Below are 144,179 nucleotides of genomic sequence, written 5' to 3' on the forward strand. Positions count from 1 at the left end.
CCCACGTACTCCCCACATAGGAGATCTCTACTGCCTCCCGAAGATACACAAGGCAAACGGCCGTCCCATCGTATCGGGCAATGGGACCCTGTGTGAGAATCTCTCCGGTTATGTCGAGGGCATCCTGAAACCCATTGTACAAAGAACCCCCAGCTTTTGTTGCGACACTACGGACTTCCTACAGAAACTCAACACACACGGAGCAGTTGAACCAGGAGCACTCCTCGTCACAATGGATGTCTCGGCACACTACACCAGCATCCCCCACGATGATGGCATTGCTGCAACGGCCTCAGTACTCAACGCCGACAACTGCCAGTTTCCAGATGCAATTTTACAACTCATCCGCTTCATCCTGGACCACAATGTCTTCACCTTCAACAACCAGTTCTTCATCCAGACACACGGAACAGCCATGGGGACCAAATTCACACCTCAATATGCCAACATCTTCATGCACAGGTTCGAACAAGACTTCTTCACCGCACAGGACCTTCAACCGATGCTATACACTAGATACATTGATGACATTTTCTTCCTTTGGACTCATGGTGAACAATCACTGAAACAACTATGTGATGACATCAACAAGTTCCATCCCGCCATCAGACTCACCATGGACTACTCTCCAGAATCGGTTGCATTCTTGGACACACGCATCTCCGTTAAGGATGGTCACCTCAGCACCTCACTGTAACGCAAGCCCACGGATAACCTCACGATGCTCCACTTCTCCAGCTTCCACCTGAAACACATTAAAGAAGCCATCCCCTATGGACAAACCCTCCGTATACACAGGATCTGCTCAGATGAGGAGGATCGCAACGGACACCTCCAGACGCTGAAAGATGCCCTCATAAGAACAGGATATAGCGCTCGACTCATCGATCGACAGTTCCGACGCGCCACAGCGAAAAACCACACTGACCTCCTCAGAAGACAAACACGGGACACGGTGGACAGAGTACCCTTCGTCGTCCAGTACTTCCCCGGAGCGGAGAAGCTACGGCATCTCCTCCGGAGCCTTCAACATGTCATTGATGAAGACGAACATCTCGCCAAAGCCATCGCCACACCCCCACTTCTTGCCTTCAAACAACCGCACAACCTCAAACAGACCATTGTCCGCAGCAAACTACCCAGCCTTCAGGAGAACAGTGACCACGACACCACACAACCCTGCCACAGCAACCTCTGCAAGACGTGCCCGATTATCGACACGGCTGCCATCATCTCACGTGAGAACACCATCTACCAGGTACACGGTACCTACTCTTGCAACTTGGCCAACGTTGTCTACCTGATACGCTGCAGGAAAGGATGTCCCGAGGCATGGTACATTGGGGAAACCATGCAGACGCTATGACAATGGATGAATGAACACTGCTCGACAATCACCAGGCAAGACTGTCCTCTTTCTGTGGAGGAGCACTTCAGCGGTCATGGGCATTCAGCCTCTGATCTTCGGGTAAGCGTTCTCCAATGCGGCCTTCACGACACACTACAGTGCAGAGTCGCTGAGCAGAAACTGATAGCCAAGTTCCGCACACATGAGGATGGCCTAAACCGGGATCTTGGGTTTATGTCACACTATCAGTAACCCCCACAGCTTGCCTTCTGGACTTGCAGAATCTCACTGGCTGTCCTGTCTGGAGACAATACACAACTCTTTAACCTGTGCTTAATGCTCCGTCCACTCACATTGTCTGTATCTTTAAGACCTGGTTGGCTGTAGAGATTCGCATTCTAATCAGTATTCTGTAACTTGATTTTGTGTCTCTGTTTGCCCTGTTTGAGAGCAGATATCCACTCCATCTGACGAAGGAGCAGCGCTCCGAAAGCTAATGGCATTTGCTACCAAATAAACCTGTTGGACTTTAACCTGGTGTTGTTAAAACTCTTACTGTGTTTACCCCAGTCCAACGCCGGCATCTCCACATCAAGAATATTTTGGGACAGGCAGGCTGTAGCTGCACTGTGCACTATTAAGGGGTGTCAAACCTGAAAGGAAGTGGGCTTCAAGGGTACACAGGCCCACCATGATCCCTTTCCTGGGGGATACCGTGACCTGGACCCCTCCAGCCCCATTTAAGCCTCCCTTGAAGGACTGATTTTTCCCCCTCCCGCCCCAGCATATGGTTTGTTTTGCCCTTGTGTACCCTGGCACAAATTGGAGTGTAATACTCGTCTACTTCCCTCCCTCTCTCCATCCCTTCTTTTTTTCCCCTCCCTCCCTCTGCCATTCCCTTCCCTCCCCCCTCCATTTACAATAATAAGGCAACAGAACCATTGTGGTAAAGTGAAAAAATATTGCCAAAAATTTGAAAAAGTAGAGGTCGCTCTTATCCCAAATGTCTTACTGCCGCTTCTTAAGTTAAATGTTAATATTGCAGTAAAATGTTGTATTTATAACATTATTTTTACTAATAAATGCTTTGCATTAAACTTTACACAGACTGCTACAACTGTCTTATTGCAACATTAAAATACAACATTTACATACAAGATTATTATAACTGAACAACATAATTGAAGTAAGCAACATATTTGAACAGGAAAATGTTCAACTGAATGCTTAAGTACAATGATAAACAACATAAAGGAAAATAAAACGCAAGTGCCTTTTTAACATCTTGCTGTCATGTCCTGAAACGCAAAGACAGTTGGAGGTTTGTGCCTGTGAGAACGTCCCGATAGCTGCTTCCAAGCCATTGATTGAACTTTCCTGGGAGCTTTAGATTTTCCACGACCCAGAATATGAACTCTCCTCTATTCAAATCATGCAACGAGGTATCCAACTTACTGTCCGTGAAATTCTGACTTCTCCTCTTCACCACTAAATTTTCAGTTGCCATATTCTAAATTAAAACATAAACACTTTTAAACATGCCACACGTAAAGTTATATGATAAAATTTAGTGCAAGTTTATCTTGTAGTTTCACAGATTTAAAACAAAACCTATGATCACTTATCAATATTGAATAGTATTCATCTTCAATCATAAAAATAAAATTAAAAATTACAGTTTAAATGAGCCAATTATAATACCATAAAAAAACAAAAATTTTTTAAAAAATGCTTCAACATATCTTAACAGCAGGGAATCCTTTTGCTCCCTCTCTCTTCAATACAAAATTGATGTTTAAAGCACTGACCTTAAATGGCATTCCCTCACTGGTCCCATCATAAGAGGGCAGGGCTAGACTAATCCTACGCCTGTACAGACTGTCCCAATGTAGGCCGAAGGCTGTTGTTCCCATTAGAAATTACCTCATATATTTTCAATGGAGGTAAGCGAGTGAGCTTTTCTCCTAATTTTGGCGGCCACGGTTTTCCGCCGATACACAGAAGTTATGGCCTACCATCTTTGGAGCCTGTTATAGATTCTGTTCCCTTCATAAACAACTGTATCCAATGAGCATCAGAGTTCTTCAGTGAGATCTAGCTATTAATGGGAGGCAAGGGTCACTAAGTGCTGGCAAAAGTCCCTTTTCTGTATTTTCTGGATTTTTCTATGTGAAATATTTTGTAATGCTGATTCCAGTGGTTTTGATTTTGTACATTTCACATGGTAGGGAGTTTTCTAACTAGTTCTTGGAAAATGGCTTTCATGCAGAGCTGAAGATTTGACTATAATAATTCAATGCCATTTTCAGTTGAAGCAATGCCAAGAATAAGCTGTGAGTGATGGACTGATACGGAGGAAGCTGAAGCCTCACGAGAAAAAAGGTGTTGACCTGGTCTCTGGGAAGGAGCTACTAGTAACAAATAACAATTTAACAGCCCACGCAATCCATTTGGGCAAAAAAACATTGGGTAGATTATAAAAATCACTCTTTCTTTCGTAGTGAATCAGGAGGTAATGCAGGATTTCTGTTTCTGTGACTTTCTATAGTTTCTTCCTCTCTATCCCTTTCTGCTGGAGGTATTGACACCTTTCTGGATATGGAGTTTCGAGCCCAAGTTACCCACCTATCCATTTTACGTGGTACATTCTTACAGACAGCAAGAGTTGGGCATTTTTTTTGTGCAAGGACACCATAACCCAAGATGACCCTTAAATGATTCCCCTTCATGCATGTTCACTTTCAATATCAGTTGCTGGTAGCAACCAAGAGCAGGAATTCTGCTCAGAAAAGTAACTGGAATCAGCAGTGCAAATGCCAGGAAACTGGCTCATGACATGATGCTCAGAATCCAAACTAATACAAAGGCAGCTTGTACCTGTGTGGAGGTTTGCGATGTTAATTTTTAATCTGTATTGATTTGAAGCATTACCCTCTCCCGCACTTCAACGATGTCTTATGTCAGGTGCTGAGTTTTTATAATAGGCATCACATTCTAATTGTAATGGGGTTATTGTTAATAGATCAGGAAAGAATCTTCTTCCAAATGAAGAACAGACCTCTGCTGTGCACAGAAATTAGGATGCGGTAAGGTCATCTTTCTGATTTGAAGTTAATGAGTTTTTAAAAATTCATTCTTGGATTTTGAGTATGACCATAGCAAACCCAGCATTTATTGTCCATCCCATAATGCCTTGAGAAGATAGTGGGTGGCGATTTTCTTCTTGAATTGCTGAATGTATTGAAGATACACCTACAGTGCTTCTAAGTAGCTAGTTCCAGGTTATCGGCCTAGCAACAATGAAGGAACAGGAATATGTTTTGAAGTCAGGATAGTGCTTGACTTGGAGATGCTTTCTAAGTGGCGGTGTTCCCATGCATCCATTGCCCTTGGTCCTCTAGGTGGTGGAAGATGGAGAGAGAAGAAAGAACAAGAACAGAACATGGTTCTGTTGCTTGGCATTACATTGGTTAAGATTTAGAGAATTCTAACTCATTCTGAGAATTACATTTCACTGTTTTGAAGTCTGGTGGGAATTGTAGGCTCTTTATCCTCTCTTAAGTGAATGTTGAGTTTCTTTCTCTCGCCATGTTCTGTTCTTGTTCTTTGGTTTCATGGAATGTCAGATCACATTGAAATCTGAACAGACTTGGTGGGAGATGTAATATAATGGAGTATTGTAAACTAAGGTCCATTAGGGTTAACTATAATAGTCTGATATCATATAAGAAGTTTCACAACACCAGGTTAAAGTCCAACAGGTTTATTTGGAATCACGAGCTTTTGGAGTGCTGCTCCTTCAGCTGACTCACCTGATGATAAAGCGGTTGGACTTTAACCTGGTGTTGAGAGACTTCTTACTGTGCCCACCCTAGTCCAACGCTGGCATCTCCACATCATGTGACATTAAAGAAAGAAGCGACATATACTCGTGATCTGGCAATCTAGCAGAAACATCATGGAACAAAACTAACTGTGGGTGGGCTTTTCCAGCCATTCCTGCTGGCTGGATGTTCCAGCCCTACCGACCCCATCCCCCGCGCCCCCCAAACACGGTCCTGCTGCAGTAAAGTCGGGAATTTGGTGGCAAGCTAAATCTCTGTTCATTGTGGCAGGATGGTAAAATCCTGTTGGCGTGAAAGGTGGTAAGGTTCCAATCCACCTCATTTATATATAGGTCACAACTAAACTGACAAGGAATTGGCTCTGGATGAAGCATCAGACAATTTTTAAAATTCATTCGTGGGACATTGGCATCGCTGGCCAGCATTTATTGCCCATCCCTAGTTGCCCTTGCAAAGGTGGTGGTGAGCTGTCTTCTTGAATCGCTGCAGTCCATGTGCCGTGGGTTGAACCACAATGCTGTTAGGGAGGGAATTCCAAGATTCCTGCAAAGGAACAACAAAATATTTCCAAGTCAGGATGGTAAGTGGCTTGGAGGGGTGCTTGCAGGTGGTGGTATTCCCATGCATCTGCTGCCCTTGTCCTTCTAGATGGAAGTGGTCGTGGGTTTGGAAGGTGCTGTCTAAGGATCTTTGGTGAATTGCTGCAGTGCATCTTGTAGATAGTACACACGGCTGCTACTGAGCGTCGGTGGTGGAGGGAGTAGGTGTGGTGACCAATCAAGCGGGCTGCTTTGCCCTGGATGGTGTCAAGCTTCTTGAGTGTTGTTGGAGCTGCACCCATCCAGGCAAGTGGAGAGTATTCCGTCACACTCCTGACTAGTACCTTGTAGATGGTGGATAGGCTTTGGGAGTCAGGGTGTGAGTTACTTGCTACAGTATTCCTAGCCTCTGACCTGCTCTTGTAGCCACTGTGTTCATGTGGTGAGTCCAGCTGAGTTTCTGACAGTGAGCCAAAGGATCTGCTTTCCGGCAGAACACACAAGAATGAATGAATGAGGCCACAAGTAGAATATTGTCTCCAGATCATATTTTAGGAAGAATGTGTGGGTCTGTGAGAAGGCAGAATGGAGATTTATTAGAATAGTTCCAAGGATGGAGGATTTTAGCTGCAAGAGTGCGTCGGGGAAGCTGGAGTTGCTCACCTTGGAACAAAAGAGGCTAAGCGGAGATTTGATAGAGGTGAACAAATTATTTAGCTAAGGTGGACAAAAATATGCTGTTCCCAATAGCTGATTTTACAAGCACTAGGGGACAGGTTTTGGGCAAGTGGTGCATGGAGGATGTGATGAAGAACATTTGTACACATCAACTGCAACAAGCTGACGGCGATTGGGTGGAAGCAGATATGACTGATCTCAAAAAGAAATTGGGTGCATAATTGAGGAGACTAAACATGCAGGATTACGGGGAAAATGGGACTGACTAGATCACAGTACAAAGAGCAGGTGTGGAATTGATGGGTCAAAATGACCTTCAAAATGACTCAATAATTTTATAACTTGTATTATTATGGTGGAGATATAATCATTCAGTTTACTTGTTCATTAGATATAATGCTGATGTGGACTCTTAGAAAAACAGTGCAAGTTTGACCTTTACAGCAAAAATGTAATTTTTTTAGTTCATGTCAACCTTTTATAAATAGAACCTTGTACACATATTGACATTTATGAAGGTTAACAGATTGGCATTGTGTGAAACTTAGATCTATAATTAACGATCTGGAACACAATCCCACATCAGTGGGACAAAGGTTGTTGGTGGTGAAGAATGCTGAGGAGCTTACACTGTTCAAAACTGCTCCAGTACCTGAGGAAGGAGTTCTATATTCCTAAACTGCTTGATTTTCAGTGATCCCTCACAGACTGAAACCTTTTTAATGCCACAAAAGTCAATTCCCACTTCCCTCGGCATTCACCTACAATTGCTATATCAACGATGTTCAGCGATGAACTTAGTTACAAAATTCTCAGTTTTCAGCAATGACACTTTCATTCTGATTTTAACTTACCCAGTCCAATGTAAATATGATAGCTTCAACTTGGCTGCTTGTTTTACAGCCGGCCAACCTTGGGTTTCATTAAAGTCAATGATGTTTTTAATTACAAATCCAATAAAAGCGAACTTTCATTTCTAATTCAATCATTACTGTATACTTTCAAATTGTAAAGTAATTTTGCAGCATACCCCAAGCTTTGTTTATGGTTTCTGCACATTATCTGATTTCTGTTTTGGGGGTTGCGTATTTTTTTGTTTGTAGCCCAGATGTTAGGTGGTTTAATTATGTTTTTAAGGCAAATGGCATCTGTGCAATGTGCACAGTTTGGGTGTGGGTCATACTGGCTGCCATTTTGGTAAAGGTGAAACAAAACCCTCACCCACAACAGAGCCAGGCTCACTCCATTAACATCAGCCCTTTTGTCTGTTTCTTTGCCCTCTTGAAACTTTGACTTCTGGTTTGGACAGATATCACCTGTGATGACTGTTTCCAGGAAAACTAACTCTTAGCAGCACAGTATGGAAAAGAGGTTGGTCCTCAGCTTCATCAACACCCTTCTCAGTTCCAAGATGTCTGACTTCATCCCCAATTCTAACCTCCAGATCTCTTTGGACCTCTTTCATTTCCCTTCCCCCATTACTCCACATCCCTGACCTCTACCTCCTAGCGCCCTCCAACAGCACTCCTAACCCCAATCAAAATGTTTTTTACCGTCCCCTGACAGCCCATTTCCTCCCAGTTTGAACCCCCAAAACTGGTGCATACCCCTGTGATGACCTCCAATAGCCACGCCATGATCACATTCAGTTGTGGGCTACGGACTGTGAAATGCTGCAAATGTTATCCCTGGATGGAGTCAGACATGAAGATGTTGAGGGCTGTGATGACCTTGGCAGCTCTGGGCATTTTGTGACCACCTGTTCCTCACGGGCAGAGTTTGCTCCCAGAAGAAGGCAGATGTCTGTGACCATCTGCTGTAAGAGTCTGAGCCTTTGGAGGCACTGTTGAGGTGGAGGAAGCTGACTCTTGGGCTGTTAGATCCTGTGTTGAGGAGTATTGCCTCCTTTGGGGTGCAGTCCTGTTTCTATCCCCTCTTTCCCATGGAATTGCTTGTGGCTGTGGGGAAGGCTGGTACTGCTGCTAGAGTTCATTGTTCCTGTTGCTATGGCTGCTGGGCTGCATCAGGTTCCTGCTCCTCCTCAGATACTGCAGCATAGTGAACTCCATGTGACGCAATCTCACGCGCAAAAAGTTGAGATTGAGTTCAATGGGCTCCAAGACATTTGCAAATTCATGGACACAGATAAAATTCCCAAAGAAATCAATGAATTTAGCTGAAAGAACTGATCTGACACCATTTTTAGGGAATTTAACTCCAAAATCCATTTGTCATTGCCTGGATTAATGACCCCCTTACTGTCTATCTGAAAAAGGCTTTGTTTTAATGTCTCAACCAAAATATGATTAATGCGCTCTTTATCAAATATATACTATTATCTGTGTGGCTCACACGCTGACTATCCAATGATCCTCTATTTTCCCCATGGTCACCTGTTACAAATTCATCAATGTCAATAAAATTCTACTCGAACAAAAACACTTGTAGAATTTCCAAATCAGTACAGGAGTAATTTCTACATGTTTTTTTCTTCCATGAATGGTGAACAGCAAACAAGCTGGATGATTCACTTATGTAAAAGCAATTAATTGCGACAACTTGCCTTAAACCTTAAGCAAACTTTTTTTTAATCTTACTCAACAGATTTCAAGGACACATTTATCACTTAAGGCATTCTCCTAAATGCATTTTTCTGCTAGTATTTGATTATCCAACATGCTACATTTCTTCAAAATGAACAGTGACATCTTTTGAGATGGGAAATTATTTGATTTTATTAAAAGTCTGCAACATGATGGATGAGAAAATGAGAATTTTGATATTGTATTGCCACTTTAATTTCACACGTTTATACCTGATTCAAAAAGGTTTAGGAGATAAGGTAAGAAATTGTGCTCGTTAGCACCTTTTCTTTGGACATTATGGGTAGGGTTTTACAGCCTCGCTCGTCCCGAAGCTGTAAAATCCCGCCCAAGGTCAACGGACCTTTCTATTGTCCTCCCCTTGCCCACTCCGATTCCCATGGCGGGTAGGGCAGTAAAATTCCAGATCTTGTATCTGCAAAAGAGCATCCACAGTGAACCAGATTCTATGTGGAGCATTATGTAACTGTTGTTCTTCTACACTCCTGTGAAGCATCTTGGGCTGAGGCTTAACACTCACAGACCAAAGTTAACACATTTCTGGAACAAGTGCAAAAAGAATTTCTTATATAAAAAAGCAGTGAAATGCTAACACAAAAACAGGAAATGCTGGAAAACCTCAGCAGGTCTGACAGCATCTGTGTAGTTAGAATAGAGCCAACATTTTGAGTCTGGATGACCCTTCCTCAGAACTGTTTCAGATTCCAGTATCAGCAGTATTTTGCCTTTATATGCCGCCTTTGGGTGGCACGGTGGCACAGTGGTTAGCACTGCTGCCTCACATTTCCAGGGACCCGGGTTCGATTCCTGGCTTGGATCACTGTCTGTGTGGAGTTTGCACATTCTTTCCGTATCTGCGTGGGTTTCCTCCGGGTGCTCCAGTTTCCTCCCATACTCCAAAGATGTGTGGGTTAGGTTGATTGGCCATGGTAAATTGCCCCTTAGTGTCCTGGGATGCGTAGGTTAGGCGGATTAGACGGGTAAATACTTCGGGTGATGGGGATAGGGCCTGGGTGGGATTGTTATCGGTGCAGACTCAATAGGCTGAATGGCCTCCTTCGGCACTGTAGGGTTTCTATGATTCTATCAGTGAAAGGCCACAAACTTTTCCGGCTTTCCCCACCTATTTCACCAAAATAGCCTGTTGGAGAACCATCAGGGGTAATTCGCAGGCTGGCTATGAGTATAAAGTGGTATAATTGCAGGAAAAAAAAGTACCAGTGATATTCACTATTGACAGGAGCATTTGTACCCCACCAAATAGTTGGATTTTTACTTGATAAAACATTGTTTAATGTGAGCAATATTGGAATGCTGTAGGAATTTGAAACTGCATAGTCAAATTGAAAACTGATCATTATATTTCAGTGCAGAACAAGGCTTTGGAATGGTGAGATGTGGGGTGGGGAGAGGAAGTGGATGTGGTGGTAAGTGGAGGACATGATTGGAGAAGGGGGAAGAATTTCTGCCGCTCTTCTCTCAATTAATCCAGGCAAATATTTGACGGCAATTCCAGAGAACAGACATGATTCACGCCATTTCTTCTGTGTTTCTACCGGTCTTCTACTGAAGGTTTTTTAATTGCAGGTTTTCATATCTGTGTTTACATTTTACAGTAATAGCCATGAATTATTTTTATGCACTTTTAGTCAGTCAAGTCTGCCAATTCTTTGAGAGGGAGCTCACTCCGCCATGTTGCCACGCTTACCACCATTTTTACGAATCTTTGAAAAGAAAACTCGCCGTTTTCAGGTGAATTGTACAGAAATTATCAGCTCTCGCAGGGTGCTGTCTTTAACTGACACCATTTTCCCTCACCAATCAGGAAATTTAAACAGCAACTGCGCACTCCACAGCAGACTCTTTAAACACATTTAAATTTTGTTAACTTTTGGGGAAACATTCAGGGTTTTCCTGTAAAAAGACACGATTGGTTGCAAATTCTTTATGCTGCTCTGAAACATTGAATCCCTACAGTGCAGAAGGAGGCCATCGGCCCATCGAGACTGCACCTACAACAATTCCACGAGGTTTTACCCCCATAACCCACGTATTTAACCTGCCTAATCCCCCCTGTCACTAATTTAGCATGGCCAGTCGACCTGACCTGCATATCTTTGGAATATGGGAAGAAACTGGAGCACCCAGAGGAAACTCATCCAGACACATTGAGAATGTGCAAACTCCACAGTCACCCAAGGCCGGAATTGAACTCAGGTCCCTGGCAGCAGTGCTAACCAGCATGCCGCCCTGCTCTATTCTCTCTCCACAGATGCTGTCAGACCTGCTGAGTGTTTTTTTTCAGCATTTTCTGGGGTTTTTTTGCAGATTTCAGCATCCGCATAGCACGGTGGAGTCTGAAGTGTTGAATGGTTTCAAGAAGGAGATAGATATATTTATAATAAAAAGGGGGATAAAGTGACATGGGGAACAGGTGGATTTGAGACAGGGAGAGATCAGCCATGATCTGACTGAATAGCGGAGCAGGCTCGAAGGACTGAATTTGCCTACCTCTGCTCCTAATTCCCATGTTCCTATTTTGCCTTTACCTTAGGGTGCCTTATCAAAATGACATTCTTACAAATCTCATCCAACAGATTCAAATTTCATGCATTCCCCCAATTTTGTCCGCAGTTTGTTAGTTTCACTGGAAAACTGGCTGGCTCTCCCTATTGTTTCTTCATGAAATGAGGAACGTTGGCTCTGATATCACAGGCCAATGCTAACATACTTCTGGAGTAAATCCAAAAAGGATTTCTTATATAAAACATCAGTGAAATACAACTGAATGCTAATTAAGTCATTCTGGTGTAAAGAATATTTGATATTTACATATAGAGTGGGTGTATTTTTTATCAGGCTGTTTACTTGGTATTATTTTTTAAATGACATGTATAATGATAACAAATGGCAGCTTTATTGTGCACATAATTTTCCCACTAATATGTTTACTCTTTGTAAAAACTTGTTCGTTAAAACTTGCAAAGAAAATATTTCCCTTTTGTATAATTTAATTAAACAGGAGATTCTGGGCAGGAGTTTCTGGCCTTGCTCACCCTGAAACCGGAAAATCCTGCCCGAGGTCAACAGACCTGTCCATGGTCCACCCCCTCGCCCGCTCCCATTTCCGTGGCAGGCGGGTCGGCAAATTTCCGGCCTCGAATTGAGTTATATTTTTGGATATTGTGGAAGTTTTTTTTTAACCAATAGAAAATACCTGCTTCCCTGATTGTAGAGGTTGGATATTCATCTTGTAGGCAGTAAGGAATTTCCCAACATTGCAAATCCCACCTCCCAACCGGCAGTGCCCACAGGAGCTACTTTCATTTCAGGGAAACCCTGCCTGCCCATTTCATCTCCTTAAAAGCCATTTATTTTCTAACATTTCCCCCAGTGAAAAGTTGTTTCCCTCTCCACTGATGGTGTCAGACTTCCTGAGTGTTACCAGCGGTTTCTGTTTCTACCCCTATCATCAATCACTGTGTTAAAAACATATATAACCTGTGAATACAGCATTTCTTAAATGACATGTGAAGTTGCTAATACCTTTTGAACTCACCTTTCATCCAGTTCCTGATGCCAAATCATGGTTTATGTCACCACTGTGTTGCTTTCTAAAACCAGCCTGACTCCATGCAAATTGCAGAAGGTCTGAAAGGTCCACTTCCTGACTGGTACTGGCAATATTAGAACATTAGCATTCAGGCCCCCGACTTGCCCCCTCATCCTGCACTGTTGAAAATTGATGTTGCTGGGAATGGGGCAGGAACCTGGGATATGTGTCCCGCTTGCCTTTTTTAAAGTCTGCAAGTCTCGGCGGGGCGGGCACATTAGCAAACCTGGACGATACCGTCCTGGGCTTGCTAATAATATGGAAATCGCCATTGACACATCAATCAGCCTCGCGCTGATTTCCGGCGCAAGGCTGATTGTGCCATAGAAAAGGGCCTGGAAAAGTCATGATTGGCTGCACACCGTTTGCGAATCCCGGTACTAACTCCCCGCTGACATATCCTGGCCCGCACCGCTACTCGAGCAGCCCAGGGGGCCGGGAAAATCGTGCCCAACTACTGGGTCTGCAAAAGGTATCCAAGGGAAAGGGAATCTTGTTAAATTAAACCTTTGTTGCTACCAACAGAGGATGAATTGAATAAAAACACAGAGGCAGTCATCCCTCCTCACCCAAGTTTGAGACACTTAGTGGGTATCCTTTCCGGACATTGACAAATCAAGGGGTCCGGCCCGGATCAATAACTTTTGGGGGACCCCACCTGGGGCTGGTTGTAAGAACCTATATCAATTTGCTCTGAGAATCCTTAGTCATGTTGTGAAATCACCACACCAAGAACTTTCTGTTTCACCTTTCAAAGACACCTTTAAGAGTATCAGAGAAAGAAGTTGCAAACTGAATAAATGAAGCACTTCATATAGTCAATGAGCTGGCAATCTTAGTGGGTTTAGTCACCTTGTTTGCATCTAGAACTGAGGTAATGTAAGTCCTTTCTCATTTTCAGGCAGATATCAGTCTAGCTATCTGTACCCATCAAAAGTTTAAAGCTTATTTATTAGTGTCACAAGTAGGCTTACATTAACACTGCAATGAAGTTACTGTGAAAATCCCCTAGTCACCACACTCCGGCGCCTGTTCGGGTACACTGAGGGAGAATTTAGCACGACCTATTCACCTAATTAGCACGTCTTTCGGACTGTGGGAGGAAACCGGAGAACCCGGAGGAAACCCATGCAGACAACGTGCAACTTCACACAGACAATGACCCAAGCCGGGAATCGAACCCAGGTTCCTGGCGCTGTGAGGCAGCAGTGCTAATGTGTTTTGGAATAAATGTCCTTCAGGAGCAGTTAATGTCATCATGAATTTCAACATTTTTGTCTGTGCTGGTGAGATGGCTGCTGCCAGTTCCTGTCCTTGCCTGCCAAATATGGGTTTATAAATTTTGAAGATGGCCATTTTGAATGCAGGTTAGAATCTTCAGCTGCCGCCAAGAATGTGAGGCGCATGTCTGGCACATCTTTATATGGCAATCTTTGTAGATTTTGAGATACAAAAATCCAACAATTAATGTCCCATCTGCTTTCCATGCCCCAATTTTTAAAAACATTCTTAAAAATCGGATTCTTCTCATTCCTGATGCTTTGTCTCCTCACTTTAATGTGCTGCAGAAGGCCCTTCACACTTGGCTATTCCATTAGATTCCCTGCCCTCAAATTGCAAGCTGTCTATAGGGAGTGTATTTAAGAAAGCCAGCTGCCTAATGAATGCAAGTAAAGCATGAGTAAATGAATGCACAAGCTGCCATTGGGGTGGACAAATCTCCATGACGAGTTGCTGGCATGTTAAATATATTAAATACTACATAATTGTTCTGAATATTGGACAATTGATTTTTGTCTCTACATTTCACTCGCGCAACAATTTTTTGCCATGACAATAGTTTCCTTTGTTCATGATTTATTATTTACATTCATGACAATTGAGTTTTATTTATGTTGCTCAATGTCTGACCCTCTGAATCTCCGAAAAGTGCAAACCTACTCTGTATGAATAATAGCCATCAAAACATAGTGAGAAATTATAGATCTAAAGTCAATTTTGTAAAAAAACTACCGCAATCAAGCAAGAACTAAACTTGTGCTTCATAAAGCACGACAATAATACATAGCAGGATGACATGAGCCCATGGCAGGGAGACAAACCGATCAAATTAAATAGCTTCATTTCATTTGAAAAGAATTGAACAATCATTTGGCTGTTTCGCTTGTATGTGTATGAACGCTTCCCTCTGGCTCCCAACAGCCATGATTACTCGTACACTAAGCTATTGTATCTGCTTTTTTTTGGCTTCGCAATTATTTTCTACCCCTTTTGTACAACAAAATGGGGGTTCCTTTAAGCTATTTTAAAAAGAAAATAAATTGCTAGGTATGTTTTTCCAAAAATCGCCAGCTGCTGTATTGAAATTGCATAAGTACCAAGACCACTGTTGCTTTTTAAATGACAGGTTCTGACTCGATTTTCCTCATCTGGAATGAGCAATGTATTCTGGAGTTACGAGATAAAGAAGACTGCCTACAGCTACGCATTATGTGACCAGGTTCAATCTTGCTGGGCTGATAGCACTTATTTCAAACTGGAGTGAGAAACAATTGAGTACAATATTAATGGCCTCACGCCCAATAACAGGGGTGCTGGTTGTTGCAAAATTTTGGTGAACTCATCTGAAAGTAGGGAAATATTACACGGAGAGTTAGAGGGGACATTGTTTTCTTGGGAAAGCTTTTGCCAAGCTGTTTTTCATTTCCTTGCAAATGTGAAAATGTATCTTGTCTCTTTTGTAAATGGTATCGTGAAAAAAGTAATCTTTTATATTGCAAGATGGCATGAGTGTGATTAAACAGTACTCGCCTTCCCACAGATAACAAATAAGCATTTTCCACACACTTTCTCATGAAAATAGTATCAATTGAATTAATTTGCAAAATCATAATTGCTTATTACATCTTAAGATCATATTGATATCAATGACACTGAATTTGGAACTAATTTTCTCCTAAATTACCTTTTCCCACAAATCATGAATAGTTCCTTTTTTTTCAATTGTCTGCTCTTCTATCTAAAGACACTGACATATTAGTAGAGGGATTGAGTTTCAGAGCCATGATGTCATGATGCAGCTGTACAAAACTCTGGTGCGGCCGCACTTGGAGTATTGCGTACCGTTCTGGTCGCCGCATTATAGGAAGAATGTGGAAGCATTGGAAAGGGTGCAGAGGAGATTTACCAGGATGTTGCCTGGTATGGTGGGAAGGTCTCATGAGGAAAGGCTGAGTGATTTGAGGCTGTATTCGTTAGAGAGAAGAAGGTTAAGAGGTGACTTAATAGAGGCATACAAGATGATCAGAGGATTAGATAGGGTGGACAGTGTGAGCCTTTTTCCTCGGATGGTGATGGCTAGCACGAGGGGACATAGCTTTAAATTGAGGGGTGATAGATATAGGACAGATGTCAGAGGTAGGTTCTTTACTCAGAGAGTAGTAAGGGCGTGGAAAGCCCTGCCTGCAACAGTAGTGGACTCGTCAACATTAAGGGCATTTAAAGGGTCATTGGATAAGCATATGGATGATATTGGAATAGTGTAGGTTAGATGGGCTTTAGATTCGTTTCACAGGTCGGCGCAACATCGAGGGCCAAAGGGCCTGTACTGCGCTGTAATGTTCTATGTTCTATATGCTGGAACATAATCGCACAGTTGCCAGTCATCCTCCGATAGCTCATATTTCTGACAGGTTCAAACGAGAACTAAATGTTGTGTCTTAATAACTATCCAGTCAACCGGGTTGGAGAGTATCACCCTCCAAACCAAATTCCACCATCCCCAAATGTTCATATGTATAGCTTCCATCAGTAGTCTACTATTGGAAAGCAAGCAGGATCAGGAAAGAGCACAGGCTGTGCTTTGCCCTATTAAACTCAGGAATTCTGTCATCAGTTGTACTACCCTTGTCGCTACCTTGGTCAAAAGGTCAGTTCAGGCTCAATGGGCCAAATGGCCTCTTCTGGACTGTAGGGATTCCATGAACTTTGTTGCCTATGGTTGTCCAAAGATTCAAGATGCAGTGCCTGCTGCTTGATCTTTACTTTGCTCATATTATTGAAAGAGGGCTTCAGAGTTCCAACAGGGAATGTACTGTGTTCGGAAACATGGAGAGAAGTTCTCTTTTTATTCATTTGTGGGACATGGGCATCGTTGGCTGGCCAGCATTTGTTGCCCATCCCTAGTTGCCCTTGAACTAAGTGGTTCCCTAGGCCATTTCAGAGGGTAGTTGAGAGTCAATCACATTGGCTCTGGAGTCACATTTAGGCCAGACCAGTGTAAGGACAGCAGATTTCCTTCCCTAAAGGACATTAGTGAACCAGATGGGTTTTCATGGTCATCAGTAGATTCTTAATCCCAGATTTTTTTTTATTGAATTCAAATTCCACCATCTGCCGTGGTGGGATTCGAACCTGGGTCTCCAGAACATTATCTGAATTTCTGGATTAATAGTGTAGCGATAATACCACTAGGCCACCACCTCCCCAGCATTAAGCAAGGCCACAAATCGAATATCCTGTCTTGATATTGAAGGCATGTGGTGGATGGTTTTCTCCATCTCGGTCGTAAATCCAGGACAGTTTACTTTATGGAAGCTCGGCACTTGTTTTGATATCATGAAAGAGATTTCAATGCCCACATGGCTGATAATTGATCTAAAGCCATATGAAAGAAGAAGAAGATAGGACACCCAGTTACTGATCTCTTTACAGTTAGCAAGGAATGAGCTGAAAAAGGGGCTGAGGAGAGCTAGGAGGGGGCATGAGAAGTCCTTGGCGGGTCGGATCAAGGAAAACCCCAAGGGCTTTTACTCTCATGTGAGGAATAAAAGAATGACCAGGGTGAGGTTAGGGTCGGTCAAGGACAGTAGTGGGAACTTGTGTATGGAGTCAGTAGAGATAGGCGAGGTGATGAATGAATACTTTTCTTCAGCGTTCACCAAGGAGAGGAGCCATGTTTTTGAGGAAGAGAAGGTGTTACAGGCTAATAGGCTGGAGGAAATAGATGTTCAGAGGGAGGATGTACTAGCAGTTTTGAATAAACTGAGTCGATAAGTCCCCTGGGCCTGATGAAATATATCCTAGGATTCTTTGGGAGGCAAGGGATGAGATTGCAGAGCCTTTGGCTTTGATCTTTGGGTCCTCACTGTCCACGGGGGTGGTGCCAGAGGACTGGAGAGTGGCGAATGTTGTTCCTCTGTTTAAGAAAAGGAATAGAAATGATCCTGGTAATTATAGGCCGGTTAGTCTTACTTCGGTGGTTGGTAAGTTGATGGAAAAGGTCCTTAGGGATGGGATTTATGACCATTTAGAAAGATGCGGATTAATCTGGGATAGTCAGCACGGATTCGTGAAGGGCAAGTCGTGCCTCACAAATTTGATAGAATTTTTTGAGGAGGTAACTAAGTGTGTTGATGAAGGTGGGGCAGTTGATGTCATATACATGGATTTTAGTAAGGCGTTTGATAAGGTCCCCCATGGTCGGCTTATGATGAAAGTAAGGAGGCGTGGGATAGAGGGAAAGTTGGCCGATTGGATAGGTAACTGGCTATCTGATCGAAGACAGAGGGTGGTGGTGGATGGAAAATTTTCGGACTGGAGGCAGGTTGCTAGCAGAGTGCCACAGGGATCAGTGCTTGGTCCTCTGCTCTTTGTGATTTTTATTAATGACTTAGTGGAGGGGGCTGAAGGGTGGATCGGTAAATTTGCTGATGACACCAAGGTTGGTGGAGTAGTGGATGAGGTGGAGGGCTGTTGTAGACTGCAAGGAGACATAGATAGGATGCAAAGCTGGGCTGAAAAATGGCAGATGGAGTTTAACCCTGATGAATGTGAGGTGTTTCATTTTGGTAGGACAAATTTAAATGTGGATTACAGGGTCAAAGGTAGGGTTCTGAAGACTGTGGAGGAACAGAGAGATCGTGGGGTCCATATCCACAGATCTCTGAAGGTTGCCACTCAAGTGGATAGAGCTGTGAAGAAGGCCTATAGTGTGTTAGCTTTTATTAACAGGGGGTTGGAGTTTAAGAGCCTTGGAGTTATGCTGCAACTGTACAGGACCTTGGTGAGACCACATTTGGAATATTGTGTGCAGTTCTGGTCACCTCACTATAAGAAGGATGTGGAAGCGCTGGAAAGAGTGCAAAGGAGATTTACCAGGATGCTGCCTGGTTTGGAGGATAGGTCTTATGAGGAAAGGTTGAGGGAACTAGGGCTGTTCTCTCTGGAGCAGAGGAGATTGAGGGGAGACTTAATAGAGGTTTATAAAATGATGAAGGGGATAGATAGAGTGAGCGTTCAAAGACTATTTCCTCGGGTGGATGGAGCTATTACAAGGGGGCATAACTATAGTGTTCATGGCGGGAGATATAGGAAGGATGTCCGAGGTAGGTTCTTTACTCAGAGAGTGGTTAGGGTGTGGAATGGACTGCCTGCAGTGATAGTGGAGTCAGACACTTTAAGAACATTTAAGCGGTTATTGGATAGGCACATGGAGCACACCAGGATGATAGGGAGTGGGATAGCTTGATCTTGGTTTCAGATAAAGCTCAGCACAACATCGTGGGCCGAAGGGCCTGTTCTGTGCTGTACTGTTCTATGTTCTTTACAGCCTTGCTCCAAACATGGATAAATGAGCTGAATTCAGAAGGTGAGGTGAGAGTGATTGCCCTTGACGTCAAAGCATCATTTGACTGAGCGTGGCATCAGGGAAACCCTGGCAAAGTTGAAGTCTATGGATATCAGGGAGAAAGCTCTCCGTCATACCTAATACATAGGAAAATTGCTGTGGTGATTGGAGGTCAATCATCTCAGTCCAAGGACATTGCTGAAGGAGTTCCTCAGGGTAATGTCTGAAACCCAACCATCTTCAGCTTCTTCATCAGTGAACTTCCCTTCATCACAAGATCACTGAATATTCAGTGTCGTTTGTGATTCCTGAGATACCGAAGCAGTCCAAATGCAGTAACATTCAGGCCTGTGCTGATAAATGGCAAGTAGCATTCACACGACACAGGTAATGCTCGATAATGACCATCACCAACAAGAGAGAATCTAACCATCTCCCCATGACATTCAAAGGCATTACTATCAATATCAGCATCCTAGGGGTTACCACTGATCAGAGATAGAACTGGACTAGCCACATAAATACTGTGGCTGCAAGAATCGGTCAGAAGCTGGGAATTCTGAGGTGAGTAACTCACTTCCTGACTCCCCAGAGACACAGTTCAGGAGTGTGTTGGAATATTCTCCATTTGCCTGTGTGGGTTCAGCTCCAACAACAATCAAGAAGCTGTTGTCATGGTTTTAATTTCAATGTTATGAGCCAGTCCAATGCCCTGCTAGACAGTAAGTGTAACTCTAGGATGTCACCTTCAAACATGTGCCGGGGACAAGATATTATTGTGTGCTCCATGGTTTGGTCAGGATTTCCGTAGTGGCAACCAGGCAAGGTTTCGAGATGCCATTTGTACGCCAGATGGCCACATTGACAGGGTCCAGCCTATATTCTGTTGATGCTTGTCCACATTCTTCGAGGGAGATTGAAGACTGGATGTTGAGATGTAGGGTCAGAGACAAAGGCCAGAACTTTCCTAGTACTTATTGAATAAACAATTTGCATTAAATAATGCCTTCTCACCACTATTAAAACAATTGACATGCAAAGCATTACTTTGAAGTGCAATGTGGTAAAATTTGACTTTGCCTGATCATGTAAAATGGGTGCTAGCGAATTGGCAGCCCATTTTTCAGTTCTCCACTTTTTGAATTTCCACTAATTTCCATTTGTGCTCCACAGCAGAAATAAAGGCCATTGTTATCTCAGCTCCCTACAAATGTCTTCATGCAATTGTCCTTCCCAACAGCCTCCTCACTTCTGATCATCTTCCTTCAGAGTATCCCTGAGGACTGCTGGGGGGTTGGCAGTCAGGCCAACTGCATCCTAGTGAAAAAAGTAAGCTATCTCTGGATGTACAATTAATGCCCTTGGCTCACTGATAAGACCAGAGGCCTAATTTGGGGTTACAGTCAAGAGCTTTGGCTCCAACCATATACTCCCAATGCACCACCTATGTCAGACCCAAATATGCACCAAAACAACTTTCCAACACTTTTGATTTGACATCATTATTGCACATGTACATATTGCATTATTGTAATGAAAATTATTGTTTCTTGAGCACTATACAGACAAAGCATACCGCACATAGGGAAGGAAAGGAAAGAGTGCAGAATGTCGTATTACAGTCATAGTTAGAGTGTAGAGAACATGATATTGTTGACATAAACTTAACTGAAACTCATTGCTTCAGAATTGTATGAAGCCAATCTGATGGTTATGATTGAATATTCTTTTCTTTCATGAAAACTGTATCCGTCAAAACTTTAAACATTCAGATATCTTTGCTTCTGCCTCTATTTTGATTTGATTTATTATTGTTACATTTATTAGTATACAGTGAAAAGTATTGTTTCTTGCATGCTATACATGCAAAACATACCGTTCATAGAGAAGGAAAGAGAGAGTGCAGAATGTAGTGTTACAGTCATAGCTAGGGTGTAGAGAAAGATCAACTTAATGTGAGGTAGGTACATTCAAAAGTCTGATGGCAGCAGGGAAGAAGCTGTTTTTGAGTCGGTTGGTACATGACCTCAGACTTTTGTATCTTTTTCCCACGGAAGAAGGTGGAAGAGAGTATGTCCAGGGTGCGTGGGGTCCTTAATTATGCTGGCTGCTTTTCCGAGGCAGTGCGAAGTGTAGACAGTGTCAATGGATGGGAGGCTGGTTTGCGTGATGGATTGGGCTACATTCATGACCTTTTGTAGTTTCTTGCGGTCTTGGACAGAGCAGGAGCCATACCAAGCTGTGATACAACTGAAAAAATGCTTTCTATGGTGCATCTGTAAAAGTTGGTGAGAGTTGTAGCTGACATGCCAATTTTCCTTCGTCTTCTGAGAAAGTAGAAGCGTTGGTGGGCTATCAAAGCAAAACTTCACTCAATCTATGTGTAGCATGTTACAATATTTCAAAACAATGTTTTATGAATACAAACAGTAATCCTTTGAGTTTCTTTTCTATTGCTCCTTCTGAAGTCAAATACACTGAATTACAATAACAATTCCCTTGCCTTCATCTTCATTGGACTGTAAGTAAGCTTACTGCATTTTTCTGCATCCATTCTGATATCGCTAAGTCACTTCAGAACTATGAATTCCTTATCATACCAAGTTTTCCTTTCTTCCTCCTCATTTCTTTGGGCTTTTAAAATCTAAGATTGTCAGCATCGACATGACAATTTACCTTGCAGTATTTTACTATCAATTGAGTAGTACATATACTGTTATTCTCACCTTTGATGGTGTCCTACACCAAGTGCCTTATCTTCAATTAAAAGTGAATTCTAAGGCCTGTATAACTGTATGGCTTGCAGTGGGGTCAGCTGTAGCTGTAATACTGCTGCAGTGATTGGCGAAATGCTAATTAACTTTTTTTGGAACTGACTGCAGGATAAAATATAACAATGTAACTTGGATTATGTTAATAGTGTTTATAATTAAATTGCAGTCTAATTAGAATGTGAATTGACATAAATTAATTATGTTAATGAAATCCTTATTTACATATCACATTTGTTAGAAATTAGGATCTTTTCCAACAAATAATGCTAAAGCAAATGTTTGAGAAATTAATGCTCATGTTGGGCATCTCTAAGCAGCTTCTCAGTGAATTGGATTTGACCACAGACAGGACCACAGAAGGTGGTCAGGATGGGGCCAAATGGGGCCCTGCAAAGATCTTAGTAACTGCTGTGGAGCAGAAGGGCTCAGTCCAGCTCCTCCTGGCTCCATATTCAGGTTGGAAAATCTCAAGAGGTCTGACAGCATCTGTGGAGAGAGAGTGGAGCCAACGTTTCGAGTCTAGATGACCCTTCGTCAGAGCTGAGAGGAAAGAGAGTCAGCAGAGATTTATACTATGAGGGTAGGGAGGGGCGGTGGAATAGGACAAAGGGAATGTAAATGAGCATACATTCTCTCAGCTCTGGCGAAGGTTCTTCTCGACTCAATTTTGGCTTTACTCTCTCTCCATAGATGCTGTCAGACCTGCTGAGATTTTCCAGCATTTTTCTGTTTTTGTTTCAGATTCCAGCATCCAGTATTTTGCGTTTATGCATATTCAGGTTATTTTCCTTATCTTTTTGTTGTGGTATCTAGTGGTCCCCTTATGAAACAATGGTCAGGCTCCATGTAGACCATGATTTTCCAAATGCAGCCAACCCAATGCCAACATTATAAGACCAATTTTGGGAAGAAGACCAGACACAGGCATTGAACCCCTTATCTGTGCGTGCAAAAGGCCTGAATATCACTTTCTGCCTTCACCAATATGATGGGTGGTGTTCTTCCAACATGATGTGTGTGTCACACACCACGCTTCATATTGGAGGCTTGGGTGTTTGTTTTACACCTGTAACATAGACACAACATCATCCAAATTCCAGCCATTTCTCTGCTACCTGGCTTCACCCAAGATCTTATGAAATATAGCACAGAATGAAACTAAACAGAATTACATAGAAACATGAAATTGGGCCACTGTTTGTGTTGATGTTTACACATGTTGGTGAAAATAACATGAGTACAAAGATGAAAGAAATTGAAGATGAGAGAATGGATCGGACCAAGTTAAGCAAACGGGTAGTTAGGGATGGACAACAGTGCTGGCCCTGATGCACCCCACGAAAGAATAAAGGAACTTGGTTGAGGTCTTTAAAATTATGAAAAGATTTGATTGGCTTAACATTGAAAAGATATTTCCACTTGCAGGCAAGCCGGAACTAAGTGTCATTTAAAAAAATATAGTCACTAATAATTCTAAAAGGGAATTGAGGAGGAACATGTTTGCAAAAAGACTGGTTAGAATGTGGAAGTTGCAACCACAAGGAGCAGTTTGAGGATTAAGGACAATGAGCATAGATGAGTTCAAGGCTAGATATGCTTTTATTGATGATGATCTCAAATTTATAGCTCCTAGTTTTGGAATGTCCCACAAGTAGAAATATTTTTTCTCTATATCTACATTATCAAACCATACCATAATCTTAAAGACCTCCATCAGGTCAACCTCAGTTTTCTCTTTTCTAGAGAAACAAACAACAACACGTTCAGTCTTTCCTAATAGACAAATTGGATAATACAGGAACTGAGAATTGTAATGATGTCCCTTTTATAGTATTGTGATAACCCCCACGAGGTCCATGGGGAATCACTGATTGATCTCCGTTTGGGACTTGTTGAGTATGAGTTCCCCTGGTAACATGCAGTGGCCTGCCGAGCTGGTTCTCATTACCTGAGCCTTTTATAAGACATGCCCAGGACTGGGGCTGCTGTACTGCAGTCCCAGGCAGGGACCAGTGTGTGTATACACCACGGCAGTGGTTTTACTTTGTATTCTGTAATAAACTATGCTCTTTTCAATCTGGTTTCCTGAGTCATTTTTTGGCAATGAGGAACAAGAAAAGATTCAGATAGCCTTGCCTTTGAACAAACCCCCGGTAAGACAGTGACAGGGCAATATTGAAAATGCCGCTGTTTGGGAAATTGGAAACTTATGATGCAGGTGTGAAGGATTGGCCCCAGTACGCTGAACAAATAAGATATTTCTTCCGGGCAAACGGAATAGTAGAGGCCAACGAGCAAAAAGTCATCCCCCTGACCATAAAATGTTTAACCTACCAAGGAGTTGTGTATGAGTTCCCCTGGTAACAGGCAGTGGTCTACCCAGCTTTAACTCATTACCTGAGTCTTTTATCAGGCAGGCCAGGATTGGACTTGCTAAACTGTAGTCCCAGGCAGGGGCTGGTGTGTGTACACCATGGTGGTCATTTTACATTGCATTCTGTAATAAACTATGTTCCTTTCCAATCGGGCTTTCTGAGTGAAGTATGAAGACCAGAACTATGCAGAGTAGACATTTTCTTAACCACATGGATGTTTGTTGTAATGGAATGAAAATCAGGGAGGTCTATAAAATGTGGGCTCTCGCTCCACTAAATCACCATGCTACAGTGATGGTAAAAGTCTACTGATGCGCGACAATCAAGCACGAGGTACAAGGCTTCAGTAATTGAAGGCTTTTATTGACAAACAATGGAACTATTTAAAAACGAGTACACCATTCCAGACTGGAGGGGTCCCGCCTGAGCAGAGGGTCTTATACCTCTCCCAGGAGGCGGGGCCCGACTGGGATGTGCCATAACAGCATCCATCACAGGTACATTAATCCCACAGTGTAAACACCCTAGCCCAACAACAACATTATAACAACCCCACAGTGTCAACACCCTAACCCAACAGCAACATTAGAATAACCCCACAGTGGTAACCAACGATGGTTCACCACATTCACCCCTCCTTTGAAAACAAAGGCCGGCGGGGTGCGAAAACAAACTACATATATACAAAACAATCTACAAGTCCAGACGCTCTGGAGGACCGCACCGTCGCTGTGACCTCCTCAACACCGGTTGTGACACCGGAGCAGGTGCTTGCGGTGGCGTTCTCTCCAAAACAACGTCCGGCTGTCCCCTCGAGGACTCACGGGCCGGTTGACCCTGGTGAAGCGGTGGTGCAGGGGATCCCGGTACCTTCTGTGGTGGCACCGATCTCCGAGTCTCAGGCAAGCTGTACATGGGAGTATAACTGTTATGCACTGGTCCCGGTGCTGACCGCGCCACGTCCGGGGAAGAAATAAGCGATAGGGGATTCGTGACAGGGGGTATGGGAGCGACGGGAGTTGCTACGTCCCCTGCGGGCGCCACGTCTCGGATCGAGACTGTGTCCTCTCGCCCGTCAGGATATGCCACATAGGCATACTGAGGGTTGGCGTGGAGGAGGTGGACCGGTTCGACCAAGGGGTCGGACTTGCGGGCCCTTACATGTCGCCGCAGAAGGACGGGTCCTGGGTACGTCAACCAGGCTGGTAAAGATATCCCCGAGGACGACTTCCGAGGGAATGAGAACATCCTCTCGTGGGGAGTAGCATTGGTTGCCGTACACAGGAGGGAGCGAATGGAGTGAAGCGCATTTGGAAGGACCTCCTGCCAATGGGAGACTGGAAGGCCTTTGGACTTCAGCGCCAGTAGGACAGCCTTCCAGACTGTAGCATTCTCTCTCTCCACCTGTCCGTTGCCCCTAGGGTTGTAACTCGTGGTTCTACTAGAGGCAATCCCGTATGAATCGCGAGGTAGACAGTGTCGCTTACCCTCGCATGGAGGACCTGGAGTCTGTCGTTATCCGTAGTAACTGCTGCAGAGGCTGCCAGGTAGTCCTCGAAACACTTCAGCCAGTGGTCGAAGGTGTTAGAGGCGCCGACCGCACGTGGATCCAGCGTCAGACGCTCTGGTTTTAGCATTTGCTCCATACTCTCTTTACTGTCGAGAGTTTCGTGTTTGTCAATAAAATTGATGCGCGACAATCAAGCACGAGGTACAAGGCTTCAGTAATTGAAGGCTTTTATTGACAAACAATGGAACTATTTAAACACGAGTACACCATTCCAGACTGGAGGGGTCCCGCCTGAGCAGAGGGTCTTATACCTCTCCCAGGAGGCGGGGCCCGACTGGGATGTGCCATAACAGCATCCACCACAGGTATATTAATCCCACAGTGTAAACACCCTAGCCCAACAACAACATTATAACAACCCCACAGTGTCAACACCCTAACCCAACAGCAACATTAGAATAACCCCACAGTGGTAACCAACGATGGTTCACCACATCTACCCCAGCAATTTTCATCCCTTATCTATCCAGTATAATATTCTGCATTAAAGCACTTGCTCTGTTTCAAGATGGTTGGACCTGAACTCTAACTTTTTCATCTGATATTACACACTATGTTGCACAACATTCATTATAGATACTACTAATTACAACATGCAGACTGCAGCACCACTGAGGGGTGTATTCTAATGATGGTGGAGTGTATATAATTGCATATTATGCAGAACAATAGTGAGCATTTCAGCTACATCTATCTAAGGTTATAATTTAACAGCAAAGTAAATGTGATCTAAGAGCAAAATGTTATTCATCCTTCAGTAAATTACAGCACGGAAGGAATGAAACAGAAAAGAAAACATCTAATCTCCACCAGACTACTTAGGTAGAAATGTGATCTTGAATTACAGATTATGGTGTTCTGTGCTTATATCAATGCTATCCTTATCAATGCACTGACACCTACATAGTAAATCAGTTGGACAAAGACACTGTAATGAATTAGTGGAGAAGAGGTAAAATTAAGTTGAGGTTTACCATGATTACTGGAGGGTGTTCTGCTTGAAAGCGAAATAATGAAGTAGAACCGATTTATGAATATAAAACGCTGTGAGCGGATTATTAAAATTTGTTTTCTAGGTTCAGTCAAAAAAAACTCAATCCAGATACACTGAAGCTAGTGGTCTGAGACTAAACATTGTCGTATCGTTACAGCAGTTATATTGTCTGGCAGTAATTGAAAGGAGGTTTTCTCATCAGTCTATGTACAGCTCCCCTCCTGGCTGATGGGAGTGTCACTGCTTCTATATATTTGAATCAACTCTAGATAGGTTTATATTATGTTCAGAAGATGCATTTGACCTTTGCATACTTTTTAAACCAGGCTTGATCCTATACTGGATTAAGGCTCCTTGCAGTATCAAGCCAGATGCTCTAATTTTGTTTTTGCCTCAGCCAGGAGTTACTAGCTGCGGCAGTGGGAGAATGATGGTGAGGAGTGTTTAGCTATGCTGGTCCATCCACCCGCCTGTCAATTTTGTACGTTCATATGAGACTTACCTCCTCTAAATGTTTGAATGCTTCTCTGTGATATAACTGATGTGTCAAAACTAATGGAAACCATTTCATGGGAAAGTTTATATTGCAGAATCATTCTCAGAATCCATGTTCCAATTTTAAATTTTATATCCAAAAGCTTGAAAACTCAAAATAATGCCAAAACCACTCAGAATATGAAGAAGGGAACACAACAGTATTTAATAAGAAGAGTTAAGAAATCCTGAGTGACAGGCAATGGTTTGTTTAAATTATAACTGTTTTTAAACAAAGCTACCATGTAAATCAACATTTTATCTTTAATTGGAGACACAGAGTGGAATTTCCCCAATCTGGGGACAAAGTCCTGTGGCAGGAGTGGGAACAGGGAACAGGCTTTAATCTTATTAATTATGCACCTCGGGATTTAGCGCCATATTTCATGGCAGGATGGGCATGATGGCATGAATCGCACCATCATATCTGTAGCTATTTTGAGAAGGGACCCAACATCACTGACTGCTGTTGAAGAAACAAAATGGATCTCCAGAAACACTCTGAGGCTGGAAGATGGACCTCCTCAATGACACTGGTTCTGGAAGATCGACCTGTAGATGCTCCTCCAACCCACTGCTGTGGTGTTCCGGGATCCAGGGTTGCTGGTGTCCTTCACCCTGAACTTCAGAGGCAGCCCTAGCCATTGTTCAAGTAAGTTCTGACTTCTGCATGCCACCTTGTTCCAGATGTGTTCTGGATTGACGTGTTTTTCCATTGGTGTCACAGAGAATTGGAGGTGGGTGGGAGATTCTGGTTGGGCCTTTATCTGTATCTCAATTAGTAGGATGCAAGTCAATTAATACTAGCCTCCAATGGGTTTCCCAATCTGCTGAGGCGGGCGCCATTGGAAGATCCTGTAGGAAATTCACGCTGGTGTAAAACTGATTTTTGGGCTCCCAATGACTTTCTCACCCCGCCCTTTCCCACCACCACCATTGAACATTGAACCCGATGGCAGGGCCATGGGAGAATTCTGCCCACAGGGCCGAATAATACACTCCAAAACCGGGAGCATTCCCTGGCTGCACTGACATTTCCTTGTTTTAGAACAGCAGTTGTCTGTGATTGGTCAGCTTTTGTCACAGGGTGTGGGTGGGGCTCTAGGATAGTATCAGCGCCAATGTGTTCATGAAGGTTTCCTATGGCCAATATTTCTAACCAAACTATAAACATGTTCAAAACCCGCATGTCCATGTTTCACTGGAAATAATGACCAGAGAAAATCCTCATTAATGTGTTTGCAATGTCATTCATTATACATGGATTCCAGAGCATCCTTCTTTCCCATCAAGCTCCCCCCCACCCACCACTCCCCACTCTGTTTCCACCCCTTAATCCTCCAGTCTGATATTTTGGGGAAGATGCACATTAAGAATCTTCATTCTTAATGGAATGCACGCAATGCATTTAATTTTTCTGAAGGACAATGTGAACTTTCTGAAATGATAATCCAGTTAAACTAAAGCAAAACTGGCTTATTTAAAGAAATTGAGAATGAACCATGTAGCAGTTGAAAAGCTTCACACCAATACCTCCCAAATGGATGGCAATGCTGAACTATCTGACTTTGGAAACAAATCCATTTTGACATCTATCAGATATATTTCAATCTGAGTGATTATGGTCATGACCTTCTGCCATTCACTGTAGGATTTATAAAGTTCCTATTTAAAAAAGCTTCATAGTTTCTTTTAAGTCATAAACCAGAAGCATCAATGCAATTTGAATTTTATCTTCAAATGCTTCCATAGTTTAACTTTTCCTCACGGAATTTTTTTTTCCCTTGGCAGCTCCCCATTGCCGATGCTTTTGGTGAATTTCTGCACTTTATTTTTAAATGTCAATTGGTGAAAAATGTCTGCATGCATGTCAAGTGGCTGGAACTTGACATATTAACCTAGGACCCTTAAGTAAGAAATGAGCAAGAAGACATTTTTATGCTATTCACTTGAATGCTTTTAAGAACAGAGGTTACTTAGATTATAAGACCATAAGACGTAAGAACAGAAGTAGGCCATTCGGTCCATCAAGTCTAATCACCATTTGATGAGATCATGATTGATCTGATATAATCCTCAACTTCACTTTCAGACTTATCCCCATAACCCTGACTCTCACTGATAAAAAAATCTGTTTATCTCAGTCTTGAACATACTTAACAACCCAACCTCTACAGCTCTCTGGGGTAAAGAATTCCACAGATTCATTGCCCTCTGTGAGAAAAAATTCCTCCTGATCTCTTGTCTTAAATGAGTGATCCCTTACTCTGAGATTATGTCCTCTGGTCCTAGACTCTCAGAAGAGGAAACAACCTCTCAGCATCAACCCTGTCAAGTCCCCTGAGAATTCTATATATCTCAATAAGGTCAACTTTCATTCTTCTAAACTCCAGTGAGTACAGGCCAGATCCATTCAACTTCTCCTCATAAGAAAACCCTCCAGAGAGAATGTCCGGGCTGCGTGGGGTCTTTAATTATGCTGGCTGCTTTGCCGAGGCAGCGGGAAGTGTAGACAGTGTCAATGGATGGGAGGCTGGTTTGCGTGATCGATTGGGCTACATTCACAACATTTTGTAGTTCCTTGCGGTCTTGGGCAGAGCAGGAGCCACACCAAGCTGTGGTACAACCAGAAAGAATGCTTTCTATGGTCATCTGTAAAAGTTGGTGAGAGTCGTAGCCGACATGCCAAATTTCCTTCGTCTTCTGAGAAAGTAGAGGCATTGGTGGGCTTTCTTAACTATAGTGTCAGCATGGGGGGAACAGGACAGGTTGTTGGTGATCTGGACACCTAAAAATGTGAAGCTCTCGACCCTTTCTACTTCGTCCCCATTGATGTAGACAGGGGCATGTTCTCCTTTACGCTTCCTGAAGTCGATGACAATCTCCTTCGTTTTGTTGACATTGAGGGAGAGATTATTGTTGCCGCACCAGTTCACCAGATTCTCTATCTCATTCCTGTACTCTGTCTCGTCATTGTTTGAGATTCGACCCACTATGGTGGTGTCGTCAGCAAACTTGAAAATTGAATTGGAGGGGAATTTGGCCGCACAGTCACAGGTGTATAAGTATAGTAGGAGGCTGAGAACACAGCCTTATGAGGCACCGGTGTTGAGGATGATCATGGAGGAGGTGTTGTTGCCTATCCTTACTGATTGTGGTTTGTGAGTTAGGAAGTTCAGGATCCAGTCGCAGAGGGAGGTGCCAGGGCCCAGGTCATGGAGTTTGGAGATGAGTTTCGTGGGAATAATAGTGTTGAAGGCTGAGCTGTAGTCAATAAATAGGAGTCTGACATAGGTGTCCTTATTATCTAGATGTTCCAGGGTTGAGTGCAGGGCCAGGGAAATGGCGTCTGCTGTGGACCTGTTGCGGCGGTAGGCAAACTGTAGTGGATCCAGGTAGTCCGGGAAGCTGGAATTGATTCGTGCCATGACTAACCTTTCGAAGTACTTCATAATGATGGATGTCAGAGCCACCGGCCGACAATCATTAAGGCACACTGCTTGGTTTTGCTTAGGTACCAGGATGATGGTCATCTTCTTGAAGCAGATAGGGACCTCAGATTGTTGTAAAGAGAAGTTGAAGATGTCTGTGAATACCCCCGCTAGCTGATCCGCGCAGGATCTGAGTGCACGCCCGGGTACCCCATCCTGGCCAGTTGCTTTCCGTGGGTTGACCTTCAAGAAAGCTGCCCTGACATCTGCAAATGGTGACCCCAGATACAGGTTCATCCAGGGCTTCCAGGGCGGAGGGCATGCTCTCGCTGACCTCTTGCTCAAAACGAGCATAGAATGCATTGAGCTCATCAGGGAGGGGTGCATTGGAGCCAGCGATTTTATATGCCTTCATCTTGTAAGCAACTGCTGCCACTCCTTCTCCACCTGCCACCTGGAACCGTGGAGCTGCTGCCATCCTACACAAAGGCGGCTAATGTCTAAGCATAACAAAGAGCAGCTCCAAGGTTCAGTGGCGCCTTTCTGTAAATTCGCCTCCAGGCTGGACAGGAACAACGGAAGCTCCTGTTTTTCCCAGTGGTGGTAACAGGAGGCCCTTCTCCTGTCCTGAGCACCTTTGACCAACATGTCGCCCTGCCATTTATCACCCTTGACGTTCTCTCTGTTAATCCTTAACTCCTTTGACCAATAGGGAACTATACTTAGGACGAACCACACCCAGATCTCCACCCACCCCACCGTGGTCAATGTTACCTTGGGTTTTACTGCAGAGAACGTTTGTTGACACAACCATGTCCATGGACACTCCGACAGTGATCCAGGAACTGGAAGTCATCACCCTCTAACATCACTCCCTCACCCCTGCTCTGCCTTGGGTGACTTTTGATTCACCATCACCTTCTCAAGGTCAATTAGTCATGAGCAATAAAAATACTGGCCCAGCCAGCAATGCCCACATCCCATGAAAGAATAAAAAAAGGTTGTCTTGAAGATAGCTGGTTTTATTGCCTTAATTCACCTTGGTTATGGATGTTTATGCATGTTCCCAACCTGATGTTCCTAAAATACAGGGGTACACTTTTCATCCAACCTACATGAAAAGCTTCCCGAGGCATTAATGATTGAGAATGGATCTTGGTATTAAAGGAGAATGGAACATGACTGAGCAAGGGAGAGAGGCAACAGTCCAACAAGTCACATGGGGGACAGAGGAAGGAAGCTGGACCACACAGGGAAGTTCAATGTCAAAAGACAATAGGTAGATCCAGCATGATTGGGATGAGGGTTATACAGGGTGGTCAATGTTGAAGTCTGAGAGTTAATATTAACAGAGGGATTGTCAAGGGTGATAAATGGCAGGGCGGCATCGTGGCACAGTGGTTAGCACTGCTTCCTCACAATGTCAGGGAACTTGGTTCAATTCCAGCCTTGGGTGGCTGTCTTTGTGGAGTTCGTATGGTCTCCTTGTGTCTGCATGGGTTTCCTCCGGGTGCTCCAGTTTCCTCCCACAATCCAAAGATTGGGTGATTGGCCATGCTAAATTCCCGCTTAGTGTCCAAAGATGTGTAGATTAGAGGATAACCATGAAACATCCTCCTTCTGCAATGTAGGGATTCTATGCTTCCATGGAATCTATGGTCAAGGATAATGATGGTGTGGGGATTGGGCAGTTACAGTGTGTTGAAGGGAAACTTGAGGGTCATTGATGGCAGGTCAAGGGTGATCTTTAAAAAAAATATTTCAAGGGATGTTGGTTTCACTGGCTAGGCAGGCATTTATTGCCAATCCCTAATTGCCCTTAAGAAGGTGGTGGTGAGCTGCCTCCTTGAGCTGCTGCAGTCCATGTTATGTAGGTACACCAGCAGTGCTGTTAGGGAGGGTTTCCAGGATTTTGACCCAGTGACAGTGAATGATCAGCAATATATTTCCAAGTCAGGATGATGAGTGCACTGGAGAGGAACTTCCAGGTGGTGGTGTTCCCATGTATCTGTTGCCCTTGTCCTTCTAGATGGTGGTGGGATGAGTTTGGAAAATGCTGTCTAAGGGGCCTTGTTGAGTTCGTGCAGTGCATCCTATAGATGGAGCACACTGCGGCCGCTGAGCATTGGTGGTGGAGGGAGTGGATGTTTGTGGATGGGGTGCTCATCAAGTGGGCTGTTTTGTCCTTTATGGTGCCAATCTTTTTGAGTGTTGCTGGAGTTGCTCTCACCCAGGCAAGTGGAGAGTATTCGATCATGCTCCTGACTTGTGCCTTGTAGATGGTGGACAAGCTTTGGGGAGTCAAGGGGTGAGTTAATCACAGCAGATTAACTATCATCTGACTTACTCTTGTAGCATCAGTCTTTCTATGGCTAGCCCAGTTAAGTTTTGGTCAATGGTAACCCCCTGGATGTTGATAGTGGGTGATTCAGTGATGGTAATGTTGTTAAATGTCAATGGGAGATGGATTCTCCGTTGTTGGAGATAGTAATTGCCTGGCACTTGTGTGGTGTAAATGTTTCTTCCTACTTATCAATCCAAGGCTGAATGTTGTCCAGGTCTTTTTGCATATGGACACAGACTGCTTTAGTATCTGAGGAGACATGAGTGGTGCTGAACATTGTGCAACCATCAGCAAACATCCCACTTCTGACCTTGTGGAGGGAAGGTCATTGATGAAGCAGCTGAGATGATTGGGTCTAGGACTTACCCTGAGGAACTCTTGCAGAGATGCCCTGGAGCTGAGATGATAGACTTCCTTTGGCCAAGGAGCAAATGCTGTTTTTAGTTTTATCACATGGAACAAAAATGATCAATGGATTGAAAAATGAAATAGATAGTTTCTAGTAAGCGAATCAGAAAAGAAAACAAGGGAAATACTGTGATCATAATAATATTGTGTTTCAGCTTCCTGGCCTGCCCCAACATAGCCCCTCCCCCAGTTGGCCACCTGTCCCTTGCTGTCCAGTTACTCCTATTAACACATTCTGCTATCTTGCTTTTTGCCACTATTAGCACTCTTCATCCTTCAATGGCACCATTAACATGCACCTTTGTCTAATGTCCAGGACAAATTTGTCAATATCTCCTTTGCCCTGACCTATCCCAGTTCTTCTATTCTGCCCCACCTCCTCCGCCTCCTTTCCACCTATATCATTCTTCACATTTCTACCTTTCTTCAATTCTGTAGAAGAGTCATTTAGACCCAAACATTAACTCTTGTTTCTCCATCCGTAGATGCTGCCAGACCTGCTGAGTGTATCCAGCCTTTTCTGTTTTTATTTCAGATTTCCAGCATCCGCAGTATTTTGCTTTTATTTAAGGGAATGCTGTGGATTGGCTGGCTAAGTGCACAGAAGATCTTTCCCTGTTACTACTATAAACAATATGTTTATTTTTCGATGTGCTTCTATTCCACTTGTTAAAGATCAGGATCTGACATCTCCACTCCATTATTACACCATTCCAATTATCTGGAACACATTTCCATTAAATATAAAACAAATGAAATCAATAAACACATCTGAACAAAATGCCACACAGTAATTAAAGGAGCAGCTCTCCTCTAATGACAGTTTCACTTATTGCTTCACAGGTAACTAATATGTGTATCAATCAATAAATAGGCTGGTTCTCATTACTGTAAGACCTTGAAATTTCACAAAGTAAGTGATTGATTACAATATAGTGTATACAATTTCTGTACTATATCCATCTCAAATGATTAAAAACATGAAAGGTTATAGAAGTGCTTTTGGTTTCTAAATGTGCTTTGTAGAATTTGTTATTTTGAACACTCAGAATTGCTCATCCGAAGCGACACCTTTTACAGTCCACAATTCTGTTTGGTACAAACAAAATGCAGCCAGCACCTATATTCCACCACTTGTTTTATTCTTGTATCGGATGTCAGCACCACTGGCAAGGCCAGCATTTGTTGACTATCCATAATTGCCCTTGAACTGAGTGGTTTTCTGAGGGCAGTTAAGCGTGAACCATATTACTGCAGATCTGGACTCACATGTTGACCAGACCAGATAAGAACCGACAGATTTCCTTCTCTACAGGACATATGTGAACCAAATGGATTTTTCTAACAATCAATGATAGATTTATAGTCACCGTTACTGATACCCTGGTGGGATTTGAACCTGTGTCCTTAGAGCATAACACTAAACATCTAAATTACTAGTCCAGTGACGTTACTAATACACCACTGTCTACATCCCAACCTGCCCCACTTATGAAAGAGTGTCACACCTCATTCTTAACTTCTACTCAAGCAGTGTTTTCAGGATCAAGACATTTATATTATACAGACAGAAGCCTCCATTAATATCTGGGTGCCATCTACAATAGGTAGCAAGATGTGATCCTTCTTATTTCCTTGAAATGCAGTAACTAGAATCATCATCAAAATCTTATCACCAGACCAATGAGCTGAATGGGACTTCACTATATAAAAAACACTTTCATTTATGAAAGCCTGTTCATTAGATTTAAAACCTTTCAAGTGCTTAGTCCCTTATAAAAACAAACATTTATTTTCATAACACCACATCAAAGACAGTTTATCATTCAATAACTTCTTAGAGCTATCAATCAAACTGAACTTAACCCTGACTTTGATAATGACATTGTGGAAACAGTCAAGCAGTAATAATGCAATAATGGTAGCCCTTACAGTTATGTTAACAAAAATCAATTTAAACTGCTAGAATAGATATTTTTTTCAGTCTCACAGACATGGCAGGCAGGCAGTTGTTTCTCAAAATTATAAGGGCAAAGGTTTTAAATAATTTCACAGCTTCAGAGTTCTACATACCTCATCTCCCCTTTTGTGAGCATTTGCATCTCCACTTTAAAATCATGGAACACTTATTGTGAGTTGAGGCCATTGTTGGAGTGAAAGTGGGGTCTGCTTGTCCTGTGCATGGAGTTTTAATGCCCAGCCAATTTGTAATTTGTGTCTGTGTGCTTCAAGCACTACCCACTTTACACTGCTAGCAAAAATGGGATCTGACAGAAATACGAGCGGAGCTTCCAGATCCTGGTCCCGTCCATCACTTTTAAAGTTCCCCAGAGTCTCCCTGACTCTGCAAAAATCCAGCCTTATATTCTTCAACTGACCTCGTTTAACACCTCAGGAGATCAGTTTATAGAGAAATGGATGTGCATCTAAAGCAAATCGTTACACAGAACAGCTTACAATATAGCTGTCAGCAGATATAACACTCTGCTTGTTAATAGTTTCAAGAAAGGAAGAAGATTTTAGTGCCATAAAACAGTTTTACCTTCCTGAAAATCAAATTCTGAATACTTTCAGCCTTAAAACATAAATGGTTACCCACAGTCATTTGCTTCAGAGAATTCAGCATTTATCTATCCTATATTTACATTCCTTTCAGTGTTATGTAGCACCACAACACTCAAAGGCAATTCAAAACAATACTGATGGGTGGCTTCCAGGATGTCACATTGTACCAGTGTAAAGTTTTTAAAGTTTATTTATTAGTGTCACAAGTAAACTTACATTAACACTGCAATGAAGTTATTGTGAAAATCCCTTTGTTGCCATACTCTGGCACCTGTTCAGGTACATTGAGGGAGAATTTAACATGGTTAATCCACCTAGTCTGCACACCTTTCAGGCTGTGGGAGGAAATCAGAGCAAGCTGATGTGAACTATCTTCCTGATAGGTATCGGTGAATCCAGTGCAGATTGAAAATCTGGAGTCATGTTCCACCACCTCTGGTATATTGTGCTTTTAGCTTGGCTTCTTATCTGAAGTTCCTGAGGCTTCGATGTAGGCGTGGAAGAGTCAGGCTACATGTAAAATCCAAACCCTTCTCTTCGCCCTCCCTTTCCCCCCTGCCTCTTCCCCTCTCTCCTCCCCCTTTCCCCCTCCCCTCCTTTCCTCCTCTTTACCCTTTCCCCCTTTCCTCCTCTCCACCCCCTTCCCTCACACCCTCCCTCCCTTTCCCCTCTTTGCCCCTCCTTATATCCCTCCCTCATCTCCTTGTTTAGAGACAACAGAACTGTTGTGTTAATGGATTAAAATATTTTATTGATCATTGTGTTAGAGAAAAAGTATATTTTGTAAGAAATTCGAAAAAGGTGAAGCAATTAAATGTCATAATGTAGCTGCTAAAGTAAAATGTTTAATTAAATGTTAACATTTTATCAATGATTTGTACGTATAACATTATTTTGTTAATAGATTTTAATATTTAATTTTCCATTAAACTACAAAATTCTACTAATGCTGCATTGAAACAAAACATTCAAATATGAAATTATATAAATGTTTTATTGAAACATACACAACAGTTAAATGAGATAATTATAAATGAAGTAAGCAAGGCAGAAGAATATTAATGAAAAATACATTTAGATTTTCCATGGTCAAAATGTGAACTCTCCTTTGCTCAACCTCATGCAGGTATCCAATTCATGATCTGAGAAGTTCTGACCTCTTATCTTCCCAATTAAATTTTTAGTTTGCATTTTCTAAATTAAATCATATGAACAGTTATAAGCATGATGCATGTAAAGTTATGTAATAATATAATGCAGATTTAAATAGTAATTTCGCAAATAGTAGATGAACAAATAAAGCCAATTAAATAATACTCATTTTCAATCATAGAAAAAGGATACATTTTAAATAAGCCAATAGCAATAGGATTAACTACTTAAATAGCAAAAAAGTTTTTAAAAAGCTTCAGCATACCTTTTATAATAGCAGGGAAATTCTCCTCTGTTTTCAATGCCAAACTGTTATTTCCAGGCTGGAATGGGGAAAGGCATATGTCATCATAAGGAATACTTTCCTAAAACATTTAAACTAGTCAAGTTGCATGAGGATCAACGTCACATCAGGGAGACTCTTAAAATTGGGATAAACACTGTTTAAAATATACAGCAAAATCTAAATGGACTTCAGCTGAAATGTATTCCAGACACTAACAGCCACCTTGTTATATATGAACACGTTTTTACTGGAATTAGTTGGCATGACAAAATTGTAAAAAAAATTTTTAAGTCTTTCTTTCACTTTCTGTGCATGACATGTGTGTGGCCAAATTCCCCTCCAACTTGATTTTCAAATTTGCTATGATGGGTCGGATCTCAGGAAGTACAGGAAAGAGATAGAGCATCTGGTGAACTGGTACAACAACAATAATCTCTCGCTCAATGTCAGTAAAATGAAGGAGATCAGAGAATCCCGCCAGCGAGAACTGGCCATAGTGTTACAATCAAAGCTAGGGTATAGAGAAAGATCAACTTAATACAAGTTAAGTCAATTCACAAGTTGATGGCAGCAGGAGGACCTCCTGGAGGACCTTCTGGCTGCTGGGAGGAGAAGGTCTCTCCCCTCCTGTTCACATTCTGCAATAAAAACTGTCAGTGCTGATTCAGCAAAACTTAGATCTGGCAGGTTTACTCTATTTGTACATAAATTCCTCAACAATGATTTCCTCCACCTGTTATACAAGATTGCATTTGCCTTTACATTGCGCTTTTAACTTGACTTCTGAACTGAAGTTCCTGAGGCTTCAATGTAGGTGTGGAAGAGTTAGACGCATGCGTGCACCGATTTGCGGGATTCGCGCGTGCCTTCCCAACGCATATGTGTCCCCCACTGCCAAAAATCCGGTGAGGTCGAGACCACGCAAGAAACGAGCGGGAAGGCCAGGTAAGTCGTTTTAATCTATCTTTAATGTTATTGGAATGTCATTATCGGGCCCGGGACTGAATTCGCCGGGCCTGATAGCATCACTCACCCCGCCAGTACAAATTCACTCCGGTGGGCTTCAGAGTAGCTCCCCACTTTCGGGGAACTAGCGGGAGACCCTGCAGGAATGAAGGGGGGGCAATCAGAGCTCCCCAGAGGGGACTGGTGCCCCCTGGGCATGAGCACCCTGGCAGTGCCACCCTGTGCCCCTTTGCAGTGCCCAAAGGGCAAAGTGCCCATGCCCAGGGGGCACCTTGGCACTGCCCACCAGGCATCGGGCAGTTCCTAGGAGGCAGGACCTGTGGGTGATCGGTGGGGGTGGGAGGTCCCACTGCCACTCTGCATACATGATCGTTCGGGGATGGAGGCAGGCCAGTGATTGGGGCAGGCTGGGGGGGGAGATCTGCCTCTCGTGGGGGGATCTGCCTTTTGTGGTGTGGGGTCTGCTTCGCATGGGGGGGGGGTCTGCCTCCCATGGGGGGATCTGCCTCCCATGGGGGGATGGGGTGGGGGCAATCGTCACTGCTGTGGGGAGGGCCTGAAGGTCAGGCACTCCAGGGCGGGGGAGGGGGGTCGATGCTGGCCTGGGAATGCTGGTGGAGGCCGCGATCGGGCCATGGTAGGAGCTGGGTGGCAGCAGTGCGAGGGTCCTGTGCTGGCCAGCAAATGGAAGGCTGACACAGGCGTATGCACAGAGTTCTGGAACTGTCAGACTCCAGTGTGAATAGGCCCTGCCCCTGAGCTTTTAATGAGATTCATGATTGTGACCTCTGCATTGCACAGAGTGCGGTGATTCGAGTCTGAAGTTGCACTTAACAAACAATCGTGATTTATACAATTTGTCCCGCCAATTCAACACTTAGAATATTTTTGGGAGAATCGCCCCAACATGTTTAGCACTGGGCTGCGTACCTCTTATCATTTAAATTAGCAGGTAATATAACATTTGTGTTCTGCCTGCATCACTTTGAATGGGAGTGGATTAATAATGTATTGCAGCTGTTTTCAGAAGCAATCAAATGTTAGACCTTTATGTTTTAACACTTTTAACACCACTGCAATTTGATAGGAAGGCTTACATATTCCTTGACCTTTACTCAAGCAATTTAGGATGCCCTATGAATTTATCATGCTACTCCCACCTTTTAACACGCTCGTATGTCTCAAATAATCGAGACACATTCAGTCCTTGACCATTTATTATGTTGCACTGATTGTCTTTCAGTATAAGTGAAAACAATAGCAATGAAAGGGAAATTATTAAATAACCAAATACTGCTAAATGTGTGCAGTCACCAATTAACTTCAGTGTTACAAACTATCTTTGTCTGTGGTAGTGTTATGAGCACTGGCCACCAGTGATTAATCAAAACTAGTACAATTGTTGCAATATCAATAATATCGCGAATTCATGGAGTTTACTAATGAATCAATGAATTTTGCTCACTTTATACTTGTTTCAAGCAAGTTAATAATGCTCATTGTCAGCTTAGTGTTCAAAGCACAAGAAAAGATAAAAGCAAGAATCCAAACAGCACAGTAATTTGCAATGAATACTTGAAGGGGTTAATAAATATGAAAGGAAGCATCTCAAATCAGAAAACAAGTTTGACCATTGCAACAAGTGATGAAATTATATCTTGAGATCTGTATCCGCAAAGTGAAAAGCTCCAATTATAGGCCTTTGATATTCAGCGCTATTTCCCGGGATTTGGGATAAATGGACTAGTAACTGGCAGTGGCTATCTAAAATTTTTGTCAAACTAATGTTACCCATTCTTCCCCTTGCAAACGTCTCTGTGATGCTCTATGAAGTGATTGTTTACAACTGCAAGGTATTGGTGTTTCTTTTGTAGTAGCTAATACAGCACAATACAGAATGCAGCATGTTACAGAGAGGCATTTCTACCAGTGGCCAGTAATAATGCCTGCAGCAGAGCCTGGTGTTGCCTATCACAGTTAGAAATGAATGTCATCACAGTAATGGGCACTAGGTCTTTCACAATAACTACCAAAGTCCTCAAGAAAAAACCATTATGTTCTCCTGCAACCTACTTATGATGACTGTAATAAACTCCTTAACCATCATATTGTAAAATACTTCATATTTTATCTAAAATTTAACATTAAACATGCAAGCTGCAAAGCCACAGGTTGCAATACTATTTTACAAATGTTTATCACCTTCCATAACATTTCAAAAGAGATGTTAACTGAAATAAATTATTGCCTCCATCAAAAGGCAGGAGATTGCAGAGCCTCTGGCGATGATCTTTGCGTCGTCGATGGAGACGGGAGAGGTGCCGGAGGATTGGAGGATTGCGGATGTGGATCCTATTTTCAAGAAGGGGAATAGGGATAGCCCAGGAAATTACCGACCGGTGAGTCTAACCTCAGTGGTTGGTAAGCTGATGGAGAAGATCCTGAGGGACAGGATTTATGAGCATTTAGAGAGGTTTAGTATGCTCAAGAATACTCAGCATGGCTTTGTCAAGGGCAGATCGTGCCTTACAAGCCTGGTGGAGTTCTTCGAAAATGTGACTAAACACATTGACGAAGGGAAGGCGGTAGATGTGGTTTATATGGATTTTAGCAAGGCGTTCGATAAGGTCCCCCATGCAAGGCTTCTAGAAAAAGTGAGAGGGCATGGGATCCAAGGGGCTGCTGCCCGGTGGATCCAGAACTGGCTTGACCAAAGGAGGCAGAGGGTGGGTATAGATGGGTCTTTTTCTAAATGGAGGTCAGTCACCAGTGGTGTGCCCCAGGGATCTGTTCTGGGACCCTTGCTGTTTGTCATTTTCATAAATGACCTGGATGAGAAAGCGGAGGGATGGGTTGGTAAGTTTGCCGACGACACGAAGGTTGGAGGGGTTGTGGATAGTCTGGAGGGATGTCAGAAGTTACAGAGGGACATAGATAGGATGCAAGACTGGGCGGAGAAGTGGCAGATGGACTTCAACCCAGATAAATGCGTTGTGGTCCATTTTGGTAGGACAAATGGGATGAAGGAGTACAACATAAAGGGAAAGATTCTTAGTACGGTAGAGGATCAGAAGGACCTTGGGGTCCGGGTCCATAGGACTCTAAAATCGGCCCCGCAGGTGGAGGAGGTGGTTAAGAAGGCATATGGTGTGCTGGCCTTTATCAATCGAGGGATTGAGTTTAGGAGTCTGGGGATAATGATGCAGCTATACGAGACCCTCGTCAGACCCCACTTGGAGTACTGTGCTCAGTTCTGGTCGCCTCACTATAGGAAGGATGTGGAAAAGATTGAAAGGGTGCAGAGGAGATTTACAAGGATGTTGCCTGGATTGAGTAGCATGCCTTATGAGGATAGGCTGAGGGAGCTCGGTCTTTTCTCCTTGGAGAGACGAAGGATGAGAGGAGACCTAATAGAGGTGTATAAGATGTTGAGAGGCATAGATCGGGTGGACTCTCAGAGGCTTTTTTCCAGGGTGGAAATGTCTGCTACGAGAGGACACAGGTTTAAGGTGCTGGGGGGTAGGTACACGGGAGATGTTAGGGGTAAGTTTTTCACACAGAGGGTGGTGGGCGAGTGGAATCGACTGCCATCAGTGGTGGTGGAGGCGAACTCAATAGAGTCTTTTAAGAGACTCCTGGATGAGTACATGGAGCTTAATAGGATGGAGGGTTATAGGTAGGTCTAGAAGGTAGGGATGTGTTCGGCACAACTTGTGGGCCGAAGGGCCTGTTTGTGCTGTAGTTTTTCAATGTTTCTATGTATCTAAAATGGCAGGGAGAAGAATTTAACGTGAATTCTTTATGCGCCTGTATGCTAATATCGCCAGCAATAATTCCTGAACTGTTCTGTTTCCACAAATGAATCCACCATTCACCACCACTGAATCACTGCAAAATGTTGTCAGCATTTCCAAGAAGTGGTCCGTCTAATGGCTCTACCAAAGGCAAGAGCATTGGTAATCCCACAAAACACAAAATCCAGCACTGATAGGATCTGTTGCAGTGACTGTTTTGAGAGTTAAATAGCCCAAACTTCAATTATTCCCACATGCTGTTCCAATACAACCTCACTCACTGTAAATTAATCCATTTCCTACTTCACGGATAACTGGATCCATATTTGTGCCTAATAAACAAAATAAACTGGTGGGAAAAAATCTGTTCACTTGCATAATTTGCTGCAAACTGCACTGCTGGCACTCCACGGTCGTTTTCTCACATTTATAAGGTACTGAATCCAAGTAACAAAATAGAGATAAAACACGCTATTTTAATAATGGTAACGGCTTGTTAATGCTGGTAAATATATATTTGATGAACAACTGCTTTTCTCAACTCACAAGGGACAGTGGGAGATAGAAATTGCATTTCTATAGCACATTTCAAAGTTCCGGGGATGCCTAAAGGAGCACTTTTGGTTGTAATGTAGAAAATGTGGCAGCCAATCTGAGCACAGCAGGATGCCACAAGCAACAATGTGATAATGACTAAATCATCTGCTTCTTTATGTCCTGGTTGAGGGATAAATATTGGACAGGGCAACAGGGAGAAGTCCTCTGTTCTTCTTAAAAATAGCCCATGAAATCTTAGAAAGCCACCTGAGAGGGCAGATGGGCCTCAGTTTAACGTCTTGTTGAAAAGACACCAGGTGGAATTATACCAGATTTTTTCTAAGGGTCCAGCTAGTGTGAAAACAGGAGAGTTCCCGATCCATTTTTTGGGCGAGTTTTCACTCCCAATCTTATGGACAGAAAAATTGAAAATATGCACTAGACAGTTTCTAGCCACTAGAGGCAGTGGGCTGGGCTTACCTCGCCAGACAGCCTGCAGCTCAGATCGGAGCCACAAACTGCACATGCGCAGAAGAAGCTAAAGAACTGAAGCTCTCCTGACAGCTAATCCTCAGGGCAAATACAGCCTGCCCCTCCCCTCCATGGACATCAGGACCTCCCCTCCAACATTAATGACCACCTTACCACACCCTGCCCACAGGACCCCCTTGCACATGGCCCCCTCATCAACCCCCCTGCCCCCCGATCATCACAGAGGAACATTTTCCCCACCCCACCCCACACCCCCATCAGCACACTTGCAAGAACCCATGCAACTGTGGCCCCAGACAGTGCTGTTTGACAACTTCTGAGGCTGCAACACTGTCACTTCAGAGTTTCCAGCCCATCTCCCATCACTACCCTTTCTTGCTGCTGCTAGCATTAGGACCCAGAGTCAGTGCTCAGACCCGGTTCCATGCTGAGAGGCTGAAGTCAGACCCCGACGGAGCAACAACAGCCCCCCCACACCCCCACACACCTGCAGGCCCCCCCCCCCGACCCGAAACGCAACATGGCCGCCACGAAACAACCCTCCCTCTGCAGCACGGAGCCGTTTGAAACCAGATACCTACCTCCTCGCTCACCCTCATTGCTCCAGTGTCTGAAACCAACTTTTATACATGAGGTGTTTTACCCGCCAGTTGCAGCTGCAGTGAAAGAGGTGGTTAAGGCAGGTGAGCTGGGACAACTGTGAGTGAAGCCAGCTAATTACATTGTGATGAATGGGAAAAAAATGCAAATTGACGTTTCACCCGTTTTGGGCGGGGTCCCGATCGCGCCGACCTTTTTTCTGGTAAGATGGGAATGGGTGCAAAAAAAGGCGCCATTCCCGCTAGTCGCATCACACCGATTTTATGACATTTTCCCACTGAAAAACGGGCACAATGTTGTCGTAAAATTCTGTCCGCCATCTCGAGCAGTTTGTAAAGGATCATTTGTGAGAGATCATTTGTAAAGAATAATGCTGTTGTTTAGTCAAACCTAATGCAAATTTATAAGCTGAGACAAATCTGTCCAGACAATATATTGTGCTAAATGAAAGAAATATTGACTGGATTTTGTGGTAGTAATAATGTCAAAGCCATTCACCCTCAATACCCCTCTGAAGATGACAGCACTGTCTGGAGTCCATATATGTGCAGCTAAACGCAGAAATCCAGAAGTCACTGTGACTGATTCTATGCTTCCCCATTGTGTGTGCTGTCAAAATCCTCCCAGATAACAATCAAGGAGAAATGACTGAACAGATGAAAAGTTGCTCTTTAATGCTATTTACCTCACTGTGTTTGATAAAGTTACACCTGTTGAATGCTAACTGATCAGTCTTTCAAAAGCCGGCTGCTGCTGTTAATAATCATCTTGCTTTATGCCTGTGTTCCAATCTAAGCCAGCCAGGGGCACCACCCATCCTGATCAGTCTGAAAATCCTCAAAAAGTGGAGATACTAAGCACTCACCACAGGTACTGTGAACAAACCCTTTTTGAATAGAGAAGCAAGAAAGCAGCTGTGAAATTTGAGTATATATTTGCCTGAGTTTTAATGATCCCCATGAATCCCCATTTTATTCCCAGTTTGGTTTCAATGGCAAGTTTCAGAGTTTCAGAAGTTTATGGATGCACTGTCAAATTTGTCAAAATGTTGATAGAATTACTGCTATAGAGGAGTTATTACCATTTAAATTAGTAGGTGGCCTCTCAGACGAGATTAAACGTAATTCAGTTATACTCAGAAGTCAAACAATTAGGGCCCGATTTTACCAACATTTCGCGCCCGTTTTCGGGCGCCGATCCGGCACACGCCCGGATCTGCCGGCAGGCCGATTTAAGAACATAAGAACATAAGAAATAGGAGCAGGAGTAGGCCATCTAGCCCCTCGAGCCTGCCCCGCCATTCAATAAGATCATGGCTGATCTGACGTGGATCAGTACCACTTACCCGCCTGATCCCCATAACCCTTAATTCCCTTACCGATCAGGAATCCATCCATCCGCGCTTTAAACATATTCAGCGAGGTAGCCTCCAACACCTCAGTGGGCAGAGAATTCCAGAGATTCACCACCCTCTGGGAGAAGAAGCTCCTCCTCAACTCTGTCTTAAACCGACCCCCCTTTATTTTGAGGCTGTGTCCTCTAGTTTTAACTTCCTTACTAAGTGGAAAGAATCTCTCCGCCTCCACCCTATCCAGCCCCTGCATTATCTTATAAGTCTCCATAAGATCCCCCCTCATCCTTCTAAACTCCAACGAGTACAAACCCAATCTCCTCAGCCTCTCCTCATAATCCAAACCCCTCATCTCCGGTATCAACCTGGTGAACCTTCTCTGCACTCCCTCCAATGCCAATATATCCTTCCTCATATAAGGGGACCAATACTGCACACAGTATTCCAGCTGCGGCCTCACCAATGCCCTGTACAGGTGCATCAAGACATCCCTGCTTTTATATTCTATCCCCCTCGCAATATAGGCCAACATCCCATTTGCCTTCTTGATCACCTGTTCTACCTGCAGACTGGGCTTTTGCGTCTCATGCACAAGGACCCCCAGGTCCCTTTGCACGGTAGCATGTTTTAATTTGTTTCCATTGAGATAGTAATCCCATTTGTTATTATTTCCTCCAAAGTGTATAACCTCGCATTTATCAACGTTATACTCCATTTGCCATATCCTCGCCCACTCACTCAGCCTGTCCAAATCTCTCTGCAGATCTTCTCCGTCTCCACACGATTCACTTTTCCACTTATCTTTGTGTCGTCTGCAAACTTCGTTACCCTACACTCCGTCCCCTCCTCCAGATCATCTATATAAATGGTAAATAGTTGCGGCCCGAGTACCGATCCCTGCGGCACGCCACTAGTTACCTTCCTCCAACCGGAAAAACACCCATTTATTCCGACTCTTTGCTTCCTGTCGGATAGCCAGTCCCCAATCCACTTTAACACACTACCCCCAACTCCGTGTGCCCTAATCTTCTTCAGCAGCCTTTTATGGGGCACCTTATCAAACGCCTTTTGGAAATCCAAAAACACCGCATCCACCGGTTCTCCTCCATCAACCGCCCTAGTCACATCTTCATAAAAATCCAACATGTTCGTCAAGCACGACTTTCCCCTCATGAATCCATGCTGCGTCTGATTGATCGAACCATTTCTATCCAGATGCCCTGCTATCTCCTCTTTAATAATGGATTCCAGCATTTTCCCTACTACAGATGTTAAGCTGACCGGCCTATAGTTACCCGCTTTTTGTCTCCTTCCTTTTTTAAACAGCGGCGTAACATTAGCCGTTTTCCAATCAACCGGCACTATCCCAGAATGCAACAAGTTTTGATAAATAATCACTAACGCATCCACTATTACCTCTGACATTTCTTTCAATACCCTGGGATGCATTCCATCCGGACCCGGGGACTTGTCCACCTTCAGTCCCATTAGTCTACCCAACACTGCCTCTCTGGTAACATTAATTGTATTAAGTATTTCTCCTGCTGCCAACCCTCTATCGTTAATATTTGGCAAACTATTTGTGTCCTCCACCGTGAAGACCGACACAAAAAACTTATTTAAAGACTCAGCCATATCCTCATTTCCCACTATTAACTCCCCCCTCTCGTCCTCCAAGGGTCCAACATTCACTCTAGCCACTCTTTTTATATATTTATAAAAACTTTTACTATCATTTTTTATATTAATTGCTAGCCTAGCTTCATAGTCTATCCTTCCTTTCTTTATCGCTTTCTTAGTCTCTCTTTGTTGTTTCTTAAATTTTTCCCAATCACTTGTTTCTCCACTATTTTTGGCCACTCTGTACGCAGCTGTTTTTATTTTAATACTCTCCTTTATTTCCTTCGTTATCCACGGCTGGTTCTCCCTTTTCTTACAATCCTTGTTTTTTGCTGGAATATATTTTTGCTGAGAACTGAAAAGGATCTCCTTAAAAATCCTCCACTGTTCCTCAGCTATCCTACCTGCCAGCCTGCTCTCCCAGTCTACCTTAGCCAATTCATCCCTCATCCTATCATATTTCCCTCTGTTCAAACAGAGGACACTGGTTTGGGACCAAACTTTCTCCTCTTCCATCTGAATCAGAAATTCGACCATATTGTGGTCACTAGACCCAAGAGGGTCCTTCACAATAAGATCCTTAATTCTACCTACCTTGTTACACAATACCAGATCCAAAATAGCTCGTTCCCTCGTCGGTTCCGTAACATGCTGTTCAAGGAAATTATCCCGACAGCATTCTAAGAACTCTTCCTCCATTCCACCCTTACCGACTTGAGTCTGCCAGTCAATGTGCATGTTGAAGTCCCCCATGATTATTGCCGTTCCGTTTTTACACGCATCCCTTATCTGCTTGTTTATAGCCCTCCCTACCTCAACATTATTTGCATGCATTTAAATCGGCCCAATGAAGCCCGCGCCCAACTTTACCGAAGTTTCCCACTTTACCATCCTCTGCCCCAATCTGCACGTGCGCAATTACCGACCTGCGAAATAAAAGTCGGGAGCAGGTGCCTCCACAGCGAGGGTGTGAGAGGAGGTAGGTGCCTTGCGATCGGAGGCTCCGTGGTACTTACGTGCGTTGGAAGTCGCGGCCATTCTGCTGACCCGGGTGGGCAGTGTCTCAGGGACTGTGTGGGGTGGGGGGGGGGGGGGGGGCGGGCTGCTGCTCTGCACAACACTGAGTCCTGCAATGCAGCTGGGTCCTAGCACCACAGTTCACTGCAGGCTGAAGGCTGAAGATGTGCACAGAGTGCACATAGCACTGCAGCAGCCTGCCAAAGCAACCAGGGACTGTGGCTGTGTGCAGCCTGGGGCTGGGGGGATTGAGGTGAATGGGGGGGCTGTGGCTGTCAATGTGCGAGGGGCAAGCAGCATTGCATGACTCCAACATCTGCTCCTCCCCACCCCCCTCCCCTCAATCCACCTCCCCTGCCCGCCCCCCTCCCCTTACCCCCACCCCCCTTTCAGAGTGGCGAGATGGCGTTTGGAATGCAACCAATCGATGTGGCTGCACTATTGGTTGCTGCTGGAGCCGAGGAGGAGGAACTGGAGGAAGAACTGTGGGCCCAGGAGGCCCGGGCCGTGCCACCTACAGGGCTGGAGGGAGACGACCATCAGAGGCAGGAGGTGGCCGACATTCTCCCAGGGCAGGGGCTTCGCAGAAGGAGGGAGCAGAGATCCCGGCACTTCCGTGCACGAGTCTCCTTCGAGGAGATGTCGGACACCGTATGCCGCCGACGTCTCAGACTCCGAAAGGAGACCGTGCAACACCTATGTGACCTGCTGCAGGACCTGGCACCGAGGGGCGGGGGTGGGGGGGGGGGGGGGGGAGGCACCCACTCTTAGTGGCTGTCGGATTGATGGCAACCCTGAACTTTTACACCACTGGCTCTTTCCAGAGCCCGAGAGGAGATGTCTGTGGCATCTCCCAGTCTGCAGTCCACATGTGTGTCAAGCAGGTCACCGAGGCCCTGTATACCCGAGCTGGGCAGTTTATCAAATTCGACTTGGACCATGCCCATCAGGAAGCCTGGGCTGCGGGGTTCGTGGCAATTGCGGGGATGCCAAATGTGCAGGGGCTGGTCGACTGCACCCATGTCGCCCTCAGGGCTCCCCTACAGGATCCACGATGATTTGTCAATAGGAAGGGGTTCCACTCCCTGAATGTGCAAATTGTCTGTGACCACAACATGACCATCATGCACGTCTGCACCAGACATCCAGGTCGTGTGCATGATAGCTACATTGTAAGGATGTCCGACATCCCTCAGGTATTTGAGGAGGAGCCCGGGCTGCGGGGGTGGCTACTGGGTGATAAGGGTTACCCGCTCCGCACATGGCTGATGACGCCTGTGGGGAGGCCTGTGACGGAGGCGGAGATCCACTATAATGAGGCCCATGTAGCCACCCGCGCGACAGTAGAGAGGTGCATTGGGCTCCTAAAGATGCGGTTCCGGTGCCTGGACCGATCCGGAGGGGCCCTCCAGTACAGCCCCCTGGTCACCTCGCGCATAGTGGTGGTGTGCTGTGCCCTGCACAATCTGGCTCAGCAGCGAGGTGACCTCCTGGAGGAGGAAGAGGAGGTGGAGGAAGAGGAGGCGGAGGAAGAGGAGGTGGAGGAAGAGGAGGCGGAGGAAGAGGAGGTGGAGGAAGAGGAGGTGGAGGAAGAGGAGGCGCAGGAAGAAGAGGCTGAGGGTGCCATAGAACACCTGCCAGGCGGTGCAGGGCTGGCAGCGCAGCGGAGGCGTGCAAGGGCGGCGAGACAGGCTCTGATCACCATGCGGTTCAGTGGCTAGGGTCTGGTGATATTGGGATCCATTCCCCCCCACCCCCAACACCGGAATGTGCCTTCCAGTTATCCCACGCAATGTCACACCGGAGTGGTGGGCCTGGTTACTCCGTGCTCGCGATATATCTGCCAGGCAGGAGGGTGATGACAACTCGCTACGCACTATTCGGATGATGCCCTGGTGCAAACCAGTCTGACTCCTGCCTGAGATCGACATGCACGGTGGCACCTGGGCCCACGTCGGTATAGTGGGTAAGGTATCCGAAACCCCCATACAGGGCCCCGGGGCGGGTGGGTTGGGGAACGGGAGGTCATCGCCCGTGGGGTATGAGAGACCAATGGCTTCCTTTGCCTCCTTTTCTCAGTGACACCACATTGCGGGCCCACCCCAACTGATATCACCATGAGGCATCCATCGGGTGACCGTCAATGGGGCAGGGATGCTATTCGAGACAACCTATTCGCAGGTGATTGCGGAGAGAATACATTTAATTCCAGTAAAGGTAAGCTGATGAAACACGGAAACCTGTGAAAAGAGAACACTGCGGCTTCCAGTCCTTTCCAACTAGTGCAGCCCTTCACCCAGGCCATCTCGGTGCAACTATGACCTCCGAACCTTGCGCTGCCTCGCACTGCGCCTCAGTGACTCCCCAGAATGTACGGTGGAGGGGGAGGGGGCCAGCTGCCGACCACGCCCCGTGGCCTGTGATGCGCGTGGCGGCCGTCCTCTAGAGGCCATGGACCCCGAGGGCCCTGACCGGCTTCCAGGTGTCTGGGGTGTTACCATGAAACCCTCTTCTTCCCGCTGCCCCTGAGATGCCCCAGTGTCGGGAAGGGGGGAGTCGGAGGGTGTTACCGTAGCCACGGTCTCCTGGCTGGAATGCCCCGGCGTGGGCTCATACCCTTCTTCCTCCCTGGGTGCTCCTTTTGACCCCTGGGTCATTCCATGGGACACCGATGCCTCTGCAGTGAGTTCCAGAAGCCCTGGTGCCACCTGGCACTGCCAGTCCTGGGGGACCACCTGCGTCCTACCCATGGTGGCAGGCCCCACTCGGCGGGGCACACCCCCGATCTACCTCGATCGCTGGTCTCCCTCCATCATCCTTCCGACCTGCAGTCCTTCGACAGCCTCCTGCACCTTCCTGGCCTTGCTCTGCCTTTCCCTGTTGGGGGGCGGGGGGGGGGGGGCGACGGAGCAGGTGAGTGACGTGTCAGCCCCTGGGGAGGGGGGCGGGGGCGATGGAGCAGGCAGTCTTCGGCCAATCCCTCCTCCCCACCGGAGGAGGGACTCCCCCCCCACCAGGGGCTGACACGTCACCCACCTGCTCCTTCCCCCCCCCCCAGGGGCACAGACGTCGCATCATCCCCATCAGACACCCCCCCACCCACCTCCACCAGGGAAAGTTTAAGGCAGCACAGACAGCACCAGGGATGAAAGGAATCCCCTTTGGAGGATAATGTCCAAGGACATTATCCTCCAAAGGGGATCCCTTTCATCCCCACTGCTGTCAGCGCTGCCTTTGACTTTCGCGCCCGTGCGCGCTGTGCTGTCGGATCCGAACTGCGTGGGTCTGATTTACGGCCACACCTGGCACTTAGTCCCGATTTGGTAAAATCGGCCCCAATATGTTGGTGCGTTTGAGATTCACAAAACGCTACGGATATAGTAAAGACTTTTTGTTGGAAACTTGCTATATGACCATAAAACCCCTGTTGGACTTTAACCTGGTGTTGTGAGACTTCCTACTGTGCCCATCCCAGTTCAACGTCGGCATCTCCACATCTTATATCACTTAGTCATTCTATATAAATTATCAATGTATTTTTGATAATTACTATACAAAAATCTGCAGGTCAATGATTCTAGAATTCACACACATTGGGAACTCTGGCTGTTGATCTCAGTGAATTTTGCAGGAACATTGGTGGTTTTCACTCGCGTGGCCTTGGGACGTCCATTATCTAAACCAAGTTAGGATGTCTGAGCCTCCTGGGTTCCTCTGCAGAACCATATGAGCTAACAAACAATTTAACATAATCAAACTCATAATGTGGCTCATTTACCTTTGCTGGAAGTGACATGTATTTATACACAGGGGCTTGTTCTCTGCAAACAAAAGGAATGGGCGGGATTTTACAGCCTCGCTTAACCTGAGAACAGAAAATCCCACCCGAGGTCAATGGACCTTTCCATTGTCAGCCCCTCGCCCACTCCGATTCTTGTGGTGGGCGGGCGGTAGGATTCTGGCGAATATGTTCAAGCCTTGCACAATTTTTGAATTACCCAGGAGCTTGGGCAATCTTTTGTTCGCAGTTACCTTTTTCCATGGCAATGTCTTGGTCAATCAGAGCCACCTTGCTAGTCAATAAGCTCTTCTTTTCTCCTGTAGTATACGTTGTTGTGATCATTTGAAATTTGGCAGCTTTGACAACATGTCTCTTTTCACCATTATTCAAGTTGAAATCCTTAAGTTTGTCTTAGCAAAAGTGGCTCTTGAAAACATCACCCCTCACCATGGCTCTTAGCAACACTGGCATCCCTTGCAGCTGGCAAATATAGGATACTTGTTTCATGATGCCATTCTGCCAGTAGCACCTTATTTGGTCGGATGTACTACATGCCTAACATCACTTCCGAGGGAAATGTCACTTGGTGGTGGGATAATTGTATTCTGCATTTTACTTGCCTGTCCACCCATTTTATGCCTGTCAAGGAAGCCATAAATAGGAGCACTGAATTTTCAAATATATTAATTTAGACATCTGTTGTGTCTAACTGCTTATATGATCATGAGTAGCAGAGTCATCAGTTAACAGGGAACAGTTTGTCAAGGTTTTATTCCAGCAGCATTTTTCTATTCATTGAGAATTCCGGAAACATCCATGACTGTAGTTTAGGATATCATTGAAAATGAAAAGAAAAGGAGTTTATGAGGTAAATCAGTAAATGGATTGATGGATTTTGAAAACCTAATGGGTTGGCAGGGAGGTGAAGGCAGAAAGAATTTGGAGTCTCTTAATTTTAAAATCTTATAAAATAATGAGCAAGAGCTGGAAGTTGTGCAATGAGCTTAGATTACAGTACAGGAGGGAAACATGAAGAAGAAAAGCAATGTACGATTTGTATATTTGTAATAAAAAGGAGCAATGACTATGGTATTCGAAACTAAGACATGGAAGTGTGCAGGAAGTGCGTTTGGAGGCTGAAAGGTAAGTGAGAAGTTAGGCAACAAGTTTCCTTTATATTCTGTGATCAGCTGGCAACTCTCAGGGGATAGGACTTCCATCCCCAGTGTCCCTGATCTCAGGGAATGCCCGGCACTGCTTGTTATGTGCTTGATTGGCATTTAATTTAGCGGGTCATCCCCAGAAAAAGGTGACGTGGGCCTTTCACCAGTTCTCCAGCTTATGAGCGAGACTCTCATCGTCTAACTTAAATTCCATCCTATCATTCTATGGGTGTGGGATTTGCAGGCAAGATAGCAGTTGTTTATGTTTTTATTTATTGCCTATCCTTAACTGCCCTTGAAAATCTGCTGCTGAGCTGACATCTTGATCCCCTTAAGTATAATGATGGTACTTCCAGACATCTGTTAGATAGGAAGTTCCAGGATATTGACCTAATGACGATAAGGAACACCATTATATTTCCAAGTCAAATTGGTATCTGCCTTGGATGGGAACTTAAATGTAATTGTATTGCCTTACATTTGCTGCCTTTGTCATTCTAGGTGGGGAAGATAGCTGGTTTCAGAGGCGTGTTGGCATTGTTACAGAATTTATAGGTTTACAGGACTCTTTCCAGGAATCAGGGGGAATGTTTTGCACTGGTTGGAGACCTACTAGTGCTAAGGAAGATGACAGTAGTTATTGAAGGCCCCAGAACATTGCTGCAGCAATTCCTCAGGGTAATGTACTAGGCCCAACCATTTTCAGCTGCTTCATCACTGACTTTCCTCTGTCTTAATGTCAGAAATGTGAATGTGCGCTGATAATTTTGTGCACTGATGATTGCTCAGTTTTCGGTTCTAGTCACAACCCCTCAGATAATGAAGCTGTCCGTGCCCAGGGGCAGCAAGACCTGGGCAATGTGTAAATTTGGCTAACTGGCATTACATTCACCTCATACAAGTATCAGGCAATGGCCATCTCCAATGAGAGAGAATCATTCAATGGCATTACCATCAGCAAATCCCGCACTGTCAACATCCTGGAGGCTTAGAATTGACCAGAAACTGAACTAGATGAGTTATAGAAACACTGTGGTTACAAGAACATGTCAAAAGCTGGGAATTTAGAGGCAGGTAACTCACCTTGAGATTCACCAATAACTTTCCACCACCTACAAGGCACAGGGCAGGTATTTGATGAACTGCTTCCGACTTTGCCTGGATGAGTGCAGCTCCAACAATGCCCAAAAGATTTGGCACCATCCAGGACAAAGCACAAACTTAATTGTCACTCCATTTACAATCTTAAACATTCACCCCCTCTAGCATCAGTGCACTGTGGCAGAAATATGTCATATCTACAAGATGTGCTGCATCAACTCGAGCCTCTTTTCTATTCATTTACGGGACGTGGGCATCGCTGATTAGTCTAGCATTTATTGTCCATCACTAGTTTCCCTTGGGGAGATGCTGGTGAGCTGCTTTCTTGAACCACTGCAGTCCCTGCAGTGTAGGTACACCCACAGTGTTGTTAAGGAGCAAGTTCCAGGATTTTGACCCAGTGACAGTGAAGGAATGGTGATATATTTCCAAGTCAGGATGGTGAGTGGCTTGGAGGGGAACCTCCAGGTGGTGGTGTTCCCAGGTATCTGCTGCTCTTGTCCTTCTAGATATTAGCAGCCCTGGGTTTAGAAGATGCTGCCTAAGGAGCCTTGGTGAGTTCTAGAAATGCAACTTACAGATGGTACACATGGCTGCTACTTTGTCAATGGTGGAGGGATTGAATATTTGTGGGAGGGCTATCAATCAAGTGGGTTGCTTTGTCCCAGATGGTGTCAAGCTTCTTGAGTATTGTTGGAGCTGCACTCATCCAGGTAAATGGAGGTTATTCCATCACACTCCGGACTTGTACTTTGTAGATGGCGGACAGGCTTTGGGAGTTAGGAGGTGACTTACTCACCCCAGGATTCCTAGCCTCTAACCTGCTCTTGTAGCCACAGTATTTATATGGCTAGTTCAGTTCAATATCTGCTCAATGGTAACCCCACGATATTGATAATACCATTGAATGTCAAGGGGCAATGGTTAGATTCTTTCTTGCTGGACATGGTCATTGCCTGGCACTTGTGTGGCACAAATGTTACTTGTCAGCTGTCAGCCCAAGCCTGTTTATTGTCCAAGTCTTGCTGCATTTGGACATGGATTCCTTCAGTGCCTGCAGAGTTGTGTGCAGATGGTGCTGAAAGCTGTGCTGTCATCAGTGAACATCTCCACTCCTGACCTTATGATGGAAGGAAAGTCATTGATGAAACAGCTGAAGATGGTTGTGCTTCAGACACTACCCTGAGGAACTCCTGCGGTAAGGTCCTGGAACTGAAATGATTGACCACCACATCCATCTTCCTTAGTGCTTGGCATGACTACTACCAGCAGAATGTTTTCCCCTTATTTTCCATTGACTCCAGTTTGGCTAGAGCTTCCTGATGCCATAATCGGTCCAAACCTGCCTTGATGTCGAGAGCAGTCACTCTCACTTCTTTCAAGAGCATCTTTCAAACCCACAAAGTCTCCCACTTAGAGGGACAAAGGCATCAGATGCTTGGGAATACCACCGCCTCCAAGTCACATATCATTCTGACTTGGAACTATACCATTTCCTCATTTCAACTGGATCAAAATGCTGGAATTCATAGAATCATAGAATCCCTACTGTGCAGAAGAAGGCCATCCAGCCCCATTGAGTCTGCACCAATTCTCCAAAACAGCATCCAATCCAGACCCACACCCTAGCACTATCCCCATAACCAGGCGCATTTACCATGGCCAATCCACCTAGCCCACACATCTGTGGGAGGAAACTGGAGCACCCAGAGGAAACCCATGCAGACATGGTCACCCAAGGCTGGAATTGAACCCAAGTCCCTGGCTCTGTGAGGCAGAAGTGCTAACCACTGTGCCACCATGCCACCCCTGAATTCTCTCCCTAACAGGACTTTGAGTATACCTATACCATTGCAACAATTCAAGATGGTTCACTATCACCTCCTGAGGGGAAAGTAGAGATGGGTAATAAATGCTGGCCTTCAAGTGATCCTTGTTCCACAAAACAAATAAAATTAAGCTAAATATCACAATTATAAGTTACTCAGATAACCTCAGGGGTAAAAATAAAAATTTGAAAGGGCAGTAATATTGTGAGCATGGAGAAGGCAAAAATTGCTATAAGTCATCTTATTCTGTTTTCTAATCTTATGAGTCTGTGGTGAACCATTGTTGGTTACCACCAGGAGTGCTGAGCCATGGTTTGGCCAGTACTATGAGTCTGTAGATATGTTACTGTTGGGGTTAGGGTTGGGCTGTTCTACCTGTTAATATAGTCCTATGGTACACCCCAGTTGGCTCCGCCTCCTGGGAGAGGTATAAAGGTCACTGCTCTGCCTGGTGACCCTTTAGTCTGGGATTGTATATTGTATATAGTAGCTCCGTTATTGTTGGCAATAAAAGCCTTTATTTCCCGGGTACATCCAGCCTCCCGTGTGATTTATCGCGCATCAATTTTATTGCCAACAAGTAAATTTTTTTTTAAAAACAAACAAAAGAAAACCATGGAGCAAATGCTGAAACCCGAACGGCTTACGTTGGACCCACGTGCGGCGGGAGCATCGAACACTTTCGACCACTGGTTGAAGTGTTTCCAAGATTACCGCGACGCTTCCACAGCGGTCAACAACGACGCCGACAGCCTCCGGGTCCTCCACACGAGGGTAAGCGACGCTGTATACTTAGCGATCCGTGAGGCCCAAGACTACAAAGGGGCCCTCGAGCTTCTCAAAAAGCGATACAACAAACCGCTGAATGAGATCCATGCTCGACACCTTCTAGCCACTCGACGGCGGCAGCCCGGCGAAACGATGGAACAGTACGCGTGCGAACTTCAGCAGCTAGCCAGAGCCTGCAACTGCAAGTCAGTGTCGGCAGCCCAGTACATGAGCGATCTAGTTCGAGATGCGTTCGTGGCGGGAATCGGCTCGTCGCACATCCGCCTTCGGCTGCTGGAGCAAGGTAACCTCGACCTCACTAAAACAATAGAGTTAGCTGACGCTCCAGAAACGGCTTCCAAAAGTCTGGAGATGTATCCCGACGACCGTGTGGGGACATTGTGGCAGGGGCAGCCGCAGACTCCACTTCATTCAGCGGGATCGAAAAACTGCGCAATTCCGTTTCCAGCCTCGGACCTGACGACGGCGGCAGCTCCAGGTGGCCCGCGGTGTTACTTCTGTGGGGGGGGGGGGGTGAAACACCCTCGGCAGCGATGTCCAGCTAAAGCGGTATTGTGCTCCGCCTGTGGCAAGAAGGGACATTATTCCAAAGTATGCTGGACCAAACCACTCTCCAAACACAGCAGTGCGGCGTGTGACTCCCCAGAGCCGGCCTCCTTGTCTTCTGCATCTTCGAGGTCTTCCACCACGTGCGATTCCAGGACGTGGCCATTCCTAACGACGGAGTCGCAAGACACGTGCGACCTGCAGGGGCCGCAGGTTTTGGCGCCATCGACCACGTGCGACCTATGGGGGAAGCCATTTTGGTCGGCACCGACCGTGAATGACCAGCAGGGGCCGTCATCAACCATCTCAGCTGCCAGCAGTTGCACCCACGATCCAACGGTGGCGTCAAAATCATCCTGGACCAGGCCAAGCCTCACAGACTCGACAAGTCCATGATGGACATACAGGTAAACGGACGCCAGATTTATTGTTTGTTTGACAACGGGAGCACGGAGAGCTTCATTCACCCTGACACCATGAAGCGGTGCGGTCTCCAGATTCGAACTGTCAAGCAGACAATTTCGATGGCGTCAAGGTCCCGGTCTGTCACCGTGCTAGGGAGCTGCATGGTCAATCTGACGGTGCAGGGCACGGTTTACGAGAACTTCAGGCTCCTTGTGTTACCGCACCTTTGCGCGCCGATACTCCTAGGACTAGATTTTATGGTCCACCTGAAGAGTGTAACCCTGCAGTACGATGGGCCACTCCCTCTGCTTTCAGTTGGAGATCTGCAGCCTCTAAATTGCCCAACGCGCTCCACATGTAGTCTCTCGACGCTCAGGATTACCACACCCTCCCTATTCCAGAATCTCGTCCCAGGCTGCAAGCCCATCGCAACAAAAAGCAGGCGTTACAGTGCTGAGGATCGGATCTTCATCCGATCTGAAGTTCAGCGGCTCCTCAAGGAAGGGATCATCCAACCTAGCGCTAGTCCTTGGAGAGCGCAAGTCATGGTGGTTAAGAATGGGAACAAACCCCGGATGGACATAGACTATAGTCAGACCATTAACAGATACACGCAGCTGGATGCGTATCCCCTCCCGCGCATATCTGACATGGTCAATCAGATTGCGCAGTACCGGGTGTTCTCCACCATCGACTTAAAATCTGCTTACCACCAGCTCCCCATTCGCCCAGAGGACCGACAATACACGGCCTTTGAGGCGGATGGTCGCCTGTACCATTTTTTGAGGGTTCCCTTTGGTGTCACGAATGGGGTCTTGGTCTTCCAGCGTGCTATGGACCGAATGGTGGACCAGAACGGGCTGCGGGCTACCTTCCCGTACCTGGATAACGTCACTATCTGCGGCCATGACCAGCAGGACCACGATGCCAACCTTCTTAGATTCTTACGCACTGCATCTCGCCTGAATCTGACCTACAACAGGGAGAAGTGTGTGTTTCGCACGCGCCACCTAGCTATCCTCGGATACGTGGTGGAAAACGGGGTCCTTGGCCCTGATCCGGACCATATGCGTCCCCTCCTCGAACTCCCCCTGCCCACTAGCATCAAAGCACTGAGAAGATGTTTAGGCTTCTTCTCATACTATGCACAGTGGGTTCCCAATTACGCGGACAAAGCCCGTCCGCTCATCAAGTCGACCTCCTTTCCCCTAACAACAGAGGCTCGCTTAGCCTTTGCAGGAATAAAAGCCGACATCGCGAAAGCCACGATGCACGCTATTGATGAGTCCATCCCCTTCCAGGTGGAGAGTGATGCATCTGATTTCGCCCTGGCTGCCACACTTAACCAGGCGGGCAGGCCCGTCGCCTTTTTCTCTCGCACCCTCCAAGGCCCTGAAATTCGGCATTCTGCGGTGGAAAAGGAGGCCCAGGCCATTGTGGAGGCCGTTCGGCATTGGCGCCATTACTTGGCGGGAAAACGGTTCACTCTGCTCACGGACCAGCGGTCCGTGGCGTTCATGTTCAACAACATGTTACGGGGTAAGATCAAGAATGATAAAATCTTGAGGTGGAGAATCGAACTCTCCACCTACAATTATGATATCATGTACCGTCCAGGGAAGCTCAACGAGCCCTCGGACGCCCTGTCGCGTGGAACATGCACTAGTGTGCAGGAGAATCGATTACAGGCTCTCCACAATGACCTCTGCCATCCGGGGGTCACTCGGCTCTTCCACTTCATAAAGGCCCGGAATCTACCCTACTCGGTGGAGGATGTCAGGTCCATAACCAGAAGCTGCCGGGTATGCGCGGAATGCAAACCGCACTTCTACCGACCTGACAGGGCACACCTCATCAAGGCCACTCGTCCTTTCGAAAGACTGAGTGTGGACTTCAAGGGCCCCCTTCCCTCGACAGATCGGAACGTGTACTTCCTCAATGTGATTGATGAGTACTCACGATTCCCTTTTGTCATTCCCTGTTCTGATATGACCGCTGCCACGGCTATCAAGGCATTACGGGATCTTTTCACCCTGTTCGGTTACCCCTGTTATATCCACAGCGATAGGGGCTCGTCGTTCATGAGCGATGACTTGAGGCAATACCTGCTCTCATATGGGATTGCCTCTCGTAGAACCACGAGCTACAACCCAAGGGGTAACAGACAGGTTGAACGAGAGAATGCTACAGTCTGGAAGGCTGTCTTACTGGCGTTGAGGTCTTCCAGTCTCCTGTTGGCAGGAGGTACTCCCTGATGCGCTCCACTCCATACGCTCACTCCTGTGTACGGCAACCAACGCTACTCCTCATGAGAGAATGTTTTCATTCCCTAGGAAGTCTTCCTCTGGGACCTCATTACCGTCTTGGTTGATGTACTCAGGACCTGTCCTCCTGCGGCGGCATGTTAGGACCCGCAAGTCCGACCTTTTGGTTGAACAGGTCCATCTCCTCCACGCCAACCCTCAGTATGCCTATGTGGCATATCCTGACGGGCGAGAGGACACGGTCTCGATTCGAGATCTGGCGCCAGCAGGGGGCTTGGAAACCCCAGTCGCTCCCACACCCCCAGTTAGGGACCCTCCGACCATTATCTCTCCTCCTGACACGGCGCGGGCAGTATCGGGACCACCACTTAACCCTCTTACTCCCGTGTACAGCTTGCCTGAGTCCAGGAGATTGTCGCCACCTCGAGGCGTGCTCGAGTCCAGCGGATTGTCACCACCTCGTGGTCTACCGGCCCGTGAGGAACTGGAGGAGTCACTGGACACCGCCTTGGAGAGAAGGTCACCGCGATTGCCTGAACCGGCGTCATCGCCGGTGTTGAGGAGGTCACAGCGACGGTGCGGTCCCCCAAACCGTTTGAACTTATAGACAGATGAACAGTTGTTCTGTTTTTTTGTGCCCCGCCGGCCTTTGTTTTCAAAGGAGGGGTGAATGTGGTGAACCATTGTTGGTTACCACCAGGAGTGCTGAGCCATGGTTTGGCCAGCACTATGAGTCTGTAGATATGTTACTGTTGGGGTTAGGGTTGGGCTGTTCTACCTGTTAATATAGTCCTATGGTACACCCCAGTTGGCCTCGCCTCCTGGGAGAGGTATAAAGGCCACTGCTCTGCCTGGTGACCCTTTAGTCTGGGATTGTATATTGTATATAGTAGCTCCGTTATTGTTGGCAATAAAAGCTTTTATTTCCCAGGTACATCCTCCCTCCCGTGTGATTTATCGCGCATCAGAGTCATAGAATTCCTACAGTGCAGAAGGAGGCCATTCATACCATCGAGTCTGCACCGTCTCTCTGACAGGGCACCTTACCCAGCACCCCCCCCCCCCCCCACCCCCCCCCCCCCCCCCCCCCCCGCCCACCTTATGCCTGTAACCCCATGCACTTACCCTACTAATCCCCCTAGCCTACATACCTTGGGAAACTAAGGGGCAATCTACCATGGCCAATCCACCTAACCTGTACATCTTTGGACTGTGGTAGGAAACTGGAAGTTCCCGAGGAAACCTACTGCTGATAATGTGAACTTTTGATGCTCAGGTTTATCACAAAATAAACACTGAACACATTAAAACCAATATCCTCAATAGTCACATAAATCAAAACAATGGCAATTGCTTTGCAGTACTTTGAGATATTTCAACATGGTAAAAAGCTATTTAGTGAAATTATTAATATCTCTTATTGACTGTTATAAAGTTTACCTCTAGTTTAATCATTGGCTGTTAGTGAACTTTTAGATAACTCTCCTATGGTTATTTATGGACTCACATCAAAGCATTCATACATATTCAAAAAATGAGCAGTGCTTTCTGTACTATCATCACTCAATAGTGTGTTTTGTTGGGACTCAGGGACACCTGGCAGAACAAGGAACTGACCTCTTCGCTCATTGAAAAAAGGTGCGGAGGGAATGATTCTAAGAGAGAAAGGTATGAAACCCAATACATTAGAATACAAAAGGGTAGGTGCCACCTCTATATCTATTTCTACTCTGATTGTTACCATTCTAATTCATCTATTTAAATCACCTGTCGTGATATCCAGCATGAAAGTGTAAGCATGTATTTTAGAGAGAAAAGACATCACCAACTGAGCTCATCATTATGGAAATAGAGGCAAAGCCCAAAATCGCAAAATAATCCAGCAATATCATGAATTGTAATGCTTATCACAAATGAAGAGTAAAACCAGAACAGGATATGAAAAGACCCATTTTATACTCGATAGGCAAAGCTGCCACTAGTCAACTGAACTGTTTGGTCACTCACATCTCTTCGATAAGCCTGAAGTAATTTTGAAGTTTCCCACAGTAAATTTGAACATGGTGAAGAAAATTCACAGCAACAATAATAAGAACAATTACTTATATTCAATAAAACATCCAAAGATGCTTAACTAAATAAAGTATTGTGGTGAACCATCGTTGGTTACCACTGGGGGTTGTTCTTATGTTACTGTTGGGTTAGGGTGTTGTCACTGTGGGGGTTGTATAATGTTGTTGGGTTAGGGTGTTTACCTGTGGTAAATGTTATTATGGCACATCCCGATGGGGCCCCGCCTCCGGAGGAGAGGTATAAGACCCTCTGCTCCGGCAGGACCCCTCCAGTCTGAACTGGTGTACTCGTGTTAGTTAGTTCCATTGTTTGATAATAAAAGCCTTCAATAACTGAAGCCTTGTTCCACGTGCTTGATTGTCGCGCATCAATTTTATTATCAAACAGAAAACTCTCAGTAGTAAAAAGGGAGTATGGAACAGATATTAAAACCAGATCGTCTGGCGTTGGACCCACGTGCGGTCGGTGCCGCTAACACCTTCGACCACTGGTGGAAGTGTTTCGAAGACTACCTGGCAGCCTCTGTAGCTATTACTACAGACAGCGACAAACTCCAGGTCCTCCACGCAAGGGTAAGCGACACGATTTATCTTGCAATTCGTCCGGCCACCACTTACCCGAGGGCCGTCGAGCTCTTGAAGAAATGATACACGAGACCACCCAACGTGATACACGCTCGTTACCTCCTCGCTACACGACGTCGGCAGTCGGGCGAAACCATGGAGGACTACGCCAATGAGCTCCTGCAGCTTGCCAGGGGTTGCGATTGTAAAGACGTATCAGCCGAACAATACATGTACGACCTCGCCCGAGACGCGTTCGTAGCAGGGGTAGGGTCCTCGTACATCCGGCTTAAATTACTGGAGAAAGGGAACCTCAACTTGACCCAAGCGATGGAGATGGCTGAGATCCTGGAAGCGGCGTCGAAAAGCTTGGCTCTGTACCCCGAGGACCATGTGGAGACAACGTGGCAAGAGCAAGCTCAAATCCCTCCTCGCCCCGCGGGCTCGCGCTCCCATATCGATCCGACGACGGCGGCAGCTCCAGGCGGCCAGCGATGCTATTTTTGCGGTGGATCCAAGCATCCACAGCAACAGTGTCCTGCAAAAATGGCAATCTGCAGCCAGTGTGGTAAAAAGGGCCACTATGCCAAAGTTTGCAGGTCGAAGTCCAAAAACGGCAGTGCAGCTTGTAACCCTCCAGAGCGGAGACAATCTCCTTCGGCGTCGCAGTACCCACGAGGTCCGACCACGTGCGAATCCAGGATGGCGCCATCGTGGCTGACGGAGGAGGAGGAAGACCACCAGGAGTCGCTACGTTTGGCGCCCTCACCCACGTGCGATTCATGGGGGCGGCCATCATGGTCCACGACGACTAGGAGCGACCAGCAGGGGTCCTCAGCATCAACATCGGCTGCATGCAGTGATGCCCAGGGGCCAACGGTGGCGTCGATCTCCCTGGACCAGACAAAGCACCACAGGCTTGAGAATTCCATGATGAATATCAAGGTAAATGGTCGTACTGTGCATTGTCTGTTTGACAGTGGGAGCACCGAGAGTTTCATACACCCTGACACTGCAAAAAGGTGTGGACTCCGGGTTCTACCTGCCAAGCAGACAATTTCCATGGCATCACGGTCCCGGTCTGTACCGATCCAAGGACGGTGTATGGTAACCCTAGAGGTACAGGGCACAATTTACGAGCAATACAGGCTCCTTGTGTTACCTCACCTTTGTGCGCCAATTCTCCTCGGACTAAATTTTATGGTCCACATGAAGAGTGTGATCCTACAGTACGGTGGGCCACTCCCTTCACTGGCAGTAGGGAATCAGCCGCAGCCTCCAAATTGCCCAAAGCGCCCCGCATGCAATCTTTCCACTCTGAAAATCACCACACCTTCTCTATTTAAGAATCTGGTACCAGGCTGCAAGCCCATCGCTACTAAGAGTAGGCGTTACAGCGCTGAAGACCGATCTTTATTAGATCTGAGGTTCAGCGGCTCCTCAAGGAAGGGATCATACAGGCCAGTGCTAGTCCGTGGAGAGCGCAGGTCGTGGTAGTCAAAAGCGGGAACAAACCTCGGATGGTCATCGACTACAGTCAGACCATTAACCGTTATACACAGCTGGATGCGTATCCTCTCCCGCGCATTTCTGATATGGTCAATCAGATTGCGCAGTACCAAGTGTTCTCTACCATAGACCTTAAGTCCACCTACCATCAACTCCCCATCCGCCCAGAGGACCGACAATATACGGCTTTTGAGGCGGATGGTCGTCTATACCATTTTCTCAGGGTTCCATTTGGTGTCACCAATGGGGTCTCGGTCTTCCAGCGTGCTATGGACCGAATGGTGGACCAGAACGGGTTGCGGACTACCTTCCCGTACCTGGATAACGTCACCATCTGCGGCCATGACCAGCAGGACCATGACACGAATCTCCAACACTTTCTGCGCACTGCATCTCGCCTGAATCTGACCTATAACAGGGAGAAGTGCGTATTCCGTACGCGCAGGTTAGCCATCCTCGGATACGTGGTGGAAAACGGGGTCATTGGTCCTGATCCAGACCGTATGCGCCCCCTTACTGAACTTCCCTTGCCTGCTAGCACGAAAGCACTGAGGAGATGCCTCGGGTTCTTTTCATATTATGCGCAGTGGGTCCCCAACTACGCGGACAAAGCCCGTCCGCTCATCAAATCCACGACCTTCCCACTCACGCCGGAGGCCCAATTGGCCTTCAAGGCTTTGAAAAGCGACATTGCGAAAGCCACGATGCACGCGGTGGATGAATCCATCCCTTTCCAGGTGGAGAGTGATGCATCTGATTTCGCCCTAGCCGCCACACTAAACCAGGCAGGCAGGCCCGTCGCGTTCTTTTCCCGCACCCTTCAAGGCCCCGAAATTTGGCACTCAGCGGTGGAGAAGGAGGCTCAGGCCATTGTGGAGGCAGTCAGACACTGGCGCCATTACCTGGCGGGGAAGCGGTTCACTCTGATCACGGATCAACGATCCGTGGCGTTTATGTTCAGTAACACGCAGAGGGGCAAGATCAAGAACGATAAGATCTTGCGGTGGAGAATTGAGCTCTCCACCTATAATTACGATATTATGTATCGTCCAGGGAAGCTCAATGAACCCTCGGATGCCCTCTCGCGCGGAACATGCGCCATCATGCAGGAGGACCGCTTGAAGGCCCTCCACAATGACCTGTGTCATCCTGGAGTCACCCGACTCTACCACTTCGTCAAAGCCCGCAACCTGCCCTACTCGGTGGAGGATGTCAGGTCAGTGACGAGAAGCTGTCGGATTTGTGCGGAATGCAAACCGCACTTTTATCGACCGGACCGGGCACAATTGGTCAAGGCCACTCGCCCTTTCGAGAGGCTGAGTGTGGATTTTAAGGGCCCCCTTCCCTCAACGGACCGGAACGTCTATTTCCTCAATATAATAGATGAGTACTCCCGGTTCCCGTTTGTTGTCCCCTGTGCGGACACGTCGACTGCCACCGTGATTAAGGCATTCAGTGAGCTTTTTACCCTGTTCGGGTACCCCTGCTACATTCATAGCGACAGGGGCTCGTCGTTCATGAGCAACGACTTGAGGCAATTCCTGCTCTCATACGGGATTGCCTCTAGTAGAACCACAAGCTACAACCCTAGGGGTAACGGACAGGTGGAAAGGGAGAATGCTACAGTCTGGAAGGCTGTCCTACTGGCGCTGAAATCCAGGGGCCTTCCAGTCTCCCGTTGGCAGGAGGTCCTTCCAAATGCGCTCCATTCTATCCGCTCCCTCCTGTGTACGGCAACCAATGCTACTCCCCACGAGAGGATGTTCTCATTCCCTCGGAAGTCGTCCTCGGGGATCTCATTACCAGCCTGGTTGACGTACCCAGGACCCGTCCTTCTGCGGCGACATGTGAGGGCTCGCAGGTCCGACCCCTTGGTCGAACCGGTCCAACTCCTCCACGCCAACCCTCAGTATGCCTATGTGGCATATCCTGACGGGCGAGAGGACACTGTCTCCATTCGAGACCTGGCGCCCGCAGGGGACGTAGCAACTCCTGTCGCTCCCATACCCCCTGTCACGAATCCCCTACTACTTATTTCTTCCCCAGACGTGGCGCGGTCAGCACCGGGACCAGTGCATAACAGTTATACTCCCATGTACAGCTTGCCTGAGACTCGGAGATCGGCGCCACCACAGAAGGTTCCAGGATCCCCTGCACCATCGCCTCACCAGGGTCAACCGGCCCGGGAGTCCTTGAGGGGACAGCCGGACGCTGTTTTGGAGAGAACGCCACCGCAAGCACCTGCTCCGGTTTCGCAACCGGTGTTGAGGAGATCACAGCGATGGTGCGGTCCTCCAGACCGTCTGGACTTGTGAATTTTGTACATATATGACCTGTTTTTTGCACCCCGCCGGCCTTTGTTTTTAAAGGAGGGGTGAATGTGGTGAACCATCGTTGGTTACCACTGGGGGTTGTTCTTATGTTACTGTTGGGTTAGGGTGTTGTCACTGTGGGGGTTGTATAATGTTGTTGGGTTAGGGTGTTTACCTGTGGTAAATGTTATTATGGCACATCCCGGTGGGGCCCCGCCTCCGGAGGAGAGGTATAAGACCCTCTGCTCCGGCAGGACCCCTCCAGTCTGAACTGGTGTACTCGTGTTAGTTAGTTCCATTGTTTGATAATAAAAGCCTTCAATAACTGAAGCCTTGTTCCACGTGCTTGATTGTCGCGCATCAAGTATGACACCACGTCACATAAAGCAATATTACGATAGATGGCCAAAATCTTAATCAAAGAGTTAGCAATTGAGGAGTGCCTTAAAGGAGGAAAACAAAGGAGAAAGGCAGAAAGGCGTTGGGAGGGTATTCCAGTATTTAGGGACCAGGCAACTGAATCAATCTTAAGGAAGGAGCAAGTATGAGGTCAGAAGCTCACTGTGGAGTGAAATATGACACCATGGTTGTTAACAGACTGGCTTAATCTCACACTGATATCTGGGAAAAGTATGAAGTCAGTAACTAGGCAACAAGTTTTGGAACAGAGACCAGAAACAATGGCATCAGAATTCCCAATATTTAGTTGGAGGAAATTTCTGCTCATCCAATACTGGATGTCAGTTTAGCAACAATGGAGATAGGTGATGATGAGGTAGATGACTGGGTGTCATCAATATACACATGAAAACTAATGCTGTGTTTCTGGATGATGCTATCTGTAGCTATGAAATAGGAAAGAAGCAATTATAGATCCTTTGGCAACACCGGAGATTTCAATGTGGTCGCAGAAAGAATAGCCATTGCATGTGATTCTCCCGTTATGACTATATAAATAAGAATGCAATCAGGTGAGAGCAGTCCCAAATAGTAGTTTCTCTGTCAGTTTCTTATTCCCCATTATAAATTCTCTTGTCTCTGCTTGTAATGGACATACATTTGTCTTTGCTAATCCTTCCTATAGAAGCTTTTTACAGTCAGTTTTTATGTTTCTTGCCAGTTTACGTTCATATTCTATTTTCTCTTTCTGTATCAGTTTCTTGGTCCTCCTTTGCTGAATTCTAAAAATGTTCCCAATCCTCAGGCTTACTACCATTTTGGGCATTGTCTAAGCCTCCTTTTCCTTTGATCTAATGCAATATTTAACTTCTTTTGTTAACCACAGTGGCATCACTTTTTTGGGTATATGTTCCTTAAAGGAATGTATATTTGTTGGAAATTATGAACTTTTAAAAAATGCTAGCTATTGCCTGTCTACCTTGAAATGTAGTTTCTCAATCTACCACAGAGATGTTTCTCAATGTCAATGCCATCTCCCTCAATGTTGCAGATGAACATTTTTTTTTGTTTTTCTTCAATGGTCATCTATTATTCTTTCCTTTGCTGTATTTTGTCCTGAAAATATTGTGCTGCTATTTCTGCTTGCTTCCAATGCTCTGTTCCCTTATTAAGGTTTCTTTACCATGCCAGGTGCTCACTAGAACGTACACCTGACCATTACCTTCATCCTGCCCGTTACTAATTTGTGGCTCCCACATGCAGCTGCTGCAATCTTCCGTCTTTCCAGCCTTTTTAAATGCTTTCCATGGAAATGTTCAACCCCACCTCTCCCACGTTATATGGACATTGTCTTACTGAAATGCCAGTGTGTACTTAACTTAACTGACGCCCACCTTCTCTCACAGGGGCAGTACTGCAGGTGATCAGTGGGTGTAAGTCCCACCTCCAGACTGTAATGTTGGCATAAATGGTCGTTGAGAATTTTCAGACTCCAGCATCCTCACTTTAAATGAACAACGCACAAAATTCTTTCTATTATTTCTGACTCATAATTTTCACCAACTGCCTTTGCTTTTAAACCTTCCGCTGTCAGCATAGTGATAGGTTCCTTGCTGAGTCTCATAAGGTGCCTGAATGATAGAATTGCCTTCCTGCACTGCATAATAATCAACAATTTAATAAAATAATTGTGAAATAATCATCTGGTTGGGAATTACTATGCAATGTTCACAGTCTGACAAACTATTACTTGGTAAATCCATGATCAAAGCCTTATTCATTGGGCCCCTTTTGACCACCCAAGAGCACTGACAGAACCCTGAGAAACATTATTATGTTATAGAGTTAAATCACAAAAAATGGATTGTTTTAACACAATAGGTAAAAACATACAAAAACAAACAGTTAAAAGGCTTTTCTATTTCTTTCATGTAAATTTATTATAATTAACAAATTATCTTATTCAACACATACTTAAGACTTACCTTTCTTTTATCAGTTTTAATACGAGGAGTGATGCTACTTCTTTTGCTCACAAATTTGTTTAATATTAGGAGAACTGAATTCTCACATCAGACACACACACTCACCCCACACACAGACACACTCACTTCTCTCTCACTCTCTCTCTCACACACTGTGGTGAACCATCGTTGGTTCCCACTGTGGGATTGTTCTAATGTTGTTGTTGGGCTAGGGTGGGATTGATACACCTGTGGTTGTAACTGTTGTGGCACATCCCAGTCGGGCTCCGCCTCCTGGGAGAGGTATAAGACCCCCTGCTCAGGCGGGACCTCTTCAGTCTGGGATAGTGTGTTAAAGTTCTGATAGTTCCATTGTTAGTTAATAAAAGCCTTCTTTTACCGAAGCTTTGTGCCTCGTGTCCAATTGATGCGCATCACACACCCAACACACAGACTCACACTCCCATCTCTCTCTCTCTCACTCACTCACACTCCCACTCCACTCTCTTTCACTCTCACACACACATTCCTACCTCTCTCTCTCCCTGTCACACATAGATACTCCCGTCTCTCTCTCTCTCATACAAACTCCAGTCTCTCTCACTCTCACATGCAGACCCACCTGCCCCTCTCTCTCTCTCACACACACACACACACATATACACACACACACCCGTACCTCTCCCATTCTCCTTCTTTCCCACCCACCTCTCACCTTTCCTTCTGTCGCACACATCCTTGCATTCCTTCTTCCCTCCCACTCACACCTATCCCTTTCTCTTTCCCTCCCAATCACCCAGCCAACCTCCCACTCTCCTATTTTCTCAACCCCTCCCAATCTCTTTATTCCATCCACCCACTTTTCCCTCTCTCCCACCCACCGTTCTACCTCTTTCTCTCTCTGTCTCCCACCCAGCCACCCTCTTCTCCCAACCATCCTCCCACTCATACTCCCACCCTTCCCTCTCTCTCTCTTGCACCCAACCTCCCAAACACCTAGTCACTCTCCCATCCACCTCCTTCTCTATCCCCCACCCAGCCTCCAACCTTACCCACCCAGCCTGCCACATCTCTCTCTCCCACCCCTCTTTCTCACCCTCTCCTCCACCCAGCCTCACACTTTGTCCACCCACATCTCTCAATCTCCCATCCACCCTACCACCTTTTTCTCTCTCCCACCTACCCTTTCACCTCATTCCTTCTCTCATACTGTCTCCCAGCCTTGGACACTTTGACTCAATCCTAGCCCCCTGGTCTCAGAGTCCGACCCCTGGCCTTGGACTCCCGACCTCTATTCCCCAGCCTCAGACTTAGACTCAGACTCAGACTCCCCTCCGCCCTATGGCTGCGGCCTATCTTCCCTCTCTTTGCCACTACTTCCAGCTTGTTGAATAAGAGGCCAGCTTCTCGGTGCATTGGCTGCTGATGGGCTGACTAGTACGCCTATCAGTAGCCAACTAAAGGAAAATTGCCTTTGATTGGACAAGCTGGGAGGGCACCTTTTCTCAAATTTAAAATGGCAGCTACTGCTCTAGATATATTTTAATATACATTTTATAGTGAAGCATGACAGACATTACAAGCAATAGTAATGGCATCAATATCCCATGCCATACCCACACACAAAGAAATTCTCAATGAAAACCTCAAATAAAAGCTGATTATTGATTTCAGTTAATATATCCTGGATTTTATGCAGGGTCTAAGACTTCGGTAAATATTCACATTTACAGGATAAATTGATTTTATATGTCATGATACCATTTTCTTGAAAATTTAGTTTCATTTCATTTTCTGTCTTTACCTTGAATCATTTTTATTTTTTCGGTCATTTATTTTAATGAAATGTTCCAAAAATACTTGAAATACTAATACTACAAAAATACTACTATGCTAAATATATCTGCTTAATTTTGTAACCACAATAATGAGCACTCTACCGTAATGTGCTTTCCTTTCACATTTTAATTTTTATACTATCTTAAAACTAAAGTTTATGGCATATGGACATAAAATGTTTGAAGGTTAATAGGTCAAAGCTATCCATACAGGGAGGACTATATGCTCAATCCTATCTCAGATTTATTTGCGCAATGCATGATGAATCATGTACAAAATAGACCTCCTATTCCATATTAAAATGTTACACATTGAATTTTAAAAGTGTCTATTTGGGCACAAGATGGTGCAGAGAATTGCAAAAACTGCTTTCCACGCTTTGAATTATGGAACCAATAAAATGATGAAGTGCAAGGGTCCTTTCTCAATTGATTCTAAAGGCCCTGTATTAAATAAGTAATAAATGAACAGAAATGCTTATGTTATTTAGTAATGGCTGGCAGACTTTTTCAGAGGAATTAGGAAAAATTAATCTGGGAAATGGAGGGCAATGGTGTACAAAGGGAGATCTCCTAAGATTAGTGCTCAATAACTTTGTGATTATTGTAAAATGGTTAAATATTAAGGCATTTTTGGACAGTTATGCAGCAGTAAATATATACAGAAAGGCTGCATGATCGGCCATGATCAAATGGCGGAGCAGACTCGATGGGCCGACTGGCCTAATTCTGCTCCTATATCTTATGAACTTATGCATGTATTGCTTGACACCATGCAGGACACAATAATCCATTTGATCAGCATTTAACTTGCTAGCCCAAATATTCATTCCTCCCTCCATCAGCATACCATGGCTGCAGTGTGTATCTTCAGGGTGACCTACAGCAAGTAGCCAAAGCTACTTCAGCAACACCTTCCAAATTGGTGACCTTCACCATCTAGAAGGGCTAGAGCAGCGCAGCCAGCTGGGAGAACGCCCCTCATGGGCTGGGACTATTTGCGGGTCCTGATGGTTTATGAGCCCACTCTCATGCGCTGTCAAACTGGAGATGGCCAGTTAACAGGCTACCTCCAGGATCCCTGTCCAACTAAGGATGAAACACAGACTGCGCAGATCTGGAAGGACCAATAAGAGTTCCTAAGGTTGTCACTGGGAGAGGTGGGTGCTGCTGACGTAGGTGGGGTAATACAAGGAACTATAAGATCGGAGCGCTCCCGAACACCTCATAAAAGTATAAAAATTACTATGGCCACTGCAGCCGGGCTCCTCAATGTGAAATGGGGTGGTGAGGTGATGGTGTGGGGAGGGCACTTTGGGACCCTTGTCTCTGGGTGGGGGTCGGGGCTGCATCCAATATTGCGCTGGAATCTCAGCTTATATTTCTGTGCTTGAACTCTGGAGTATAAATTGAACCCTGAACCTTCCCTAATTCCAGCTGAGCCACACTGAAAGAGCACAGAGAAGCCCATGGTAAAATAGATTGAAAATAGAAATAGTCTAGGCTCCCCGGTGCAGTCGAAAATTAAGCAGTGTGAAGAACAAAATCTCTTTGGGGAAATTTAGAAACAGATGTCAATGTTTCACATGAATTGAATATAAATGTCACATCTGTTTTATTTTCCCTCTTTGTTGCAATGTAAGATCTTTGGGTCTCATGAAAATCCGAGGCAATGTTTTACAAAAACAATATCAATTATACCCTAGTCAATGGCTTTATGAAACTGCAGCACCACATGGAGTATCTAAAATTGGCATACCCTTGATCTCAGCTAAACATGACACATAGCTCTCAGTTTGACATTATCAAATGCTGCACTCCAATTAGCTGCAGCATAGGTCTGCTATATCAATGATGGTATTGTTTTTGCCTTGGAATCAGAAGGTTGTGGGTTTAAGACCATGCAAGAGACTTGAGTACAAAATCTAGACTCACATTCCAATGCGCTATTGAGCAAGTACAGCACTGTTGGAGGTGTTATCTTTCAGATAAGGTGTTAAACCATGTCAGTAGACACAAAACATCCCATGGCATTGCTCCTCAACTAGTATCACGAAAAACATGATCGTACTACCTTTTGTGAAATTTTGCTGGGTGTAAACTGGTTGCAGTTTTTCCTATGTTGCAACAATGGATACACTTCCAAAGTATTTCATTGGTTATAAAGTGCATTAGATTATCTGTGGTCGTGGCAGGTGCTATGTAAATGCAAATCTTTATTTCTTAAAGTAAATTTACCTCTGTGTAAGACTGGTTTAGAAATGGTGAGGATGGTTTTTAATATTTCTCTGCATTGGGACAGTAAAATTATCACAGTGCCCACGCGATGCCAGTAGCTGCAATAAAAACAGAAAGTGCTGGAAAACTCAGCAGGTCTGGCAGCGTCAGTGGAGGGGGAAACAGAGATAATGTCACAAGTCGAGTGACTGTTTGATCGGAGGTTCCGAAAAAAGTCATAGGGCCTCGAAGCATTAACTCTGTTCCTCTCTCCACAGATGCTGCCAGACCTGCTGAGATTTCCCAGCACTTCCTGTTTTTATTTCAGATTCCCAGTATTGGCAGTGTTTTGTTTTTATACCAGTAGCTGAATGTCTACTGACGTTGTGGTAACAGAAGGGGAGAATCCACAAGGATATCCACCACCTGTCCATTATGTATCTGTAAATCGGGAAAGAAGTTTCAGAATGAAGAGTTTTCACAGGAATTGCACTCTGGGGATGCGACTGAGTTGTTGAGTACTGCAATCTGTGGCAAGTGAAGAAGTGGCTGAAAGGAAATCTGTGCTGTTAACTACTGACAGCCTTCATGTGAAGGATGAATTATAATAATGAAACCCTGAGTTGTTTTGGTGAGCTTAACACCTTTCCCTTGTCTGACCAATACAAAATGAGCACAAGACTAACTGTAGTCGGATGACTAGAGCAGGTTTTCTCTTGCTAAATTATTATATTATATAATATATAACATTTATACAACCATGTTAACAGCCAAGTTCTTAGAATCTATTTTCTAGGAACTGGCATTCCATTGCCAATAAATAGATGGATTAAACTTCGCAATTTTCCATGAGAACAGTTCTTATTGAACCATAGGCAGAAACAGCCCTGGACCTGCCAACATCCAAATTGCTCCTGAAATGCCAATGTCCTGGGAAGGATTACTGAAGACGATAAACAAGTGTTGGAAGTGTAAAAGTATGACCATCTCCCAATTTCAGATTCGGCAACTGAAGCTTGAATGAATCTCAGTAACTGTCCCTGTGACCCCTTGTGACTTATGTGGGAGCTTGTAACGGTGGTGTTTTCATGCATCTTCTGCTCAGTCTCTTCTCGGCAGTGAAGATAGAGACGTGCTTTTGAAGAAGCTTTAGTGAGTTGCTGCATTGTATCCTGTAATTGTGCATAGGCTAACTACTGTTCATGCCTGGTGGGGGGAGTGGACATTTAAGAGGGTGGATGGGTTGAAAATCAGTTACATTGTTTTGTCCTGATAATGTTGACACCTGACTGTTGTTGGTGCTGCTTCATCCAGGAAAGCAGACAGTATTCCATCACACACCTGAGTGTGTTTTGTAGATGGTCCTGTGATTTTGGGGAGTCAGTAAGTGAGTTGCTCACGCCAGAATACCCATCTTCTCACCTCCTTTGATTTGATTTGATTTATTATTGTCGCATGTATTGGTATACAGTGAAAAATATTGTTTCTTGTGCACTATACAGACAAAACATATAGTTCATAGAGTGCATAGAGGATAAGTTGCCATCTTTTTTTTTAAGGTAGGTGATTAGATATTTTCTTTTTGAGATGGTTATTGTCCCATGTGTCTCAAATGTTACTTGTCACTTTTTAACCCAAGCCTAGGAATTGTCCAAGCCTTGTTAAATCTGGCATAGATTGTGTGGTGAACCATAGATGGTTACCACTATGGGTACTTGTACATATGTTACTCTTGTTACTGTTGGGGTTAGGGTTTGGGTGTTCCACCTGTTATCTTTGTTTATGTGGTACACTCTGTTCGGCTCCGTCTTCTTACAGGAATATAAAGGTCACTTCCTAGTAGCCCTTAGTCTGGGATAGTATTGTTAAGTAGTGTGCTCCAATCTTGTTGTGAATAAAAGCCTTTATTCCCGGGTACGTCCTAGCCTCCCGTGTGAATCAATCGCGCATCAGATTGCTGTATGATGAATTATGAATGTTGTTGAATTATTAGCTGACAGCGCCACCTCTGATGTTATGACTGAGAGGAAGTGATTGATGAAATAGTTGAAGTTAGGGCGCTGCCTTGAGGGACTCCTGCAGTGATGTCCGCAGGCAAAGATGATTGGCCTTCAACATCCATCACCATCTTTCTATTAGGTATGATATTAGCCATTGGACAGATTTCCCCAATCCCCATTGACTTCAATTTTACAAGCCTTCTTATGCCACTGTCAGTCAAATGTTGCCTTTACTTCTAAATTCAGCTCTTTGTTCACGTTTGAATCAAAGTTGCAATGTGGTTTGGAGCTGTGTGCTTCTGACAGTTCCCAAACTGAACAGCAGCAGGCCGGCTATCGATAAGAGCCACTTGATAAAACAGTTAATGGCACTTTCTATCTCTTAGTTGCTGATTGAGAAAAGGCTGATAGGCTGGTAATCGGCCAAGGTGGATTTGTCCTGTTTTTTTGTGGACAAAACACATTTGCATAATTGTCAAGGAGATGCCAGTGTTGTAGTTGTACTGGAGCAGCTTTGCCAAAGGCCAAAGTTATAATAAGTCTCCATTGATTGAGAAACATTGACTCAGATGCAGTTTTAATTAATTATAGTTGCGCCTATCACAGTTTAGACAATGTATGGTGTGTGCTAAAAATATGAATAATTTCTTAAATTGGTTATCCCATTTTTATAACTTCCTATCAAAAGACTACATTTAAAATCAAATTGTTGCTGTACTGTAGGTTTACTGACAATTATTGCACTGAAGGCGAAGTGTATGTTACAAAAATGTACAAAATATTGCTGAAACGGGAGAAAACAAAACACTATACTAATCTCAGTTATGACAGAACAAAGAAAAGTACTGCACAGGAACAGGCCCTTCAGTCCTCCAAGCCTGATCATGATGCACTAACTAAACTAAAAAAAAAGCCTCTGTCCTTATTCAGTCCATACCCCTCTATTCTCTCCCTATTCGTGTACTCATTAAATGTTGCTAATGTTGCTGCTTCCACCAGCTCCTCTGGCAGCGTGTTCCAGGTACCCACTACTCTCTGCATGAAAAACCTCCCCTGCACATCTCCCTTAAACTTTCCCCCTTTCACCTTGAACCAGTGCCCCCTTGTAATTGACACTCCCACCCTGGAAAAAGCCTCTGACTATCCAGCCTGTCTATGCCTCACATAATTTTGTCGACCTCTATCAGGTCTCCCCTCAGTCTCTGTGTTCCCAGTGAAAACAATCCTAGTTTATTCAACCTCTCCTCATAGCCAACACCCTTGAGACTAGGCAGCATCCTGATGAACCTTCTTTGCACTCTCTCCAAAGCTTCCATACCCTTCTGACAATGTGGTGACCAGAACAGTATATAATACTTCAAATGCGGCCTGATCAAGGTTTTATATAGCTGCAACATGATTTTCCAACTCCTGATGAAGGCAAGCATGCCTTATGCCTTCTTAATCGCCTTGGCTACCTGTGTTGCCACTTTTAGGGAACTGTGGACCTGCATGCCCAGGTCTCTCTGTACATTAATTTTCCTGAGGGTTCTGTCATTTACAGTATAATTCATATCTAAATTTGATCCTCCAAAATGCATCACCTTGCATTTGTCCGGATTAAACTCCATCTGCCATTTCTGTTCCCAAGTCTCCAATCTATCTATATCCTGTTGTATCCTCTGACAATTCTCGGCACTATCATACGACCTCTATCAGGTCTCCCCTCACAGAATATACGTGCATATATCCTGTCCCTCAGTATCTTCCCCAAAATCTTCCCACCAGTGTCAGGCTCACCATTTTATAATTTGCTGGATTATCCCTGCTTCCTTTCTTAACCAAGGGAGCAACATTGGCTCTTCTCCAATATTGGAGAACCTCTGTTTTAAAGGATCATCCCTTTAGTCTGAGGTTGTGCCCTCTTGTTCTAGTTTTTCCTACTTGTGGAAACATCCTCTCCATGTTCATGGATGAAATCCATGAAATTCATGAAATGCATCCATGAACAATGGATGACAAGGGAAATTGTAAGCTTAGTCAAGAGGAACCTCATCTGTGGTCAAAGAGGATGTGAAGATATCTGTAAAGGCCCCAGCTATTTCTTCCCTTTCCTCCCGCAATAATCTGGGATAGATCCCCTCCGGCCCTGGGGACTTGTCTACCTTAATGCAATTTAGAATACTCAACACTTCCTCCTTTGATTATATTGATGTTCTCAAGAGCGTTCACATACCTATCCCTGACCTCAACATCTATCACGTCCTTCTCCTTGGTGAATACCGATACAAAGTACTCATTAAGGATTTCACCCACTTCCTGTGGTTCCACGCATAACTTCCCTCCATTGTCCTTGAGTGAGCCTACTCTTTCTCTTGCTACCCTCTTGCTCCTAATATAAGCATAAAAAGCCTTGGTATTCTCCTTGACACTCTTTGCTAAAGACATTTCATGGTCCCTTTAAGCCCTCTTAATTCCCCGTTTAAGTTAGAAACATAGAAACATAGAAGTTCCTTCCTACTTTCACGGTACTCCTCAAGGGCTTCGTCAGTTTTTAGATGGCTAGGACTATTGTATGCTTACTTTCTCCTTTTGACTAAGCTTACAATTTCCCTTGTCATCCATGGTTCATGGATGGATTTCATGAATTTCATGGATTTCATCCATGAATGTGGAGATGATGGTTTCCACAAGTAGGAAAAACTAGAACCAGCGGGCACAACCTCAGACTAAAGGGACGATCCTTTAAAAGAGAGATGAGGAGGAATTTCTTCAGCTAGAGAGTGGTGAATCTGTGGAACTCTTTGCCGCAGAAGGCTGTGGAGGCCAGGTCATTGAATGTCCTTAAGACAGAGATAGATAGGTTCTTGATTAATAAGGGGATCGGGGGTTATGGGGGAAAGGCAGGAGAATGGGGGTGAGAAAAATATCAGCCATGATTGAATGGCGGAGCAGACTCGATGGGCCGAATGGCTTAATTCTACTCCTATATCTTACGGTCTTATGGTCTTACAGTTCCTGAATGCTGCCATTTCTATCCTTCATTTTTGTGGGGACATTCCTGCCCTGCACTTCAATAAACTGGCCTTTAAAAACCTCCCACATGTCAGACGTGGATTTGCCCTCAAATAGCCGCTCCCAATCCATATTCCCCAGTTCCTAACTAATTTGAATGTAATTGGCCCTCACCCAATTCTGCACCCTCACCTGAGGGCCACGCTTGTCCTTATCGGTGACTACCTGAAATCTTATGGAATTATGGTTTTTAAGCCCAAAACACACCCCCACTGAAACATTGATCACCTGGCCGGGCTCATTCCCCAAAACCAAGTCTAGTATGATCTCCTCGCTGGTTGAATTGTCAACATACTGGGCCCGATTTACCATCAAGTTGCGCCCGTTTTCGGGCGTGAAAACTTGGTAAAGTCAGGCGTGAGGCGAGTAGCGCGATCTGTGCCCGTGTTCGCTCCAGTTCCCCCTTTACCAAGGCCCGAAAATGGATGCGATCGGGGCTGTGCCCGAAACGGGTGCGATGGCCATTTAAATGCATTTTCATGCAGTTAAATTGATTTAACAGGCTGAACACCCAACTTTACCGGCACTTCCCCCTTTACCACTGCGTTTGCCAATCCGGAATCGGTGCAAAACAGACACACTCCATAAAAGTCTGATTCAGGCGCTCCATCAGTGAGGGTTAGTGAGGTGGTAAGTGCATAGCATCCAACGGCTCTCTACTGCTCATGGGTGTCCTTTCGTTGTGGCCATTTTCTTTCTTAGGTCGGTGGTGGCTCTGCAAGTGTGTGGGAGGGTGGGGGGCTGTTACTCAGCAGGGTCCCCAATGTCCAATTTGAGGCACGGACCTGGGTCTCAGCACTGACCTCGGGTCTCTTGGTGCTGCTGGGTCCTAGTGCACTCAGCTCACTTCCAGCTGACGGATTTGCACAAAGCCCTTGCAAACTGCTCTGCTGCAGCCTCTCAACTTTTCAAGGAGCTGTGACTGTGGGGAGAATGTGGCTGGGGGAATTGGGGGGCTGTGATTGTGAGGAGCATGTGGCTGGGGGAATTGGGGGGCTGTGACTGTGAGGAGCATGTGGCTGGGGGAATTGGAGGAGCTGTGATTGTGGGGAGCATGTGGCTGGGGGAATTGGGGGGGCTGTGATTGTGGGGAGCATGTGGCTGGGGGAATTGGGGGAGCTATGATTTTGGGGAACATGTGGCTGGGGGAATGGGGGCTGTGATTGTGGGGAGCATGTGACTGGGGGAATTGGGGGAGCTGTGATTTTGGGGAGCATGTGGCTGGGACACCTGGGGGGGACTGTGATTTTGGGGAACATGTGACGAGGGGATTTGGAGGGGCTGTGATTTTGGGGAGCATGCAGCTGGGGGGAATTGGGGTGGCTGTGATTTTGGAGAACATGTGGCTGGGACAACTGAGGGGGACTGTGATTTTGGGGAACATGTGGCTGGGGGAATTGGAGGGGCTGTGATTTTGGGGAGCATGCAGCTGGGGGAATTAGGGGTGTGGACAGTGACTGTTAATGGGCTAGGGGCAAGCAGCATTCTTTAACCTCTACACAGGAGCCCCAGGCCTTACCACTTGCAGGAGTAGAGAGAGATGACCATCAGAGGCAGGAGGTGGCTGCCATTCGCCCAGAGGGGGGCCGCAGGAGAAGGAGGGAGCAGAGACCCCGCTAGTTCCGTGCATGAGTGTCATTTGAGCAAATGTCAAACACCGTGTGCCACCGAAGAAGAAGAGGAAGCTGAAGAACACCAACCAGGCGCTGGAGGGCTGGCAGCTCAAATGAGGCCTGCGAGGGTGGGTATGGAGGCCCTGATCACCAGGCGGTTCAGTCGCTAGGAGCCTGTGTCTGTGGGTTCCATCCCATCCCCAAAGTCTTTCTATCTCCTGCAACATTGTCACACCAGAGTGGTGAGCCTTGATACTCTGTGATAGCGAGTTTTTTGGCAGGCAGGAGGGTGATGACGACTCACTAAGCACCATTATGATGAAGCCCTGATGCAAATTAGTTTGACTCCTACCTGAGCTCCACGTGCATGCTGGCACCTGGGCCCACGCCTGTGTAGTGGGTAAGGGATCTGAAACCCCCGTATAGAGCCCTGGGGCAGGTGGGATTTGCTTGTGGTTTCTGGTGAACTAATGGCTTCATTTTCTCAGTGACACAGCATTGAGGGACCTCCCCAACTGACATCAACATGAAGCATCTCTCCAGCAATCATCAATGGAAGAGGATTCCTATTCGAGACAAATCTGACACATATTAGTCATAGGTGGGTGGTGAAAAAACATTTAATAATTGCACTAAAGGTGTTTAAATTATAAGTTCTAAACCTTGTGAACGGAAAACGTTAAGCTGCTTAAATATCTATTTAACTAGTGCAGCCCTTCACCTGTGCCATCTTAGTGCAACTACAATTTCCTAACCTTACGTGGCCTAGCACCACTTCTCAATGACTCCCCAGAATGTATGTCGGAGGTGGAGGGGGCCAGCTGCCTACTTCGCCCCGTTGCCTGTAATGCATGTGGTGAGCGTCCTCTGGAGTCCCTGGACCTTGAGGGCCTTGGCCTGCTTCCAGGTGTTTGGGACATTTCCATGACACCCTCTTCATCCCTCTGTCCCTGAGATGCCCCGGTGTCAGGAAGGTGGGAGTCAGAAGGTGTAGCCACAGCCACAGTCTCCTGGCTGGAAGGCCCCGGCATGGGTTCGAGCCCTTCCTCCTCCCTTGGGGTTCCTGTGGGCCCCTCGGTCACTCCATGGGATGGCGGTGCTTTTGCAGTGAGCTCCAGAAGCTCTGGCATCAGTTGGCACTGCCGGTCCTGGAGGACCACCTGCGTCCTACCCATGATGGTCGAGTCCTTTGCAATGGTCACCTGAGTCAGGGGCCACCTGTCAATGGCCGCAGCAAGTGCCCCCTGAGACTGGGCCACACTCTGCAGCCCCTCAGCCATGACCCTCTGCAACTAGGCCACATTCTCAAGGGCTGCTGCCGTAGCCCACTGTGTCTCAGCCCTGTCCCGCTGGATCCCCTGCAAGTTCTGCAGCCCCTCAGCTGTGGCCCTCTGAGACTGGGCCAGGTTCTCATAGGCTGCTGCCGTAGCCCACTGTGGGCCCCATTTTACCAAAATTTCACGCCCGAAGACGGGCGCGGAATCGTGGTAAAGTTGGGCGTTGGGCCTAAAACGCGGTCCAGACCCGACCCAAGGCCAATCGCGCCTTTACCAACGGCCAATCCGGGCGCTGATCTGGCGCGCGCCCGAATCGGCCAGCGGGCCGATTTAAATGCATTTGCATGCATTTAAATCGGCATAATGAAGCCCGCGCCCAACTTACCCAAGGATTCCCACTTTACGAGGCTCCAATCCGATCGGCGCCCGCGCATTTACCGTGTTGCTGAATTCAAGTCCGACAGGGCTTCAACTCAGCAACTGAACCGCCGAATCGCCCCCGACCACCCTTCGCAGACCGCCCCCCGAACCACCCCGGCAGCCCACCCCCCCCCCCCCCCCCACCCCCGCGATCGGACCACCCTGGGACGCAGGTCCCACCAGCATACCCCCCCCACCCCCCGGGCCCCCGACCTACCTTGATCGCTGGTGTCCGCTGAAAACATCTTGCGATCCTGGATCCTCGCCTTGCTCTGGGTGTCCTGATGGGTACGATGACGTCTCTTCACTGGGGTGGGGAGGGGGGTGGGCGGTGGGGGAGTAGGGGGGGTGGGGGGGATGTGACGTCTCTTCCCTGAGGGGGGGGGGGGGGGGCGGGGGGTGAATGTGACGTCTCTTCCCTGACGGGGCGGGGGGGGGGGGGGGATGTGACGTCTCTGTCCCTGGGGGGAGGAGACATCACCTCCCACCCCACCCCCCCGCAGGGAAGAGACGTCACATTCCCCCCCCCCTCCCCCTCAGGGAAGAGACGTCAGATCCCCCTCTACCGCCCCCACCCCTCAGGGGAGAGATGTCACATCTCCCCCCTACGCCCCCCCCCCTCCAGGGAAGAGACATCACATCCCCCCCCCCTTACCCTACCCCCCCCCCCCCACCTCAGGGAAGAGACGTCAGATCCCCCCCTATCCCCCCCCCCCCCCCCCCCCCCCCCCACAGGGAAGAGATGTCACATCCGCACCCCCCCTCCCCCCCTCAATCAGGGAAAGTCAGTCAAAGGCAGTGCAGACAGCAGTACTGTCAGCGCTGCCTTTGACCTTCGCGCTCGGGCGCGCTGAGTGCTGCCGGCTTCGAACTGCGCATGCGTAGTTCGGTGCTCCGACAGATGCAAATGCGCTAGGCCCCGCCCACTGGACCCGCGTCAATAAAAGGCGTATGGGGGCGCTGGAGCACGGCTGCCGGGCGCGGATCTGATTTACGACCGCACCCGGCACTTAGAGCCGATTTGGTAAAATCGGCCCCTGTGACTCAGTGCTGTCCCGCTGGGTCTCCTGCAAGCTCTCGAGCCTCTCAGCCATGGGCTGCAGAATCTCGAGAAGCCTGTTCAGTCCCTCAGCTGTGGCCTGCTGTGACTCGGCCATCGCTTGGAGCCTGCCACTCATGGTGAGGATCCACTGCCCCAGGTTTTCCACTGCAGGTGCCATCCTTGCAATGTTGGCCTGGGAAGCATGCAGAACAGTCAATAGCTGGTTCACCTGAAAGCTTTGGGACTCCTCCCAACAGCCTCGCAGTTGGTCCAGTGTTGCTGTCAGCCCCTCCTGCATTCCCTGGCTCTATTGTTGCATCTCCAGCAGCTGAGGGAGAAGTGATCGCAGAGGCCCAGCATGTAGCCTGGGGCCAGCTGAGTCCTCACCTCCGGCAGGCCCCTGCATGCCAGAGGCCTCGGACATTCTCTCCTCCACCCAATGTACATCAGCAGATGTGTCGTGCTCACCAGAGAGTGACCCAGATGCCTCACCACTAACTGGACCCACCTGCATGTCAGTATCTGGGATGGTGAGTTATGTGGTGGAAGCTGACGTCAAAACTGTGTCACCGTCAGAGGTCCCTTCACCCGCATCCTCGTCCGAGCTGTCCTGAGTAGGATGGGCGGGAGCTGCAGCATGGGCGTGCAGTCCAAAAGGCCTCAGGGTGTCCGGTTCTGTCCCTGCAACACAGGACGCAAGGTTCAGTGCAAAGGAGGGAGAAGAATCCGGGATGCAAAACAGGTGATTCACATTTCTCCATTGAACATAGAATAAAGCACCAAGAAAATTACATCACAGGAACAAGCCGTTCAGCCCTCCAAGCCTGCAGCGACCAGGCTGCCCATCTGATTTGTAACCTCCTACCCTTCCGGGGAACATATGCTTTTATTTCCATCCCATTCACATAGCTGTAAAGATCACTAATGTATCTGCCTCCGCGATCTCCCCCGGCAACGAGTTCCAGACACCACCTCCCTCTCTGTGCAAATGAACATGCCTCATACATCTCCTTGAAACCTTGCCCCTTGCACCCAAAACTCATGCCCCTAGAGGTTGCCTCAAAGTGAGTAGAGGGATAACAGGTGCTCACGTCTTGATGGCAGCCCGATCATGTTGTCGCCGACAGCCTGCATCTCCCCTTGCCTTTACAGCTCCAGCGCCCATTCCTCAAAGAGGGTGAGGACCTGGAGGTCTGGCTCACCACCCCCTGTCTTCGCCTTCTCATGGGTGTTACGGTAGGTCTTCTCCTGTGGAGACAGAAGGAGCCATGAAAGAAATGATGGTGTGACTCCTGCAGAATATCAGGTGGTGGCCCTTAGAGGGCAAGCACAGTGGGGCTCTTGGGTGGATAGGAAGAAGGTGCTTGGGGGTCTGGAGCTGGAAGCATGCAGGGTGCTGGAGATGGGAGGATCTGGGGGAGTCAGGGAAAGTCCCAGAGGATTGGAAAATCGCTGTTGTAACCCCACTGTTCAAGAAGGGAACAAGAAAAAAGATGGAAAATTATAGGCCAATTAGCCTAACCTCAGTTGTTGGCAAAATTCTAGAATCCATCGTTAAGGATGAGATTTCTAAATTCTTGGAAGTGCAGGGTCGGATTAAGACAAGTCAGCATGGATTTAGTAAGGGGAGGTCGTGCCTGACAAACCTGTTAGAGTTCTTTGAAGAGATAACAAATAGGTTAGACCAAGGAGAGCCAATGGATGTTATCTATCTTGACTTCCAAAAGGCCTTTGACAAGGTGCCTCACGGGAGACTGCTGAGTAAAATAAGGGCCCATGGTATTCGAGGCAAGGTACTAACATGGATTGACGATTGGCTGTCAGACAGAAGGCAGAGAGTTGGGATAAAAGGTTCTTTCTCAGAATGGCAACCGGTGACAAGTGGTGTCCCGCAGGGTTCAGTGTTGGGGCCACAGCTGTTCTCTTTATATATTAACGATCTAGATGACGGGACTGGGAGCATTCTGGCCAAGTTTGCCGATGATACAAAGATAGGTGGAGGGGCAGGTAGTATTGAGGAGGTGGGGAGGCTGCAGAAAGATTTAGACAGTTTAGGAGAGTGGTCCAAGAAGTGGCTGATGAAATTCAACGTGGGCAAGTGCGAGGTCGTACACTTTGGAAAAAAGAATAGAGGCATGGACTATTTTCTAAACGGTGACAAAATTCATAATGCTAAAGTGCAAAGGGACTTGGGAGTCCTAGTCCAGGATTCTCTAAAGGTAAACTTGCAGGTTGAGTCCGTAATTAAGAAAGCAAATGTAATGTTGTCATTTATCTCAAGAGGCTTGGAATACAAAAGCAGGGATGTACTTCTGAGGCTTTATAAAGCACTGGTTAGGCCCCATTTGGAGTACTGTGAGCAATTTTGGGCCCCACACCTCAGGAAGGACATACTGGCACTGGAGCGGGTCCAGCGGAGATTCACACGGATGATCCCAGGAATGGTAGGCCTGACATACGATGAACGTCTGAGGATCGTGGGATTATATTCATTGGAGTTTAGGAGGTTGAGGGGAGATCTGATAGAAACTTACAAGATAATGAACGGCTTAGATAGGATGGACGTAGGGAAGTTGTTTCCATTAACAGGGGAGACTAGGACGCGGGGGCACAGCCTTAGAATAAAAGGGAGTCACTTTAGAACAGAGATGAGGAGAAATTTCTTCAGCCAGAGAGTGGTGGGTCTGTGGAATTCATTGCCACAGAGGGCTGTGGAGGCCGAGACGTTGAGCGTCTTCAAGACAGAAATTGATAAATTCTTGATTTCTCGAGGAATTAAGGGCTATGGGGAGAGAGCGGGTAAATGGAGTTGAAATCAACCATGATTGAATGGTGGAGTGGACTCGATGGGCCGAATGGCCTTACTTCCGCTCCTATGTCTTATGGTCTTATGGTCTTATAGATTTGGGGAAAGATGCTAGATGGGGTTAAGCACTCACCTTTGCTGCCCAGATGAGGTCATTGACCTTTTTCCGACACTGCTTCCCAGTTCAGGGGGCCAATGCCCTGGCACTGATCGAGGCAGTGACTGCCTCCCAGGCCTCATTGCCATCAGAACCCCTGGATCTGCATCTTCCTGGGGGGAAGAAGATGTTCCGCCTCATCTCTGCTGCATCTGGTAGCCTCCCCAGATCACCCTCAAAAAAATTGAGGGGGGGGGGGTTACTGGTCGTGTGCACATTGTCCTGTACTGTCTGTTTGCCTGTCCATTCTTGAGTTTTTAATGGAGCTGCCCCTCGTTAGGGCAGATCAGCTGCAGGCAGTTTGGCAGAACATTCCAGCAAGTTCCATGCAGAGGGTATAATGGGGAGAGTGGATCTCTCTGCTTGAGATCAGTGGGGGGGCAAGGGGGGGTCCACTGCCACTCTGCCTGAGATCAGTGGGGGGCAAGGGGGGGTCCACTGCCACTCTGCCTGAGATCAGTGGGGGGGAAGGGGGGTCTGCTGCCACTCTGCTTGAGATCAGTGGGGGGGAAGGGGGGTCTGCTGCCACTCTGCTTGAGATTGGTGGGAGGGGAAGGTGGGAGGGGCCCACGATCGGTGTGGGTGGCGGGGGTGTGGGGATAAGGGTGTCAGTAATGTTGTGTGGGTGGGGCAATGTCTGTGGTGGCCAGGGGGAGGCATTACCCAGCCCGGGAGGGATGTGGCAGGGGAGCAGCATTCTGTCATTTTTTCTCTGCACATGCACAGTTGGACGCTCCGATCGGAGCTGCAGGATTTCAGGCACGTTAAGCCCTGCCCACAGGCTTGTGCAGCGCGATTTGGAATCGCTGATATTTTTGCAGGCAGAGTGCCTATCGGGGTCGCCTGAGAACGGGTCTGAAAGTCGGATCTGAAACACTCCCAGTTTCAAATCCGCCCAGCACTTAGAATCAAAATGGTAAAATGGGCTCCTGAATCAAAAAGCCCTTTTGGACACATCTAACAAATTGCTCTCCATCCGAGCCCCTGGCTCTAAGGTAGTCCCAGTCAATATGGACGAAGATAAAGTCGCCTACCACAACCACCCTGCTTTTTTCACACCTTTTCAGTATATGACTACATGATGTTAATAATTCTATTGGAAGAACAGATTCTCAGCCATCTATATTTGTGACCAGCCAGTAACTGAGATCAGGTTCAAAATGAACCACTGAGGGTTTCATTTTCGTAAATTGAGTTTAATAGAATCAGAGTTCATTCAGAGCAGACAGGTTATATATCAAATTACAATCACCTCTTTGCATGTCAAGTGATTTTAAAAATAATATGCATTCCAGATATGCAGGAAAGGGCTAATGCAACCCAGCAATTGTGGCGCAGTGTTTAGCACTGCTGCCTCACAGCACCAGGGGGCCAGGTTCGATTCCCAGCTTGGGTTCCTGTCTGTGTGGAGTTTGCACGTTCTCCCTGTGTCTACGGGAGTTTCCCCCAGGTGCTCCGATTTCCTCCCACAGTTCAAAGGTGTACAGGTTAGGTGCATTGGCCACGCTAAATTCTCCCTCAGCGTGCCCGAACAGGCGCCGGAGTGTGGCAACTAGGGGATTTTCACAGTGGCTTCTTTGCAGTGTTAATGTAAGCTGAGCTGTGACTAATAAATAGACTTTCCAACTTTAATTCCATAAAGAGTAAAGTACAGATTTGACAAGAGTTTACATTTATCAGGATATTATTAAGTATGTTCTTATAACAGACACACACTTAAAATAAATTTGTGGACATATGCAGAGAGAGCACTCCACCACAACTTTATATACAATACCTGATCTTTATAAAAATGATGCTCGGATAAAAAAATACCCTTTGAGTATAGTTTTTTTGTGGCTGATTTTCTAAGAATGCTTCAAATTAATAAAAAGGTGCAACTGCTGTGGACTCACTTTTATTTTTAATCTATTTGAAGGTTAAAGCTTTTCAAAGTTATGCACTGGAGGCTCAGAAGTAAATGAGTATTATAGTCAAGCCTCTGTAAAGCACCCACTGCAGTCGGTGATCATGCTTATTATGGATTTCAGTTGTAACTAAAATGTTACAGCTCCCACGTAAAGTTATCATAAGTGACTCACCAAGCTCAACGTTAACATTCCAACTGTAAACATGTACTAGTCTCTGTATTACATTAAACGATAAATGCAGTTTTAAGCATTTACGGTCATGATTTAAAATAAGAGCATCCATTACTGTTTGACGCATGAAAAGAGAAATATTGGGTCAATCTCCTTAATATATTCTCTGACCTTCAAAACGTTACAATTTCTATACATATGTATAGATCCACAAAAGTGGGTGCCTACATTTTAATAAACAGATTAGAGTTAACTGCTCATCTGCTTTATTTTCCAGATGAGATGCATCCCAAGTACTGAGGAAGGTTTTGGAGCAGATAATGGGCGCACTTGCCAAAAGATTGGAGAATGGAAAATGCTACACCATGTTTAAAACAAAGGCCATGAGTGTGCCAATATCAGCTGTGAGTAAATGCCATAGGCAGCATCCATAATGACAGCTTCAGCAGGCAGAGATTTAGTGTGTTGACAACGTTCCAAGTTATTATTACCCATTTTGCAGAACTGCTGAAATTGAATTTCCTCTGTAATGTACGTAACATAGAATCTCTGCAGTGCAGAAGAGGCCATTCAGCCCATTGAGTCTGCACCGGATCTCTGGCAGAGTATCTTACCCAGGCCCTCTCCCTCACCCTATCCCAGTAATCCCACACGTTTAACATGGCCAGTCCATCCAACCTACACATTTTGGATACTAAGGGACAATTTAGCATGGCCAATCCATCTAACTTGAAGATCTTTGGACTCTGGGAGGAAACCTCAGCACCGAGGAAACCCATACAGACATGGGGAGAACATGCAAACTCCACATACTCACCCGAGGTTGGAATCGAACTTGGGTCCCTGGAGCTGTAAGACAGCAGTGCTAATCATTGTATTACTACACCATAACTGATAAGATAAAGAGACATTGTGGGGTGGAAAATTCTCCTCTTTAAGCAGGGTTCCAAAAGATTGGAACTTTCGGCTACTTTTTCAGATCCACCCAAACCCCAAGCTTACCTTGTGTTAATGCTCATTGAAGATAAGCAGAGAGTTCCCAGTAGGATTCGCACCATGAAATGGAAGACTGTGAAGCTAAAGAATCTCTGCAATGCTGCCACACAAATGCACATGACAGACCCAGGAAATGGGATTAAACATGAAGAAGGGAGAGAAATCTTCCTTAGGCTCTGCCCCTCACCATTGCTGCCATTCACATGACAAGGTCCCACATGGGAGAGTGATGGGGAAGATAAGAATCCCTGGGATCCAAGGAAATTTGGCAAATTGGATCCAGAATTGGCTGAGTGGCAGGAAGCAGAGGGTTATGGTTGAGGGGCATTTTACAGACTGGAAGATTGTGTCCAGTAGGCTCCCACAGGGATCAACGTTGGGACACTTGCTATTTGTGGTTTATATAAATGATTTGGACTCCAAGAAGTAAAGGCAGAGAGTTGTGTGTGTTAACGATGGCTCCAGTGGATAGAAGGAAGTGAAGGATGACTATAAGGCATCAGTGCAAGAGGGCAATAGAATAAGGGTGAGTTTTCGTTATATATTTAAAAGGGTTGCATGAATGCTTTAAGAGCTGATCACAAGATTTGATGATGCTGTCATTAGGGTGTTGCTACAGGTTGCTATTTTACTTTCCGTTTGTACTCTGTGCAGTGCAAAGGACATTTCTTTCAATAAAACCTATTGTGTGTTAGTTTGAATCTGTGAACGGAATTTTCTGACCATTCATGCCAGCGGGACTTTCTGGTCCCACTGCAGTGAACAGAGATTTGGCAGAGTGCCAAATTCTCCGTCCCTACTTGCAGCAGCAGTGAGATGTGAATGGCCAGTAAGATCATGTCCTCTGTGTACAAACCACATTCTTATCTTGCTGTTAAAGCCCACAGCCCCTAATATGGTTTGGACACTAAAGTGTTGAATTAGAATGCGGGTGAGTGTTGAGTGCACTCTTCAGATAGGATGTGAGGTATCTGGAGAGAGAGGAATGAATAGAGGTGCCAGGTGTGTTGCCCTGAAGAGTGCTGTGCAGGTGAATGCTTGGAGTGTGAAGTCAGAGTTTGGGACTTGGCACTTGAAAATGTTCTGCCTCTCATCCTTCCTGCCATCCTAATGTCCTGGATCCTCTTGGTGTGCTGTCTCCAAGGTGGAGGGACCACCCTCCTGCTGCTGGCTCCCTCTGCCACTTCCATCCATGCCTCCCTGGTTGGAAAGATTGTCCTCTTCCTCTCATCTTTGGGAAAAATCACCTCACCGCAGTCTCTCTGATCCCTTGGCAGGACATCAGGCATGAGTGAGAAACCCGGGAACAACCTTCCCAGCTTTCCTCTTCATTCCAGCAGTTGCTTCAACTTCAAAAATCCACGTGCAGTTGAATCTTTCTGGCTTGTGCCAGAATCCCTGCAATTAAAAATCCTTCCATTGACAGATCGGGCGACAGAATGTGGTTGAGTTAAAGAGCTATGGCACAGGCAGCTGCAGATCCCAAGCAGTTTATGACTCACTGCAGGTCATTTCAGCAGAGAACACCAATTGAAAATGCAACCAGACACTTTATTATCATTTAAAATGCAATTCAATAGTATTTGAAGAAGAAAAATATTGAGGCAGATGAGAAAGATTGTACAGTTTTAATTGCTTAAACAAGCATAGTCACAAATGTTTAAATTGTCTCCTGTGGTTCACTGCTTTCTTTATTTTTATATGCAAGTGTTTCATTTTGCCCAGTTAGATTAACTTTCTTCCAGTTTTATCATCTTAATGTCTAGGACTATCTTTTTGATACATGGTGACATTTTAACTGAAAGATTAATTGTGCAATAATCATCGGAAAATTACCAGTACTTAATCTGCAGTAGACAACTTGGAAAGAACACTGCTCTGTATATTACCATTACTTAATTACTTGCTAAAAAACTCATCTGTCTTTTTAGTTATAACTTAAAGTTTTGTGTTTTTACTTTAATTCTTGGTTAACTATTCCCATTTATATATTACGTTACGTTCTACAGAATATTCTCAGTGGGGCAGAATGAATAAAAAGTTCACATCAATAATCCTTCTCTCGGGAACAAACCAAATGTAGTCAGTGCATATATTTGCCTTCTTATTTCAACTAAAGATTGAGCTAATTAGTGTCTCCAAATATTTTGCAGTTTAAGTACATTTTGGTTTCCAAGATGGAGAATACAATAATTCTTGATCAAGAAACTGATTATTTGCAAAATCAATTCCTGAATCTGAATTTGTAGTAAAAATATTTGGGCGGAGTTTTCCCATCCTGTCCTCTGCCGGAATTATAGTGGGTGGGATCGAAAATTCAGCAGACCATTTAAAGGTCCGTTGACCTCAGGTGGGAACTTCTGATCTTGGAGCGCTCATGGCCAGAAAATCCCGCCCATTGTATCTCCTTATCGCCTTGTCTCGTTCATTCAAGGTGCTCTTGCAAAAGATGTCTGAATCTCCCACAAGATAGGCAGACAGATTCATCATCATATTGTTTTTTTGGCGGCAGGCATAGGAATATGGGGGGCAGAAGTGGTGGTTTCCAGCTGGTACTTCTGTTTCTGTTAGAATCCATAGAATCCCTACAATGCAGAAAGAGGTCATTCAGTCCATCGAGTCTGCACTGACTCTCCAAAAAAGCATCCCACCCAGGCCTACCCCTCCATCCTATCCCTGCAACCCCGTGCATTTACTATGGTCAATCCACCTGACCTGCACATCTTTGGACACTAAGAGCTAATTTAGCATGGCCAATCCACCTAACATAAACGTCTTGGACACTGAGGGGCAATTTAGTATGGCCAATCCACCTAAAAACACATCTTTGGACACTAAGGGAAAATTTAGCATGGTCAATCCACCTAACATAAACATCTTTGGACACTAAGGGAAAATTTAGCATGGTCAATCCACCTAACATAAACATCTTTGGATGTGGGTAACACAAGGTTGTCGCAAGGAGTCCTTCAAGATAAGATATTTTGAGGAAAGTGGGTTGAATGGCAGATGTTAGGCTGATTAATGATGATATACTCAGCAGAGAGAGTTAGTAAACTTAATTTCAGCAGGTGCTGTTGGTGTAGGTTTCCTTCCCGATGACAGCTATGACAGCAGATCTTGTGGTGATAGCACAATGAGTAACGAATGCCTGTCTAATCCTGACAGAAACCTACCAATCACAGACTAAATAAGGCATGCCAGCATAACGAGAAGGTTGCATTGCCTCTTTGATGTGAGGGCAGGATGCCATTGACCATTTCTAAGGGCCTAGCAAATCTACCTGGGAATGACCGTGGTAACCTGGTTTCACAGGGGCTGACACTAAGGTGCCGAGAGCAAGAACATTAACAGCTATCAGACAACACAGAGCCTGGATATGTGCAGGGACAATAATACACAACTATGGCCTGAAATTTAGCTGTAGAATGGACCTATTGAATGTTGTTTTGAATTGACATGTGGGAAAATCCTTCTTGAAAGTGTCTGTTGAAGAATCACCTTGACTTCAGCAGCCACTGAAGAAGGGAGCAGTACTGGGTTGTACAATGAATTGTATGAGGGCTCATGCATGTGTCTACAAATGCTTTCCCCTGTATCTTAACCTTCCCTCTTCACAGGCTCAGCGCTCTCTGGGTGAAGAAATTTCTCATCTCAGTCCTAAATGGCTTACCCCATATCTTTAGACAGTAACACCTGGTTCTGGACTTCCTAGCCATCAAGAACATCCTTCCTCCATCTACCCTGTCTAGTCCTGTGAGAATTTTATACATTTCTACGAGATTCCCTTTCATTCTTCTGAAATCCAGTGAATATAATCCTAACTGACTCAATCGCTCCTCACATGTCAGTCCGGTCATCTCAGGAATCAGCCTGGTAAACCTTCATTGCACTCCCTCCATAGCAAGAACATTCTTCCTCAGATAAGGAGATCAAAACTGGACATAGTATTCCAAGTGGAATACCATGTCCAGTTTTGGACATAGTATTCCACCTGACTCCCACAGCTGTCTGGACTACAGCTCTTCACACCTCATATCCTGTAAGGACTCCATCCCTTTCTCTCAGCTCTTTCACCTCCGTCGCATTTGTTCCGATGATGTCACTTTCCAAAGTGGTGCTTCTAATATGTGCTTCTTTTTCGTCAACCGTGGATTCCCATCTACAGTTGTCGTCAGGGCCCTCAACAGCGTGCAGTCCATCTCCCGCACCACAACCCTCACCCCCTCCCCTCCCTCCCAGAACAAGGATAGAGTCCCCCTTGTTCTCACATTTCACCCCACCAGCCTCTGCATGCAAAGCATAATCCTCCGCCATTTTCGCCAACTCCAGCGTGATGCCACTACCAAACACATCTTCCCTTCACTCCCTCTGTCAGCATTCCACAGAGACCGTTCTCTCCAGGATAACCTAGTCCACTCCTCCACTATACCCAACACTTCTCCCATCACTTATGGCACCTTCCCATGCAATCGCAGAAGGTGTAACATCTGTCCCTTTACCTCTTCTATGCTCACCATCCAAGATCCAAAACATTCATTCCAGGTTAGGTAGCATTGCACTTGCACCTCTTTCAATTTGGTCTATTGCATTCGCTGCTCCCAATGTGGTCTCCTCTATATCGGAGAGACCAAGCGTAGACTGGATGATCACTTTGCTGAGCACCTTCGGTCTGTCAGCAGTCAGGACCCTTACCTTCCAGTTGTTTGCCATTTTAACACACGATCCTGCTCCCATGCCCACATGTCTGTCTTTGGCCTGCTGCAATGTTCCAGTGAAGCTCAACACAAACTGGAGGAACAGCATCTCATCTTCTGGCTAGGCACTTTACAGCCTTCCAGTCTCAACATCGAATTCAACAACTTCAGGTGATTAGCTCTACCCCACCTTGACCCCTTTGTTTTCATTCTATTTTATTTAATTTTTTACTGTTCTCTACTTTTTATTTCTTTATTGTCTTTCTTCATTTTTCTTCCCACCCCCCCACTCTTTCCCCCTACTTTATCCCCCTTCCCTTTTCTCCCCCCCACTTCTCCTTTTCTACATTCTCTGTCCCATCTTCCTCCCCCTAACATATTCATCTGTCACAGCTTACAGTTTCTCTGCCTTTTGGCCATTCACACCCTTTATTCTCTCTGTGGACAGCTATTAGCAGTCCTTTCCCCTGGTTTCTATGGCTATGACTCATCTTTCATTCCCTCCCCCGGCAGTATAATATTTCCCACTTTCTATGCCTTTTAGCTTTGATAAAGGGTCATCTGGACTCGAAATGTTAGTTCTTTTCTCTCCTTACAGATGCTTCCAGATCTGCTGAGATTTTCCAGCATTTTCTCTTTTGGTTTCAGATTCCAGCATCCGCAGTAATTTGCTTTTATATAATATTCCAGGTGTGGCCTCACCAAGGCCCTGTATAAATGCAACAAGACATCCCTTCTCTTGTACTTGAATCCTCTCATTATGAAGGCCAAAATATTATCTTCCTTCTTCACCGCCTGCTGTACCTGCATGCTTACCTTTAGTGAGCCTACAACCTTTTTCTTTTTGTCTGTCCTTCTTAAATACTGAATACTCCTGGATGTTCAATATTGAGTTACCCTTTATTCTTCATCAACTCTCTCATCCTGAATTTTAATTTCCTTCTGCAGCATATACTTAACTAACTTCTCCTCAATGCATTTATACTATTCACCTCAATCATTTCCTGTTTTAGTGAATATAACTTCTCACCACTTTCTGGGTAAGTTTCTTTTGAATTCCCAATTTTATTTTAATGTGACTTTCTTGTATTGATGACTTCTAGTTTTGCTGTTCCCCAGAAATGGAAACACCTCCTCTGTGTTGCCCTTAGAAAACTTTTCAAGGCCTTGACTAGTTTACCTCTCAGCCTTATCTTTCCAAGGACAAAGAGTCAGAGTGTGTTCATCCTTTCCTGATATGTATAACCTCACATTTATTGTATATACCTTGTAAATCTTTTTTGCACCCTCTCGTTTCAAACTATGGTGGCAAGAACCGTTGCACACTATTCCAATGTGATCCAGCCAAAAATCAGTGCACGTTTAGCATAACTTGTCTACTTTTCAATTCTATTCCTTTTACACCTCATCCTTACTTTCCTGTTTTTTTATGGACTTGTTAACTGACATTGATACTTTTTAGTGATTCATGTATTTGTAGACCCAGATCTATTCTAATCCATTTATTTACTTTTATTTTCCAACTATTTTCTTACCAAGATGCAATACCTCACACTTACCTTTGTTGAAATTTATTTGAAAATTATGGGGAGGTGGGATTCACCTGCACTGTTTGCTGCTAGTGGGAATCCCAATGACCACTGAAGAGGGCACCGGGGCAAAACAGGATTGCCGCCGGGTGTCAAAGTGTTCCCTATTCATCCACCCCATTGGCCTCAATCAGGTTCCCGACCAGAGAGGGTGAGAGCCTGATGATTAAGCCAGAGTGTTGATTTAAATGTCATTAGCAGGCTTGAAGCACGATTCAATGCTTCAATTGGACAACGCCCTCCCACCATTCGCCCACCTCCCCGGGGGAAACGGGTGCTGGTCATGATCAACGTGGACCTGGTGTGTTAAGCCCCGAGAAAGGTCAAGGAGGTAAGTGTAGTGCCCATGTACCCCTCTGCCACTGCCAGGCTCAGAGGATGGTTCCCCCAGGTGACCTGGGGGTTTGCGTGGGGTTGGGCTGGGGGAAAGGTTTTGACCTCAGCACTATCCCCTGGGATTGGGATCTTGTGTCTAGACTGCCTCTGAGAAACATGAAGATCAGCACTAGCATTGTAATTTGAGGCATCTCTCTGATCAAAGTCTTCATTCTGGTCTGGGGGAACCCTCCCTCTGCAGCCTGGCAATGGCAGGGGGTCACATGGGCACTGCATTTACCTCCTTGATTCCCCCTCTGGATCCAACATGCCAGGCCAGGGTGCCAGGGGCAGTGCAATGTTGGCACTCCTGAAGGGTGGGGCCTGATAAGGGTGGCTGAGTGGTGCAGAAGGGGAGGACTGAAGAGAGCTCTGAGGGGTGGTCGTCGGATCACCCTCATGCTTGTATGGTTGAGGTGGGGATGACCCATTATTTATTGGTAATGGGAAGGATACCCCTCTTTGCTGAAGGGTTGGGGGTGTCTTCCTAGTCAGCAGGAATAATCATTTCCATTGTGGCAGGGAAGGAGGCCTCTCTCCGAACGCAGAGATTGGCGCCATCTTTAAAAAGATCTCTGAAGAGCCGGACTGCCAGGGGTGTTTCACGCTCTGCAAAAAGTGGTCAAGGTGAGTGAATGCCGCCACACAGCCACTGCTAATGCCAACAGAAAACACTCTTGTTTTCCTGCTAGAGGAAGAACTTAGTGTACAAATGGGCGAATGGCGCCCTGTATGTTTATTCTGCAAGTACGTTGGTGCAATCCTCCTTAATATTGACATCTACCCATCCTCTACAATTTGCTGTCACCTGAAATATTTGAAATTGTGCTTTTAATTCCCAAGTTTAAACTGTTAATATTAATTAGGGAAATTTCCTACTCTACTTTATGTCTCTAGTCAGCCAGTTAGCCATTTTGTTGCCAGCTGCACTGCTCTTATTCACTAGTTTATGATGTGACACCTTGGGCCCAATTTTACCATTGCACAGCACCTGTTTTCGGGCGCGAAAACATGGTAAAGTCGGGTGTGAGGCCATTAACGCGATCTGCACCCGCATCCGCGCAGATGCCCACTTGACCGAGGCCCGGGAATGGCCGCGATCCAATTCGCGCCCGAAACGGACGCAACGGCAATTTAAATGCATTTGCATGCATTTAAATTGAATTAATGAACTGCCCGCCCGACTTTATCAGCATTTCCCCCTTTACCATCACGTTCGCCAATCCGGAATTGCGCCGAAATGGACATGCTAAATAAAAGCCTGTTTTGGGCACTCCAGCTGCTGAAGAGGTAAGTTCAGAGCTTCCAACGGCTCTCTGACTCAGATCGGTGGTGGGGGGGAGGGGGAGGCGGGCCAGTTCATTCTCTGGTGAGGGGGGGAGGGAGGAGGAGGCGGGTCAGATATACCTCTGGTGGGGGGAGGGGGGGGGAGTGAGGCCAGATCGTTCTCTGGGGGGGGAGGGGGGAGTGAGGTGGGTAAAATGTATCTCTGGTGGGGGGGCGGGCGGGGGGAAAGTCTGATTGCTCACTGGTGGGGGGACGGAGAGGGCAGGGGGGTCTGCTGCCACTGTGTGGGTGATCGGTGTGGGGGAAGGGGGCAGGGGGTCGTGGGGAGTGGGTGGATAAGGGGGAAAGTTATGTTGTGGGGGTGGGGTGATGTCTGTGGGGGCCATTGCTCCCGCTTTTCGGTCTCGGGCCGCTTTCTCCGCTTTTTGCCCCCTGGGAGCAATCTGACACGGGCACGCTTTTTCAAATGTTTTCGAACTGCGCATGCGTAGTCCAGAGCTCTGATCATTTCGGGCGTGCTAAGCCCCGCCCACAGCGCGATTCAGACCCCGCAATTTTTTTTTCAGGTTAAGTGCGTATGGGAGCGCCTGAAAACAGATTTCCAAGTCGGATCTGAGTTGCGCCCAGATTCAGCACTTAGAATGAAAATGGTAAAATCAGGCCCCTTGTCAAAAGCTTTTTGGAAATCTAGATAAATTGCATCCATTGCATGACCTTTAGCTACTTTTTCTGTTAACTCTTCAAAGAGTTCATTGAGTTCGGTCAAGCAATGCTTTTCCTTTTGAAATCCACACTGACTATTCATTATTACATTTTTGGTTTCTAGATGTTTATCCATTTTTTTCTTTAGTAAAGATACTATTATGGTCAGAGTTATCCAGCCATTCAGGTTGGCGGCATATCCCTGCTGCGGATTTCCACTCCATCTGACGAAGGAGCAGCGCTCCGAAAGCCAATGGTATTTGCTGCCAAATAAACCTGTTGGACTTTAACCTGGTGTTGTTAAAACTCTTACTGCAGATTTCCCAGCAGCACAAGGTGGCTTCAATGGAAATTCCCATTGACAACAGCGGGACCAGAGGATTCCGCCGCCTGTGAGTGCCACCTCCTGCCGCCAAGAAAACGCTGAGGGGAGGTCAGAGAATCTGGCCCTATTTTTCTTACCATTGGTCAATGGTTTCCTGGGTGTGTTCTAGGTGCCTTCTTAAATGTAAATAAAACAATAGCTATTCACCAGTACTCTGGCACTACATCCTTTTCTAGTGAGTTATTAAATATGCATAACAGTATCTCTGCTATCTATTCTCTAATTTTAAATAAAAGCACAATTCATCAGATCAGAAGTATAATTCTCTTTCATTTTAATTAATCTATTTAATAATTTTCCTTTTATTTTAAACTTGGTTGTATCATTACTACTCTCATTTTCCGATGTCACATTCATCTAATTTGTCTCCCTGATAAATGCTAAGGCAAGATAATTAGTTCATATTTCAGTCATTTCTTTTATCCCTGTCAGTGATTTTATCTTGTCCATTCATTAATGATTCTATTCACATCCTGATTATCCTCTATTTATGTGCGTGAAGAATAGAGTCATAGAGGTTTACAGCACGGAAGCAGGCTTTTCAGCCAACTTGTCCATGCCGTCCAGTTTTTACCACTAAGCTAGTCCCAACAGCCCGTGTTTGGCCCATATCCCTCATCTTACATATGTAACTGTCTAAACGCTTTTTAAAAGACAAAATTGTACTCGCCTCTGCCTATGCCCTCTAGCTTTAGACCCCCCTACTTTTGGGAAAAGATGTTGACTATATAACTGATCTATGCCCCTTTATAGACCTCTATAAGATCACCCCTAAGCCTCCTACACTCCAGGGAAAAAAGTCCCAGTCTATCCAGCCTCTCTTTATAACTCCTTATAAATATTTTGCTTTATGCCCCTTGATAAATTTAATTTCATAGTTGCTGTTAGCCTTGCTTTGGAACATAGGAACATGGGATTTAGGAACAGGAGTAGGCCATTCAGCCCTTTGGGCCTGCTCGGCGTTTCAGTAAAGTCAGGTGCATTGGCCATGCTAAATTGCCCCTTAGTGTCCAAAGATCTGCAGGTTAGGTGGATTAGCCATGGGAAGTGCACAGGGTCACAGGCATAGGGCGGGGGTGGAATGCTGTTTCGGACAGTCGGTGCAGGCTCCATGGGCTGAATGGCCTCTTTCTGCACTGTAGGGATTCTCTGTTCTAAGATCATAGCGAAGCTGGTGGTGGTCTCAACTCCACTTTCCTGTCTGCACATCCCATAACTCTTGACTCTGTTGTCTATCAAGAATTTGTCCAAATCTGTCTTGAATAAATTCAATGACTTAGCCTCCACTGTTTTCTGGGGAAGAGAATTCCACTCTGACAGAAAAAATTCCTCTCATCTCCATCTGCCTCCTTTTTTTTATTCGTTCTTGGAACATTGACGTCATTGGCTGGCCAGCATTTATTACCCATCCCTAGTTGCCCAAGGGCAGTTGAGAGCCAACCACATTGCTGCGGCTCTGGAGTCACATGTAGGCCAGACCAGGTAAGGGTGGCAGATTTCCTTCTCTAAAGGACATTAGTGAATCAGATGCGTTTTTCCGACAATTGCCAATGCATGCACGGAACGTGGATGTGGTTGCAGTGACAGAGACTTGGTTAAAAGAAGGACAGGACTGGCAGCTGAATATTCCGGGGTATAAGTGTTTTCGGCGAGACAGAGGAGGGGCTAGAAGAGGTGAGGGAGTAGCAATACTGGTTAGGGAGCATATTACAGCAATACAGAGGGTGGACAATTTGGAAGGGTCAGGTAACGAGACACTGTGGGTAGAGCTCAGAAACAGGAAGGGCGCAGTCACTATGCTGGGGGTATACTACAGGCCTCCCTACAGCCCACGGGAAGTTGAAGAACGGATATGTAAGGAGATTCTGGACAGGTGGAGAAAAAATAAGGTTGTTGTAGTGGGAGACTTTAATTTCCCTCATATAGACTGGAAATCCCTTAGGGCTGGGATCCGGATGGGGAGGAATTTGTAAAATGTGTCCAGGAAGGTTCTTTAGAACAATATGTTGATAGTCCAACTAGAGAGGGGGCTATACTGGACCTAGTACTGGGGAATGAGCCCGGTCAGGTCATCAAAGTTTCAGTGGAGGAACATGTGGCAAATAGTGACCACAATTCTGTAAACTTTTGGATAGTCATGGAAAAGGATGAGGGTTGTCCTATGGGTAAGGTGCTGAATTGGGGGAAGGCTAAATACAGCCAGATTAGGCAGGATTTGGTGGCTGTTGATTGGGAGAGGCTGATCGAGGATAAATCCACATCTGGCATGTAGGAGTCTTTTAAGGGGCAGTTGATAGGAGTGCAGGACAGGCCTGTAAAAAGGAAGGTCAGGAAAGGTAGGATTCGAGAGCCGTGGATAACCAGAGAAATTGTGGGTCTAATCAAAAAGGAAAAAGAGGCATACATAAGGTCCAGGCAGCTAAAAACAGATGAAGCACTGGATGAATACAGAGAAAGTAGAAAAGAACTCAAACAGGGAGTTAAAAGGGCAAAAAGGGATCACAAAATGTCCTTGGCAGACAGGATTAAGGAGAATCCCAAGGCATTTTATACATACGTTAGGAACAAGAGGGTTGTCAGAGAAAGAGTTGGACCTCTCAAGAACAAAGGAGGGGAATTATGTTTAGGACCCAAGGAAGTAGATGAGATCCTTAATGAATAACTTGCATCAATATTCACAAAGGAGAGGGACACGTTGATTGGTAGTGTCTCAGAGGGATGTGTAGACTCGTTAGAACAAATCACAATTACAAGGGAGGAAGTGTTAGGTGTTTTAGGAAGCATTAAGGTAGACAAATCCCCAGGGCCAGATGGCATCTGTCCTAGATTACTGAGAGAGACAAGAGATGAAATTGCTGGGCCTCTAACAGAAATCTTTGTTTCTTCATTGGACACAGGTGAGGTCCCAGAGGATTGGAGGATAGCAATTGTGGTCCCGTTATTTAAGAAGGATAGCAAGGATAACCCAGGTAATTACAGGCCAGTGAGCTTGACGTCTGTGGTAGGGAAATTGTTGGAGAAGATTCTTAAAGATAGGATCTATACACATTTAGAACTGAATAGTCTCATTAGCAATAGACAACATGGTTTTGTACGAGGGAGGTCATGCCTCACAAATTTGGTTGAGTTTTTTGAGGAGGTGACAAAAATGATTGACGAGGGAAGGGCCGTGGATGTCATCTACACGGATTTTAGTAAAGCATTTGACAAGGTCCCTCATGGCAGGCTGGTGCAAAAGGTTAAATCTCACGGGATCAAAGATGAACTAGCTGGATGGGTACAGAACTGGCTTGACCATAGAAGACAGAGGGTAGCAGTGGAGGGGTCTTTTTCTGATTGGAGGTCTGTGACTAGTGGTGTTCTGCAGGGCTCTGTACTGGGACCTCTGCTGTTTGTGATATATATAAATGATTTGGAAGAAGATGTAGCTGGTCTGATTAGTAAGTTTGCGGACGACACAAAGATTGCTGGAGTTGCGGATAGTGATGAACATTGTCAGAGAATACAGCAGGATATAGATAGGCTGGAACATTGGGCGGAGAAATGGCAGATGGAATTTAATCCAGATAAATGCGAAGTGATGCATTTTGGTAGATCTAATGCAGGGGGGAGCTATACAATAAATGGCAGAACCATCTGGAGTATAGATACACAGAGGGATCTGGGTGTGCAAGTCCACCGATCCTTAAAGGTGGCAGCACAGGTGGAAAAGGTGGTGAAGAAGGCATATGGCATGCTTGCCTTTATTGGACAGGGCATAGAATATAAAAGTTGGCATATGATGTTGCGGCTGTATAGAACGATGGTTAGGCCACATTTGGAATACTGCGTCCAGTTCTGGTCGCCACACTACCAGAAGGACGTGGAGGCTTTGGAGAGAGTGCAGAAAAGGTTTACCAGGATGTTACCTGGTATGGAGGGTATTAGCTATGAGGTGAGATTGAGTAAACTAGGGTTGTTCTCCCTGGAAAGACAGAGGTTGAGGGGCGACCTAATAGAAATTTATAAAATTATGAAGGGCATAGATAAGGTGAACAGTTGGAAGCTTTTTCCCAGGTCAGAAATGACAAACACAAGGGGTCACAAGTTCAAGGTAAGGGGGGCAAGGTTCAATACAGATATGCAGGGGACGTATTTTACACAGAGGGTGGTGGGGGCCTGGAATGCACTACCAAGCAAGGTGGTTGAGGCAGACACGCTAGGATCATTTAAGACTTATCTAGGTAGCCACATGAACAGACTGGGAATAGAGGGATACAAACGGATGGCCTAGTTGGGCATATGAGCGGCGCAGGCTTGGAGGGCCGAAGGGCCTGTTCCTGTGCTGTATTGTTCTTTGTTTCTTTGTTTCATGGTCATCAGTCGATTCTTAATTCCAGATATTTTTTACTGAATTCAAATTCCTAAAGTATTTAAAATGACGGTGCAAAATCCCACCTTTGGGACCAGCACGACTCTCTGGTTTTCTCACCCAAAACAACACAGCTAAAATAATGCAAAATTCTGCCCTCTTCCTTACCCTCCATTTTCTCCTAATGCCTTTATTTACCCCTACTGTCACATTTATTGTTTAATTTCCATCATTGTTCTTCATCATGGTTTGCTAATGTTTTTGTCCATTTTATTTCCCCAAGTTCTTCGCTGAGTTCTTTAAAAGCAATTTTTCTATTCAGTCTTTGTCATGCTTACTTCCTTCTAAATTATTATCCTAAACCACATTATATATTGACCATTATTGCCTAGATGTTCCCCTATATTTACTTCTCTTATCTGCTCTGGTTCATTCCCCATTACTAAATCCAAAAGTAAATCCTCCCATGTTGGCTTCTGAAATGCTAATCTGAAAAGGGGCCCTGTACACATTGTAGGGAATTTCATTTCCTTATCCCTTTTACCAATCTCTTTGGCCAGTTAACTTTAAAGTAATTGAAGTCCCAGTGATTATTATTCTATGTTATTCATTCATTTCCCTAATTTGTTTGCATATTTCTTCCCTTAAACTATCCCTCGTAATGTGATTAATCTTTTACTCTATTTTATCTCCATCTGTTTGGAATGCATTACTGTCTTACTGATGGCTGTGATTTTTCTTCTAACGCCATTTATTATCTCTAATAAGTACAGCTGCTCCAATTTCCTTCTCCACTTCTCAATATTTTCTAAATATATTATGTCCTGCAATGTTTAATTTGAGTCCTGATTTTTCTGTAGCAATGCCTTGGAAATCCCTATTCTTACATTTGGTTTCTCACACTATGTCATTATCTCTAGTTTCCCATTTTGTTACAAACACTATGGTCGGGATCTTACGGCTCACTCAGGCGAGACCGGAAATTCCCACCCGAGGTCAATGGAGATTTCTGTTGTCGGACACTCGCCCACGCCGATTCCATGCCAGGCAAGGTGGTAGAGTTCTAGCCTTTGTGCATTATTAAACAGTTTGATTCATAATAATAACAATTCCTCTAACTTTAGTTTAATCATTCTTTTATATTTTTCTTCTGTATTTATGTCCTTCCTTAGTTTAATCTGCTCTATTTTTTCTTTGCCTGTATCTTTTCTATTTAGGTTTGTTTTATTTCTTGTTGATTCTTGAGAAGGGCGTGACTCAAAAACAGTCAAACTGTAGCAAGGCATACAAGGAGATGTAAAATGATTACCTTCTGGGTAACCAGGTATTTACAATTTCAAGATTGCGACCAGCATTGTGAATCATTATACAAATAAAGTTTGACATGGAAATTACAGTCAGAGTCATAGGGCAGGATTTTCCAGATGCGCTCGCCCGAAAGCCAGAAAATCCCATCCGAGATCAACAGACCTTTGCATGGTCCATGTCCCGTCCGTTGCGATTCCCGTGGCTGGTGGGATAGGAAAATTCCGCCCATTCAGTGCAGAAGAGACCCTTTGGCCATTGAGTCTGCACTGACAAAACAACACTAAATCTACACTAATCCCACTTTCCAGCACTTGGCCCATAGCCTTGAATGTTATAACATTTCAAGTGCTGATCCATATACTTTTTAAAGGTTGCAACATTTCCTGCTTCTAAAAACCTCCCAGGCATGCATTCCAGACTCCCACCCTCTGGGTGAAAAGAGTTTTGCTCAAATCCTCTCTAAACCTCCTGCCCCTCACTTTAAAATTATGCCCCTTCATTATTGACCCTTCAACTAAGGGCTGCTTCTTATCCGCCTTATCCATACCCCTCATAATCTTATGCACTTCAATATGGTGCCCCCTCAGCCTTCTCTGCTCTAAAGGAAACAACTCTGGGGCCTCAACATTTTACAATTTACTTAAATGACTTGACTGAAGGTATAGTTGCTAAATTTGCTGATGTCACAAAGATAGGTAGGAAAATAAACTGTAAGAGGACATAAGGAGTCTTTGAAGGGACATATATAGGTTAAGTGAGTGGGCAAAAATCTGGCAAATGGAGAATAAGGTAGGAGCATGTGAAATTGTCCACTTTGGCAGGAAGAATAAAAAAGCAGCTTATCATCTAAATGGTGAAAGGTTGCAGAGTTCTGAGGTGCAGAGGGTGTCATGGTGTTCGAGCCAAAAAAAGCTAGTATACAGGTACAGTAAGTAATTAGGAAAGCCAATAGAATGTTATTGGCCCATAACATCTGGCTTGAATCGTGACTTAAGTGGATTGTGTGCCATACATGCGCGTCGGGACAATACGGAAGTCTCGATGCATGGCCATGTGCACTGGAAGCACACCAGGTTGAAACCTCCAATTCAGTTTTGTAAAGCTCCCAGCACTGAAGTGCTGAGCAGCAGTCTCTCCCTAACTTCCATCTCTTGTGCTGAGGATACGTGAGTATTTACACTTGCTTATTTGCACACATTTTATTGGTCCAGCTGCAGCGAGTTGAGGCAGCAGTTTGGGAGGAATAATTTCTTGTAAATATTTTACAAAGATGTTTAACATAAATGTAATGCACAAAGTGAAAGAAAGATATTTTTTTTAATTTTTAAACTTTGCCATGGCATACTAATTCCAGTAAAAAGTAAATTCATATAATATAAGGCAGCACGGTGGCACAATGGTTAGCACTGCTGCCACACAGCGTCAGGGACCTGGGTTCAATTCCTGCCCCAATTACTGTCTGTGTGGAGTTTGCATATTCTCCTCATGTCTGCGTGTCCTCCGGGTGCTCCAGTTTCCTCCCACACTCTAAGGATGTGCAGGTTAGGTTGATTGGGTTTGCTAAATTGCCCCTTAGTGTCAGGGAATGTGGGGTTTAGGGGATAGGGCCTGGGTGGGATTGATGTTGGTGCCAGCTTGATGGGCCAAATGGCCTCCTTCTGCACAGTAGAGTTTCTATGATTTTTATACAAGGTGGATGTTAGTTTCTGGAATATGTTTCAGCTGAAGTCCATTTGGATTTTGCTATGTATTTTAAGCAGTGTTTATCCCAATGTTAAGAGTCTCCCTGATGCAATGTTGAGCCTTACAAGCCTCTCCCTAATCTCCGTCACTTGTGCTGATGATAAGTGAATATTTACACTTGCTTATTTGCACACTACTTTTTGGTCCAGCTGCAGCGAGTTGAGGCAACAGTTTGGGTGGATTAATTTCTTGTGGATTAACTTTGTCATGGCATACAAATTCCAGTAAAAAATACTGGAAATGAGTTCTACATTTACAATGGGAAGTATGCAGGTTGGCTAGATCAAATGCTTTAGGAAATTGGATCCCTTAATATGCAAGTCTCCTGTAAGATGATGTGAACTCTCTGTCTGACAGATATTGCAGAATCCAGTGCAGATTGAAAATCTGGAGTCATGTTCCGCCACTACTAGTACATCACACTTTTAGCTCGGCTTCTTAATTGACTTTCTTTTGAAGCTTTAACATAGACGCAGAAGAGTCAGGCTACATGTAAAATGTACAAATTTTTATGTCCAAACCCTCCCCTCCTTCCCTCCCTCCCCTCCTTACCTCTTTATTTAAAGACAAAAGAATGTTACTGTTAATAGACAGAAATATTTTATTGATCATTGTATTAAAGAGAAAAAATATATTTTGTAACAAATTTGAAAAGATGAGGCACTTAAATGTCTTAGTGCAGCTGCTAAAGCAAAATGTTTAGTTAAATGTTAACATGGTGTCAAAGTTTTGTACGTATAACATTATTTTCATGAATAAATGTTTTCCATTAAACTTTACAAAATTCTACTAATGCTTTATTGAAACATTAAAACAAAACATTTCAGTATTAAATTATGCAAATGCTTTATCGAAACATCAAAACAGAAGTTAAATATGAGATAATTATAAATGAAGTAAACAAGGCAGAAGAATACTAATGATAAACACATTTAGATTTTCTACAGCCCAAAATGTGAACTCTCCTTTGCTCAACCTCATGCAATAAGATATCCGAATCAGAAGTTCTGACCTCTCTTCTTCTCAATTAAATTTTCAGTTTCCATATTCTAAATAAAACATAAGCATGCCACACGTAAAGTTATATGATAATATAACGCCAATTTAAAAAGAGGTTTCACAGATTTAAAACAAGTATTAAAACCTCTGTTCATTTCTACATATTAAATAATACCTTCAATCATAAAAATAAAATTAAAAATCACACTTTAAATGAACCAATAACAAACAATAGGATTACCCACTAAAAAGAAATAGCAAAAATAAATTTAAAAAGCTTTAACATACCTTTAATAAGAGCAGGGAAATCATTCTGTTTTTCCTTCACTGTAAATTATTATTTCCAAGCAAGACCTCAATGGGCATTCCCAGTCTGGTCGTGTCACAAGTGGGCAAAAAAATCTTCTATTTTTGGTGGCCCATGGCTTTCCGCCACTAATTGGAAGTTATGGGCCATTGTTTATTATGAGGAGAATTGATTACAAAAGTAAGGAAGTTATGCTTCAGTTATGCAGGGCATTGGTGAGATCACATCTGGAGTATCCTGTACAGTACTGGTCCCATTATCTAAAGAAAGGTGTACTTGTGAAATGTATTAGAAACAGTTCACAGAAGATTTACTAGACTAATATTTTTATGGCAGAACTAGATAGATTCTTGATTAACAAGAAGTTGAAAGATTATTGTGGGTGAGCAGGAATGTGGGGTTGAGGTTACAATCTGATCAGCTATGATCTTATTGAATGGCAGAGCAGGCTTGAGGGGCTGGGTAGCCTATTCCTGCTCTTACTTCGTATGTTTGTATTTGCTTTGTGGGTTCATATATTAAGAATGACAATTTCAACCTATGGAATATTAACAAACCAAAGGAGAATGAAGAAAATTGTAGACAGGACCAACTCATACAAATCACAAACTTTTGATATACTAATACCAATTCCTGTCACCAATTCTGAAATCATAAGTGCCTGATTGTCTACAAGGTAATCATTTTACATCTACTTGTGGACTTTGCTAAAATCTATTTCAGCATGAGTCATATTCTTCTCAAAAATGTAAACTTATTAAAATCCCTACAGATGAAGTATAATTAGATGATTGGCAGACACTAATTTTGGTGAGATTATTACCAGTTTCAATATCCTTCCTATCATTATAACAACCTGCATCTTATCTGGCCATTTAAGCCAGCCAATCTCTTTGACCAGCTGAAGCCAAAACCTAGAGAGCCAGAACCCAGTTCCCTGGCAAATCCCTTCATGTCCTCCTCCAGGCTGCTTGGTCAAGGTGGGTGGCCCTCTTTTCCTTGGTATTAGAAGAAGCTCTGGCGTAATGGCATTTTCAGTGGACTAGTAATCCAGAAACCCAGGGTAATGCTCTGGGGACCTGGGTTCAAATTCCACCATGGCAGATATTGGAATTTGTATTTGATAAAAATCTGCAATTCAAAGTTTAATGATGACCATGCAACCATTGTTGATTGTTGTAAAAACCCATCTGGTTCACTATACTCATTAGGCAAAAAACTCAGCTGAACTTTCCTTATCCGGCCTACATCTGACCCCAGACCCACAACAATGACTCTTAAATGCCCTCTGAAAAGGTCTAGCAAGCCACTCAGTTATATCAAACTGCTATAATGAAGTCAATAAAGAATGAAAGTGGACAGACCAACCAGGATTGACATAGAAATGGCAATAGCAAACTCAGCTCTGTAAAGACCTCCTTACTAATATCTGGGAGCTTGCGCCAAAATTGGGAGAGCTGCCTCACAGACTAGTCAAGCAACAGCCTGACATAGTCATACTCACGGAACCATATCTTACAGGTAAGTCCCAGATATCACCATTGCAATCCCTGTGTATATCAGGGCTCAGGAGATGCATAGAAGCAGGAAAGTTATTTCCACTAGCAGGTGAAACTAGAACTAGGGGGCATGGCCTCAAAATAAGGGGGAGTAGATTTAGGACAGAATTGAGGAGGAACTTCTTCACACAAAGAGTTGTGAATCTGTGGAATTCCCTGCCTAGTGAAGCAGTTGAGGCTACCTCATTGAATGTTTTTAAGACAAGGATAGATAAATTTTTGAATAGTAAAGGAATTACGGGTAATGGTGAGCGGGCGGGTAAATGGAGCTGAGTCCACAAAAAGATCAGCCATGATCTTACTGAATGGCTCGTCGGGCCAGATGGCCTACTCCTGCTCATAGTTCTTATGTTCTTATATGCAGAACCACTGGTCTAGCTCTGCTCTTCTGTGTTTGTGTTCTGGACCTTGTTCTGCAAGTGAGGTGGAAGAACGTTAGCTACTATGCTGCATATTGGACCATAAGACCATAAGATTTAGGAGTAGAATTAGGCCACTCGGCCCATCAAGTCTGATCCGCCATTCAATGATGGCTGATATTTTTCTCATTCCCATTCTCCTGCCTTTTCCCCATAACCCCTGATCCCCTTATTAATCAAGAACCTATCTATCTCTGTCTTAAAGACATTCAATGACCTGGCCTCCACAGCCTTCTGCAGCAAAGAGTTCCACAGATTCATCACTCTGGCTGAAGAAATTCCTCTTCATCTCTGTTTTAAAGGATCGTCCCTTTAGCCTGAGGTTGTGCCCTCTGGTTCTAGTTTTTCCTACTAGTGGAAACATCCTCTCTACATCCACTCTATCCAGGCCTCGCAGTATCCTGCAAGTTTCAATAAAATCCCCCCTCATCCTTCTAAACTCCAACAAGTACAGACCCAGAGTCCTCAACCGTTCCTCATATGACAAGTTCCTCATTCCAGGGATCATTCTTGTGAACCTCCTCTGGACCCTTTCCAAGGCCAGCACATCCTTCCTTAGATATGGGGCCCAAAACTGCTCACAATACTCCAAATGTGGTCTGGCCAGAGCCTTATACAGCCTCAGAAGTACATCCCTGCTCTTGTAATCTAGCCCTCTCGACATGAATGCTAACATTGCATTTGCCTTCCTAGCTGTCAACTGAACCTGCACATTAAGCTTAGAGAATCTTGAACAATGACTCCCAAGTCCCTTTGTGTTTCTGAATTCCAAAGCATTTCCCCTAACTTCCTTGTTACCTCCTCAAAGAACTCTAACAGATTTGTCAGGCATGACCTCCTCTTGACAAAGCCTTGCTGATTCAGTCCTACTTTATCATGCACTTCCAAGTGCTCTGCGATCTCATGTTTAATAATGGACTCTAAAATCTTGCCAATGACCAAAGTCAGGCTAACCGGCCTATAATTTCCCATCTGCTGCCTCCCTTCCTTCTTAAACAGTGGTGTTATATTAGCTACTTTCCAGTCCTCTGGTACCCTCCCTGCCTCCAGTGATTGCTGAAAGATCACCACCGATGCCTCCACAATTTCCTCAGCTATCTCTTTTAGAACCCTGGGGTGTAGTCCATCTGGTCCAGGTGATTTATCCACCTTCAGACCTTTCAGTTTTCCCAGAACCTTCTCCTTAGTGATGGCCACGACACTCCCAATCCTCTGGCTTCTCACTAATCCTTGCCGCTTTGTATGCTTTTTTGTTTGCTTTTATGCTGTCCTTGACTTCCCTCGTCAGCCATGGATGCCTCATCCTCCCCTTAGCATGTTTCCTCCTCCTTGGGATGAATTTCTGTTGTGCCTCCTGAATAACTCTTAAAAACTCCTGCCATTGCTATTCCACTGTCTTCCCTGCTAGGCTCCCTTTCCAATCAACTCTGGCCAGCTCCTCCCTCATGTTATTTGGTAAAGTACCTGTCATTGCAGAATACCAAATGCAAGTGCAAGTTGTGAGATGTGGGTGTGAGTCGAGCAGCAATGGAAGGTGTGTGAGTGTGAGGTGGTGCATTATGCGTGAATCCTGACTGCTGGCGACAGTTACTGGTTGAATGGTGGGGCATGATGCATTGAGCAGCATGCAAGGTTGGTGGTGTGGTAGGTACGAGATCTCCTTTAAAGATGTATTCACTGACCTTAACACATGTAAGATCACTGAAATTCTTGTGGCAGTCTTGCCAGGATTTCATAGTCAGACTCTGGGAGATGATCTCCATGGTAACCTGAACCCATTCCCTTCAGAGAGTGAACCTTTAATGCTTCCTGGCCCGCTGATGAGAAATAGCCTTCTGTGATCTTGCTGTTGACTTCCATCGCTAAGACCTCTGGTGTCACATTCGTGAACCTCAGAATCTTCTCTCTTCCCTGGTGTTTAATTTGTTTATTTCTATTTACAGACAATTGTTCTACATGCAGTCAACAGTACCTTCCATTTTATAAGTACAGCTTCTCTTTGAGTGGGGTGGGCTAACTGGAACACATGATAGCCATACATACTATGAGGTCCCAATTATGCAATTCTTGGGGTGGCACGGTGGCACAGTGGTTAGCACAGGGGCCTGGTTTCAATTACGGCCTGGGGTGACTGTCTGCATGGAGCTTGCATGTTCTCCCCATGTCTGCGAGGGTTTCCTCCAGGTCCTCTGGTTTCCTTCCACAGTCCAAAGATGTGTGGGTTAGGTGGATTGGCCATGTTAAATTGCATGGCTGTCCCAAGATGTGTCGGTTAGAGGGATTGGTAGGGTAAATATATAGGGAAATGGGAGAGGGCCTGAGTGGAATTCTCTGTTGGAGAATCGGTATAGATTCAATGGGAAGAATATCCTCCTTCTGCACTGTAGGGATTCTGTGAAGCTAGACAGATACACAGATTGTGTTCAGCTGAACATTTGAATCATTGAAATGTGTGAGGAGGCAACATAAAGTTTGTATGCTGTCTGCCTCAACAAGACCAGGTTTGAATTGTGCATCACAGACCCTTCGCCCAAATATGGGAGCTATTGAATGTTTAGCCTCTTGCTTCTATCCATTGCTTTGCTTTCTGTTGCTGAGTGGATGAGGGATGAATGGACACTGAATTTTCAGATGGTTCCCTAAAAAAGCAAAGTAACTTGCCCCCGCACAAGAAAGCGGATATTTTGAACTGAAGCAATTGAGGTTTTGAAAACAGGTCACTCAGAAGCATAACATTTCTGAATCTCCGGTTTCTAGATGTCTGAAAGGAGAAGAGGATGTCTTGAAGCAGTGGGAAAGAAATGAGAAACAGGAGAGGAAAAAGAAGCATTGAAAGTAAGTGACAGCTGTTGATGGGACATTGATTAGATAGTTTAATCACAGGACAGCAGACAATCTGCTTGACAGCTGCCTGTTGAAAGCTCAAATTAATGAGCTCATTGTTGTATATTTTATGTCTCGGAGCTTTGCAGAAATAACACGAGTGACAGGTTTTGGCCAAAGAGCTTTAGCATTTCTGCTCCACGCTCACAGCTCTTTGCTTCCCACAACTCCTATATTGGTTTACTTTTCCTGTCCAGGCTTAAGTAATCAAGCACATTGAGTAGCAATAGTAAACAGACCCACATTATCAAACCCAGAACAATTGAAAATTAACTTTAAGAAGTGGATTCTGTAAGACACAGCTTTGCTGTCCAAATCCCGCTTCCTCTGTATGGTCTGAGGAGCAGTTGCTAGGTTTGTTCGCAGAAAAACCACCTCACTGCATTTACAATTGCAACATAACCAAATCGTTTGATTGTACCCTGTCTTATCAAACCAATGGGAGAAAAAGGAGAGGAAGTAAGTTGTGACAAAATTGATAAAGAACATAGTATGTTGTGCATCATCATCAGGAAGAGTAAGAATCATTACTGTTCTAAAAGGGTGATCTGTCCCCTCCCTATTTCTATCATGTATTTCAGAATCAACTCCCTACCTAGAACTCTCTATCCCTCTGACCCAAACCTCTGATACATCCCCGGCCTATCAGTGGGGGATGTGTCTTCAGTCCCGATGTCCCACATTGTGAAATTGCCTTCCCAACTTCCTTTTTTAACTCATCAACTCACTTCCTTCAATACCTTGCTAAAAACTCAACTCTTGACCAATCGCTCTTCAATATCCCTTTCTCAAGTTCCAATGACTCTTTCTTTAACAAATTCTCTGTGAAGTGTTTTGGGTTTTTTTCTACATTCTACATCTTAAATGATAAAGTAATTTGTTCTGGAATTATTAATACAATCTCTAATAACTAAAACAGAGTTGTCTCTTACAATAATAAGATTTTCTCAGTTTCTGTATGCTGTCATGTTTTCTTCTGTATTATTGATTCACTATCTGTTGAAGCTAGCACTGATTAATAATACAGATAAGTCTCAGCTGGAGACCTGAATAACAAACATTTAATTTCTGCCTTTTATACACTAAAGAAGCCTAAGGTCCTAATTTGCTCATCTACTGCACTGCAATGTTACTAATGATTCTGAAACATGCTGACACACCAGATGCTCAGAGCAAACCCCTACCTCTTTTAACTTGATAGTTTCTCTGAATATTTTGAAACATAATAGCTCCACTATTTACAGTGAGGTGAGGTGGGAAAGAGGAAAACCGAACATGGCCAAAGACCTCACTGGGTCCAGGGACTTGGAGGTCTAATCAAACATAACATCAGGATCGTATTCATCAAGAAAAACAGAAAATACTGGAAGATCTCAGCAGGTCCACTGTGGAGAGAGAATAGACCTAATGTCTCGAGTCGGCTCCTATGAAGGATCACCCTGACTTGAAACGTTAGCTCTGTTCTCTCCATAGGTGCTGCCAGACCCGCTGAGATTTTCCAGCATTTTCTGTTTTTGTTTCAGATTCCGCCATCCACAGTAATTTACTTTTAATTTATTATAGCAGGATCACATTAATAGTTTTTCTTCCTTTTTCCACCCAGCAGCTGACCTAGTTGACAGCTAGGCAGGTCAGCAGTCAGCTGGGGAAACCAGCAGCCAAGGACCATTGGGAATAGTCCCCAGAAATGTGGATTGGAGCCTGGAGCGGGGATGGTTGGTGGTGATTGCCAGAGGTGGGGAGAAAGAGAGTACATTGGGCAGTGAGAAGGAGATCAATGATCACAGCAATGAGGAGAAATAGACTGATCAGCACAGGAAAGGACAAAGACGTCCTTGAGGGGCAAGTGGAGCATCCCTGCTCATCCCAGTTCTCAAGTGTTGCAAAAGACATTTATTTTGTCGAGTTGTCACTGCCAGTGGTATGTAAGGCTTAGACACCTTTAAGTAGTCTCATGGAAGTTACCAAGAAATGTTTATTAACATTACTGAACGATTTACATATTTACAACAGAGGGTACAGGTATTGCGGGGACACCATCACATATCTTTACACGTTGCTACCTAATGCTACACTACTGAACAAAGCTCTAGGTCAGGTGCTTTCTTACATCACCAGTGGTCCCAGGTTCATCTTTTAAGGTACTGGATCCTTCTACTACAGCATTTTGGGGGTCGGTTAGCTCACTTAGCTGGACAGCTGGTTTGTGATATAGAATGACGCCAACTGCGCCAGGTTCAATTCCTGTACCAGCTTAGGTTATTCATGAAGGCCCCACCGTCTCAACCTTGCCCTTTGTCTGAGGTGTAGTGATCCTCAGATTAAGTCACCACCTGTCTATAGCCACCTGGGACTATGGCGACTTTACCTTTATTTTCTGGAGTCAGGGTTCTTGCTGTGACTTTCACTGAGGTGTGTCCAGAGCTGTGAAATAATTGAGTCATCTGTAAAAGTTGAAATAGGCTTAAAATTGTGCTTAGGTGCCTAAGTTAAATAGGCTAAAAAAGCGACCAAGCTCTCCATGCTGGAATATTTGCATGTCTTGCTATGTGCCATTTTTGAAATGGTGTCAGGTATATAAAAGTCCTATTATGGTCATATTTAACACCCACCACATCTTATTGTCTGTTATGGGCTGGGGGCCGGGAAGGGGGGGTGGGGGGAGTGGGGGGGTGGTGATTAATATTGAGGTCGATGCCACTGTAGAAATCAGTTTTGGTTGGGATTACTACTTGAATGCCAGATTCTCTGGAAAATAAACAAGACAAATGTATGATTTTGGCCCTTTGCAAATTTTCTGATTAATTTGACAGTTTTTTTAATAGAATGTATTGATATTGCCTTTGCCAGATTCAGTTTCATGTTGTCTGGAAAGAAATAAGACACAAAAGTTCTTCCATTTAGAGGGCCTCCAAAGAGAATGTTCTAGTTTGTTTCTCTAAAGTTACAAATACATCAGAAGAAGAAAAGAATTGTGAATGCTGCAAAATTAAAAGAAACAGAAAATAAAGAAAATACAGAAGCTCACATACATGTGAACCTTTAAAATTCAGTAAAACCTCCCTACCTCAGAAACTTTGTTCTCTAGCCAGATACTCCATCTCTCCCCCAGTTACTGTCTGAGGCTGTTAGCAAACTTAGCATTCTACTTGAACATGAGATGACCCAATATTCATTCCATCACTGAGGCTGATCCTTCCACTTTCAACCATCACCCATCTCTACCCTGTCTCAGCTCTTTTGCTGCTGAAAACCTCAACTATTTACCTCCATTAATGCACCTTCCATTAATTTGAGATCATCCAAAACTCTGCAGTCAATATCCTAACTCCTGTGAAGTCTCATTCACCTAACAACCTCTATACTCACTGAAATGCTTTGGCTCTGATTAAACAACGTCCTGATTTTAAAATGCCTTGTTTTCAAATCCCTTCAAAGCCTTACTCCTCTCCTTCTCTGTTGCCTTTTCCCTCTCTACAACCTGCTGGTCCTTCTGGTCACTTGCATATCCCAATTTCCATTGCCCCACCATTGGCATCATGCTCGAGCTGACAAGACCCTATTCCCTCCTCTGAACCTGAGTGCCTCTGTACCTCTCTTTCCTTCTTTAAGATGTTCCTTAAAACCAATGGCCGGGATTCTCACCAAAAAATTCTAAGTGCCAAATTTACGTAAAAACTGGAGTAAACCCTGTTGGTTTTTTTGGTGGGATTTTCAAAATGAATCTCCCACACTCACAGAGTGCCTCAGAGAGAATCACTCTGAACATCAGGGGGCCCCTAATGTTCAGAGTGAATCTCCCTGAGGCACTCTAGAAAGTGCCTATTCTCACTGGAGAGGCCTGCAGCATAGCGCTAAGTGGGTCACTGCACGTACACCAATCTGTCAGCGCCAAGATCAGTGCATACGCACTGGCCCCACACTGCCAGCCTCCTGATCGCTGGCCAGCCCCATGACCGGCATTGCTGCCCAGTGGACAGTGCCTGGGGGCCAGCCAGGCTGGCACTGCCTGGGGGCAGCCCCCACTTACAGTCCCAGGCCTGCTAATGATATTAAAATGATTATTTAAATACTTAAATTGGCACGGAGCTGACAACACCGGAAATCCTGTCTCCGGAGACACGCGAAGGCCATGGCGCCCAGCGGGAAGCCCACAAAATGGCCTCCGCTGATGTCTCCTAGCCTGTTGTGCTGCTCGAGCAGCGCAATGGGCTGAGAGAATCGCCCCCATTTGAACATCTTTGACTAAGCTTTTGATATCTATCCAAATATTTCCAAATTTGGTTTGAATACCCTCTTTGTGAAGTGCTTTGGAACACCTTGCTATTTTAAAAGAAACAATAATAGAAATGAGCATTGTTGTTGCTGGATCCAGCCAAAAATATTAGCAACTAAAATAGTATATAACTGCAAAACAGCTGCCATTGCAGGCCTATGATCAAAGTGCCTGTTTCAAAGTGTTGGAATGTATTAACTTCCTTTTGACTTTGTTAGATTTCAGAGTTTGGGCATCACATTTTCTGTGAAAACTGAAACTTTGGGCGGAAGTCTCCGGCCGCAATGGTCTAAAGGCCAGAAATTCCCGCCCGGCCGTCAATGGCGTTTCACATTCTCTGCAACCCACCCACTAAAATTCCAGTGGCGAGCGGGGTGGGAGAATTCCGGCCTTTCATTTTGACCAGTGAAAAGATGTAGTTGTAATGGGAATGCAGTCCGAGCTCCAATTTCAGCTATTCTCCAAATTCCATTAATTTTATTAAGGTGAGGATAAAACCACTTTTTTTGCAGTGCTGGATTTAGACATTTATGATAGGGGAAAATGAACCTGAATTGCATTAAGCTGATGTTGGGGACTTCCAGGAGGTTTTGACTTTGGGCACTCTTCTGATGCTTTTTTCAGCATTTTAAATTGTACTATGATTCAGTGTCCAGGAAAGAAACACCCAGAGAAACGTCTGGGACACTGAAGAGGGGATTTCAGTTTTTGAATGGCCAACCAGCAGCAGTTAATGCAGATCTGTGCCTGTTTTTTGTGTTGTTCTCATGTTGCCTACACTCTGCATTGGTCTGGCATTCACCTGCCTATTGGTGATTAATGAGCTATTAGGACACAAGGGATATTCTCACCATATCTGACGCTGCTTCAAAACCCACGGATACCTGCAAAGATCAGATGCAACAGCAGTTATGGCTCAACTAGAGCAATCATTGAACAGTTGACGGGCCCGTTAAACAACAGTTTAGCTACGTCGGCCAGTCTGTGCGGTTTCTTGGAGTATCTGGTTCACTAATGTCTTTCACAGAATCCCTCATAGAATCCCTTCAGTGCAGAAGGAAACTATTTGTCCCATTGAGTCTGCACCAACTCTCAGACAAAGCATCTTAGCCAGGCCCATCCCCCACCCCATCCCCCTAATCTCACACATTTACCCCGCCAATCTCCCTAACCTACACATCTTGGGACACTACAGGGCAATTTAGTTGGCCAATCCACCTAACCTGCACATCTTTGGACTGTGGGAGGAAACCAGAGCACCCAGAGGAAACCCACGCAGACATGGAGAGAACATGAAACCACACAGGCAGTCACCCAAGGCTGTAATTGAACATTTGTCCCTGGAGCTGTGTGGAAGCAGTTCCCACCAGTCTGCCACTGTTACCTTCCTTCAGGAAAGGAAATCTGCCTTCCTCACCTGACCTGGCCTACATGTGACTCCAGACCCACAGCAATGTGGTTGACTCTTAAATGCCCTCTGAAATGGAGAGCAATTAGGGATGGATAATAACTGCTGGCCCAACCAGTGACTCCCACATCTTGTGAATGAATAAAACAAAACAACCCTGAGGCAGTCACAAGGATAGTGATTGTGAGCTGCCCTTTTCATCACTTCATCTTGCAAAAAAGACACCTGCAGCTTAAGCACTGAAGATTATTTTACCATGGAGAACATCACCTGATCCTCTTATCATATGATCTCAAAGAATCTCCCAGCAGGACTCATTGGATCATCTGAAGTTGGATCTATGGTAATGATGGCTGCAAATCTCCCATCCTGCCCGCCACTGGAATTTTAGCGGGCGGGTTGCGGACAACGTGAAACCCCATTGACAGTCGGGCGGGAATTTCCAGCTTTTAGACCAACGCGACCAGAGAATTCCACCTGGTAAATCCGGTAATGGGTCAGTTCATAAAAACCTTTATTCATTTCTAATATCCAATCATCAGGAATAATTGAGCAAAGTCTAGAAAGGTAACAGGTACCCTGGTAGAATTTTCTTCACTTTTGCAATTACAGAATCACCCCGCTGAAATAAACAAACTCATTGAGGATGAAGGATTGAACATTGAAGCTTTCTAATCTATATGGCTCGATTCTGTGTTCAGCATAACACTTTCCAAATGTGCCACCTGCAGAACTTCAAAACTATCTTTCATTTGATATTCATATAATATTCGCCTTTGTGCCTTGGGCGCTTTTTGTTGTGCCGAGTTCTGTTGCAGAGCACTTGGGTGCAATTGCGCTGTGAGATACCAGTATAGACTATTAGAATATTGATATTGACCAACAGTCAGTGTGAATTGAGAACACAGTTATTTCTTTTGATCTGCAGTGATTTCGCAATAAAGTCAAAAGCTCTCTCTGAACATATTATTTTACTTTAGACCGGAAAAGGATTTTGTTTGATTGCAGCTGATTTCAAAAATGAGAAAAAAGCCTCAAAAAAAATTAATAAAACACAATAACCTGCTTTACACAAGTATATATTTTGGGTTAGTTTTTAATCATGATAACATCAGATTCAACTCAGTAACATTAACAATAAAGCAGCTTACACTGGACAATATAAATGAAATAGGAAGCATCTAGTCATGTAATATTTCTTCAAAAGATTTGCAGCTAAGATATAACAGCAAAATACCTCAAGTATTGGAAATCTGAGATAAAAACACAAAATACTGGAAACACTCAGTGAACTGGGCACCAGCTGGAAAGAAAGAAACATAGGCCCAGATTGTCTAATCTCTAGACAGTCAGAGAATGGACGTACCCTGAAGGTGTGCTGCAGGACCCTCTCAGTAATCTCTATGCAATGAGAATGTGGGAATTGATCAGGAAGTTTGAACTAACTATGGACAATTTCCCTACTCCCCAGGACCTTCTGAAGAAACTCAAAGTTAAGAGTTGGAGATTTCTGAGGGTTCCGACTTGAATAGTTACCCAGGAATTGTTAGACAACAAAATTGTAGTTTAACTCCTGGGGAACTGCAGAACTGACACCCCTGACTCCCCTCTCAACACCTCTACCCCCTAACATCTCCCCTGAACCCCAACTCCTGCGTACCCGAACTGACTAATCCCCACCACGTGACTATCTCACCTGACCCAACCCCACAACCTGACTCCCACCCAATCCCCAATCCTCCAATATGATCTGATAGCCCCCAGCCTGATAAACTCTCCCAACCTGACCCGCCTATGCTCCAACCTCTCTACCCATTAACTCAACAGCCACCCTACCAACTTACCAGCCTTTTCACTTAACATGTGATCCAGCTGACCAGGTTTCCACCCTACCTAGCTGCTGCCATACAAACTCATCCACCTGTCATTCAGGGGTAGCACGGTGGCAGAGGGGTTAGCACTGCTGCCTCACAGCGCCAGGGACCCGGGTTCAATTCCAGCCTCGGGTCACTGACTGTGTGGAGTTTGCTCATTCTTCCCGTGTCTGCATGGGTTTCCTCCGGGCACTCCGGTTTCCTCCCATAGTCCAAGATGTCAGGTTAGGTTGATTGGCCCTGCTAAATTGTCCCTAGTGTCAGGGGAATTAGCAGGGTAAATATATGGGGTTACGGGAATAAGGCCTGGGTGAAATTGTGGTTGGTGTAGACTTGATGGGCCGAATTGCCTCCTTCTGCACTGTAGATTCTGCCATGCTACCCACCTAACACCCTACCAACTTGCCATCCTGCTACTCTTTGGTTGACCCACCTGCCACCTTACCACCTCACCCACTAACCACTCTGCCTCCCTACCCACCTACCACCCCACCCACCCTACACACCTGACAGTCTCTACCCACCTCACCAGGGCCAGGGAGAGAAAGTGAGGGCCCTGGTGCTTCTCCTGATTCCGGGCTCCTTGTTTCTATGCCCTCTCAACCAGCACCCCCCTCCCCCCACCCCACCACCATCCCCTTGGGCACTCAGAATTGGGAAGCACAATTACAGTGAGGTCGAACTGTTTCCTATGGGTTTAGCAGATCTGCTTGGCTTTTGTACTCTGTGCCTCTGTTTATAAAAGCCCATCAAAAACTTAGATTTCAGTATGACCCACTTTACAACCACAGCTTTGTCAGACAATTGCACACAAGTGAGTCATTCATATTATACAACCAACTCTGCCTCTTTGAACCTGTAAGAAGTCTCACAACACCAGGTTAAAGTCCAACAGGTTTATTTGGCAGTACAAGCTTTCGGAGTCTTTGAACCTGGCCCTATGCAAGATCTGGTGAGTAACATCAAAAAGGCTGAAACCTCAGAAGCACCGCAAGCAACAATCCCATCTACAAATGAGAATATCTTGAAGTAACCGTGACAAATTCCTTTGCTGCGTGACTGCTGGTTTCACTTCCAAGCTTAAAAAGAAAAAGCCTTCCAGTAAATTAGCACCAACCAATTCGCCTGCAACAGTGCACCATTTCTAACCAGATGTTTGGGATTTGTGAACAAAAAATTAACCTTTGCATTGAGGGATAAATATTTTCTCATTTTAAATTGGTATTAACCACATTTATGAATGCCCAGCATGGAGCATACAATAGGAGAGTAAAGTATGCTGCAAATCTGAAATATAAACAGAAAAGGCAGGAAATACTCAGCATGCTTGCAGCATCTGTGCAGAGAGAAACAGAGCTTCAGGTTCACGAGCTGCACTTGTTCTGATGAAGGGTCACTGACCCTCTGTTTCTCTCTGCACAGAGGCCAGCCCACATGCTGAGCATTTCCAATACTTTGTGTTTCGATTGGAGCAATGATAACCCTTGTGGCAGGCCCTCCAGAAAGCAATCAGATCTTTTGTGAGCACCTAGCTACCCTTCAGCAAGAAACCCAGCAGCAGCTGCCAGAGATCTGGTTTGGCACAGCATTAAGCAAGAATTTCCAAAAAAAAATAGGGTATGAAGAAACAATCAACTACTTGATTAGCAAAAGAGCCAATGTCAAAGCAATAAATTGATCATTTTAAAAGTGAGAGGTGCCGGAGGATTGGAGGATTGCGGATGTGGTTCCTATTTTCAAGAAGGGGAATAGGGATAGCCCAGGAAATTACCGACCGGTGAGTCTAACCTCAGTGGTTGGTAAGCTGATGGAGAAGATCCTGAGGGACAAGATTTATGAGCATTTAGAGAGGTTTAGTATGCTCAAGAATATTCAGCATGGCTTTGTCAAAGGCAGATCGTGCCTTACGAGCCTGGTGGAGTTCTTTGAAAATGTGACTAAACACATTGACGAAGGGAAAGCGGTAGATGTGGTTTATATGGATTTTAGCAAGGCGTTCGATAAGGTCCCCCATGCAAGGCTTCTAGAAAAAGTGAGAGGGCATGGGATCCAAGGGGCTGCTGCCCTGTGGATCCAGAACTGGCTTGCCCAAGAAGGGGTTTGGAGCTCCGAAAGCTTGTGTGGCTTTTGCTACCAAATAAACCCGTTGGACTTTAACCTGGTGTTGTTAAAATTCTTACTGTGTTTGCCCAAAGGAGGCAGAGAGTGGGTATAGATGGGTCTTTTTCTAAATGGAGGCCGGTCACCAGTGGTGTGCCCCAGGGATCTGTTCTGGGACCCTTGCTGTTTGTCATTTTCATAAATGACCTGGATGAGGAAGTGGAGGGATGGGTTGGTAAGTTTGCCGATGACACGAAGGTTGGTGGGGTTGTGGATAGTCTGGAGGGATGTCAGAAGTTACAGAGGGACATAGATAGCATACAAGACTGGGCGAAGAAGTGGCAGATGGACTTCAACCCAGATAAATGCGTCGTGGTCCATTTTGGCAGGTCAAATGGGATGAAGGAGTACAATATTAAGGGAAAGACTCTTAGTACTGTAGAGGATCAGAAGGACCTTGGGGTCCGGGTCCATAGGACTCTGAAATCAGCCCTGCAGGTGGAGGAGGTGGTTAAGAAGGTGTATGGTGTGCTGGCCTTTATCAATCGAGGGATTGAGTTTAGGAGTCCGAGGATAATGATGCAGCTATATAAGACCCTCGTGAGACCCCACTTGGAGTACTGTGCTCAGTTCTGGTCGCCTTATTACAGGAAGGACGTGGAAAAGATTGAAAGGGTGCAGAGGAGATTTACAAGGATGTTGCCTGGATTGAGTAGCATGCCTTATGAGGATAGGCTGTGGGAGCTCGGTCTTTTCTCCTTGGAGAGACGTAGGATGAGAGGAGACCTAATCGATGTTGAGAGGCATAGATCGGGTGGACTCTTAGAGGCTTTTTCCCAGGGTGGAAATGGCTGCTACGAGAGGACACAGGTTTAAGGTGCTGGGGGGTAGATACAGGGGAAATGTTAGGGGGAAGTTTTTCACACAGAGGGTGGTGGGCGAGTGGAACCGGCTGCCATCAGTGGTGGTGGAGGCAAACTCAATAGGGTCTTTTAAGAGACTCCTGGATGAGTACATGGGACTTAATAGGATGGAGGGTTATAGGTAGACCTAAAAGGTAGGGATATGTTCGGCACAACTTGTGGGGCTGAAGGGCCTGTTTTGTGCTGTAGTTTTTCTATGTTTCAATGTTTCTATAAAAATGAGCATTAAAAAGTGCCAAGTAGCAGAACTAACTAATAAATATTTTTTGCATTTTTGGTTAAGAAGCAAAACTAAAGATTAGCCCCAAGTTCTGCTAACCGGGGAAGGATGGGGGACTTGGGACTGAGCTGAGGAGTTGGGTTTAACTAACTTTGTGTTCACCTCTGGTGGTGCACACTCCAAACTGGCCTTGGTAGATGGAAAGAGGTTGTCTCTCAGCCTGGGTTTGCCCCCTCTCCCAGCCCAGTATTTGGAAAGAAGGAGGAGGGGAATGAGGGTGTGTGTGTGTCTGTATGTGTGTGTGTGCGTCTGCGACCCCACACTGAGCAGCGACTCTGTGTGTGTGTGTGTGTGCATCTGCGTCCCCACACTGAGCAGCGACTGTGTGTGTGTGTGTGTGTGCGTCTGCGTCCCCACACTGAGCAGCGACTGTGTGTGTGTGTGTGCGTCTGCGTCCCCACACTGAGCAGCGACTGTGTGTGTGTGTGTGCGTCTGCGTCCCCACACTGAGCAGCGACTGTGTGTGTGTGTGTGTGTGTGTGTGTGCGTCTGCGTCCCCAACTCAATCATTCACTCGCTCTCACTCACTCTCACACATATTCACACATTCATTCTCTGCTGCTTTAGTGGAAAAACCCAAACTTTTCAAGTTTCTCTTCCGAGCTCTGCCTCCTCATCCATCAGTGGTAAATTTACAATGCACCATTTACATTTACTTTATTTCTATTTGAGGGTGCTCAAAACCTCACACAATTCTATACGCAGAGGGACCTGGGTGTGCAAGTCCACAGATCCTTGAAGGTGACGTCACAGGTGGAGAAGGTAGTGAATAAGGCATATGGCATGCTTGCCTTTATAGGACGGGGCATAGAGTATAAAAGTTGGGGTCTGATGTTGCAGTTGTATAGAACGTTGGTTCGGCCGCATTTGGAATACTGCGCCCAGTTCTGGTCGCCACACTACCAGAAGGACGTGGAGGCTTTGGAGAGAGTGCAGAGGAGGTTTACCAGGATGTTGCCTGGTATGGAAGGGCTTAGTTATGAGGAGAGATTGGGTAAACTGGGGTTGTTCTCACTGGAAAGACGGAGGATGAGGGGTGACCAAATAGAGGTGTATAAAATTATGAAAGGCATAGATAGGGTGAATGGTGGGAAGTTTTTCCCAGGTCGGCGGTGACGTTCACGAGGGGTCATAGATTCAAGGTGAGAGGGGGGAGGTTTACCACGGCTATCAGAAGGACGTATTTTACACAGAGGGTGGTGGGGGCCTGGAATGCGCTGCCGGGCAAGGTGGTGGAGGCGGACACACTGGGAACGTTTAAGGCTTATCTAGATAGCCACATGAACAGAGTGGGAATGGAGGGATACAAAAGAATGGTCTAGTTTGGACCAGGGAGCGGCGCAGGCTTGGAGGGCCGAAAGGCCTGTTCCTGTGCTGTATTGTTCTTTGTTCTTTGTTCTTTGTTCTAAGCGCAGTCTAAATATGGTCCTATAAAATTCTAATACTACCTCCTCGTTTTTTATTCTGTACTTCTACACACAAGGATACGTTTATCTATTTTTACGACCCTGTGTACTTGTGTTCCATCTTTTAAGAGTCTATATATCTGCACAATAATATTTCTCTGCTCCATTTTATGTTTTATATTTTTGAGGTCTATATTTCCTTTCCCTAATCTTATTTCTAAAAACTATCACTTCATATTTTTCTATGCTGAACAGCAACTGCCCAATCTGTGACCCTTTTTATATCATATTAATCTATGTCCTGCTACAGCCTTTAACAATCGGCACTCACTCATCCACCGCCGGGCCCAAGAAGTTTGGGGATTAGTATCACTGAAGAGGAGTTTGAGATGACTATGAAGGAGACATCTCTCCCCTTGGTCCTGCTTAACATTCTAGTTGCCCCCCGGGCCTTGCCCTTGTTGCAACTGCTGCTTCCCCACCAGTCCTCGCTGGCCCACTCTGCCATCTTAATGTGAGGATGACTCCTGTAGCCCTCGAATGGGCTGGTGCCTGTGCAGGAAGGCAAGGGCAGACAGAATGCACCCTGGCTGTGAAAACCGATGGCTGCACTAACTCAGGCTCTCTCTCCAGGACAATCAGGTCTGGAGCGCTGGAATGTTGTCCTGGAGTAGAACGCACACCACGTGCATGTTTGCAATCACATTAAGGTATGAGGCGGCCCCTTGAGAGAGGGAGCAGTGCTGCTCGAGCCCATGCCCCCCCAAAGGCACAGGCCCCAGTGATTAGCATTGTGTGCACCCCATCACCCGGGCTTTACACCTTACCCACATACCAACCTGCCACCCTACCAACTTGTCACCTTACCCACCTAACACCCTATCAACCTGCCATTCGACAAACCTGTCACCCTACCCACCTAATACTCTACCACCTCACTCAGCTGCCACTCTGCCATCCTACCCATTACACACTTTCCTTACCTATCCTAGCTCCTTACCTACCCTACTCCTTACCCACTTACCTTCTCTCCATAGCTTTTCAAAGAAACTTTGGGACATTTAAAATCTTTACTTACCAGAACGCAGCAGCTCGTGCTGTAAAAAGGGACATGGCTTGTGTTTCCTGATTACCCAGCACTATGAAGAAGCAGTTCCTCTTCATTAATGCTTTGCATTTCTGAAGAGTGAGGATCGGAAGCCCCAGCCAGAAATGCGGAGTTTCAGCATGAGGGAGAAGGAGTGGCAGGGCAATCCGACAGTCAGTGCCATTCCTCATACGATTCGGGCCCTAGTTTATGTTTCAGGTCAATGATCTTTCATCCAAACTGGAAAACATTAGCGATGTCCCAGGATTTAAGTAAGTACGGGAGCAGAGAAATGAGGCAGAGAGGAAAGAAAAAGGGGAACGCACGTGAGAGTGTGGAGGGCAGGAGAGATTACATCACATAAGAGATAATGGTGCAAGGCAAAAGGAGATGTTAATGAGACAAGTAAAGAAACAAAATATGGCTCTCGAGGAGACATAAATAGGAAAGCAGATTTCACACAGCTGCCTTCTAAAAATAAGAAACAGCAAACGAAAAAGAATGGGTATATGTTATGAGCTGAAATTGTTGAACTCAACGCTGAGACGGGATATAAAACACCTTTTTGAAAGATGAGACGCTGTTCAATGTAATTTCAAGGAACAGCTACAGCATGACAGGGAGAATAAGCAGAGGCATCGCAGAGCAGGACAAGCTACTGGAAGAGGGTTGCCTATCTTTTGTGTGCCTGTACCTGTCCTCGTGCTGCCATTCATTGCCACACCATACAATGCAGCATGGCTGCAGGAAGGCTTTCAGTGGAGGAAACTGCAGGTGGTCTTGGAGAATAATCTCAGCCAGTCCTGGCCCTAGAAGGCCCAGGACAAGACAACACTTCCTCAGCATGGGAGGCAGCAGTATGGGATGGATATCTAACAGGAGGATTGGCAGAACACTGTCATTCTGAGATCAACAGCTTGCTTGGTGCTGACCTGCACAATGCAATCATTTAAATAAGCAGACAGAAACAAGTTTATATGCTGTCTGTGTTCAAAACACAGATACAGGTTAATTGCGTATTGTGATCTCTGTGTCAGTTTTCTGGTTTTAAAGAATTTTCTGGCCTTTGAATGCTCTGCACCATTCACACCAATGAGTTCATGTGATACAGAACTGAATTTGTGGTACATTTTTTTATTAACTACCCCCACCATATCACATGGTCTAAAATAAACTCAATTTGAAACTGGTGGCTTCTGCCCAGTAAAACAATTTTAATAAATTACTGTTGACCATTTCAATTGCAATTTGTGTTTCAGTTTTCAGGAACAGATATGATAAAAATGGTCAAATCCAAAATTGAAAACTCTAATCAAAAAAAGATAGCTTGAATGGTGACTTAACAACTATTGTATCAACATGAGCTTTGTGTGTGAATTGTGCCATCTACTCTTCTGAGAGCTTGTGCCTCAGTAATAATTAATACCTATTTATTTATCAACTATGGGTGGAATTTTCTGGTCTATATCATGGTGGGCAGGATGGGAAAATATGCAGAAGGGCCAAAATTCAGTTTCCTGCCGTCGTAAAAAGAGATTGCAATTTCCCGTTCCTTGTTCTGGGTAGCTCACCATGCCAAATTGGGAACTGCATTTTAATATCTTGAATACACATTAAAGAGGCAGCTTGGCAGGATAGATGGGTGGAGAACTGGCTTGGTCATAGAAGACAGAGGGTGGTAGTGGAAGGGTCTTTTTCCGGCTGGAGGCCTGTGACTAGTGGTGTACCGCAGGGCTCTGTATTGGGACCTCTGCTGTTTGTGATTTATATAAATGATCTGGAAGAAGGAGTAACTGGGGTGATCAGTAAGTTTGCGGACGACACAAAACTGGCAGGACTTGCAGATAGTGAGGAACATTGTCAGAGGCTACAGAAGGATATAGATAGGCTGGAAATTTGGGCAAGGAAATGGCAGATGGAGTTCAATCCTGATAAATGCGAAGTGATGCATTTTGGTGGGAATAATGTAGGGAGGAGCTACACGATAAATGGAAGAACCATAAAGGGTGTAGAGACGCAGAGGGACCTGGGTGTGCAAGTCCACAGATCTTTGAAGGTGACGTCACAGGTGGAGAAGGTGGTGAAGAAGGCATATGGCATGCTTGCCTTTATAGGACGGGGCATAGAGTATAAAAGTTGGGGTCTGATGTTGCAGATGTATAGAACGTTGGTTCGGCCGCATTTGGAATACTGCGTCCAGTTCTGGTCGCCACACTACCAGAAGGACGTGGAGGCTTTGGAGAGAGTACAGAGGAGGTTTACCAGGATGTTGCCTGGTATGGAGGGGCTTGGTTATGAGGAGAGATTGGGGAAACTGGGGTTGTTCTCCTTGGAAAGACGGAGGATGAGGGGAGACTTAATAGAGGTGTATAAAATTATGAAAGGCATAGATAGGGTGAACGGTGGGAAGCTTTTCCCCGGGTCGGTGGTGACGTTCACGAGGGGTCATAGGTTCAAGGTGAAGGGGGGGAGGTTTAACACAGATATCAGAAGGACATATTTCACACAGAGGGTCGTGGGGGCCTGGAATGTGTTGCCGGGCAAGGTGGTGGAGGCGGACACACTGGGAACGTTTAAGACTTATCTAGACAGCTATATGAACGGAGTGGGAATGGAGGGATACAAAAGAGTGATCTAGTTTGGACCAGGGAGCGGCGCGGGCTAATTGTTCCTGGTTTCTCGTTTCAAGGCTTCATTCTACGATCATCTTACTGGTGCCAGTACAGAGTGAGACTGCGGATAGTTGGGAACCTGTCTCGGGGGCAGGGGATTCATATGGTGTTCGTGGAAGTGGAAATGACTAGGGTTGGGAAGCATTTTCCGATCGGGGCCATTGTGATCTCCAGGACTCGTTTCGATCGCCTCAGGGGGTCGGAGAGGAATTTCCCAGATTTTTTTTTCCCCATATTGGCCCTGGGGTTTTTCACTCTGGGTTTTCGCCTCTCCCTGGAGATCACATGGTCTGGAATGGGGGGGTGGGGGTAAGTTAATAGGTTGTAATGAACAAAGCATCGTAGCTGTGAGGGACAGCTCGGTGGATAGGATATTGGTATGTAGATAGGCTGGAAAATTGGGCGGGGATCCTGGATTCAGGATTCAATCCTGGACCGGGGAGCGGCGCGGGCTTGGAGGGCCGAAGGGCCTGTTCCTGTGCTGTACTGTTCTTTGTTCTTTGTTCTTTGATAACGCTCCCACTCCAGGTCAAATGGCACCTCTGGAAATCAGCTTGTTTTGCCCATGTTTGGAGTAAGGCTGTAATGAGCTCCAGAGCAGGGCTGTCCTGACAGAACCCAAACTGGACTTTGGTGAGTAAACGCCACTTGATAGCATTGTCAATGACACCCTCCATCACATTACTGATGATTACGATTAGGCTGCTGGGGCAATAATTGGATGATTTGGTTTGCTCTGTTCTTCGTGGAAAGGACATGCCTGGTCAGTTTGTCACTTTGCCAGGTTGGTAGCAGTGCTGGAAAGCTAGAATGGGTCAGGGCTGATACTGGAGCACAAAACTTGAACAACAGAAGTGAAATGTTGTTGAGGCCCAGACTTTGCAGTATTCTGTGCCCTCGGCCTTTTTTTAAAGTGGATCAAACCAAATTGGCTGAAGGCTGACTTCTGAGATGGTGCAGACTTCAGGAACAGGCCAAATGAAAACAGCTGAAGATGGTCACCAATATTTCAACCATCTCCTTTTACTCACACGCTGGGCTCTGACATCATTAAAGATGGAAGTGTTCATAAAGCACCCGCCTGATCCCTATAACCCCTAATTCCCTTACCGATCAGGAATCCATCTATCCGTGATTTAAACATATTCAGCGAGGTAGCCTCCACCACTTCAGTGGGCAGAGAATTCCAGAGATTCACCACCCTCTGAGAGAAGAAGTTCCTCCTCAACTCTGTCCTAAACTGACCCCCCTTTATTTTGAGGCTGTGCCCTCTAGTTCTAGTTTCCTTTCTAAGTGGAAAGAATCTCTCCACCTCTACCCTATCCAGCCCCTTCATTATCTTATAGGTCTCTATAAGATCCCCCCTCAGCCTTCTAAATTCCAACGAGTACAAACCCAATCTGCTCAGTCTCTCCTCATAATCAACACCCCTCATCTCTGGTATCAACCTGGTGAACCTTCTCTGCACTCCCTCCAAGGCCAATATAGCCTTCCGCAAATAAGGGGACCAATACTGCATACAGTATTCCAGCTGCGGCCTCACCAATGCCCTGTACAGATGCAGCAAGAGATCTCTGCTTTTATATTCTATCCCCCTTGCGATATAGGCCAACATCCCATTTGCCTTCTTGATCACCTGTTGCACCTGCAGACTGGGTTTTTGCGTCTCATGCACAAGGACCCCCAGGTCCCTCTGCACAGCAGCATGTTGTAATTTCTTTCCATTTAGATAATAATCCAATTTGCTATTATTTCTTCCAAAGTGAATAACCTCGCATTTGTTAACGTTATACTCCATCTGCCAGATCCTCGCCCACTCACTCAGCCTGTCCAAATCTCTCTGCAGACCTTCTACGCCCTCCACACGATTCACTTTTCCACTTATCTTTGTGTCGTCTGCAAACTTTGTTACCCTACACTCAGTCCCCTCCTCCAGATCGTCTATATAAATGGTAAATAGTTGAGGCCCCAGTACCAATCCCTGCGGCATGCCACTAGTTACCATCTGCCAACCAGAAAAGCACCCATTTATTCCGACTCTCTGCTTCCTGTCGGATAGCCAATCCCCAATCCACACTAACACCCTACCCCAACTCCGTGTGACTCAATCTTCTTCAGCAACCTTTTGTGAGGCACCTTATCAAACGCCTTTTGGAAATCCAAAAACACCGCATCCACCGGTTCCCCTCCGTCAACCGCACTAGTCACATCTTCATAAAAATCCAACAAGTTCGTCAAGCACGACTTTCCCCTCATGAATCCATGCTGTGTCTGCTTAATCGAACCATTCTTATCCAGATGGCCTGCTATTTCTTCTTTAATGATGGATTCCAGCATTTTCCCAACTACAGACGTTAAGCTAACCGGCTAAATTCACCAGGTTGGCACTTCATTTTTAGACATCTCTGGTGCTGCTCCTGGCATACTTTCCTGCACTCTTCATTGAACCAGTGTCGGTCTCCTGATCTTAAAGTGAGGAATATGCCTGACCATAGGGTTACACATTATGGTTGAATGCAATTCTGCTGCTGCGGATGGTTCATGACATCTCCACATGCATGTTTGAGCTCTAAGATCTGTTCTAAAGCCATCCCATTTAGCATGGCGGTAGTGCCACAAAACATGATAGATCACGTCCTCTGTATGAAGGCAACAAATTGTCCCCATACAGACTATGCTTGTTCACTCCTGCCAATACTGTCATAGACATCTGCATTTGTGTCAGGTAAATTGATGAGGGTGAGGTCAAGTAGATTTTCCCATTGTATTGGTTCCCTCACATCTGCCACAGGCCCAGCCTAGCTTCTATGCCCTTCAGCTTGGTAAATAACAGTGCTACTGAGCCATTCTTAGACATTGAAGTTGCCCATCGAGAGTGCATTCTATGTTCTTGCTAATTGAGGAGTACTGGTTCCTCAGCTGAGGGAGGACAGAAGGCATTTTCCTTGTCCATATTTGACCTGATGTCAAGTGACCTGTTTTTTATTTATTCTTTTATGCAATGTGAATGTCACTGGTAAGGCCAGCATTTGTTTCCCATCCCTAATTGCCCCTGAACTAAGTGGCCTGCTAGGCCATTTCCAAAAATAGGTAACAATCAATTTTCCTCTCCAAGTCATATACCATCCTGACTTAAACATATATTATTCCTCCATTGTTGCTGAGTCCATATCCAAGAAAATCTCACAAACGGCATTGTGGAACTAGTAATGGGAAATAAAAATCGTCCTCGCCATTCCATTCACATCCTGAGAATGATTTAACAAAAAGGTGACAGCTAATCAGTTCAATGCAAATGATCATTGTTTAAATTTGCAGCCAAACTTGTTGAATTTGATTCGGTCGTGTTTAACCAACAATGAAATATACTTCATTACATCAAACAATTTGAAATGTAATTTCTTTTATGTCAATGCTTTCCACTAAACAGAATCTAATCAGACACTCGCAGATTAGTTTCAGATCATAATTGATTGTTGCTATCATTTGCAATTCCATAAAGTAGGTCTGTGCCAAATTGCTTTTTCCTGAAATGTATTCGGCACTCATCCGAGCCCTACACAATTGTCAACATATCAAAGCAAACATAAAATGGAATTCAATATTTCAAGTTGCTGTGATGCACCATTGAATGTAATTCCAGGTCCTCAATCTGTGCCGTCCAGATGGGAAGTGCATGTGTTTATTTTTGAATGTCGGTACTCATTCTCAGAGCATGTTGTGAACCATGTAATCCACATTATGCATAAGGACATGATTCATCTGTGCCACCTTCTGTTGTTGTACAACAGGTGATTGTCCGAGTAAGGTGTATTAAACAATGTCAGCTAACTTTCAGTCCAAAGCTGCTTTTCAAACTTACTAACATGGAAGCAACAGTACAATTTGAAAGTCAGGAAGTAAGCTGACTCCCAAGTGCATCGAAGCCGGGATTTGTGAAATCAACTTGCTTGGTCGTCACATCCCATATATCATATAACTCCAGTGGCAAAATGTACCAATGGCTTAGCTACTGAGAGAAGTGTGTTTTCCTCCAGATTCCTTTAGTAATAATGACTATCTTCCTGGGCTTCAAAGATATGGATGAAAACTATTGTGTTAATTAAACCCTAACCTGGATCAGTGTCCATCTCAGTAATTTCTTGCAATCACTCAAGGCAGCCAATAAAAGTAAAATGTTTAGCAGTAAAAAAAATGAATCCTTTTAGATGTATAAATCAGCAAAGATACTTCTCAGATTTTGAAGGAGAATTACAAACAGCAGCAGAAAAGCAGGTCCCCTAAACTGAAGCATTAAATCAGAGAGAGAGATGATTGAAAATCTCAAAGTCTGTGGCTGAATATTTCAACATTTGCAGAGGTGAACTCAGCTAGTTACTGCGACAGAACAGAAGGGAGAACATTTCAAACTCAGCTCCTATTCCCACTCCAAGTCTGTCTCATAGAACATAGAACAGTACAGCACAGAACAGGCCCTTCGGCCCACGATGTTGTGCCGAGCTTTATCTGAAACCAAGATCAAGCTATCGCACTCCCTATCATCCTGGTGTGCTCCATGTGCCTATCCAATAACCGCTTAAATGTTCCTAAAGCGTCTGACTCCACTATCACTGCAGGCAGTCCATTCCACACCCCAACCACTCTCTGCGTAAAGAACCTACCTCTGATATCCTTCCTGTATCTCCCACCACGAACCCTATAGTTATGCCCCCTTGTAATAGCTCCATCCACCCGAGGAAATAGTCTTTGAACGTTCACTCTATCTATCCCCTTCATCATTTTATAAACCTCTATTAAGTCTCCCCTCAGCCTCCTCCGCTCCAGACAGAACAGCCCTAGCTCCCTCAACCTTTCCTCATAAGACCTACCCTCCAAACCAGGCAGCATCCTGGTAAATCTCCTCTGCACTCTTTCCAGCTCTTCCACATCCTTCTTATAGTGAGGTGACCAGAACTGCACACAATATTCCAAATGTGGTCTCACCAAGGTCCTGTACAGTTGCAGCACAACCCCACGGCTCTTAAACTCCAACCCCCTGTTAATAAAAGCTGTCTCCTATCAGCTACCCCACTGCTATGGTACGAAAGCTGACAGATACCAACACTCCCTCCAAAACCCTACCGGGCCCTAGTTCCCAGGCTCCTGATAGCCAGTTCTGCTCCCAAAAACATGATCTAAACCAGAGGCAGCTCATTCGCTGGGGTAGTGCATTGGAGCAAGAGGAATGCTCCCATTTCTCCTGGTTGCACATTAAGTTAGATATGGATATAAATACTTACATTTGTATTGAGTCTTCATGTGGAACTAGTATTCTGGGATTGAGTTGTGTTGACTCCTCACGTGGAACTAGTATTCTGGGATGGAGCAGACTGGGTATGTGCTTCAGTTTGAGCAGCTGAATTTCCATCCTTAAACAGCCATTAGACTCCTAATTTGGAATGTAAGGGGCCTAGCACCACTTTAATACTAGTATCAGAGAAGTCTGGAAAATTACCTATACCAAGATAGTAGTTCCCATAAATGGCAATCAGACCTGCCATTCTCCTTTCCACTCCCCAATAAATTGATCCTTTTGCCCATTTTTTTAACCCAAAAATGAAAGTAAGAAAGACCAATTTCCATGTTTTAGAAAGGAATAATTTGATTAGGGATAGTCAGCACAGTTTTGTGAAGGGTAGGTCATGCCTCACAAACCTTATTGAGTTCTTTGAGAAGGTGACCAAAGAGGTGGATGAGGGTAAAACGGTTGATGTGGTGTATATGGATTTCAGCAAAGCGTTTGATAAGGTTCCCCCTGGTAAGCTATTGCAGAAAATACGGACACATGGGATTGAGGGTGATTTAGTGGTTTGGATCAGGAATTAGCTAGCTGTAAGAAAACAGAGGGTGGTGGTTGATGAGAAATGTTCATCCTGGAGTTTAGTTACTAGTGGTGTACCGCAAGGATCTGTTTTGGGGCCACTGCTGTTTGTCATTTTTATAAATGACTTGGATGAGGGCGTGGAAGGATGGATTAGTAAATTTGCGGATGACACTAAAGTCGGTGGAGTTGTAGACAGTGCGGAGGGAAGTGGCAGGTTACAGAGGGACATAGATAAGCTGCAGAGCTGGGCTGAGAGGTGGCAAATGGAGTTTAATGTGGAAAAGTGTGAGGTGATTCACTTTGGAAAGAGTAACAGGAATACAGAGTACTGGACTAATGGTAAGATACTTGGTAGTGTGGATGAACAGAGGGATCTGGGTGTCCATGTGCATAGATCCCTGAAAGTTGGCACCCAGGTTGATAGGTTGTTAAGAAGGCGTACGGTGTGTCAGCTTTTATTGGTAGAGGGATTGAGTTTCGGAGCCATGAGGTCATGCTGCAACTGTACAAAACTCTGGTGCAGCTGCACTTGGAGTATTGCGTACAGTTCTGGTCGCCGCATTATAGGAAAGATGTGGAAGCGTTGGAAAGGGTGCAGAGGAGATTTACCAGGATGGTGCCTGGTATGGTGGGAAGATCATATGAGGAAAGGCTGAGGGACTTGAGGTTGTTTTCGTTTGAGAGAAGAAGGTTAAGAGGTGACTTAATAGAGGCATACAAGATGATCAGCGGATTAGATAGGGTGGATAGTGAGAGCCTTTTTCCTCGGATGGTGATAGCTAGCATGAGGGGACATAGCTTCAAATTGAGGGGTGAGAGATATAGGACAGATGTCAGAGGTAGGTTCTTTGCTCAGAGGGTAGTAAGGGCGTGGAATGCCCTGCCTGCAGCAAAAGTGGACTCATCAACATTAAGAGCATTCAAATGGTTATTGGATAAACATATGGATGATATTGGAATAGTGTAGATTAGAGGGGCTTTGGATTGGTTTCACTGGTCGGCATAACATCGAGGGCTGAAGGGCCTGTACTGCGCTGTAATGTTCTATGTTCTATGTTAGTTAATCTAAAGGGGGATTTTCTGCTCCACCCCGTGGTGGAGTTCTTGGTGGTGGGAGGTGATCCGCTATTGCCCAGCAGTGGGATCTTCTGGTCCTGCCACTGTCAATGGCATTTCCCATTGATTCCATGGCGGGGAGGGGGGGGGGGGGGTCACCATTGGTATAACCTGAAGATTCCCACTAACGTGAAGAGTACAATTTATCCATCACTTTTATTTGTCCGTGTTGCTCTTTCATCCTATAGGTTGAATAGCAACAAACAATTAGGCACCAGTTCATTGAGGAAGAACATTAAAAACCAAAAAATTCTTTGTAACATGTAAGGAAACAATAAAGGGAGGATTCTGGGATTGAGGCGAAAAGCATCCTAGAAATGATTTTTAAAAGTATAGACAAATCAGAGGGCAACAAAGACGAACTAAGGGAATTTTACAATCGTGTTAATCAAATAAGGAGGGTCAATAACTGATGGTTTCATTAAATGATAAATAAGGTATAATTATTACAGATGGTCAAGACATGACAAATATATTAAAAATATCTGTCTTCATCGAGGAAGGACAGATAAACCAATCAGCTAAAAATCCAATCTTAGTAAATGGAACTAAATGATCTATGTCATGTATATAAGTAAGTAGAGAATATGTTATGCAAAAGGAAGAATTAAATATCCATAAACCTCCTGGACCAGTTGAGATAAATGCCTGCATCTTCAAGGAATTAAAGTAGCAGATTAATGATGCTTTGGTTGATGTTTTACAAAGCTCCATAAATAATAGATAATATTTGAGGACTAGAGGAGAGCAAATGTAGTGTTATTATTTTAAACGTTAATCAAGCACAGCCCTGATAATTACATGCCAGTTAGTCTAGCATCAATTGGAGGAAACTGCTTGAAAGAATTAGGCATCCTATTATACACCAAATATTAAAACAAAGAAAAGATACTTTGTGTAAGATTTACTCGGATGAGAGCAAGAATGAAGAATGATAGTTTTGAAGAGATACTTGAGATCTTAATGTTTTATTCCATTAAAAAAATTAAGAATTTGATAGAATCCTTCAAGAATAAGGAAGGATATGACAAGGTAATAATGTTAGACTGTTTCCACGTGTCCACAAAATAAGTGGAGCAGCACGGTGGCACAGTAGTTAGCACTGCTGCCTCACAATGCCAGGGACCCGGGTTCAATTCCAGCCGCGGGTCACTGTCTGTATGGAGTGTGCACATTCTCCCCTTGTCTGCGTGGGCTTCCTCCGGGTCTTCCGGTTTCCTCCCATGGTTCAAAAATGTGCAGGTTAGATGGATTGGCCATGCTAAGTTGTCCTTTAGTATCAGGGGGATTAGCAGGGTTAATACGTGAGTTATGGGGATATGGCGTGGGTGGGATTGTTGTCAGTGCAGGCTCGATGGGCTGAATGGCCTCCTTCTGCACTGTAGGGATTTTAAGTGGGTACAAATTCAAAATAATGATGAAAATTATTAGAGAGTGAAAGAAGGAGATCCAGTCCCCTCTGATTTCGCAGAGACCAAATGAGACTCAGGCTTCTTTGTTCACTGGTTTAATCAAGCAAATGCAGGGGAGTTATACCCATACAAGATGGCATACAAGCTCCCCGATCAACTGCATCACGCATTCTTATACTGGTTTACAGATAATAGTCCATTAGCATTTACCAATCACTAAGGAACACATTCTTATTCTCGTATTTCTATCCAATTGAGTCAGTTTACATACACATAACTGACTTACTTCATTACAGCTAGGCACACGCATGTGGTTATAAAGTCTAATCACTACCAGGGCACGTATGCATAATACTTTGACCCTTTTCTACTTGAGTAAATCATGACCACTTGTGGTTCGAACAGCCTCCTCCTTTGCCCATTGTTCTTGTCTCCTTCTTTTAACCCCTTCATAGAGGTTAGAAAAATATCCTTCACAAAGAGGACAATTGGAATGTGGAATTATAATAAACTGCTGTTAAAGCAGAGTTTATTAATTATTTTGATATGATTAGAGCATTGTTTGATGGAGGAAAATATTAAAAAGTAATGGGAGCTGAACAGATGACTGGTGTTATACGAGGTGGCTCATGTGGGAGAAAAAACAGCAGTGATGAGCCAGATAGCCTGTTGCTGTGGTGCAGCATACAGTACAATTTTACAACAACAAAAGCAACAACTTGCATTTATATAGCATCGGTGATATCAACACAGCAGCAGCCTGAACTCTGCAGCGGAGTTGGAAAGAAATCAGAAATAAATTAATTTTTTCTATTTGCAACTAAGATGAAATTACAATGAGAATCCAAGAATTGCAGCTGCAGGAAAAATGAGGTACATTTGAGTGAAAATTAGGAAGCAGCTGTAGATTGGCAGAGGAAAGATTAAATTTAGAAATGGAATGGTAGATCAGAGCTAAAATGCTACGGGAGGATTAGCTGAAACACCTAAAGTTAAATATGCTTCTACAGGAAGGCATGAATATTATTTCATCATTGTCACTGTGTGATGTGGAGGCAAAATGTTGCGTTGCTTCAAACTACAATTGTGAACAATTGAAGTAAATCCAACCCTTCCTTAAAATAAAACACATCCCAGGAGACAAAGGAGAGAAAGAAGATTTGTATTGTATATGTGAAGCATGTTTAAAAAACAAGTTTACGTTTGTTTATTACTGTCACAAGTAAGCTTATATTAACACTGCAATGAAGTTATTATGAAAATCCCCTAGTCGCCACACTCCGGTGCCTGTTCGGGTGCATTGAGGGAGAATTTAGCATGGCCAATGCACCTAACCGGATGACCCAGAGGAAACCCACGCAGACACGGGGAGAACGTGCAGACTCCATGCAGATAGTGACACAAGCTGGGAATCGAACCCAGGTCCCTGGCGCTGAGAGGCAGCAGTGTTGACCACTGTGCCACTACGCTGGCTGTAAGTGCACAAATGATAACATTGTACATTCTAATCAATGGTGTTTTCCATATATAGAAAACAGTACCACGCAAAATAGCTATTTTCCATTACCAATTAAAGCAGTTATTCATTCGCTCCTCAATACCAAATATTAACAGTAAGTGTTAGAGTTCAGACTAATCAGCACCTCAAAAGAAAAATAAAAGACAGGCTAATATTTTAGGTACCAATCCGTTGTCAGAATGGAAATGGTAAAACTAAGCAGAGGAAAGAACAGAAGTGATGGAGCAGATATATAAATAATATCACAAGACACAGTAATGGGGTCAATAGCCTGTGAAGGTGTTTTTGAAAAACTGGAAAGGAGCAGAGAAACTATTGAAGATTGTCCACATATATGGATAAATCCAGGGCTCTGGTGCTCCCATTCAGGAACTGGGTTGAATTTTATGCCCATCCCAACAGTGAGTTTGCAGGTGGGAGTGGGCCATTAAATTCCTCAGGTGGTTTTCAGCCAACCCTCCCGTCAGCCCTGACCTGTCCTCCTTTATGTTGGAATGGGAAAGGCCTGGCCTGGCTAGAAAACCTAATTATTGCCCAATATCTAGGTTGGCGAGACAGCTCAGGAGCAGGAGGGAAGCCCAGAAAGTCTTACTGCTAATGCGGGAAGGGGAGAAGTGCCTCTTTCAACAACCTCTTTCCAAATCAGGCACCATTTACCACACCTCCCCACCCCCCCCCCCCCCACCCCCAGACCCCCCACCCTCCCAGTTCCTTCTCCATCCCCCAGCCCCCAACGCTACAAGATATGTCACCCACAGGTGCTCCCTGCAGATCACCCCCCACCTCAGCCTTTCCATCAACATCTCCAGCCACTTCTCCCCGCCCATCTCAAGATTCACCTCTCCTCCCCAGCATGCAGCCCCATGCACTTAGCTGGTCCTGGACTCCAAGACTTAGAATCTGGGCACTGTTTGTAGTCCCAATTCTGGCCACTGCTGCCACTGGTGCTTCTGGGACTACTGACTGGTCAGCATCGCCCTGAGGTGGGCCTTCCTCCTGATTGAAGGTCTGAAGTCCAATCTCTCGGAGCATCATCTTTGGATGGCAATTTAGGAGGCTTCATTCGACTCCTTGCCAAGCGTGACATTGTGTGAACTTTGACAGGGGCTGGTTTGGTCGCCAACAACTCGACCATTATGACAGGTAGTATTAGGCTACAGTGACACCAGTAGCAGATCTCAGAGGTCTTCTGTCTGAAGGAAGCTATTGACAAACGAAAAGGCTGGCCAAAGGCAGAGAGACATGAAAAGACTACAATGAGCAAAGGAGCCCCTGTCAAAGGACACATGATGTCTTGTTCAGCAAGGGAGTGAGTCAAGCCTCCCATCCATCAAAATCCTCATATATACATGTTTGGTCATATCAAAAGTATAGGAACATGTGATGTTTGAAGAGTGAACAGGAAGGAAAAGTCAGAGAACCTAAAGCAAGAAGTGGAAAAGAAGAAATTATACATGAATGCTTCCCTGCTTTCTATTGCAGTGATGCATTTTCTTAACATAACCCTTTAACCAGCACCTTTTTAGTTTTGCTTCTGTATTCTTCTAATATCCATTTAATCCATAAAACTGAGGCTCACTAGAATAGTGGAGGAAATGTTCATGTCCACTTTTAATCATCAATTTTGTTGCATCTACTTTTTAAAAATTCTCATTAGCACTGAAGACCTCCTCGTTTCTGGCACAATTAGCAAGAGGGCTGGTTGCAAAGGTAACAGGATATTTGGCAATCTTTCGTAAATTGGCAAAAGAGCAAATGTAATGGATAATACTTGAACAGATGGTAATCTTACACAATTATGTTTTAAAAATCTAACAACTATTGGGCTCTATCTGGAACTTACTCCCTCTCATTTTGTGATAAGAGACTTGGCTTATGAATTTTATTGAACATGTCCAGATGGAGCTAGCCTCAGGCAAAATCAATTTAACTAGAACAAGATTCAGGGATGAGAATTCCAACTGTTTTAAAGAAGGTATCATCAAAGTGTTTAAATAGAAAGATGACATTCTGCCAACACACAGCAGCTCAGTCAGCATCTGTGGAAAGAAAAGGTAAATTTATGTCTTGTCTGTTGACCCAAAACTAACAATTAGAAATAAAAAAGCACATTAATACAAAGAGAAAAAGTAAGAGAAAAAATATGTGCACAGAAACAAACAGAGAAAAGATGTAACGGACAACCTCCCCCGTTAACCAATGGACAGCACGTTAAAATGTTAAAGAAACATTAAAGAGACCTGCAAATTCCGAATTCGCAAACACTTTTGTGTAGGTGCTGTCAAGTGTGACTTGTGCCCATTGAATTTGGAATGGACCAATCTTATCAAATAGCTTATGTCAGCTATTTTAAACAATGTCAGAGGAACAGCAAAAATCCTGTCAGCAGGAGACACCTAGAGATCCCGCAGATTCTGGGAGAATGACAAAGAAAGAACACAATTTAATATATAAGGAGCTTCATGTACCCACTCCGATAATGGATAAAATTTGAAGGGATCATAAAGTAGTTACATGTCATTTGCTAGATAATTTCTCCTGGACCAGAATTTGACAATGCTCTGCCAGGCATCACCTACCCAGAATTCATTATAAACTCCATGCGATAATGTCGGGCATGCCTCCCAACGCCATCTCACACAAGTGCAACATTGAGGTAGTGTGTGTTTCAGCCTTATCCTCTGCACTGATGTGCTGGGCTCCTCCATCACTGAGGGTGGCAATGTTTGTGGAGCCTATTCCTCCAATGATTTGTTTAATTGTCCACCACGTTTATAGCTGGATGAGGCAGGACTGCAGAGCTTAGATCGGATCTGTTGGTTGTGGAATCGCTTAGCTCTGTCTATTACTTGTTGCTTATGCTGCTTGGCATGCAAGCAATCCTGTGTTGTAGTTTCACCAGGTTGACACTTCAATTTTTGGAATGCCCGGTGTTGTTCCTGGCCTGGCCTCCTGTACTCTTCATTGAACTAGGGCTTGGTGGTACTGGTAGAGTGGGGAAATGCCAGGCCATGTGGTTGAGTACAACTCTGCTGCTGCTGATGGCCCACAGTGCCTCATGGATGCCCAGTCTCAGGTTGTTAGATCTGTTCGAAGTTGATCCCATTTAGCACAGTGGTAGTGCCACACACCATGATGGATCATCCTCAATATGAAGACGGGACTTTGTCTCCACAAGGACTGTACAGTAATCACTCCTACTGATACTGTCTTGCGCAGATGCACCTGTGATAGGCAGGTCGATGAGGGTGAGGTCAAGTATGTTTTTCCCTCTTGTTCGTTCCCTCACCACCTGCTGCATTCCCAGTCTAAGAGATATGTCCTTTAGGATCCATCCAGTTCAGTCTGTGGTGGTACTATCAAGCCAACCTTGGTGATGGACATTGAAGTCCACCACCCAGAGTACATTCTGTGCCCTTACAATCCTCAGTGCTTCCTTCAAGTGCTGTTTAAGTGGAGTACTGATTCTTCAACAGAGAGGGGATGGTACGTGGTAATCAGCATGAGGTTTCCTTGCCCATGTTTGACCTGGTGCCATGAGACTTCAAGGGATCCAGGGACGATGTTGAGGACTCACAGGATAATGCCCTCCGAACTGTATGCCACTCTGCAGGGACCTCTGCTGGGTCTGTCCTGCCGGTGAGACAGAACATACCCAGGAATGCCCAGACAGGACAGACCTAGGAATGGATGGTGGTGTCTGGGACATTATCAGTAAGGTATAACTATGTCAGGCTGTTGATCGACTAATCTGTGAAACAGCCCTTCTAATTTTGGCACTAGCACCCAGATATTCGTAGGGAGGACTTTGCAGGGTCAACAGAGCAGAGTTTGCCATTGTTGTTTCTGGTGCCTAGGTCGATGCTGGGTGGTCCGTCCAGTTTTATACCTTCATGTTTTCTTTGTAGCAGTTGAATATAACTGAATGGCTTCCTAGGCCATTTCAGAGGTCATTTAAGTGTCAACTTAAGTGCTGTGGGTCTGGAGTCATATGTAGGCCAAACCAGGTGAGGACGGCAGGTATCCTTCGCTAAAGTGCATTAGTGAAACAGCTGGGTTTTTACAACAATCAACAATAATTTCATGGTCATCATTAGACTTTTTAGTTCCAGATGTTTATTGCATTTAAATTCCACCATCTGTCGTGGTGAGACTCAAAATCAGGTCCCCAGTTGGCTTCATTCTCTCTCCACAGATGCTGTCAGACCTGCTGAGATTTTCTGGAATTTTCTGTTTTTGTAGATACTTGTGGACATAAAAGAAGATATTTTATATTAGATACATTATGATTTCAATACTTTCACACTAAGTTAACAGAAGGACAAAACTTCAACAAAAGAGTTTTTGTCAATCCCCAAGTATTCTTATCATGGTATTAGGTTGTAAAGTGCAGGACGCGTAGTGCTGCATTCTGCTGGATGTTGTCATAAAACCTAATGTTTACTTATAATAAAACTGCAGATTAACATTTGGACAGAATCCTTTTGTATATGGAATGTTACATCACAACACATAGTACAAGAAATCTCACTAAACCTCTTGACAACATGTTCACTTTATTTCAGTAATCGGATCCCATCCACTCTATTACTAATATTACTCATGTTTATGACCCAGGAAACTAGGGGATAGAATGGAATTTTCCCAGTGGTGAATATGGGTTGAGGGCCGAATCAATTGAGTTAGAAAGTCTGTGAGTTGGTGCCACATCTCTACAGGGCATGATGCAAATGTCTTCAGTTGTGTAAGACGTATTTTTGTTGTATTGACTATTTAAAGTAAAATTTACCTTTTTATTTGAAGTATCATTTGTCTGTTAATTCATGTTTATTTTGTGTTGGCTCTGACTTATGTTAAAGGAAAAGCTGCAAAAAATGAAGACTTTTTTTTGCATTTGAGGGTCATTTGGAAACTTTGGCGACTTTAGTTTATGTTTTCCCCATGGGGATCATAACAATGGAATCTTGGCTTATGGGTGATGATGCCAATTATTGAAACCATCCTTCCTAGCTGTATCAATTTCTACTCACAGACTTGCCTCAGATCTATATCTCACATTTTCACAGTAACTTCATTGCAGTGTTAATGTAAGCCTATTTGTGACACTAATAAATAAGCTTTAATCACAGTCTTTGTTCACTTGTGAAAATTGGCCAATTTAGTAAAGGACTTAAAGACGTTTGCTTGTAACACTGTATCCCATGAGACAGTACTTCCAGGAGAGGAAAAAAGTGGGAAGAAAACAAGCAAAAAAACCAATGTAACTGGTTAAAAATTCCTAATGAAATAACTTCAGGTCCATTGACACATTTAAATAAGTATGGTACTTGAGGGGAAACCCTGATTGTGCACAAACAAATCAAAGTGACGTGAGGAACACCAATTACCCTCCAGCCTTCTTATTTTGCTCATTAGCAATAAAATATTCATACAACATAACTATCATATTCTAAGGCAGGAGGTACATCATCACCAACCGCTGAACAAACTGTTGTCAATTGCCCTGGCATCCAACAGATTAATTTATGGCAATGATCATTAAACTTCAAATTATTTTTTCTCATTACTGGAAAGTTAGCATTGTTTTGTTGTCCCAGTCCACCCCAACAGGAAGGCTGGACATCGGCAGGGGGGAATAAATGTAGGAGAGTCAACATTTTGTAACAAGTAAACTTTTCGCCATCTACGAGATATATGAAACCATAATTGTTGGGAATTGTTTCCTTGCCAGACTTTTGTTTTCTTCTCCGTCTGTTCCTGAGTTCTATGGGTACTGAATCCCTTTATCATTTTGAACATCTTTATTGTATTATCCCCTGACTTTCTGAACATCAAAGGAATACAAGCCAAATTGACAAAATCATTCCCATAACCTAATGTCGGTTTCATCCTGCTAAATTTGCCCGGTACCTCTTACAAGGCCAGGGTTCTCTTGAAGTGTCAAGTCGGAAGGAAGACAGTCACACAGGGTGTTTGTCCAGGTAAGTACGGTGTCAAAGGTGGGAATTGCTGAGAGTAGAAATTTGGTGGTAGGGGAAAAGAAATGCTGTACTTTGCCTGCAACATTTGCAGTGATTTGTGTAACCTTGAGACAGTAAGCATTAGGGCAAAGAACAGGACCTCACATGTTATAATCTCTGGATTATTGCTACTTGCACACTGTAGTCAGGATAAGTAAATTGGAGCATGTGACTGAAGAAGTTATGTGGGAAAGAGGGGTTCCATTTCATGGGACACTGACATTGGCATGACAAGGGGACAGGAAAGAACCCCACATTTGGGACAGAGTTCACCAGAGCCCAGTTGAGACCAGGGTCCTCGCAAAAAGAATAGAAAGCTTTCAGCTGAGCTAGCATGGGTTGAGGCAATGAGCATGTCACATTTCTTACTGGCATTTTAGTGTTTAGTGCAAGTTGGTATGTAGAAAGGAAAAAAAAGTAAGCCCCTAAACCAGAGTTATAGACAAATGGTAGGATATCACTTTGGACATATAAAGGAAAAAAGAGAGTATTTTCTAAATGGTGAAAGTTTAGAAACAGTGGAGGTCCAAAGAGAATTGGGGGAAACAGGTACATATGTTCTTATAATTCCATGAACAAGTACAGAAAATAATCAAGAAGACTAATGGAATGCTAACCATCATATCTGGAGGATTAGAATACAAGGGGGTTGAAGTTATGCTTTAGCCATAGAAAGATCTGGTTAGACTGCACCAGAAATACTGCCTGTTGTTATAGGCATCACATCTGAGGAAGGACGTACTGGCCGAGCTTCAAAACCTCTACATCAAAACTTCTTACTTCAAAATGACTTCATTACCTGCAAAGCATCCTGGCACATTCTCAAGTCATGAAATGAATTTTATACAAGCAAGCTTTCCTTTCTTGTCCCAGGTTTCTCTACCAGTGGAAAATGTTTCTTTTTATGAACCCTATGAGTTCCTTCAGAACCGTAGATGACTCAATTAAATTATCCCTTAACCATATCTATTCCCAGAAATTCAAGTCCGGTTTATAATCTCTCCTCACAATCCAATGCTTGGAACACTGATAAAACTCTGATGAGTATATTTTGGGCTCCTTCCAATGCCAATACGTCCATTTTACAACTCTATGCTCAGAACTGAACACAATACCCCAGATATGGCCTAACCAGGACTTTGTATAGCTGCAACAACATTTCTTCCCCTTCATATTCTAGCCTTCTTGTTAGAAAACCTTAGATTCCATCAACATTTTAAATTATTTTTTGTACTTGATTACTACATTTTAGTGATCCGTGTATGTGAATCCTTAAACCTCTTTGGACATTCGCAAGTTTTTCACCATTGAAGAGATTACTTGAATTTTTTCCCCCCCAAGATGGTGCCGGAGTGA

The sequence above is a fragment of the Mustelus asterias genome, chromosome 7 (genome assembly GCF_964213995.1).
Source record: "Mustelus asterias chromosome 7, sMusAst1.hap1.1, whole genome shotgun sequence".
Taxonomy (NCBI): Eukaryota; Metazoa; Chordata; class Chondrichthyes; order Carcharhiniformes; family Triakidae; genus Mustelus; species Mustelus asterias.